This window comes from Gallinula chloropus (assembly GCF_964237585.1).
Source record: "Gallinula chloropus genome assembly, chromosome: 29".
NCBI lineage: Eukaryota > Metazoa > Chordata > Aves > Gruiformes > Rallidae > Gallinula > Gallinula chloropus.
Genome location: NC_140114.1, coordinates 992,889 through 1,099,334, shown reverse-complemented (window position 1 = coordinate 1,099,334; position 106,446 = coordinate 992,889). Strand labels below are relative to the sequence as shown.

General features: G+C 63.1%; 14 protein-coding genes across 22 annotated transcripts; 7 read left to right on the top strand and 7 right to left on the bottom strand.

Moving 5' to 3' along the window:
• Nucleotides 1-4,714: 4,714 nt before the first annotated feature.
• ADAR (adenosine deaminase RNA specific) lies at nt 4,715-16,568 on the top strand. Its single transcript, XM_084276596.1, has 14 exons — nt 4,715-5,598; nt 6,356-6,542; nt 7,029-7,186; nt 7,591-7,732; nt 7,926-8,143; nt 8,662-8,818; nt 9,797-9,968; nt 11,149-11,242; nt 12,713-12,841; nt 12,925-13,058; nt 13,429-13,611; nt 14,571-14,683; nt 15,354-15,481; nt 15,771-16,568. Exons 1-14 carry the CDS (start codon nt 4,862-4,864, stop codon nt 16,009-16,011), a joined length of 2,793 nt encoding a protein of 930 aa, XP_084132722.1. The 5' UTR covers nt 4,715-4,861; the 3' UTR covers nt 16,012-16,568.
• A 1,689-nt stretch (nt 16,569-18,257) lies between these two features.
• CHRNB2 (cholinergic receptor nicotinic beta 2 subunit) lies at nt 18,258-21,442 on the bottom strand (the record flags this gene model as incomplete). The annotated part of the gene is made up of 6 exons (XM_084276745.1): nt 18,258-18,428; nt 18,940-19,900; nt 20,020-20,129; nt 20,428-20,472; nt 20,580-20,725; nt 21,400-21,442. The coding sequence occupies 6 exons, from the start codon at nt 21,440-21,442 to the stop codon at nt 18,258-18,260; spliced, it is 1,476 nt and encodes a 491-aa protein (XP_084132871.1).
• Nucleotides 21,443-22,808: 1,366 nt separating this feature from the next.
• On the top strand, nt 22,809-31,403 carry UBE2Q1 (ubiquitin conjugating enzyme E2 Q1; the record flags this gene model as incomplete). Its single annotated transcript, XM_084276846.1, has 13 exons — nt 22,809-23,096; nt 24,299-24,403; nt 24,688-24,792; nt 25,132-25,182; nt 26,900-27,040; nt 27,609-27,693; nt 28,501-28,561; nt 29,104-29,194; nt 29,290-29,348; nt 29,668-29,716; nt 29,881-29,976; nt 30,112-30,178; nt 30,980-31,403. The coding sequence occupies 13 exons, from the start codon at nt 22,809-22,811 to the stop codon at nt 31,009-31,011; spliced, it is 1,230 nt and encodes a 409-aa protein (XP_084132972.1). The 3' UTR covers nt 31,012-31,403.
• Nucleotides 31,404-34,587: 3,184 nt separating this feature from the next.
• On the top strand, nt 34,588-39,524 carry SHE (Src homology 2 domain containing E). Its single transcript, XM_084276620.1, has 6 exons — nt 34,588-35,109; nt 35,717-35,843; nt 36,683-36,991; nt 37,404-37,554; nt 37,659-37,778; nt 38,498-39,524. Exons 1-6 carry the CDS (start codon nt 34,714-34,716, stop codon nt 38,682-38,684), a joined length of 1,290 nt encoding a protein of 429 aa, XP_084132746.1. The 5' UTR covers nt 34,588-34,713; the 3' UTR covers nt 38,685-39,524.
• Nucleotides 39,525-40,650: 1,126 nt separating this feature from the next.
• IL6R (interleukin 6 receptor) lies at nt 40,651-44,424 on the bottom strand. Of its 2 annotated transcripts, none has more exons than XM_084276757.1 (10): nt 44,165-44,424; nt 42,833-43,072; nt 42,617-42,758; nt 42,316-42,500; nt 42,049-42,209; nt 41,812-41,956; nt 41,673-41,716; nt 41,474-41,558; nt 41,270-41,378; nt 40,651-41,155 (listed from the first exon to the last, which is right to left on the bottom strand). In XM_084276757.1, the coding sequence occupies exons 1-10, from the start codon at nt 44,283-44,285 to the stop codon at nt 40,966-40,968; spliced, it is 1,422 nt and encodes a 473-aa protein (XP_084132883.1). In that variant the 5' UTR covers nt 44,286-44,424; the 3' UTR covers nt 40,651-40,965. The 2 variants fall into 2 exon arrangements, with proteins under 2 accessions (XP_084132883.1, XP_084132884.1); XM_084276758.1 differs by having other exon boundaries at nt 42,617-42,740.
• Nucleotides 44,425-45,838: 1,414 nt separating this feature from the next.
• Nucleotides 45,839-54,411, bottom strand: LOC311202219 (phospholipid-transporting ATPase ID). 3 transcript variants are annotated; one of them, XM_084276762.1, is made up of 19 exons: nt 54,321-54,411; nt 53,367-53,455; nt 53,095-53,291; nt 52,136-52,344; nt 51,923-51,966; nt 51,676-51,841; nt 51,399-51,587; nt 51,107-51,222; nt 50,813-50,977; nt 50,614-50,725; nt 50,387-50,492; nt 50,107-50,251; nt 49,821-50,004; nt 49,430-49,653; nt 49,126-49,209; nt 48,713-48,958; nt 47,789-47,927; nt 47,545-47,675; nt 45,839-46,791 (listed from the first exon to the last, which is right to left on the bottom strand). In XM_084276762.1, the coding sequence occupies exons 1-19, from the start codon at nt 54,382-54,384 to the stop codon at nt 46,504-46,506; spliced, it is 2,898 nt and encodes a 965-aa protein (XP_084132888.1). In that variant the 5' UTR covers nt 54,385-54,411; the 3' UTR covers nt 45,839-46,503. The 3 variants fall into 3 exon arrangements, with proteins under 3 accessions (XP_084132888.1, XP_084132887.1, XP_084132889.1); XM_084276761.1 differs by having other exon boundaries at nt 49,821-50,251; XM_084276763.1 differs by lacking the exons at nt 45,839-46,791; nt 47,545-47,675; nt 47,789-47,927 and having other exon boundaries at nt 48,771-48,958; nt 49,430-49,718; nt 49,821-50,251.
• A 188-nt stretch (nt 54,412-54,599) lies between these two features.
• On the bottom strand, nt 54,600-59,154 carry LOC311202108 (phospholipid-transporting ATPase ID-like; the record flags this gene model as incomplete). Its single annotated transcript, XM_084276654.1, has 10 exons — nt 54,600-54,604; nt 54,685-54,764; nt 54,925-54,995; nt 55,366-55,438; nt 55,970-56,031; nt 56,202-56,300; nt 56,472-56,585; nt 57,120-57,458; nt 58,142-58,200; nt 59,124-59,154. The coding sequence occupies 10 exons, from the start codon at nt 59,152-59,154 to the stop codon at nt 54,600-54,602; spliced, it is 933 nt and encodes a 310-aa protein (XP_084132780.1).
• A 4,123-nt stretch (nt 59,155-63,277) lies between these two features.
• On the bottom strand, nt 63,278-69,345 carry LOC311202274 (death-associated protein kinase 2-like). The gene is made up of 13 exons (XM_084276824.1): nt 69,173-69,345; nt 68,028-68,098; nt 67,500-67,579; nt 67,133-67,354; nt 66,030-66,168; nt 65,739-65,868; nt 65,542-65,590; nt 65,383-65,409; nt 65,092-65,244; nt 64,919-64,964; nt 64,155-64,244; nt 63,864-63,947; nt 63,278-63,574 (listed from the first exon to the last, which is right to left on the bottom strand). The coding sequence occupies exons 2-13, from the start codon at nt 68,094-68,096 to the stop codon at nt 63,494-63,496; spliced, it is 1,170 nt and encodes a 389-aa protein (XP_084132950.1). The 5' UTR covers nt 68,097-68,098; nt 69,173-69,345; the 3' UTR covers nt 63,278-63,493.
• Nucleotides 69,346-70,370: 1,025 nt separating this feature from the next.
• Nucleotides 70,371-73,857, top strand: SH2D2A (SH2 domain containing 2A; the record flags this gene model as incomplete). Its single annotated transcript, XM_084276653.1, has 8 exons — nt 70,371-70,404; nt 71,536-71,681; nt 71,849-72,024; nt 72,144-72,233; nt 72,324-72,489; nt 72,698-72,874; nt 72,986-73,507; nt 73,726-73,857. 8 exons carry the CDS (start codon nt 70,371-70,373, stop codon nt 73,855-73,857), a joined length of 1,443 nt encoding a protein of 480 aa, XP_084132779.1.
• Nucleotides 73,858-74,163: 306 nt separating this feature from the next.
• On the bottom strand, nt 74,164-85,656 carry PRCC (proline rich mitotic checkpoint control factor; the record flags this gene model as incomplete). Of its 5 annotated transcripts, none has more annotated exons than XR_014617901.1 (8): nt 74,164-74,642; nt 74,884-76,747; nt 77,263-77,328; nt 77,601-77,744; nt 79,200-79,298; nt 80,100-80,684; nt 81,138-81,185; nt 85,093-85,656. XR_014617901.1 is itself a non-coding variant. In XM_084276619.1 (8 exons), the coding sequence occupies 7 exons, from the start codon at nt 85,654-85,656 to the stop codon at nt 76,661-76,663; spliced, it is 1,593 nt and encodes a 530-aa protein (XP_084132745.1). In that variant the 3' UTR covers nt 74,164-75,973; nt 76,628-76,660. The 5 variants fall into 5 exon arrangements, 2 of the variants coding, with proteins under 2 accessions (XP_084132745.1, XP_084132744.1); XR_014617902.1 differs by having other exon boundaries at nt 74,164-75,066; nt 75,834-76,747; XR_014617903.1 differs by having other exon boundaries at nt 74,164-76,247; nt 76,371-76,747.
• A 3,774-nt stretch (nt 85,657-89,430) lies between these two features.
• HDGF (heparin binding growth factor) lies at nt 89,431-96,508 on the top strand. Its single transcript, XM_084276591.1, has 6 exons — nt 89,431-89,577; nt 94,988-95,064; nt 95,256-95,394; nt 95,502-95,684; nt 95,770-95,981; nt 96,124-96,508. The coding sequence occupies exons 1-6, from the start codon at nt 89,491-89,493 to the stop codon at nt 96,128-96,130; spliced, it is 705 nt and encodes a 234-aa protein (XP_084132717.1). The 5' UTR covers nt 89,431-89,490; the 3' UTR covers nt 96,131-96,508.
• A 1,272-nt stretch (nt 96,509-97,780) lies between these two features.
• On the top strand, nt 97,781-99,718 carry MRPL24 (mitochondrial ribosomal protein L24). The gene is made up of 6 exons (XM_084276741.1): nt 97,781-97,843; nt 98,582-98,769; nt 98,862-98,957; nt 99,051-99,154; nt 99,251-99,381; nt 99,500-99,718. Exons 2-6 carry the CDS (start codon nt 98,593-98,595, stop codon nt 99,634-99,636), a joined length of 645 nt encoding a protein of 214 aa, XP_084132867.1. The 5' UTR covers nt 97,781-97,843; nt 98,582-98,592; the 3' UTR covers nt 99,637-99,718.
• Nucleotides 99,719-99,782: 64 nt separating this feature from the next.
• METTL25B (methyltransferase like 25B) lies at nt 99,783-102,258 on the bottom strand. 2 transcript variants are annotated; one of them, XM_084276740.1, is made up of 7 exons: nt 102,252-102,258; nt 101,696-101,808; nt 101,326-101,613; nt 101,166-101,228; nt 100,339-101,060; nt 100,047-100,234; nt 99,783-99,971 (listed from the first exon to the last, which is right to left on the bottom strand). In XM_084276740.1, the coding sequence occupies exons 2-7, from the start codon at nt 101,798-101,800 to the stop codon at nt 99,802-99,804; spliced, it is 1,536 nt and encodes a 511-aa protein (XP_084132866.1). In that variant the 5' UTR covers nt 101,801-101,808; nt 102,252-102,258; the 3' UTR covers nt 99,783-99,801. The 2 variants fall into 2 exon arrangements, with proteins under 2 accessions (XP_084132866.1, XP_084132865.1); XM_084276739.1 differs by lacking the exon at nt 102,252-102,258 and having other exon boundaries at nt 101,696-102,056.
• ISG20L2 (interferon stimulated exonuclease gene 20 like 2) lies at nt 102,109-105,500 on the top strand (the record flags this gene model as incomplete). The annotated part of the gene is given in 6 exon segments (XM_084276652.1): nt 102,109-102,421; nt 102,544-103,116; nt 103,119-103,144; nt 104,116-104,269; nt 104,272-104,315; nt 104,647-105,500. Coding segments are annotated over 6 exon segments (1,224 nt in total). The 3' UTR covers nt 104,761-105,500.
• Between the last annotated feature and the right edge of the window lie 946 nt (nt 105,501-106,446).

The following is a 106,446-nucleotide window of genomic DNA, read 5'->3' as shown; positions in this document are numbered from 1 at the left end:
AACGTGAACCTCCCCTGGAGCGACAGGAACCTGGTCCTTCTTGCCCTGTCACCAGTCATCAGGGAGAAGCAGCCAACACCCCCCTCACTACACCCTCCTTTCAGGGAGCTGCAGAGGGCTCAGGTCTCCCCTCAGCCTCCTCAGCCCGTCCCTTTGTGTCTCTGCTCGCCCTTGCCTGAGCCATATTTTATGTATCCCCTTGTTATCCTTGTGTCTCCCTCATGTTTTGCCTCTGGGCGCTGGTGGATGCTCAGAGGGACTTCGGGCACGGCCAGGACTGGTCCCTTGGAGAGGAAAGGGCTGAGCCCCGGGGACAGAGGGGCTGCTTGTGGGCTGCCCGGGGAGCTTTCAGGCCAGCTATGTCTGTCAGCCCTGGCTCCTTGGGTTTGGGAGCTACCGCTGGGCGTTTGGACACTGGGAGGGCACTGCCAGGACCCTGCCCTGGGATAGGAATGTGCCCCCCCACCCCGGCCCCGAGGCGGTGCGCAGTGCGCCTGCGCGGCCCGGGAGGTGCTGATGCGCATGCGCTGTGGTGGATATGGACGCCGCCGCTTCAAGGGAGCGGTCTCGGTGCGGCTGGCATCGCTCCGGGGCACAGCGGGAGCGGCTGGTGCTTCCCCAGCGGGGATGGGGCAGGGCAGAGCAGGTGCAGCGTCTGCAGGAGCGGCGGGACCGAGGCGGCGGCGGCGGCCCGGCCGCGCTTTGCCCTGACTCAACATGGCTGCCGCGCTTTGCCCTCTCCGGAGAAGGCCGCTACCGCGCCGGTCCTGGCACCGTGCGCAGGCGCGGTACGGCGCCTGCCTGCGTCATCGCCCCGCGCCGGCCGCGGCACCACCGGCGGCAGCGGAGGGGGTAAGGGGGCGAGGCGGGGGAGGGAGGGGAGGGGGCGCGGCCCGGCCCGGTCCAGGCCTCGCCTCGCCGGGGCTGCGTCCGGCCGCCTGCCCGGCCCGCGGGCGTCCCTCGGCTCCTGCCAGGCCCGGTGGCCCGCGGAAGCGCTTGGGCCCAGGCCGCGGCCTGGCCTCCAGCAGCCCCGGGGCCTTGTCGGGGCCGGGGGGCTGGGCAGGGCGGGGTGTGCCCCCCCCACCCACCCCCCACCGCCCTGCGAGCCCCGACCCCCGGCATGAGGCGGCTGCCGCGGTGCCCCAGCCCGGCTCCCCGCTCGGTGCCCGGCGTGGGGCAGCCGCCCTGGCTCGCGGCCCTTCTCCAGCCTGCGGGGCCCTGAACCACCGGCGCTTCCCCCCAGGCCCGGGGGCTGCCTGAGGCCGCCGGCGGGAAGGCAGCTGGGGATGGTGGGGGGGGGGTTGGAGCGCTCGCAGGGCCCGTCGCGCTTTGGCGAGGCCCGAGCGCTGCGTCCCGCTGGGGAGAAGCCGCGGCCCCTCCCCGGGCGAGGGGGCGGCTCTGGGCGGAGCGGGAGGCCGCCCCGGGAACGGGAACCGAAACCGAAACGGAGCTCGCAGCCATCTTGCCGGGCTGGCCGGTTGTCCGCAGCCCTCCCGGCACCGCCTCCTGTCCCCGGGAGGCACCCAGCGCCTCGGCCTTTCTTATAACGGTTCTTTTCTCGCGAAATAAGTGAATTTAGTGTATGGGCGAAGCTGAGGTAAGAGTGGGGGTTGACAAGCCCCCCTTCTTCTCCCCACCCACCCCCCCACCCCCCGCCCTTCGTGCCCACCAGCGTTTCTGGCTCCTTTGGCTCAGGAGTCGCTTTTAAAACGAATTTAGTGAGGTGGGGGGGGACCCAGAGGGACTCTGAGCTGGGAAGGGGGGGAACACCCACCCCCTCTCTGCACTGAGCCTCCCCAGCACCGCTCCCTGAGCCTGCCTGGTTGGTAAAATCAGTGGTTGTGGTGGCATCTGGGGGCAGGCAGAGGCTGTTAGTGACCTTTTGTAGTGAATTAACTGTGCCTTGAGGGGTGTTTGAGGGAGGTGAGGAGCTTTGTGAAGACAAAGCTTAGGAGATCCCTCTATAGGAAGCTCAATGACTTGGGAGGAAGGTAGGATGGGGACCCAGCAGCATGTGAGAGAACCAGAACACACCCCATTGGGGTCACTGCACTGGTTTCAGCTGGGATAGAGCTGGTTTTCAGTGCTGCCCTCTGGAGTGAGGGTGAGGAGAACGCTGACAACACACTGGTGCTTAGATGTCTGAGAAGCCACTGATGTTTAGGTGTTGCTAAGCAGCCTTCCAAATTAAATCAAGGACTTTCCAGCTTCCCAGGCATTGCCAGCAAGGAGGTGTGAGCCCTCCCCAGGAGGTGCACCCAGAGCTGGGAGGGGACAGGGCCAGGAGAGCTGACCCAGGCTGGCCAGGGGACATCCCAGACCACATCACGCTCAGTATCAAACCTGGGTGGAGGTGCCTGGGGAGGGCTGCAGCTCAGGAACTGTGCTGTGCATTGCTTGCTTTGTGTATTCTCATCTTCATTTTCTGCCCTATTAAACTGGTTTTTATCTCAACCCAGGAGTTTTACCCTTTTTGGACTCTTCCCCACACCCCCATCCCGCTGCAGAGGGCAGGGGGTGAATCACCAGGTGGTTCTTTTAGCTGCTGTTTGGGTTAAACCACAAGTTACTTTAATAAAAACCTTATTAAATGCTTAGACTTCAGCCCTGCACCCAGGGGAGGTGCCACAACTGGGGGGTGAGGTGAATTTGGGGCTACAGCCCCCCAAAACCCTCGTGCACCTCTCTGATTCCCTTGCAGTTTCACGCTGTGCTTCCCCTGTGGCGTGAGGGGCTTCCAGATCTTTCTGAACCCTGAGTACAAAACCTGTCACAGCTCTGCCCTGTGTGACTGTTTGAGCTGCTTCACCTCCCTGTGACCCTGGTTTTCTGATTCCAAAGTGGGTCTGAGGTTCTTCTCCATGTCAGAGGGGAGAGATTTCCTCGGGCTTTGGAAGCACAGGGTGATCCTTCGGTGTCGTGAGAAGACAAACACACACCCCCCTTTGAAGTTCAGCTCAGCAGGAGCAGCAGGTCACTTCTTAGAGCTGCTTCTCCTGGCTGGCTTTGTCTGGGAGCCCTGCCACTGCTTTCTGCACCAGGCAGGAGCAAAGTTGGCTCTGTGTGTTTCCATGGATAATCGGGATTCCAAAGAGAAACTCGATGAGGTGAAGCTGCTTGAAATGCCTTGCCAGCAGGGAAGCTTTTTGACCTGCATTCTGTGAATAGGATCTGAAATGTGGTATGGTGGGGGGGGGGGGGTTCCTTCCTTGCAGGCTTAGGACAGCAGAGTGAATCCCAACTCCCCTTCTTCTGGTGTGTGTAAATAGGATCTGGATTGTGGTTTGGTCTCTTTTCCCCTCCTTGCAGGCTTAGGACAGTGAAGTGAATCCCAACTCCTCTTCTGGTGTGTGTAAATAGGATCTGGATTGTGGTTTGGTGGTTTTTTCCCCTCCTTGCAGGCTTAGGACAGTGGAGTGAATCCCAACTCCTCCTTTTCTGGTGTGTGTAAATAGGATCTGAATTGTGGTGTGGTGTTTTTATCCCTCCTTGCAGCCTTAAGACAGTGGAGTGAATCCCAAGTCCTCTTCTGGCATGTGTAAATAGGATCTGAATTGTCATTTGGTGGATTTTCCCCTCCTTGCAGGCTTAGGACAGTGGAGTGAATCCCAACTCCTTCTGGTGTGTGTAACTAGGATCTGGATTGTGGTTTGGTGGGTTTTCCCCTCCTTGCAGGCTCAGGACAGTGAGGTGAATCCCATCCCCTCCTTTCCTGGTGTGTGTGAATAGGATCTGAACTGTTTTTTGGTGTTTTTTCCCCTCCTTGCAGGCTCAGGACAGCAGAGTGAACCCCATCTCCTCCCCTCCCGGCGTGCAGCCAGCCTGATTCCCCCCCGTGCCGCAGCCTTGCGCTATGACCAGCGGCGCTGGGCGCGGCAGAGGCTCACGTCTTCCCTGCTCCGCGCGTGGCTGCCCCGGCACCAGCAAAGGGTCTTTCCACCGCCCTTCTGCCCTACGAGAGAACCACCAGCTCAACTTCCTCCACCACCACCACCCCCTGGCAGAGCAGGACCCCGAGCCCCGCTGGCTTCAGGGGCCCCGCGAGGCGGGGAGCGCCCGAGCTGCGGCACCGGCGGAGCGATGGCAGCCCAGCTGTGCCAGAGCAGGATGCCATAGGTTCTCCAGCAAGTGGCCACGGGTGGGAGCCTCTCCCCATTTTTACCCTGCTCGGTATCAGAAGGACTCAGAGAGAGATTCTGACACCATCAGGCTGAACTTCCAGAGGTTGTCTCTGGCTGGGCAGGACTGTGAACAGGAAATCCTGACTATTTTGGGGCAGCTTGGGGAAGGGAAGACTTGTACAGTTTATAACCTGGCCCGTAAGCTTAGGAGTCACAAGAAAGAGGTCAACCGTGTCTTGTACAAGCTCTTGAGAGAAGGCAAGTTGTGCAAAGGTGAGGAGACACCACCACTGTGGAGGATTGCCAGCCCAGGCACAGGGAGAGAGAGAAAACCTGCTGTCCACAGTCACACAGGTCCAGCTTGTGAGAGGAGCACAGGTCCAGCCTGTGAGAGCAGAGGGGGAGAGAGGAGCACAGGTCCAGCCTGTGAGAGCAGAGGGGGAGAGAGGAGCACAGGTCCAGCCTGTGAGAGCAGAGGGGGAGAGAGGAGCACAGGTCCAGCCTGTGAGAGCAGAGGACAGAGGAGCACAGGTCCAGCCTGTGAGAGCAGAGGACAGAGGAGCACAGATCCAGCCTGTGAGAGCAGAGGACAGAGGAGCACAGATCCAGCCTGTGAGAGCAGAGGACAGAGGAGCACAGATCCAGCCTGTGAGAGCAGAGGACAGAGGAGCACAGGTCCAGCCTGTGAGAGCAGAGGGGGAGAGGGGAGCGTGCTCAGCTCGGGAGGCACCGATCTGGCGATGGCTGAAACGAAGGAGAAGATCTGTAACTACCTGTTCAGCGTGCCGGAGACGACAGCTCTCAACCTTGCCAAAAACATTGGCTTTTCCAGGGCCAAGGATGTCAATGCTTTCCTCAGTGCCCTGGAGAAGCTGGGGGATGTCCACAGGGAGAACACCAACCCTCCCCGGTGGTCGCTGACAGAGAGGAAGCGGGAGCGGATGCAGATGCGGCTGAAGGCTGAGGTGGTGACGCCGGCAGCGGCTCCCACCCCTGAGTCAGGTTTTCCACCTTCCTCTGTCCCTCCCTGTCCCCAGGAGGAAACTGTAGCTTCACCAGCAGGGACAACAGCAGAGGAAGGAAGGACAGAGAACGGGCAGCAGCAGCCCTTGGGAGAAACAGATCGGGGCGATGCCATTGATGTGGAAGCTGCTCCACCTGAGGACGTTAAACCCCAATTCTCCAGCTTGAGTAATTATGATAATGCTGAAAATGGCAAGTGGGCCACTGATGACATCCCAGATAACCTCAACACCATCAACAAACAGCCCCACGAGGCAGAGTCCATCATGAATTCCCAGTGTTCCCCCAGTTACACCGCCCAGTTCGAAACTGCTTTCCCCTGTACGCCCGTAGAGAAGCTGATGGCTTGTCAGGAGAAGAACCCAGTGAGTGGCCTTACTGAATATTCCCAGTTCACATCTCAGCACTGTGAGTTCACCATGCTGGAGCAGAGTGGACCCTCTCACGAGCCACGGTAAGGAAACCTCCTACCTTTCCTGACCTGTCTTTTTGCTTGAAACTGTCGGACTTGAACTAACTTGACCTGCTGAGCTTCATCCCAAAGGGTCTGCTCGTTAGTATCTACTTAATTTCAGAAAGATTAACCTCATTGATCCCTTGCACAGGGCAGCATCCAGGATCAAGGGGCTGGAATGTCTCCAGAGATGGATGGAGACTCCCCGACCTCTCTGGGCAGCCTGGCCCAGGGCTCTGCCACCCTCCCAGCAAAGAAGTTCCTCCTCAGGGTTCGGTGGAACTTCCTCTGCTCCAGTTTGTGCCTCTTGTCCTGTCCCTGGGCACCACTGAACACAGACTGACCCATCCTCCTGAGCCCACCCCTCAAGGGTTCATCATTGAGAAGATCCCCCTCAGTCTTCTCTTCAACAGCCCCAAGTCCCTCAGCATCTCTGCACCAGAGAGGTGTTCTGGTCTCCTCAGCATCTCCACAGCCCTTTGCTGTCCCCTCTTCAGTAGCTCCCTGTCCTTCCAAGCTGATTTCCCTCCTGTTCCTCATGAGGTTCACCCAGACCCACCTTTCCAGCCTGGCAGATCCCTCCAGAGGCAGAGCTTCGTACTTCTGTCTTCTCCACAGGGCAGCTTGGGGTTCCTCTCCCAGCCAGGAGCTAGATGTCCTTCCTCTCTTCAATTCCAAGAGCAGCCTTACCTGCTTGCTCTGGGAAAAGCACACTCTCAGCTCTCCATTTCACCCCTTTGCTTTTTCTCTCCCAAAGCTTTAAGTTCCAGGCAGTGATCAACGGGCGCCGATTCCCACCAGCAGAAGCAGGGAGCAAGAAGCTTGCAAAGCAGGAGGCAGCAGCTAATGCCATGAGAGTCCTGATGAGTGAAGTGGAGAATGGAAAACAGGCTGGAATTAAATGTGAAGAGCCCTCTCCCTGTGACAACTCTGAGCTGGAGTTGGTGAGTCTTTGTTTTCTTTACTCCTGAGGTTGGTCAAACGGGGTGTTGGGCTGAAGTGAAGGTGCTGAAGGGGCTGGAGCATCTCCCCTGGGAGGAAAGGCTGAGGGAGCTGGGGCTGTTCAGCCTGCAGAGAAGAGACTGAGAGGGGATCTGATCAATGGGGATCAATAGCTGAAGGGTGGGACACAGGGGGACATGGGCAGCCTCTGCTCAGTGTCTGTGGGGACAGGACAAGGGGCGATGGGCTCAAGTTGGAGCACAGGGAGTTCCCCCCCAATCTGGGGAAGAACTTTTCCCCAGTGAGGGTGAGGGAGCCCTGGGACAGGCTGCCCAGGGGGTGTGGAGTCTCCTTCTCTGGAGAGATTCCAGCCCCATCTGGACACCGACCTGTGTGCCCTGTCCCAGGGACCCTGCTCTGGCAGGGGGTTGGACCCCATGGGCTCTGGAGGTCCCTTCCAACCCCTGTGATTCATCTCCTTGCTGTAGCCTTTGCAGCCAGAGCCAGAGTCATCATCTGCACCAGCTCATCTCAACCTGCTTCCTGGGAAGCACCCCATCAGTGTGCTGATGGAATACGGACAGAAATCAGGGAACACCATTGAATTCCAGATGCTCTCTCAGGAAGGCCCACCTCATGATCCTAGGTATGGAATATTGTTGTCATTTTGGGGAGGATACAAACCCTTTCTTTAATATCCTTCCTCTTCATCCCTCTCTCCACGTGGATGGACTTGCCACTGACCCAGCTGCATGTTCCTCTTATCTGAGGAGTTTGGGCATGGTTCCTCCAAGACATCAGCCTCCAGAAAGAGCCCCAAACCGATGATGTTCCTCAGACAAAGGGTGGTGTTTCTCCTGCCAGACCAGGAACAGGTTCCAGTCCTGTACCCTACCTGGTGTAGTGCTCTCCTGGGAGTATTTAGGGCATTGTTATAGATTTAAATTGGAGGTAACCCAGAAGGATTAAACTTGAACTGGGAGAAGGGGATAATAAAGAGATGGAGACACATCTTCTTAATGTTTTTCATGTGCTGTAATGTCCTGTCAGGTTCAGCTACTGTGTGAAAATGGGTGACCAAATTTTCCCTGCTGTGGTAGGAAACAGCAAGAAGGGAGCAAAGCAAATGGCAGCAGAAGTTGCTGTGAAGATTCTTTCTGGAGAGTCTGCACCCCATGCCTTGCCTGAACAGGTACAAAGAGCTTCTTTACAGATCCAAGTGGGTTTGGGTTGGTTTTCCCCTTGCCCTTTATTTTGTATTCCAGTGGATTTCACTCCACAAGGTCATGTGGTGGCTCTAGCAGAGGTTTGCTGAGCATTCTTGGCTTGCAACAGTACCAACTGCCCAGTATTTACCACCCTTCTCCCCTCTAACTCTGCTCCAGCCTGTTGTGAAGCCCCATGGTGACCAGTCCATACACAGCAGTGGACCACGGATCGCTGCTCCGGATGAATCCAAGGTGGTGAAAGTCAAGGCTGTTGGGGAGCTCCTCAAGTACCTTCATGCCAACCCTGTCAGTGGGCTGCTGGAATACGCCCGTTCCAATGGGTTTGCTGCAGAATTCAAACTCATTGACCAGTCAGGACCCCCCCATGACCCCAAGTAAGTGGCTGCATCTGTCCAAGAGGAAACTCTGCACTGTTGTTGTCCTGGAGAAAGGGCAGAGAAATTCCTGATGTGGCTCTAAGGTGGCAGCAAACTGAACTGCTGCCTCTGCCAAACCTGATCATGGAATCATGGGTTGGAAGAGACCCCAAGGGTCCCAGAGCTCCAACCCCCTGCCACAGGCAGGGACACCAACCTCCAGGCCTGGAGCTACACAAGGTTGCCCAGGGCCCCAGCCAACCTGGCCTTGAACACCCCCAGGGACGGGGCACCCACCCCCTCTCTGGGCAGCCCCTTCCAGCCCCTCACCACTCTCTCTGGACAGAATTTCCCCCCAATCTCTCCTCTCACCCTTCCCTCCTCCAGCTTTAATCCATTCCGCCAAAGGGGGAAAGTTTCTGGTCTCTGGATGGCCCCCTTTGGAAAACGAGCTCCTCTCCACTGAGAGAGTTTAAAAACCAGACTGAAATGGGTAGTCTCCTTGGTTTCTCAGAGGGGTGTTGCTGTCTTTACAGGTTTGTCTATCAGGCAAAGGTTGGAGGCCGCTGGTTCCCAGCCGTCACCGCTCACAGTAAGAAGCAGGGCAAGCAGGAGGCAGCTGATGCAGCACTCAGAGTCCTGATTGGGGAAATGGAGAAGATGGAGCGCATGGAAGGGATGAACAGCACTGAGGTAAATCCTTTTCCTCCAAAACTGGGGCTGCTTTTGTAGCCCTGCCTGTCCTGTGCTGTTCAGTCCAGCAGAAAAATGCCTTCAACATCATCTGCATCATCTTTGGAGGTGTAAAGAAGCTGACACTTTCCTAAAGTAGGTTAGATGTTTCCTCAGGGCATGGATGCTCTCTTCCCTCCTGCTGGCATCAGCTTTAGGGCTAAACTCTCATAAAATTCTTCCACGAGCTACTGAAACATCTTCCCATTGTGGAGCAGGAACGTGCTCAGGTTTTAATTGGGATTTCTTTTTTCCCTCCTCTCCTTCCAAATTCCTTCATGCTGCATTAAAAATTTGATGTCAGCTCAAAAGAAACCTCACAGGTCAGATGAGAGCAAAGCTCTGGCTGTGACAGGATGGCTGTCCCAAACACTTTAAATCATGCTTAAAGTTCTGGTGAGCTCTTCAAAGCCCTGTTCCAGACTGCACAGCTGAAGATCTAAACAGAAAAGCCATCAGGGAGGATTTGTCAGGCAGTGCTAGAGGAGGGAAATGCCCATCTGCAGTGGGAGTGACTGTGTAGTGTCCTCACAGGCAGCTGGAGAAGGAATTCCTCCAGATTTCCTTGGCTCAGCCTCTGGGAAGAGGTTTGGTTCCTTTTCAAGGAGGGGGTTTCCCCTGGCAGCCTCAGGAAGCTGTTCCTCAGCCTGTTTCACTCGCTGCCAGGAGAACAACCTGCTGCTGGCTTTTAGTGATGAACCCAAAGCATTGGAGTGGGGAAAATCCCACCACTCCCCCACTGTAGTGGGAAAATCCCTAAAAAACCCTTCCCCCACCCCTTGACAGGATACTGCCCTGCTCCCAAAATCACACCCACAGCCCGTGCTCCCTGTGTGCCTTCTGCTCTGAGGGATGAGCTGCAGGTCAGCTGCTCCTTGAGCTGCTTTGTTCCACGACCCTGCTCCTGATCTCCTGGGGGTGCTGGTCTTTGTGTTGCAGCTCCCTGTGAGTGGCAGCACCCTGCACGACCAGATGGCCATGCTGAGCCACCAGCGCTTCAACAGCCTCACCGCCCGCATCCAGCACAGCCTGCTGGGGAGGAAGATCCTGGCTGCCATCATCATGCGCAGGGGCAGCGAGGACCTGGGAGTGGTGGTCAGCATTGGAACAGGTACCAGCAGCTCCTTCCAGCATAGGCTGAGCACTCCTGTTCCATCTAGGTGTCCTTGACTAGGGAATGGCTCTTGATGTTGGGCTCTTCAGAGAGGGCAAGAATCAATGTAGGGGTTGGAAGGGACCTCCAGAGCTCATGGGGTCCAACCCCCCTGTCAGAGCAGCTCCCCAGCTCATATTGCACAGGGAGGCATCCAGAGGGGTCTTGACTATCTCCAGAGAAGGAGACTCCACACCCCCTGGGCAGCCTGTCCCAGGGCTCCCTCACCCTCACTGGGGAAAAGTTCTTCCCCAGATTGGGGGGGAACTCCCTGTGCTCCAACTTGAGCCCATCACCCCTTGTCCTGTCCCCACAGACACTGAAAAGGGGCTGCCCATGGCCCCCTGCATCCCATACTTAAGATACTTATAAACATTAATAAGATCCCCCTTAGTCATCTCTAGTCTGAACAGTCCCAGCTCACTCAACCTTTCCTCACAGGGGGGATGCTCCAGGCCCTTCAGCATCTCTGTCCTTCTTCTGGACTCTTTCCAGGAGATCCCTGGCTGTTTGATCCCAGGGAGCCCAGCACTGGACACAACACTCCAGTGGGGCCTGAGCAGGGCAGAGCAGAGGGGGAGGATCCCCTCCTGTCACCTGCTGCCCACACTCCTCCTGATGCCCCCAGGGTCCCATTGTCTCTCTCAGCCCCCAGGGCACACTGCTGGCTCATGGCCATGGTGTGATCTGGTTATGGGGAGAGAACAAGGCGAATGTGCCTGCAGCTATATTGCTCTTATCTTTGGTTGTGTTGTTACATGCTAGTCTGTGCAGCAGAGCATGGATTCCTTGTGTTGGGCAGCACAAGATCCTGTGGCTCCTCTCATCTGGTTCCTTCCCTGGAAGCTGCCACACTTCCACCCAGAGTGCTGGGCTGAACAGCACTCAGCAAGAGACACTGACCCTAAACTTGTGGCAGTTTTAAGTCTCCACTGTCCCTAAAGTACCATGAGCTCTGTGTCCCTTCATTGTCCTAACGACTCTGATTGGGATCATGATTTAATCAGGGTCACTGTGGTGCTGCTGCTCAGGAGCCCAGGGGGATGGGGCTGGGGGGGGAGGATGAGGCTGGGGGTGGGGGATGAGGCTCTGTGAAGCTGTGTGTTGACTTTGAAACTTGTCTTTTTCTTTCTTTCAGGGAATCGCTGTGTGAAAGGGGAAGAGCTGAGCTTGAAGGGGGAGACAGTGAATGACTCTCATGCAGAGATCATTTCTCGAAGGGGCTTTGTGAGGTGAGACAAGGGGAAAACCTAAAGGAGGGAGGAGAGGGACCTGCTGAGAGGCTCTGGCCCGTTCTGGAGGGATGTAGCTGTGACTCCTTGCTGTGCTGAGAGAGGCTGTGACCCTCTAGCACTCCTGTTTACCCATGTGTTAACTAGAGGGAGGTTTTATTTCTGATGAGAGCCAGTGGTGCCTGAATGGTGCCCAAATTAGTACTGAACTGGAAACTTGCCAGGAGCCTGAGGGTCACATCTGATGGACTTAAAATAAAGCACAATGTGCTGCTTTGGGCTGAGCCAAGGTGCTGAGGAATCTGTAGGCCTCATCCCCTTGTCCTGTCTGGATCAGGGCTTTAGGAGAAACACATCCAACGTGTTTGTGATGATAAATCAAGAGGGCAGCTCCCCAGCAAGCTGCAGTCTCAAAGGATTCCACTCTTGCTTGCTGCTGTCTTTCTCAGCTGTTAAATCTTGACAGCCGTGGCCGCTGGGCTGCTCTGACACAGCAGAGCCCGTCAGAGACCAGAACAACGAGCTCCACCTCTCCTTGCCAAACAAATCCCTGCACAGGCTCTGTCTGAGGAGTCTCTGTGAGGTTTCTCTTCAGTCCTTGGTGCCGTGTGGGACACCTCAAGGTTCTTCCCTGTCCTCAGAAGGAACCGTAAAGGATCCGGTCACTGTGAACAGACCGTGGGGTTGTGCTGACTGTATCGCTTACAGTCGGCTGCCCCTGGGGCTGTTCACCCTGAGTGCAGCCTCAGTGCTGACTAAAGGTGCTGGGTTAACAACCTTGAAGTCTTCTTCACACTTGGCTCAGATGCAGGCCAGCAGCAGCCAGCCAGGCTCCTTTCTCACAGAGGGTTGGGAAAGATCTCCAAGATTATCCAGTCCAACCATCCCCCCATCACCTCTGCTCCTCACTCACCCATGTCCCTAAGTCCCTCATCCAGCCTTTCCTTGAACACCCTGAGGGGTGGTGACTCCACCACCTCCCTGGGCAACCTGTTCCAATGCCCAACTGCTCCTTCTGAGAAGAAATTTCTCCTCATTTCTAACCCAAACCTCCCCTGGTGCAACTCACAGCTGTTCCCTCTCCTGCTGTCTGTGAGAAGAGACTGACCCCCAGCTCCACACAACCTCCTTCCAGGGAGTTGGAGAGAGGGATAAGGTCTCCCCTGAGCCTCCCCTTCTCTCCCCTCTGCTCCACCTGACAGAAACCTCCTTTTCTACTGCCTGCCCCCTCCATGGCAGGAAATCTGCTTTATTTCATGCCTTTTTGGTAGCATCAAACACTGTTTGGCCTCTGGGTATCCTCAGCTGCAGCTCCTGGTCCTCAGTCTCCTGTGCAGCACGACCAGGAACCGGTGCAAGAGGCAGAACTCAGGGACCCTGCATGTCCTGAGCATGGCAGTGGTTGGGTTGATGTGCTCCTTACCCAATGACCAAAGTGACGTTTTTTTGACCTGATTTTACTCTTTCCAGGTTTCTCTACAGCGAGTTGATGAAGTATGACCCATCTAATCCTTCCTCAGCAGCAGAGAGCATTTTCGAGCCGGCGGGAGGGAAGAGACTCAAAATCAAGCACAGTGTGACCTTTCACCTCTACGTCAGGTTCGTGTGTGTCTGGGGGGTGACCAGAGTCAGCAGGACTGTCCTGGCCCTGGGTGCTGACCTGGGGAGTGTTTGTTTTCTAGCACAGCACCCTGTGGAGATGGGGCACTCTTTGATAAGTCCTGCAGCGACCAGGCGAGCGTGGTGGGGCCAAGCCAGCATCAGCCCCTCTTTGAGAACCCCAAGCAAGGCAAGCTGAGGACCAAGGTGGAGAATGGTGAGTGTGGTCACTCCCTCTGTGGTGGGATGGCTCCAGCTCTCTTCCCCTGAGACTTTCTGGAGCTCCAGAGCTTCCTTACCTGTTTCTTTGTGGTGCTGTGATGGGATTTGAAGCCTATGGGAAACAAACAGGGTGGGTAAAAGGGATGGGGGGCACTAGTCCCTTCTCTGCCTGTTGGGCACTAACGACCCATCTGCAGTCAGTCCCAAATTCCCTTTTTCATGGGATACTGAACTGTTCCCCAAACCCAGACTGACTCCAGAGGACACCCCGTGCCTAGAGGATAGCTTCCCATGCAATTCCTGCTGGGGTGTCCATGTTCCAGCTACCTCCCTCTTCACAGAAGCCCCTTTCTTCTCTCCTGCAGGAGAAGGTACCATTCCCGTGGAGTCCAGCGACATCGTTCCCACGTGGGACGGGATCCAGCACGGGGAGCGGTTACGGACCATGTCCTGCAGCGACAAGATCTTGCGCTGGAACATCCTGGGCTTGCAAGGAGCCTTGTTGTCCCACTTCCTGGAACCTGTTTATCTCAGCTCTGTTACACTTGGTATGAGACAATCACACAATCCCCAGGCTGGAAAAGCCCTTTAAGCTCCTCAAGTCCAACCGTCCCCATCCTGTGCTGAACCAGCTCCCTGAGCACCTCATCTCCCCTCTGTTAAACACCCCCAGGGAAGGGGACTCAGCCCCTCCCTGGGCAGCCTGTGCCACAGCCCCACAGCTCTGCCAGGGAAGAACTTTCCCCTCCCATCTGCTCTGACCCTGCCCTGGGGCAGCTTGAGCCCATTGCCCCTTGTCCCATCTCCTGTCCCCTGGCTGCAGAGACCATCGCCCACCTCTCTGCACCCTCCTGGCAGGGCAGGGGAGGTGGGGAGAAGGGCTCCCCTCAGCCTCCTCTTCTCCAGGTTGAACACCCCCAGCTCCCTCAGCTGCTCCTCAGAGGATTTGCCCTCCAGCCCCTTCCCCAGCCTGGTTGCCCTTCTCTGGACTCGCTCCAGGACCTCAGTGTCCTTCTGATGCTGAGGAGCCCAGAATTGGACCCAGCACTGGAGCTGCAGCCTCCCCAATGCCCAGTCCAGGGGCACAATCCCCTCCCAGTGAGGAGACCGGCCCTGCTGGCCTTTCTGGGATGGGATGGACGTACTGGGATGTTCTGTAATCTTCCCTGATGGCAAACCTTGTCTGTGGAGGCTGTGGGAGGAACTGAACTGTCCTTAGCAGAGCTGTTTGGCTTTGAAGCAAAAAGGGAGTTTGTGGGGTTTTAATGCTGTGGGTGGAGTGGGTTTTCTCCCAGGTTTTGTAGAAGATGAGTGTGATCCAGGAGGGTGAGACAGAAACCACCTGGTTTGTGTCTTCAGGGAGAAGTTTTAGAGTCTGTGAACCTTCATCTTGCACATCTGAGGTGCACACAGCTTTGAGCTGGAGCGCTGGGGCTCTCAGGGTCTGGTCTGGCTGTCACCCCTGTGCAGTTCCTGTCTCCTGATGCCTTCACACCTCTCCTCACAGGTTACTTGTACAGTCAGGGACACTTGACACGTGCGATCTGCTGCCGCATCGGGAGAGATGGGAGCACCCTGCAGGAGAGGCTCCAGGCTCCATATCACATCAACCATCCCAAGGTAACGCAGACTTGGCACCTCTTTGTCTTTCCATCCCCTCAGTTCTGCCTCTGCCCTCAGCTTTTGGGCCTCACTCTCCAGGGTGGTCACCTGGCAGGAGCTCTGCAGCCAGGGTCAGGAGGTCAGTGGCCAGAAACTTTTCCCCCTTCTGGGGAATGGATTAAAGCTGGAGGAGGGAAAGGTGAGAGGAGAGATTGGGGGGAAGTTCTGTCCAGAGAGAGTGGTGAGGGGCTGGAAGGGGCTGCCCAGAGAGGGGGTGGGTGCCCCATCCCTGGGGGTGTCCAAGGCCAGGTTGGCTGGGGCCCTGGGCAACCTTGTGTAGCTCCAGGCCTGGAGGTTGGTGTCCCTGCCTGTGGCAGGGGGTTGGAGCTCTGTGACCCTTGGGGTCCCTCCCAACCCAGCCCAGTCTGGGATTCTATGATTTGTGTTGTCCCAGGGCCCCCTTCATGTCATCCCCCAGCACCCAGAGCTTGCTGGAATTACTTGATCTGGGAAAAATGAGACCAAGGTCACCCCTGTAGCCTTCAGCTGAGTAAGAACCATGTGCTTGCTGTGCTGGGAAGTTTGGGACGAGCTGAACCCCTGCCTGCAGGGCACAGAGGAGGCAAGAGGCTCCCCTTACCAGCGAGCTGCAGCAGCAGGACTGGTGTAAACCCCCCCCTCTCCACAGGTTGGGCGAGTCAGCGTCTACGACTCCGCCAGGCAGACGGGGAAGACGAAGGAGTCGTCAGTGAACTGGTGTCTTGCTGATGAAAGTGAAGTTGAAGTCTTGGATGGCACGAAAGGGAAAGTGGAGGGGTGAGAAGAGCCTTTCCTGACGCTGCTTTTCTCTTTGGGGAAGGGGTTGGGGGGAAGCTCTGAACTCAGGAGTACGCTCTGTGCTGTTACAGCACCTTAAATGTGGGGTGTTTTGGGGAGAGGGGTTCCAAACCCATGTCAACAAGTGCTCTCCAAGCACAACCAAGTATCACCCAGCCCAGATCCTGAGGCTGCAGATCTCACAGGCATCCCACTGTGGGTGTTCCCTCCTCCTCTTTGCCCTTCTGAGTGTCATGTCCCTCATCTCTCCCTCTGTTTCCCTCCTCAGCCTGAAGCTGGAAGTATCTCGTGTCTCCAAGAGGAAAATCTTCACCCTCTTCCAGCAGTTATGTGCCAAGAGCAACCGCAAAGACCTCCAGCACCTCTCCATCTACTCAGACGCTAAGGAAGCCGCTGTGGGCTACCAAGCAGCCAAGCAGAGCTTCTTCAGCACCCTGGAAGAGCTGGGCTACGGCAGCTGGATCCGCAAACCCCAAGAGGAAGACAACTTCTCCTCCCTTGACACATAAAAGGCGCCCTGGGAGGGGGGTGAGTGTGCACAGGCGTGTGCAGGGGGGGACCCACATCCCCTTCCTGAAGCAGAATCAGCAGTTTCCCCTTCAGGCCAGGCTGCCTTCTCTCTGCTCTGGCTTACTCTGAGCCCCTGACCTTTCCTCTTTTTAAAACATGCATGAAAAGTAGCATCTCTTTTTTTAAAGTAGGGCAGGCTCGTTCCCCAGTTGGCTTTTATTGTATCTTTTTTGTCTCCTGTTTTGGTGGGGTGGCTTTTTTTAAAAAAGAAGGCACAAGAAACCAGAGGGCTTCTCAGATTTGTCACTTGAAACCTTTGGACCATGCACTACAGAGCCCTCTGGCAGGTTTTTGAGGCAAATTTTCTCTTTTTGGGAGGATAAAAAAATAAGAAAACAAAGAAAAAAAAAACCCCAAACTGTCTGGCTGGTCTTGTGTCTCTGGAATGGGGGCTGGGAGCCCGTTGGAGCTGGGCCATGGGGCTGAGCTCTGCAAGATGCCAGCAGGACCAGAGTAACATTCCATGTTAATAATAAAAAACACCCCCAGAGTTCTTGTTTTATTAGCTGGCTCCACGCTGTGTGTGTGTTAATCCCTGTGGGGTGATGGAGGGGCCCTGCCTGGAGCCCTGTGGTGTTTGGGGGGTGCCCTGACCTGCTGGGGCTCCTCCCTGTTGCTGTCTGGGTGCAGCGTCTCCTCTCCGGTCCCAGGAGGTCTCTTGAGGAGGCTGGAGGTGGCTGCAGGCTGTCCTGGGTGGCTGCTCTGTCTGAACTCACCTGTGCTTGTAGAAGGTTTTTGGGGTGGTGCAGAGCAGCCCCAGCCCCTCTCCCACAGCACAGTGTGTGCTGGTTGGGCCTGGGCCGTGCCAGCTGCCACCTTTGTGCTTGGGCAGCATGGAAACGGAGCCCAAACCCAAGTCCTGAGGCTGAGAGAGCCCAGACAAGGACCAAGACCCCAGTTCTGGCTCTGGCTCAGGGTTGTCTGTCCCTCCCCCCAGGAAAGGGGAGTGGGGGGCAGGCATGCTGCACCCCACTGTGTCAATGCTGCACCTCAGAGGCTCTCCCTGCCCCCAGCAGCCAGATGATGCTCGGGTGCTGCCTGTGCTGCAGAGCTGTGATGGGTGGCAGTGGCCTCAGCACCCTCCCCCTGCCCCTATCATCCTGCCAGCTCCCCAGGGTGCTGTGCTTGGGGGGTATCAGCGTTCCCAACATGCTCCACACACCCTCCCATCACTCAGGGACTCGTGTCTCTGCTCCCCATGCTCTCCTAGAGCTGCACTGGCAGCAGAGGGGGAGCAGAGCTGGGAGAAGCAGGATGAGGCCCAGGCAGAGTGCTGGCAGGGTGCAGCTTTGGGGCAAAGCTTCACTCCCGGGGTGCTGCTGTGAGAGGAGCACCAGGCAGCTGGAGCAGCCCCCTGTTTCTCCAGCCACGTGAAGTGTCAGCAGAGGGAACACTGTCCCTGCTGCCCAAACACCCAGCTCCCCCAGCACACCCCACTTTCCCCATGCTGAGGGGCCTGGCTGCAGGCTGCTGCCAGCTCCAGTTGTGATTCCTGCTTCTCCTTTTCATTCCTTGCCCAATTTCTCTCTCTGCTCCAGTGAGCTTGGAGTTCAGCAAGGGACGGCGGCGCTGCCCGAGCGTGGAGCAGCCCCTGGCGCTCCTAGGTAGGGCCTAAAAATAGCATCCTCCTGCCTGGTCTGTGCTCTCACCTCCAGGAGATGGAGCAGAGCAGCTCCATTCTCCTCCTCCTCCCTGTGCCCCCCCACCTCTGCTGCTCCTGGGGGTCCCTGGGACGGCGCTTGGGCTGAAGGCTGTGTGCTGGGACACCAACCTCTGGCCCCACATCCACAGGAGGGGTGGTGAGGCACCAGTGCTCCCCAGAGCGTGGGAGGGAGCTGGGTACATCCCTGCCCCCACGCTCCATCCCTCAGCAAGTGTGATTTTTTCCTCTTCCAGAGCCCATGCCTACCTGAGAACTGAGCCCCCTCCACCTCATCCCCTGCCACATCCTGTTCCCTCCTGCCTGCAGGGAATGGTGTGGGATGAAACGACACTAAAATGAACCAGCCCCCTCCAGTGTGAATATTTATTGGTTGGAGAGCCCAGCTGGAGCCCAGCACCCAGCTCTCCCATCTCCCCCAGGAACGCCTGGTCCCCGGCTTGGCAGCAGGGAGAGGGGTGCTGAACACGCTGTCCCTGCAGCTGGTGGGGTGGGTGGGGTGCGTGGCTGCCCCCCTCCAGGGCACTATTTGGAGGTCGGGGTGCCCTGGCCGAGCTGCAGCAGGGAGTTGGTGGTGTAGTTCTGGAAGAGGGGCTGGAGGAACATGCCGACGGTGCCGAAGACGCAGACGAAGACAAAGATCCACAAGAAGAGGCGGTCGATGACCATGGCCACGTACTTCCAGTCCTCGCTCACCTGCGTGGGGCCAGGATAGGTGCTGGGTCAGGTTGGAGCCTCTAAAATCACCCCTGTGCTACTTCCAACGTGGAGCTCAGCAGCTCCACAGAGCCCTGAATCTGCTCCCTCAGCACTGCGGCTCCCAGGGCCGCCTGCCAGCCCGCTGTGGGTGCTGCAGGGCTCACACACACACACACACACACCCCAGACCCCCCCATTGCCACCGGGAAACTCATCTCCCTGCTGAGCTGAGCTGGCAGCAGTGGGGGGGACGTGGCATCCCCCAGCCCTGCAGCTCCATCCGGGTCCAGCTCTCCCAAATTCTGCAGCCTCATGGTGCCACGTGGGGTCCGGCCTCTCGGGAACCTCCTGGGTTTTGGGACAACTGCTTCTGGCTACGGTCAGGAGCAGCAGGGGGGGGGGACCCCAAGGACACCCTCCTGGGTGCCCATCCCTTCCTGTGGTGCAGCCCCCCAGCCCTGCATGCCCCCCACATCCCCTGCCCACCCCACATCCCAACCCGACTCACGCTCTGGTCGTCGTCCTCGCTGCGCATGTGGTCGGCGATGAAGCGCACCCCATCCACCGCCTCCTCCAGCCCGCAGGCGCAGCTGCCCGCGGCGCCCGGCGCTTGCCCCTGCCGATCCCGGTAGCCGTTGAGCCCCTCAGCTTTGGCAGCGCCGGGGTTGGCGTAGCAGGTACAGGCACGGGCTCCAGCCCGGAGGAAGAGGGTGGCGGTGGCAGCCCGCTCCTGGGTGTGCCGGCGTTGGCGCAGGCGCTGGCGGGCGCAGTTCTGCCGCGGCTGCTTCATGAAGAGCAGCGCCGGGAGCTTGGAGAGGAAGAGGGTGCGGACCCAGGGCGGCATGGTGTGCGTGGTGGGCGAGCGGTGGTGCACGTTGAGGACGCAGACGCTGGTGACGATGGAGAAGGTCACCAGCACCATGGTGAACATGAGGTACTTGCCCACCAGCGGTACGTCCAGGGAGGTGGGTGGGACGATCTTGGAGATGAGCAGCAGGAAGACGGTGAGGGCGAGGAGGACGGAGATGCAGAGCGTCATCTTCTCGCCGCAGTCGGACGGGAGGTAGAAGACGAGGATGGCCAGGGAGGTGATGAGGATGCAGGGGATGATGAGGTTGATGGTGTAGAAGAGGGGTTTGCGCCGGATGATGAAGTCGTAGGTGATGTCCACGTAGGTGGAGTCGTCGGGGTTCTCGTTGCGCCGTCCTGGCAGCGCCACGATGTCCCACTCGCCGCTGGGCGTGAAGTCATCCAGGCTGGCCACCTCGCTCTTCAGCACCAGGTCGATCTCGGTGCGGTCGTAGGTCCAGGAGCGGAACTTCATGGTGCAGTTCTGCTGGTCGAAGGGGAAGTGCTTCACCTCGATCTTGCAGGCGCTCTTGTAGATGGCCGGCGGCAGCCAGAAGATGCTGCCGTCGTAGGAGATGACGGCGTTGGAGTAGAAGGAGACCTCGTACATCCCGTCAGCGCTGGGGCACAGGGGTTCACTGTCAGCCCTGGCCCTGCAACGGCACCGCCCCAAGCCCCACATGGGGTTGGGGCACGGACAGCCCACCCACCCACCCCCTCCCGAAATAAAAGCACCTACTTGTTGTAGAGCACCACATCGGGCAGCCAGATGTGCTTGGAGGGCAGGCGGACCTTCTTCATGTTGTCAAAGTCCTCTGGCTTCCAGGTGAGGCGGTAGTCCTCCCACTCCTGTGGACAGGCAGGCTCAGCCCGGGCTGGCCACAGGCAGGGGGGGCTCAGGGTGGGGTGGATGTGGGGGGTCCCACGCAGGGTGTATGGGATGGCCCAGAGCAGGGTGCAGGGGGGGTGTCTCAGAGCGGGGTGGATGGGGGGGAAAACCCAGGAGAGGGTGCAGGGTGGTCACAGGAAAAGATGGATGGGGGGAAAACCCAGGAGAGGGTGCAGGGTGGTCCCAGGAAAAGATGGATGGGGGTCCTCAGGGTGGACACAGCGGGCTGAGGGCCATGGCAGGGTCCAGAGCTCCCACCTGGGTCAGCCAGACGTTGGTGGTCATAATCTGCTCCCGCTCGTGCTGCAGAGAGAGCGGGGACGGTTACTCAGGGTGCTGAGGGAATGGGAAGGGGGGGGACTGCGGGGGGGGGGGCGGGGGATGGGGAAGCAGAGCCCCGGCCAACTCACCACACTGATGAGCTGCGCCAGCGACACCATCAGCTGCACGGTGACCAGCTCGGAGCCGTTGGTCGCCGGCCGGATCAGCTTGTTGTAGCGCGCGGGGTCCAGCAGATACTCCACCAGCCGCTCCTCTGTGTCCGTGCCCAGGCTCCCTGGGGTGCAGGGGGGGGCTGAGCCCCGCGGGGGGTGGGCAGGACCCCTTCCCCCCCCCGCCCCGGGCAGGCTCCGGACCCCCCCAGGGTGGGTGTGTGGGGGTCACAGCCGGGTACAGGCTGCGCTCGGGGTGGGAAAGGGGGGTTGGGAGGGGAGGTGGGGAGGCTCAGGGAGGGGTACGGGGGGGGGGGTTGGGCAGGAGAAGGTCCGGGGTGGGGGAGTCCGGGCAGGGCCTGGAGCTGGGTGCTGCCTCTGCCCACCCCTCTCCCCCCCTCTCCCCGACCCCCCCTCGGCAGCGCCCCGGGGGAGCGGTTCGGGCAGCCGGAGCCCCCGGGGCCCATCGGTGCGGCGGGGACCGCAGAGCCCCGGGGATGGGGGGATGGAGGGATGGAGGGAGGGAGGGAGGGATGGAGGGATGGAGGGATGGAGGGAGGGATGGAGGGATGGGGGGATGGGGGGATGGAGGGATGGAGGGATGGGGGGATGGATGGAGGGGGGCGGGGAGCGGCGCCGGGCCGGGCGGGGACAGCTGCCGGGGCCCGACCGGTACCGGGTCTCTACGGGGCGTCGCCAGCCCGTCCTGTGCAACAGGAGCACCCCCGGGGCCCGGCCCGCTCCGGTCCCCTCCCCGGTGGTACCGGTGCCCGCCCCATCCCCGGCTCCCGGCACTTACGTCTGAGGGCGGCGAGGAGGCAGAGGACGCGGAGCAGCGCCATGGGGACGGGCCGCAGCCGGGGCCGCTGCCGGGGCCGCTGCCGGTGCCCGGGCGCTGTCCCCGGTGCTGCCCGCGCTCTCCGCGGTGCTGGAGCCGGCGGCGGCGGCGGCGGCGGCCCGGGCGGGGCGGCCCCGGGCGGGAGGCGGTGCCGGGCTGTGCGCCGGGGCCGCCCCGCGCCCCCCGCTCCGCCGCCGTCACCGCCGCCGTCACCGGCCCCGGGGGCCGCCCCCCGCCCCCGCCCCGCCGCGGGGGGGGAGGAACGGGGGTGGGACACACACACGGCACCGGCACCCCCCGGCCCCGCCGCCCCCGCTCTCCGCACGGTCCCAGCGGGGTGGGAAGCCGAGGGGGGGGGGGTGTGGAGACACCGGGGGGGGGGTAACGGAGCCCCGGCTGGGGATGGGGAGGGGGATTCTGTGTCCCCGGGACCCCCCGGGGAACCGGTGCGGGGGGGGATGGACACACCGGCGGGGGGGGGGGTAAGGGAGCCCCGGCCGGGGATGGGGAGGGGGGATTCCGACCCCCCAGGACACCCCCCGGGGAACCGGTGCGGGGATGGACACACCGGGTGGGGGGTAAGGGAGCCCCAGCCGGGGATGAGGAGGGCGGATTCTGTGTCCCAGAGACCCCCCCCCCGGGAACCGGAGGGGGGGGGATGGACACACCGGGGGGGATAACGGAGCCCCGGCTGGGGGTGGGGAGGGGGCATTCTGACCCCCCAGGACCCCCCAGGGAACCGGAGGGGGGATGGACACACCGGGGGGGGGGGTACGGAGCCCGGCCGGGGATGGGGAGGGGGGATTCTGACCCCCCAGGAGCCCCCCGCCGGGAACCGGAGGAGTGATGGACACACCGGGTGGGGTAACGGAGCCCCGGCTGGGGTGGAGAGGGGGGATTCTGACCCCCGGGACCCCCCCGGGAAGCGGAGGGGGGATGGAGACACCGGGGGGGTGATGGACACACCGTGGGGGGGTAACGGAGCCCGGCAGGGGATGGGGATGGGGAGGGGGGATTCTGACCCCCCGGTCCCTCCCCCCCCCCTCCCCCCCCGCCGTGACCCCGCGTGACCCCTCCCGCCGGGGGTGGGGGGTGAAGGGGGCGGGGCGAGAGGGTGGGATGGCCCCGCCCCTCGTCTCCCCCGGGGCGATTCCTCGCGTCACTTCCGGCTCGGGGCTCCCTCCTCCTCCTCCTCCTCCTCCCCCCCCCCGGTTGCGCGGCCGCTTCCGGCCGTTGAGGTCCCGCCCGTTCCGCCAGCGGCGGGAGGGAGGGGTCAGTTCCGGCGAGCGGCGCCGTCCCGCCGCCATCTTGGGCCGGCTCCCGGGGGGGGGCTGCGGCGGCGGCGGCGGAGCGGGTCCCTCCATGGGAAGATGCAGCGGGCGGGGGCGGAGGAGGCGGCGGGGGCGCAGGCGGCGGCGGGGGGGGGACCCGGGCGGAGCGGTGCCGAGGTGGCGGCGGCCCCCGCCGGGCGGCTCCTGAGGCGGGAGCTGCGGCTGCTCGAGTCCATCTTCCACCGGGGCCACGAGCGGTTCCGCATCGGCAGCGCCTGTCCCGACGAGATCAGCTGCGAGTTCGTCCCCGGGGCCGGGGCCCGCGCCGGGGCCTCCGCGTCCCGGGGGCCGCCGCCGGGGCCCGTCCGTATCCACTGTAACATCACGGTGAGGCCGCGGGGGAGGAGGAGGGGACGGGACGGGCTGGCCGGCCCGGGGCCGCGGCTCTGAGGGCGGGTGGGAGCTGCCCCCGGTGCCCCGAGGCCTTCCCCGGTGCCCCGAGGCCTTCCCCGGTGCCGTGAGGCCTTCCCGGCTGCCCCGAGGCCCTTCCCGGCTGCCCCGAGGCCCTTCCCGGCTGCCCCGAGGCCCTTCCCCGGTGCCCCGAGGCCCTTTCCCCGGTGCCCCGCGGCCCTTTTCCCGGTGCCCAAGAGGCACCCCCCACCCCACCCCACCCCGGGCCCCTGAGGCCTACGCCGGCCCGGTTCGACCGTTGGGCAGCGTCGGTCCGGGGGAAGCCCGTGCCGGGTGGGCCCGTTACCGGCCCAGCCTCTGTGCGGCCCGGGGCGAGCTGGGCCTGGGCGGGGGGGGGGCACTGAGGCCGGGCTCGGCCGCAGCAGCCTTCGGGTCTCCCCCGGCGGCCCGGGGCTCCCCTCAGCCGGGCAGCCCTCTGGGGGGCACAGGGTGCTCTCCTCATCCTCACGGCCCCTTCCTCCCCTGTGGGATGCTCTGCCCCGGGCTGGGCTGGGCTGGGGGCTCTGGGGGGTGCTGGAGCCTGGGCAGTGATGCCTGGGGAGGGGAGGGTGCTGCCTCCTCTCTGGCTCCTCTGTGCCTGGGTTTAGGGGGTCCTGGCCATTCGTAGTGGGGGGTGTATGTCCTGACTTGGTGCTGCTGCAGTCTGGGGAGCAGCAGAGCACAGACATCCCCCCCCCACACACACACACCCCCCCATGATCCCATGTGCCTCCCTCCCCCATGCCCCCAACCCCAGGGCTTTCCAGAGGGGAACCTCAGGACGCTGTCAGGGGCTGCAGCAGCTTCTCCTGGGACCCCCACTCACCCTCTGCCCCTGTGTGACTGGGTCCCACACCCCTGACCCTTCTCCTGCAGAGCTGGTGAGGTGAAGTCCCCTCGCTGTCCCTCCTCAGCCCCACAGGGGCAGCTGAGGTGTCACCACGCTCCGTGTTCCAGCCCAGGCCGTGGGGAAGGGGCTCAGAGCTGAGCCAGCTTAGTGCCATCGCAGCAGGGGCTGGCTGTGCCCTGGGCCTGGGGGGTGTCTGGAGGGAAGACGTGGGGCTGCAGCTCCCCATCCTGCCTGGCTGGGCGGGGTGGGGGCAGCTGCAGTGGCTCAGACGTCCCTCTCTCCTCTCCAGGAGTCTTACCCAGCTGTTCCCCCGATCTGGTCCGTGGAGTCGGATGATCCCAACCTGGCAGCTATCCTGGAGAGGCTGGTGGAAGTCAGGAAAGGAAACACGCTGGTGAGGGGACGGTGGCAGGCTGGCTGCTTCGGGAGGGCAGGGGGGGGACACTGCTTCTCCTGAGAGCCCAGGGAATTTGGGATGAGCAGCCTGGACTTCCCACTTGAGTTTGATGCTGGGCTGTGACATTTTCCCACCTTTCCCCCCTTGCCTGCTGCTGCATCCTGCACAGAAAGGAGCTGCTCCCAGGCCTTGGCTTGCCAGGGGAAGGGCTGTGGTGTGGGGGGCTCAGCTTTCTGGGGGTGTCACTGTGCTGCCCTGACACTTCTCTCCTCTCCTGGCAGCTTTTGCAGCACCTGAAGCGAATAATCTCCGACCTGTGCAAACTCTACAACCTGCCCCAACATCCAGACGTTGAAATGCTGGACCAGCCTCTGCCAGCAGAACAGGTGGGTTACTCAGGAGTTACTCAAGAGGAGACTTTGGAAGCTGTAAAATGAGTTCCCTGGAGTTCCCTTGGAGAGGCTGAGGCCTCCCAGTAACCCCAGAGGAGAAGCAACACGGTGGGTGAGGCCTTGATCCTTCTCCCTGGGCTGGATTCCAGCCCCTGCTCCACGGGACGTCGGTGCTCTTGGTGTAGCTCCCTGTAAAAGGGCTGTTCTTACCACCGCTCCACTTTTAACCTGGTTCTGCTCCTAAACCCCTGTGGAACCTTGGAAGTGTCCAGGAGGAAAGCAGGAGTGGCTGGGAAGGCAGGAAGGGTGATCTCTGCCCTTCTGTCCCCGCAGAGCACGCAGGAAGAGGTGTCCTCTGAAGAAGAAGACGAAGAGATGCCAGAGGTGAGTGAGTGCTGGGAGATGCCTGCTGAAAGATGAGAGGGTGGTGGGTCTGGGAGGAACTCCTGGAGTCCAGACAGGGAAAAACACTCCCCTTGGCTCCAAGAACCCAGATCCTGAGCCGTGGATGGGAATGACACATCCACAACCCACAGAGCACCGCGAGAGGCGATAGCTGCTGCCTCCCAAAGCCCCCCTTCGCTCCTTTCTCTCCCCTCACCCTGCCGTGCTCCAGAGCCCCAAAATCTCCTCAGGAGCAACCTGATTTCCAGGTTGTCATCCCTGGCAGGGACATGACACTGTGCAAATGGGACTCCAGCAGAGAGGATTAGATAGAGAGAGGGCTGAGCGTGTCACTGAGCTCGCGGGCAGGAGCGGCGGAGGCAGCCGCACGGTGCTGCAGGCTGGGAATATCGCTCTGCAAACCACCACCACTCCCCCCCCAAGGCTTCAGTTGTTTGGTTTGTGGTGTAGACATCTCTAGAAGTGGGTGGAATAATCTTCAATCTCCATGGCAACGTTTCCACGACGCCTCGTGCTCTTCTCCTGGGGCTGAGAGGCGCCGAGTCGGCAGCACCCCGGAACTTTGGTGGGGGTGCAGGTGCTTTAACAGCAAACCTGGCAGTTTTGGGGGGGTTTTAACCATGTTAATAGCTTGTTAAAATCAGTTCCAGCCTTTGCCTCTCCTCGTGCTTCCTCTCAGCACCTCGTTGTGCTCTCCATGCTTGTGTAAAGCAGGTTCTTGCTCGGGGTTTTGGGGCTGCATGGGAGGAGCGGCGCGGCGCCGATGTGCCCTGCTCCAGAGATGCAGGTTAATCCACTCGAGGGATTTTCTGGGAGGATCTATTTTTTCCCTTCTGTGACTGGTCTAAAAATGTCAAAGCCCTTTCCAAAAACGCTGCTCAGCCAGAATAGCAGCAGCTGGTCTGGAGAGGCTGAAGGAAGAGCTTGGTCAGGGGGTTTAATACCGATGCCGGAGCTGTGTGGACCCTGCAGGTGCCAAAGCAGGGGAGGGATCTGTGTGGGGGGCCCTGATTGCTGCAACTGGTTTTTACTGGTGATTGACACCAGGGTTCTTGCACACATCAGCCTGATGAGCATCACTGTGGGAAGGGATGAGGGGCTGAGCCTGCTCTGGGGTTGGGGAGAGCGTTGGGGCCGTGCTGCGCAGAGCCGATCGGACCAAAGAGCCTCCAGACACACCATGAAACATCACCCCTTTTTGAGGAGGGGCAGCATGTCCTGCACCCATTCCTTTTGTCATCTCATGCTACCAGGAACCCGTGTTCCTCTTGGGTTTCTTGTGTGTGAAGGGGGAACAAGGTGGCCCAGCTGCTGGAGCCACCCCCGTGCCGAGACGCAGCGCCCTTGGGTTACACGGGGCTCGTTTGGAAGCCTGTGTAATATTAATGGCTAATTATAAACATGAGTGAGACTTGGCAAGGAGGAATCCAGGGAACAAAGGGCTTGTAACAAGCCTGATTAAATGCTGGAAGGGAAAGTGTGCTGATCTGCCTGCTGGATTCAGCACTGGAAGGGCAGTGGAGAGCCCAGTGCCTGGGAATTCTTCACTGAAGCCTTGTGTCTTCTGCCCTGGTTGTGTCTCAGATTGGAGCTGGAGGGTTGTACTGGGAATTCTTACTGGTTCAGGGCAGCTTCCATCAGCAGTGCTCAGAGCAGGGAGGAGCAAAGGTGCTATCTCTCCTCTCCCCTTCCCCAGGACACTGAGGACTTGGACCACTATGAGATGAAAGAAGAAGAGCCAGCAGATGGGAAGAAGACAGAGGATGAAGACATTGGGAAGGAAAACCTGGCCATTTTAGAGAAAATCAAAAAGAACCAGAGGCAAGATTACTTAAATGTACGTGTCACCTGGCGGGCGGGCAGCTTGGGGGAGCAGAGAGTGGGTGAGAGTGGCACAGGCACCCTGCTAGCCCTTGATCTGGGGGGCTGGCCCCAGCCAGAGGTACAGCAGTGGCTTTGGGGGGCTGGTCTGGCTGAGGCAGGAGTTCCCAGGAGCTGCATCTTGCTTTGGGAGGTGGCTGGTGGGTTGTGTTTTCATGGGCCTGTGCTGGTGATGCCCCGTCCCTGGGGGTGTCCAAGGCCAGGTTGGATGGGGCCCTGGGCAATCTTGTGTAGCTCCAGACCTGGAAGTTGGTGTCCCTGCCTGTGGCAGGGGGTTGGAGCTCTGGGACCCTTGGGGTCCCTCCCAACCCAGACCAGTCTGGGATTCTATGGTGAGAGGGCAGAGAGGTGTTTGTGCTGCAGCCTGGGGTGGAATCTGGGGCAAGGGGCGTCGCTGAAGGGAAGGTGGAGGTGGGGGAGGTGGAGAGGTCTAGTGTAGGAGCTGGATGGGGTTCCTGGCTCTGGTGTTTGCCTCCTGGAGCAGTGACTGTGGTAACAATGCACCTTTCCTCCTCCCACTGCAGGGTGCAGTGTCTGGGTCTGTGCAGGCCACCGACCGGCTAATGAAGGAGCTCAGGGATATTTACCGATCACCAAGTTTCAAGGGCGGTAAGTGATGCCAGGGAGGGGGCTGCTGCCCCCACTCCTCCTGCCAGGGTCGTCCTCCTCGTTCCTTGTGGCACCTAACGAGCCTCCCAGGGGTTCAGCTCAGCCAGGGAGAGGATCTCTGGCCTTTGGTGGTTGTGGTTCTGTCAGGATGAACCAAACTTGTTCATCCTAGAGAAGAGAAGGGTGTGGGGGGACCTCACTGCAGCCCCCCAGTCCCTGAAGGGAGCAGAGGAACAGGAGGGGAATCAGCTTGTTAAAGGGTGGATAATGGCAGGACAAGGGGCTGGAGTGAAGCTGGAGGAGGGAAGGGAGAGAGGAGAGATTGGGGGGAAGTTCTGTCCAGAGAGAGTGGTGAGGGGCTGGAAGGGGCTGCCCAGAGAGGGGGTGGGTGCCCCATCCCTGGGGGTGTTCAAGGCCAGGTTGGCTGGGGCCCTGGGCAACCTTGTGTAGCTCCAGGCCTGGAGGTTGGTGTCCCTGCCTGTGGCAGGGGGTTGGAGCTCTGGGACCCTTGGGGTCCCTCCCAACCCAGCCCAGTCTGGGATTCTGTGAAAACCACCTTCCCATCTCTGCCTCTTGCTGGAGGGAAGCAAGGAGGGTGCTGTGGGTGGGAGGATTGTCTGGCTTTGAGGGCGATGGTGCTGCTACTCCTTTCCTGAGCACTTGGGAAACACAAGGGAAAACACTGCCCTTGGGATGATCCTTCTGCAGAAGTGCTGCTCTGGGGACCTGAGGTGGTGCTGTGGGGATCTGGGAATCTGGGTGGTGGGGTTTCCCCCTGGCAGTGACCCCCTCTTCTCTGCCTTGCAGGATACTATGCAGTTGAACTAGTGAACGACAGCCTATATGATTGGAACGTCAAACTCCTGAAGTAGGTGGCCTTGCTTGGGATGGGGCAACTGTGGTGGATCTTGGTAGTGGGACCAAAACCCATCCCCCTGAGCCAGAGGGGAAGTGAGCAGGGCAGGGAGCACTGGGCAGACCTTGGTTAGCCTCTCTCTTGGCAGCTTGCTTGCTGTCTCCACATCAGAAAGGAGATGCCATCTCCAGAGAAAGCTGATACAATGAGGGCTCTACAAGTCTGTCTGCTGTTCCTAGAGTCCTGGAAGAGGTGCATCACACCCAACCCCTGAGCTTTCACACCCTCCAGTCACCAGTGCTGCCTTCTCCTTGGGCTGGGCAGCCTTTTCCTTGTTAAGTTGGCAGCATGCACATTAAAATAAAGGGGTGTGATGGTCTTCTCTGCAAACCAGGAGCAGAATGGTGACAGCCCGTGGCTGTCCCTGCCCTCTGGGCCCACGTGGCAGCCTGGTTGTGCAGGTACAGTAGCTCTGGGGTTCATTGGCAGCGAGCATGGGCTGATGAGGGGTGCACAGCCTTTAGCTCTGACCTTCTGGGCTTTTCCTTGGGCAGGGTTGACGAGGATAGCGCTTTGCACAATGATCTCCAGATCCTCAAAGAGAAAGAAGGAACAGATTTCATCCTCCTAAACTTCTCCTTTAAAGTAAGGCTTCCCCACACCTCCCCCTTCCTCAGGATACTCCTACCCCAGTGCATCATTGTTTCTCCATGCTCTGGCTTCCCTCTCTCTCCTTCCAGGATAACTTTCCTTTTGATCCACCGTTTGTGAGGGTCGTGTCCCCTGTGCTGTCAGGGGGGTAAGTGACTGGGGGCCTGTCTCTGCTTTCTGGGGTGCTGTCAGGGGGGTAAGTGACTGGGGGCCTGTCTCTGCTCTCTGGGGTGCTGTCAGGGGGGTAAGTGACTGGGGGCCTGTCTCTGCTCTCTGGGGTCTCCACGATCTCCCTGATCAGACGTGGCAGTCGCTCTCCCAGGGTGGCAGATGGGCATGTTTCCCTCTGAGATCTGCTCTTAAGGAGAGAGTTCTCTCAAGCAGTGGGTGGGTGAGGCTGCATCCCTTTTTGGGTTAACCTTTCCCTTCCTCTTTTCCCTCCCCCCATCCCCAATCCCTTCCCCAAGGTATGTTCTGGGTGGCGGTGCCATCTGCATGGAGCTACTTACAAAACAGGTGGGTATGGCGACTCGGGGCAGCTTCTGCTGTGCTTTGTATTCCTGCTGCAGCCAAATCCTGGCTGGCAGCTGCCTGCTGTGGCTTTTCCAGGCAGGAAGAACATCCCTTGGGCAGGGATCCTGCCTGTGTTGGCCTCACCATGTCCCACTCTGTCCCCTCAGGGCTGGAGCAGCGCGTACTCCATCGAGTCGGTCATCATGCAGATCAGCGCCACGCTGGTGAAGGGGAAAGCACGAGTGCAGTTTGGAGCCAATAAGGTAGGGAAGCACCCAGGGAACCTGAGGAAGACTCTGTAGAGGGATGAAGGCAGCTGAGCAGTGCTCTGGTTGCGTGGGGAAGGTGTGTGGGATGGCTCTAGCTGAACTGAGCGTTGCTTTGGTTTCCCCTCACAGAATCAGTACAGCCTGACGAGAGCACAACAGTCCTACAAGTCCCTGGTTCAGATTCATGAGAAGAATGGTAAGGACTGAGGGAGAACAACTGCTTTTCCCATTCCTAATCCAGGCTCCAGAAAAACTCCTGGAGGTTTTTTTCCTGCCCAAAATGCAGGGATTATCTGGAGCAAGGGGACAGGTGGCAGCAGCAGCCACTGTCTAACAGCCCTCTGCCCCTCCCTGCTGAGCTCTGGCCGTGTTGTCTGGGTGGCATCAGGAAGTAACCTGGATGAAAAGGCCACCCAGGAGATGGGACACCTTTGGGAGTGGGATTTGGAGAGGGTTCAGAGGAGCCACGGGGATGCTCAGAGGGCTGGAGCAGCTCCCCTATGGAGAGAGGCTGAGGGAGCTGGGCTGGGGCAGCCTGGAGAAGAGAAGGCTGTGGGGGGACCTCACTGCAGCCCCCCAGTCCCTGAAGGGAGCAGAGGAACAGGAGGGGAATCAGCTTGTTAAAGGGTGGATAATGGCAGGACAAGGGGGATGGGGTGAAGCTGGAGGAGGGAAGGGTGAGAGGAGAGATTGGGGGGAAGTTCTGTCCAGAGAGAGTGGTGAGGGGCTGGAAGGGGCTGCCCAGAGAGGGGGTGGGTGCCCCGTCCCTGGGGGTGTTCCAGGCCAGGTTGGCTGGGGCCCTGGGCAACCTTGTGTAGCTCCAGGCCTGGAGGTTGGTGTCCCTGCCTGTGGCAGGGGATTGGAGCTCTGGGACCCTTGGGGTCCCTCCCAGCCCAGCCCAGCCTGGGATTCTCTGATTTGATCCACTTGTGCTGCCGCTTCCAACTTGACCTTCCCCATGGAACCTGCCTCCCTCACGGATCTCTCCTCACTTCAGGCTGGTACACACCACCCAAGGAGGATGGCTGACTAACCCAGGACCGCTCTGCTTCTCCTCTCGGATGCTCTACTTGGATCTTCACGCCTCTTGGCTCTTTCCCAGGATGTAAAATAGCTCTGCCTGTTGCAGGACAATAACGGCTGTTTAAAAAAACTCTAAATAAAAACTGTTTTAAACAGTTGGACTGACCTAAAACACTTGCTGGACCCTTGTTAGCAGGCATTCTTGTTAAAACAAAGCCTTTGAGCCTCTTGTATCGCTGGAAACTTTCGACTCTACTCCAGTCTAGAGCATCCTCCTTTACCTATGCTATGGATTTAATTTATTTTCTTATTTCATGTACACTGCTTTTTTTTGTTACAGTGTATGATGGATGTGTATGGAAAATGTATCTTTGGAGAAAAAAAAAAAACCAAATTACAGTTTGTTAATTTGAAAGGTGCTGGTCTGACATCATCTTTTGGGTTTAAATCATCTTTTTCTCCCCTTTTTTTTTGCCCCCCCCTGAGCTGCTCCTGGGTGGATTGTACCTTGTGCTGGCAGCAGCAGGGAGGAAATAAACCCTTTGTCTTCATCCCCGGGGAGGTGGATGAGGAGTTGAGGGGCTGTTGAGAGAGTTTGGGGTGCAGGAGCAGCCCAGGGCTCTTGGTGCTGACAGACGCTCTGGAACAGCTGCTTTGGAAGAGGAAAAAAAACCCCTTTTTTTGCTTTTTCTTTTATTTTGGATAACAAAGGACTGTGGCTCCTGCCCTTTCTCTCCCAGACCAAGAACAGGCTCTTCTCTACACAACCCCCACCACCTTGCACCCTGGAAGCAGAGGGGAAGATGTGTTCAGCCTCCCAGTCTCCTGCCCTGGATGAGGGGTGCATCTGTGCCACCCAGGGGTGCTGGCTCTCACCCCAAACCTCTCCACATCCTGCTTGCTGAGGAGTCAGGATGAGATGGGCTCAGCTGTGCCAGACCCAGAGCTGCTCTCCCTTTGCCCCATTGCTGATGTGGAAGGGGACAGAGATGGTTGCTGAGCCCTTGGGGCCAAAGCCAGAGCACAGGGTGTGATTGCTGCCTTCACCCTCCTTCAGTGACCTCATTCCAGGGGGTTTTACTTTATTTTTCCTCCTCAAACCCTCATTCCTGCTGATCCCCAGCCCTGCCTGGAAGGTTTTCCTCCCATCACTTGCTTGTTGCTTCAGCCAAGTGCTGCTGGAAGGAGATTTGGGTGTTGGAACTCCTCTAACTTCTGCTGTGTCCTCTGCTGGAGGGCAGAGCTGACTCATTAAGTGTGTCAAAGCCCAACCATGGCTATTAATTCACTGTGTTTGAATAAAAGTGGTTAGAAAAAAATCAAAGGGCCTCAGAAGAAGCCCATTATCTCCTCCAGCAGCTGTTCTCCTTGTTAGGCCTTGGAAGAAGAAAGAGGCTGGAGGAGAAGGATTAGTGGGGGCTGCTCTGCTTGCTGCTGGAGCCTGCAGGACCCAGGCTCAGGACTCTCCCCTTGAAGTGCTTTGCTGAAGGCTTTGGGGGGATTGTGACCCTGGAGCAGCACCCAGCAGGGCCCTGTGAGCTGGTGGGGATGGGGTCAGCTTCCCCTCCCCTCTTCAGATCGATTAGCACTGAGAAAGGAGTGCAGGGAGGATCTGAACAGCGTGGGGTGCTGCTGCTGGGTGAGGTGGGAGCTGTGCCTGGGCTGGGCTTGGGTACACTGAGGTGAGCAGAACCCGCTCCTCCATCCTGGAAGGGGGAAGAGTTGACCAGGGACCCCCACCCAGGACCCTCTCCTGCTGCTGGGGCAGGTGTTAGAGCTGGAAGTGTGGCAGGAATGGCACAGGCTGGGGTCTGGCAGGCGCCTGCCTGTCCCATCTGGTCACCCACCGGTGTGTCAGGATCCGTCCCGCTCCCAGCCGGGCTCAGCGCTCGTCACCAGCTCAGCTCCCAGTTTGGCTTCTCTGGGAAGGAGGTGCCCAGAGCCATCTGTGCTGCTGGGGATGCTCCCACAGCCTTTCCCTGTGGGATCTGGCAGAGCACAGCCACGGGGAGAGGTTTCCTCAAGGAGATGTGGGGCTGGTGCTGGTGCTGCCTGCGGGTCCGTCCTGCTGGTTGGACAAGGGGAAGGGGAGAGTCAAACCCGCAGAGGAACCAGCACCCGAGTTCGCTGCTGGGGACACGGAGTTTGTCCTCGGCTTGCAGGGGGTGAAGCTGAAACCAGCCAAGAGCCCAGCGCCGGTTTGGGCGCCGGGCTGGCAGCGTCCCGGGGCGCATCCTGCGCGCAGCGGTGCGGAAATCCCCACCAACCTCCCACAGCTGCTGCGCGGAGCCGCCCAGCGCCCCGACACCCCCTTACACCGCGATGGGGAGGGACGCGGCGCTGGGAATCAACGATCCCAGCTGGTCTGGGGGTTGTTTTCCCAGCGTTCCCCCCCCCACCCCCCACAGCAGCATCACCCACCGGGGCCGTGGGATCTCCAGCACTTACCCCGAAGCTGGGCAGCTCCATCCCAGGGATGCAGCTTTCCCCAGCCCCCTGTTTCCCATCCCCATTTGTGCTGTTGCAAACGGGTCAGTATGAAGCCCCCCCCCCCAGCACCGCGCCCCCCGGTTCTCAGCCTGGCAGGAAACCAAATCACGGGGGCTGGGGGGGGTTTCCGGCAGGGTCTGGGCATCGCCAGCAGAAGTAGGTCTCCCCGGGGCGGTGTGAACCGCAGCAGCGGTGGGAGCACCGGGGACGTGCCCTCACCTCACGGTGCTGCGCACAGAGCCCGGGCAAGGCGGGGGGGGCGGTTCTCGAGTCCTGGTTCCACGTGCAGGGTCCTGGGGCGGTGGGGGGGGAGGGGGTTGTGCGTGTGGACTGTCCTGGGTAGGGGGCTGGGGTGTCCCAACCCCATCACCACCCCCCCACTCCACCCCGCTCCGGCGCCCTCGGGGGACCACGTAGCCCTGCGCAGCATCCGGAGGGAGACCCCGGCCCGGGGAGAACGGAGCCCCCCGGCGCTGCCCGCTGGTCGGAGCGAGGGGCCGGGGCCGGTGGCCGCCCGCCCGGCCGGTGCCGGGTCGTCCCCCGGGGCCGCCCCCTCCGGATCTGGGCGGGGAGCGCCGGCCCCACCGCCCCTCCGGCTCCGTCCCGTCCCGCCGCCGCTGCATGGGGCCCCCCGGGCCGGCCTGACCTCCCCCCCCACTCCTTGCAGCCCCACCGCCCCCAGAGACGGGACCCGCCGAGGAGCCGCGACGGGACCCACCGGCTGCCCGGCCCCGGCCGGACCCCCCCGGAGCACGGAGACACCCCCCCGGCCCCTTCCCCGGGGGCAGAAGACCCTCCGAGCCGCCCCGTGGCTGCCCCTGGACGGCCGACGAGCCCCCTCCCGACCCATCCCATCGCTGGAGCGGAGCCCCCGGCACCCCTCCCACCCCCCGGGACCCTTCCCCGGGGCCAGGCACCCCCAGGGAGACGCGGTCCCCTCCCCGGGACGCGAGAACCGGCACCCCTGGGGACCTGCCCGCCGTCCCCGCGGGGGCGACAGACGCCTGGAGCCCCCCACCCGCACCGGGGGCGAAGGCCCCGGACCCCCTTCCCACACCCCCCATCCCGGGCTGGCCCTCCGGTCACCAAGGGTCCAGCTGCCTGGGCTGGGGGGAGCTCCGTGCCCCCCCCGGGTGAGCTGGCCCTGAGCCGTCGGGGTGGCCGTGGGGCATCGAGGAGCCCCGGGGGGGCTGTGGCACCCTGCCCCTCCCTGCTCCCATGGCGGCCAAGTGGTTCAAGGAATTCCCATCCAACCTGAAGACGGTTTCCGAGAGAGCCCGGCCGGGCAGCGGCAGCCTGGGCAAGAGCCGCAAGAATTCGGCTGCAGAGATGGGGGGTTGCCGGGCGGCCCCAGGGGGTGGCAAAGAAGGGGGTGGCCGGTTATCGAGGGACAACCTGCAAGGTCTGCTCCAGGCTGCTACTGGGAAGATGAGGAAGAATTCGCGTGCGGATGGAGGAGCGTCGGAGGGACCCCCCAAAACCTGCGGCACCTACATCAACCGCCTCATCAAGGTGGATGCTCATGAGAAGAATGGGAAGGGGTACCCTGGCCCCCCACCCACCAGCCTCCCTGCCCCTGAGCAGGACAAGGGGAAGACCCCCAAGACAGAGACGGTAAGAGTGGGGGGGTGGGGTGGATGGAGTGGGGGGGACTGGTGTGGGAGGGGGGGCTGCGTGCAGCACACGAGCTCATTAGCCCAGCTATTCCCCGTCTTTCATCGCACCCGGCTCTGCTGCCTTCAGATCCTCCTCAAAGCTGCCTTCATCCCAACTGCCCTTCATCTGCTGGGGGGGGGTGGGGAGGGGCACGCTCGCCGGGCCCCCTCACTGCGTCCTGCCCTGTCTCATCCTGCCCTGACCCCGGCCCTCGGGCGCTGGTTAAACAAAGGCTGACGCAAAGCTTTTCTGGGAAGCTGGACTTTCACCCCCCACACAGCCCCAGGGGGCTGGGAGCCAGTCGGTGTGGGGGGGTGTGATTGTGTATGTGGGGTGCACATCACCCAGAAGGGTCCCCAGTCCCCCCATTAGGCTCCTCCCCATCACTGGGGTGCATACGGATGGGTGCTGCCCCCACCCAAAGGTGTTGGACCATGGCTCCATGGCCCCAGGCACGCTGTCATCCTGTTCCCTGTGCCCATGGTGTGCCCGCCACCCCCTCCACCCCCTCAGGGTGGGACCCTTGGCATCCCCCTGAGGCTGGTGGTCCCCATCCCCTCCCCAGGTCATCATCCTTGAGGACTACGCCGACCCCTACGACGCCAAGCGCACCAAGGGGCAGCGGGATGCCGAGCGCCTGGGCGAGAACGACGGCTACATGGAGCCCTACGACGCCCAGCAGATGATCACAGGTAGGTGCTGAGCTCTGCCCAGGCCGTACGGCTGGAACCGACCCCCGGCCAGCCCGGGCTTGGGGTGGAGGGGATGGGGGGGTGGTGGTGGCGGAGAGCGTGGCCGCCCTCGGAGCCGCCTGGCGCGGGAGGCTCCGGGAACAGGAAAGCCGCTCGCCGCTTCCTGCGGCTGCGTGGGGCCAGATAAGGAGCGGGCGCGAAGCTGGACGCTGACCCCAGGCCCGACGGCCGCTCGCCCAGTCGCCATCACCCCACGGGTGCCGTGGGGCTGGTGTGGAGCCCTCAGGGCCACCCAGCTCTCCCAGGGTGGGGTGCGGGGGTGGCGGCAGCACCCCCGAGGGTCCCTGGCAGCCGGTGCCCCCCAGGCGGTTATCCCGGCCGGCGCGGCGGCCGCCCAGCTGGCCAGAACAACAGGAACTGACTGGGCCGGAAACTGGGAATAAAAGATTTGCTGCTGCTGTTTTTCCCCTGTACGGAGCGGCCTGGGCTGCTCGGTGGAGCCCGGCGCCACGGAGAGGCTGGGGGGGGGGAAGGGGGTGAGTGGGAGGTGTGACATCCCCCCCACCCCACCCCTCCTTTCCCCCCGGGGTGCCTCCCGCAGGGCTGAGCTGTAGGTGGGGTGTAACATCCTGCCACAGCCCAGGCTTCGGGGCTGCGACAGGCGCCACGAGGATGGGCCCCTTCCTGCTCCAGCTCCTCCCTGGAGAGTTCTCAATGGGCATCCCTGGTGTGTGTGGGGGGGTCCCTAGTGCGCATCCCTCCAAGAGATTGGGGGGGGCTGTGTGTATCTGACCCCCAACCACACCGCCTCACTGACCCAGTGTCCCTCTTCCCCACAGAAATCCGCCGCCGCGGCTCCAAGGACCCCCTGGTCAAAGCCATCCTGCTGCTGGATGGGCCTGGCGAGCCTGGGGATGGGGGCGGCAAGACAGACCCCGCTAAGCGGTCCGGGAGCAAGGAGGTGACGGGGAAGGGGCCACAGCTCTACGACACCCCCTATGAGCCTGGGGACGGGGTGGCTGTGGGGACCCCAGAGCGAAGGGCGAGAGCCGGGGATGGGCGTTTGCCCGAGAACGACGAGCGCCCAGCGGGGGAGTATGAGCAGCCCTGGGAGTGGAAGAAGGAGCAGATCGTCAAAGCACTGTCAGGTAGGGATGGGGACATGAGGCTGGGATGGGGACATGGGAATGCAGGGCTGAGATGGGGACAGGGGAATGGGATGGTGACAGGGGAATGGGATGGGGACACGGGGCTGGGATGGGGACAGGGAATGGGATGGGGACATGGAGATGGGCTGGGGACACGGGGCTGGGGACATGGGGCTGGGGACACGGGAATGGGGACATGGGAATGGGATGGGGACATGGAGATGGGATGGCGACACAGGGATGGGAAACAGCTGGGGCTGCCCCTGGATCCCTGGCAGGGCTCAGGGCCAGGTTGGATGGGGCTTGGAGCACCCTGGGTTGGTGGGGCGACAGGGGACAGGGACGGGATTGGAGCTGGTGGTATGGATGGGGCTTTGGGGACCTCACATCTTGCCACGTTTCCCCACCCCAGTCCAGTTTGAGGGCTCAGAGCGTCCCAAGGAGGAGGCACCCCGGCAGCACCTCCGTCAGAAGAGCTGGACCCCCAAGATGCTGAAGCCGGTGGGCGCCGAGCACGGCGAGGGGGAGCGGGTGGACCCCGCGCTGGCTCTGGAGAAGCAGCCGTGAGTCCTGGGGGCCGGGGCAGGAAACAAGGTGTGGGAGGGGGTGTTGGGGGGGTGCGTGTCTCTCAGCCTGTGCCCCCCCACCCCTGCCATCCCCCCCACAGCTGGTACCACGGGGCCATCACCCGGGCTGAGGCGGAGAGCCGGCTGCAGGCGTGTCGGGAGGCCGGGTACCTGGTGCGCACCAGCGAGACCGGCAGCGGCAAGTACTCCATCGCGCTCAAGTGAGTGGCTGGGGGGGCAGGGGTGGGGATGGGGGGGGGTCCTGGTTATGTGGGACAAAGGTGGGGAGGTCCCACCTTGGAGGGATGCAGCATTAGGAGCCCCCCTCCCCCAAATTGTTCACCTGATAGGGTGGGAGCACCCAGGTTCCCCAGGGGATGGCACCCCCACATCACCACTTTCCCACCCCCCAAAAAAAACCCTCCACACCCCCCAGCACCATCCCTTGCCTGTTGCAGCCCCAATCTTACCCCATCCCTCCTGCTACCCAACCCTTAGTCTCCCCTGCCCAGGGGATGGCACCCCCCCATCAACACTCCCCCCCTCCAAATTGTTCACCCAATGGGATGGGAGCACCCAGGTCCCCAGGGGATGGGAACCCCCTGTCACCTCACACCCCCACACCCCAAAACCCACGGCGGGGGGGGACACCCAAGCATCCTGGCACAGCGCTGGCGTGGAGGGAGGAGGGAGGGAGGGAGGAGGGGGGGGTTGGCTCTGTGTCCCCGCTCCCCTGCACATTGTCGGGAGCGCCGGTGCCGTTTCCTTCCTGAGGAAGCGGAGCCCCTGGAGCCGAAACAATCGGCGCTGGATGGGAACAAACAGGGGTGGGATGCGGCCCTGGGGCGGGCGGGTGGGTGCCCAAAGTCGGGGGGGGGGTGTGAAGTGGAGAAGGGGGGGGGGGTGCTGGCAGCACCACTGACACCCACCGACCTGCCAGGACCAGCCAGGGCTGCGTCCACATCATCGTGGCCCAGACCAAGGACAACAAGTACACGCTGAGCCAGGCCAGCGGCGTCTTCGCCAGCGTCCCCGAGGTCGTGCACTACTACTCCACCGAGAAGCTGCCCTTCAAGGGGGCCGAGCACATGGCCCTGCTGCACCCCGTGCACTGCAAGCTGCATTAGCACCCACCGATGACACCCCCCCCCACCCCCAACACCCCCCCAAGACTGGCCAGGGACACCCCCCCCCCAACCCCAGCATGGGGAAGGGTCTGGAGGAGGGTGTGTGTGTGTGTCCCCAAGCCCTGGGTCACGTCCCCAAGCCCTGTGGGGATCACCCCCCCCCCCCCAACCCCAGCATGGGGAAGGGTCTGGAGGAGGATGTGTGTGTGTGTGTGTCCCACCCAAACCCTGGGTCACGTCCCCAAGCCCTGTGGGGATCCCCCCCCCCCAACCCCAGCATGGGGAAGGGTCTGGAGGAGGATGTGTGTGTGTGTGTCCCCAAACCCTGGGTCACGTCCCCAAGCCCTATGGGGATCCCCCTCCCCAACCCCAGCATGGGGAAGGGTCTGGAGGAGGATGTGTGTGTGTGTCCCCCACCCAAACCCTGGGTCACGTCCCCAAGCCCTATGGGGATCCCCCCCCCAACCCCAGCATGGGGAAGGGTCTGGAGGAGGATGGATGTGTGTCCCCCTACCCAAGCCCTGGGTCACGTCCCCAAGCCCTATGGGGATCCCCCCCCCCCCCCAACCCCAGCATGGGGAAGGGTCTGGAGGAGGATGTGTGTGTCCCCCCCCACCCAAACCCTGGGTCACGTCCCCAAGCCCTATGGGGATCCCCCCCCTGCTCCTGCCCGGTGGCCGCTGCTGGGCTCTGGCAGGGCTGGCGCTGCCCCTCTGCTGGGCCTGATCCTGCCCTTGCCTGGTGCTGGAGCTGAGCTGCAGCAGGGTCGGCTCTGGCGTGGGGTGGGGGGGGATGTGGTGCCACTGGGACGTGTAGCAAAGGCCTAAAATAAACCTGTTGGCTGAGAGAAGGTGGGTGGTCCTGGGAGTGGGGGGGACGGGGGGGGGGGCAACTGGGGGCTGTGATGGGGGAGGGATGGGGTAAGATTGGGGCTGGGGGCTGCAATGGGCAAGGGATGGTGCTGGGGGGGTGTGGAGGTGCAGAGCCCTGGGGCTGGGACAGGCAGAGGTGCAGGGTGGGGGTGTTTTTGGGGGGGGGGGGGGGGGGGAAGCAAGACAGCCCCTTCCCAGGGGTCTGGCTGCCAGGCTCAGCTCTGCTGGTGAGGGGGGGGGGGGTGTTGCCTAAAGCCAGGGTGGGTTTTTGAGGCTGGGGGCTGTCGGGGCTGACCCCCAGGCTCTGGCCTCTCCCCCCCCCATGGTCATTGCCTACTCTGGTGGGGGGGGGGCAGAAGCAGGTGCCTCTACCCGAAGTCATGCCAGGAAGAACCACCCTGGTTTCGGGGGCCAGGAGTACTGGGGCTGCCCCCCCACCCGCACATCTGCATCCTGCCAGGCTTTTTATAGAGCAGGGGGGGCAGGGGGGGGGCTGTGGCCTCACAAGGGTGCCCGAGCACCCGCTCCCCATGGCTTGTGGTTTCCTGCCTGGGTGCAGCTGCAGCTCCCTGGGACGTTGCACAACCGGGCACGGGGTGGGGGCTGTGGTGGGGGCTGTGGTGGGCCCTGCACGGCATGGGGGGGGGCACGGGGGGGGGGGGGCCACTCATAGGCATGGGTGGGGGGCAGAGCCCAGGGGTGCAGGACAAGGGGGTACAGGGCATGGGGGTGGGCAGAGATTGGGGGTACAGCCTGGGATGCAGGTGCTGGCACTGGGGGGGCACATAATGTGGGATGGGGACACAGGGATCAGGAACAGGGGGGGTGCACAGCCCAACATCACCCCCTTCCCCCCCCCCCCCCCGGAGTCATTCCCAGGCCAGGAAAGCTGCAGCATCCCCCCATTGCCCCCCTCTCCCCAAGCCCCCACTCCATTACAAACACAAGGCCTTTATTTGAGACACATTTTGGCACCTTCCCCGCCCCCCCTTTAAAAATAAGCTCCAGAGGAGCTGGGGCTGAGCCAGCCAGCCCCCCCCCCCCCGCCACCACCCACAGCACTGTGGGGGCTGGGTCCCTCCCCTGGGCCCCCCAACCCCGTCCCCACGGGCAGAGCCCAGCCCTGCTCCCACGCTCAGGCCTGGCCAGCGCCTTCAGCCCCCCCCAATCCCCCCCCAGCCTGGCCACAGGCCCAGGGCCAGCCCCCAGGGACCCAGCTTGGCAGCCCCCTCGTTGGTTCTCCATGGGGTGGCACTCACCCCCCTCCTCAGAGGCTGCTCCCAGCTTCAGCAGCTTGAGGGGGGTAGTGGGGGGGGGGTCACATCCCAACCCTGGGACCCCTCCACCCAGTGCCAGGGACCCCCCACCCGCCCGACCCGCAGGCACCCGCTGGCAACATCCAGCCCCAGCTACTGCCTGGAGAAGAAATAGTCCAGGTTGGTGATGTGGAGGGCCCGGGGGGCTGGGGGGCCAGTGGGAAAGAGCAGGGGGGTGTCGCTGAGTGGGGGGCTGGGGGGGGCCAGGGGCATCAGCACGTGCTGCCCCTCGCCCTCCGGCTTGGCGCTCTGCCGCGCGCCCATCCGCCACGTCTGCCTGTACCTGCAGGAGGGGAGAGGGGTGCCAGGTTTAGGGGGGGGGTGTGGGTGTGCAGATGGAACCCCTATAATCCCCCCTAACCCTTTATTTTTACCACACACCCCCCCCAGCACTCACCTGAGCACGATGCCAACAAAGAGGGCGATGCCCAGCAGCAGGCTTCCCCCAGCCACCACGATGGGGTAGGGAGATGCCACCAAGCGAGCGCTGGCTTCTCTGACAGTCCCTGCAGGATGGGGGTGGGAGGGGGGACAGGCTCGTGGTGGGGGACAAGAAACATGGGGGTCCCACCCCACAGCCAACCCAGGGCCCCTTCCTCACCCCCAGCACCATTAGCAGCATCTTCCCCAAAGAGCTCCGGGGGGAGGGTAAGCCCGTAGGTGCCATCATCATCCTCCATGGGGAACTGCAAGAGAAGGGGTGTGTGTGGGGGGTATGATAGGATGGGGACAGGAGGGTGTCAGGGAGGGTGTCAGGGTGTTGTGTTTCCCCCCTGCCCCAGGTTCCCCCTGTGCCCCACCTGCGAGCTGAAGGATCCCCGTTCAGAGGTGAAGTCCCTGGGATCTGCAAGGTGATGGGATGGAGCATGAGGCTGGGGGAGAGCTTGGGCTGAAACCCCCCCCCCCGCCCTTTCCCCAAGCACACAGTCCCCCTCTTACCCGTCCAGGGGGTGCCCACGGCCTCCCTGCTCCACTCGCTCCACGCACCGTGGCCGAACTCCTCCTGCGCCCGCACCTGCACCACGTGGCGTGTCCCCTGCCAGGCGTCACGGATGTCCAGCCACGTCGTCGTCACCTGGTCCACCTGGAAGGGACGTGGCCAGTGTGGGGCTGTGGCAGCCTCACCGGGGACAGTGGGGACAGTGGGGGGGCACAGGGGGGTGGTGGTGGTCACACCTCCGTGAAGGTCCGCGCGGGCTCGGGGCGGTAGCGGACTTGGAAGTGGAGCCAGTAGAACCGAGGGTCCCAGGATGAGGGGTAGGACCAGTTGACCCGTAACCACTGCGGCGCCTTCTCCAGAGCCGCCACCGTCACGTTGAGGGGGGGGTCTGGCTTCACTGTGGGGAAGGAGTTGGGGAGGGGGGGTAGAGCTCAGGGTCTGGGCATCGTGCTGCGCAGCCGCCGCTGGTGCCCAGCAAGGGCTGGGGTGGGGAGGGCGCTCACAGACACCGCTGAGGGTTATGATCCTGTCCTCCCCGGCCGAGCCGCCGGCGCCGTTGCTGACACAGGTGGACACCACGAGGGGTTTGGTGTCTTCAGCGCCCGGCGGCACCTTCACCCGGCAAACGAACTTCCTGGCCCTGGCGAAGTACCGGCACCGCTGCTCCGTGGCCGCCTCGGCCGCGAACCTGCCGGGACCGCGGGGATGGGGCAACCCCAACCGGTGTCATGGAAAGGGGTCTGGGGGCTGGGGAGGGATAACAAACCCCCCACCCCAGCACCCTGAGCCGTGGGTGCCACTCACCTCCGCTTCACCCAGAGCATCGCCCGTGTCCCTGGGGAAGGCTTCGCCCGCAGCGGCCACTCGCACAGGACATCCTTGTCGTGGCTCCGCCGGTAGCAGAAGACACGGGGCGTTTCGGGGGGCTCTGCAAGGCACAGAGGGGCTGGGGAAGGGGGGAGGCCAAACCCCAGGCGCCGCTGCCAGGGAAGCCCCCCCCCGGCCCCGGCGTGGACCCACCTTCCACCAGCAGCCGCAGGGAGCGCAGCGGGCGGCCCCCCACGAGGCAGCTGTAGCGCCCCGAGTCCTCGTGGCGCAGCTGCCGCAGGAGCAGCGCGTTGCCCCCCGCCAGCCGCCGGCCGCCCGCTGCCCCCCGCTCCTCCACCCGCCAGGACACGCTGACGTTCGCCGGCCCCTCGTCCCAGCAGCTCAGCGTGACGTTGGCTCCTGGACGAGCCACCACCGTGTCCCCTGACAGCTCTGGAGGGGGGGGGACAAGATGTGGAGGGGGGGGAAGGTGTGTGTTAGGCAATGGTGAGACCCCAGACCCTTGGGGGGTCGCTGGCATCACACTCAGAGCTGCCGGGGGTCAGTACCCACAGGAGCTGGAGCAGCAGCTCGGACTGAGCCAAGGGCTCCCCACGAGCCGGGCACCAGCCCCCCCCCCCCAAAATATCCCTGGGACGGCCGCAGGGATGGTCACGGCCAGGGTGCCATGGGGTGGGGGTCTGTCCGCTGGTGGGACCCGGCGTGGGGAGTGGGGCTCCGGGAGAGCCGCAGCCTGGGTTGAGGGGTGCGGGGGGCCGGCGCCGGAGGGGTTAAGCAGCCGGGCTGGGCGGAGGCGCCGGGCCAGGGCTGGGCTGTCGCCAGGGGGGGGCCGCCCGGGGCGGCTCTCCCGGCTCTCGCTCGAAGGTCAACGGCCAGCGCGGACCTGCTGCTTCCCGGCGGCTGCTGCTGCTGGGAACGCGCCCAGCACCCTGCCAGCGCCCAGCACCCTGCCAGGACCCTGCCAGGACCCTGCGCCCAGCACCCACCCAGCACTCAGGACCCCGCACCCAGCCAGTCAGTACTCAGCCCCCAGCCCCCAGCCAGCCCCCAGCACCCTGCCAGCGCCCAGCACCCTGCCAGGACCCTGCCAGCACCCTGCCAGCGCCCAGCACCCTGCCAGGACCCTACCAGCGCCCAGCACCCTGCCTGGACCCTGCCAGCACCCTGCGCCCAGCACCCACCCAGCACTCAGGACCCCGCACCCAGCCAGCCAGTTCTCAGCCCCCAGCCCCCAGCCAGCCCCCAGCACCCACCCTACACCCGCCCAGCCCCCAGTTACCCCCCCCCAGCACCCAGCTCCCGGCCCCAGCCCCCACCCGGGGCGCCCCGTTCCCACCCCCCGCGCCCGGTTAAGGGAGGAACCGAATCCCCCCCCCAGCCCGGGAGCGGGACCGGCGCCCCCTCACCCCACGTGTACCGGGGGGCGTGGGTTGGGGGGGGTGTGTGTGAACCTCTGACCTCCCCCCGCTCCGATACCCCCCCTGCCCCACTCCAACCCCCCCCCCCCGCCCCGGCCACACTCACCCGCGGGGCCGCAGGGCCGCCCCGGGGGGGAGGCGGTGGCGGCGGTGAGGAAGAGGAGGAAGAGGAGGAAGAAGCCGAAGAGTAACGCGACCGGGGAAAACAAGCCCGCCGGCCCCGCCATGCGCCTGGTCCCGGCCAGGAAAACATCGGCGGAGCCGCCAGCAGCGCGGCCGGTGCCCGGGGTTGTGAAACCCCGACGGGGCGGCCCCGCCGCGGCAACACGTGCGCCCGGGCGGGGCGAGACCCGGCGGCACCGGGGGGCGGGGATGGGGCTGGGGGAGGGGGGGGGATGGGGATGGGGATGGGGGGGGGGGGGGATGGGAATTGGGGGGGGATGGGGGGGTGGGGAGGGAATGGAGGTGGGGGGGGAAATGGATGGGGGGGCTGGGGCTGGGGGTGGGGGGGGGCTGAGGATGGGGGGGGACGGGGATGGGGCTGGGGGAGGGGGGGGATGGGGGGGGATGGGGTGGGGATGGATGGGGGGCTGGGAATGGGGTGGGAACGGGGATGGGGGGGACGGGGATGGGGCTGGATGGGGTCTGGGAGTGGGAATTGGGGGAGGAAATGGGGGATGGGGCTCGGGATAGGGCTGGGGGGGATGGGGGAATGGAGGGGGCTGGGGATGGGGCTGGGGGAGGGTGGGAATTTGGGATGGGAGGGAATGAGATGGGAATGGGGATGGATGGGGGGGCTGGGGCTGCATGGGGGGGCTGAGGATGGGGGGGCAACGTGGATGGGGCTGGATGGGGGGTGGGAATGGGAATTGGGGGGGAAGATCGGGGGGAATGGGGCTGGGGATAGGGCTGGGGGGATGGGGATGGGGAGACAGGGGGTGCTGGGGATGGGGATGGGGGAATGGCGGGGGGCTTGGGATGGGGGGAATGGGAATGGGAGAACGGGGTGGGGGGGTATTTGGGGTGGCAGGGAATGGGGAGGGAATGGAGATGGGGATGGGGCTGGATGGGGGGCTGGGGAGGAATGGGGGGGTGGGAATGAGAATTGGGGGGCAATGGGGCTGGGGATAGGGCTGGGGCTTGGGGGGGGCTAGAGATAGAGATGGGGGGACGGGGAGTGCTGGGGATGGGGCTGGATGGAGGGGAAATTGGGAAGGGGAGGATGGGGCTGGGGGGTGGTGAGGACACGGCAGAAGCTGCTCAGAACTTTCTTTTTTTGGCTGTTTTATTTTTTAATATAAAAACCCCGTTCTGGTTATTATTTCTCTCTCTCTGTGGCCCCAGAAAATGATACAATTCTGCAATATAGAAACGTGTAATAAATTAGGTGCCCTGATCCTCACTCCCCCCCCCCCCAAAATAATCCAGACACCCCCAAAAACCAGACTCCAGCCCCCCCCTCCTCCAGAGCTGAACGGCTTCCTCTTTGGTATCAAGGAGAGAGCGACCACTGGGACCCCCCCTGAGCCCCTGTGATGGGGAAGGGGGTGTGTGGGTGGGTGTGTGTGCCCCCCCCACCCCAGCCCTGGGACAGGGTCTGCTCCCTGCAGAGCTGGTGAGGAGGATGAGGATGAGGAAGGAGAAGGAAGTGGAGCCTGGAGGTTGTGCAAGACCCCAGCGTGGGAGTGAATCAGGGCGGCCCGCAGCAACCCCCTCCCTCCCCACAGACCCCCCCAGCTTCCCACAGAAAGCAGGAAGGAACCAGGGAACACTTCCCCTTTCCTACCCGGCCCCCAGGCCTGGCACACCCCAAAGTCTGGTGGGGGTTGGGGGGGTCTGGATGTCCCTCACCCCCTCCCCAGCCCCAGTCCCGCTCTCTCCATCCCCACCAAGCAGCTCTGGGAATGCAGAGGGGTTTGGCCTCCCCTGGTTTTGTGTGTGTCTGTGTTTCTCTGGCTTGTTTTGTATTTTTTTTTTCCTCTTTTTTTCCCTTTTTTTAATAAAAAGAAGACACATGGGGGAAGGGTGAGGGAGGGGAGCACTGGAACAGCCCCCCCAGGACCCCCACCCCTGCCCACGGCGGTGGCTCTGGCATGATACATTCGTGTGTGATGGGGGTATTTGCACTCCGTGGAGGTGAATACTGACAGAGTGGCTGGGCTGGGGTGGTGGGAGGGGATGGCATCCATCTGTCTGTCCATCCATCCATCCATCCATCCATCCATCCATCCATCCATCCATCCATCCATCCATCCATCCCAGGGACAAGGAAGGGGGTTGTTTGTTGTTTTTTGGTTACATTGCAAGAGTCCAGACTCCCCCAAAGTCAGCACCTCGGCCTGCACGGCTTCTGTCCGTCCCCCATCTCCCCAGAACCCTTTCCCTGAAGAGAAAGGGGTGTGGGGAACCCCCCTAAAGGGCTACACCCCCCCCCCAATCCCAGCTTCACACCCTGAGAGCCTTGTCAGCCGCGCTGCCGGGGCTGCCGGCTGTGCTGCCATCGCTGCCCTTCTTCTTCCGCAGGGTCTCGATCCAGCCCACGCTGGGCCGGGCGCTGAAGCTGGAGAGGGCCAAGGAGCTGAGCCTCATGTTCTTGCCTGACATGATGAGTTCTCCAAACCCTTCCTGGTGGGAGAAGGCGTAGCCGGAGCGGCGCGAGCCCACGCGCCCCACGCGCCGCATGCACCGGTGCTGCGTCTTCTGCTTCTTCCGTACCAGCTGAGTGTAGCGCACCTGGGGATGGGGAAGCACAGGGGCAGAGGGGTTGGGAGGGAGCTCCAGGGATCAGAGAGTCCAACCCCCTGCCCAAGCAGGGTCCCTAGGACAGGGCACACAGGTCGGTGTCCAGATGGGGCTGGAATCTCTCCAGAGAAGGAGACTCCACACCCCCTGGGCAGCCTGTCCCAGGGCTCCCTCACCCTCACTGGGGAAAAGTTCTTCCCCACATTGGTGGGGAACTCCCTGTGCTCCAACTTGCAGGCATTGCCCCTTGTCCTGTCCCCACAGACACTGAGCAGAGGCTGCCCGTGGCCCCCTGTGTCCCACCCTTCAGCTATTGATACCCATTGATCAGATCCCCTCTCAGTCTCTCCTCTCCAGGCTGAACAGCCCCAGCTCCCTCAGCCTTTCCTCCCAGGGGAGATGCTCCAGGCCCTTCAGCATCTCTGTCCCTCCTCTGGACTCTCTCCAGGAGATCCCTGGCTGTTTGATCCCAGGGAGCCCAGACCTGGACACAACACTCCAGTGGGGCCTGAGCAGGGCAGAGCAGAGGGGGAGGATCCCCTCCTGTCACCTGCTGCCCACACTCCTCCTGATGCCCCCAGGATCCCCCTGGCTCTCTCAGCCCCCAGGACACACTGCTGGCTCATGGGCACCCTGTCACCCACCAGGATATGGTGAGGGGACAGGGTCAGGGAGCCTCCCTAGGAGCACCCATAGATGGGGGACAGGATGCTGTGGGCCCCCCCTAAGGTTCTGTGCCCTCACCGTGTCTGAGAGTTGGGGTTTCAAGTCCAGCTTGAGGAAGCGAAAGGCCACGACGGGCATGATGCAGACCACGGTGGTGAGGGCGATGGTCAGCCAGACCGTGGGCTGGGCCAGCGTGTTCTGTGCGTTACCTGAGGGGTTGGGGGGTAAAGAGTGAGGCCAGGCAGGGACTGGGGAGAACAACAGCCCCCCCCACAGGGTTGTGGGGTGGGGGAGTGATTGCTCAGCTTCCTCTGGGACTCACCCACAAAGCGGAACTGGTTGGGGAACATCTGGAAGAGGCCGTCGCTGTGCATGGCGAAGAGGATGGCGAAGTAGGCGGCCAAGCTGCCCCAGATGAAGAAGTGATTGATGGCTGTCCAGAAGCCCGTGTCCAGCCCAATCTGGTGGGGAAAGGAAGGTGGAGGCAGGGCTCAGGGGACAGAAGCAGGGCTCAGGGGACGGAGGCAGGGCTCAGGGGACAGAGGCAGGGCTCAGGGGACGGAGGCAGGGCTCAAGGGACGGAGGCAGGGCTCAGGGATGGAGGCAGGGCTCAGGGATGGAGGCAGGGCTCAGGAGACAGAAGCAGGGCTCAGGGGACAGAGGCAGGGCTCAGGGGACAGAGGCAGGGCTCAAGGACAGGAGAAGGGCTCGGGGGACAGAAGAAGGGCTCAGGGGATGGAGGCAGGGCTCTGGGGACAGAGGCAGGGCTCAGGGGACAAAAGCAGGGCTCAGGGGACAAAAGCAGGGCTCAGGAGACAGAAGCAGGGCTTGGGGGACGGAGGCAGAGCTCGGGGGATAGAAGAAGGGCTCAGGGGATGGAGACAAGGCTCAGGGGACAGAGGCAGGGCTCAGGGGACAAAGGCAGGGCTCAGGGGACAAAAGCAGGGCTCTGGGGACAAAAGCAGGGCTCAGGGGACAGAGGCAGGGCTCGGGGGACAGAGGTAGGGCTCGGGGGATGGAGGAAAGGCTTAGGGGAGAGAAGGAGGGCTCAGGGATGGAGGCAGGGCTCTGGGGGATAGAAGAAGGGCTCAGGGGATGGAGTCAAGGCTCAGGGGACAGAGGCAGGGCTCAGGGGACAGAGGCAGGGCTCAGGGGACAGAAGCAGGGCTCAGGGGACAGAAGCAGGGCTCAGGGGACAGCCACAAGGCAAGGAGGGCCCAAGGCACCCGAGCAGGCGCAGCCCTACCTGCACGCTGACGACGATGACGAGGGAGGTGGCGACGGTGACGGCGAAGGACTGGTAATCGGCCAGCTGGGCGCCATCGTCACGGGTGGCGTCCGCGAAGACGCCGTAGGGGATGAAGAACATGAAGACAGAGGTGTAGATGCCCTGGGCGATGCAGATGAAGAACTCCCGCTTGTTGAAGAGCAGGTTCAGCTGCCCGGGCTCGTAGAGTTTGGGGTACTCCATGCTCCGCTGCTCTGGCACGTCCTGGGGGCACAGGGCACTCTGGGCACCCCCCCTCCAGCCCACAACCACTCACAGAGGGACAAGGCAGGAGCATCCCAGCCCTTCCTCGTGAGGATGAGCCACGTAGGGGAGAGCAGCCAGCTCCTCACACACCCAGGGACCCCCCCCTCACTGCCCCCCCATCATACCTGGTCGAAGACGCCCATGGCAAGCACCGGCAGCGACGTGTAGACAATGTTGTAGAGCGTGATGAAGTACTGATCGTACACAGTCTGCGTGGAATGGGGGGAACTGAGGTGTCCAGGCTGGTCCCCCCCCACACCCAGAGCTGCAGGGACCCTCCCCATGGGTGCCCACCTCCAGCAGCATGGGTGCCACGCAGGCTCCTCGCACCCACCGCACACTTTAGCAGGATGAGACCCCCCAGGACATGCATCTGAGCAGAGGGGGTCCCAGGGGCAAACCCTCCCCAACCCCCAGCCAGCAACAAACCTGCGCCGAGAAGCCACAGAAGAAGCCAAACCAGAAGTGGACCATGGTGAAGGCGAAGTTCTTGTAGAAGAAGTAGCAGAGGAACTTGCACATGCGTAGGTAGGACCAGCGCCCGTGCACCAGGAGCAGGCGCTGGAGGAACTTGAACTGGGAGAAGGAGTAGTCAGAGGCCAGCACCGCCTGGATGCCCTCCTGCCCGCTGATGCCCACCCCGATGTGGGCGGCTGCGGAGGGAAGAGACACATGGAGTGGGGAGGGCTCTGCTGCTCCCCCCAGGGGGACTGCATTCCTGCAGGGCACAGAGGGGCAAGGAGAGAGGCTGGCACGGCCCCCCAGGATGGTCCAAGGAGGAAGCCATCCCTCCTGTAGCTCCCCAGACCCCACGGCTCACTCTTGATCATGCTGACATCGTTGGCACCGTCCCCGATGGCCAAGGTCACGGCCTTCTTGTACTTCTTCACCAGCTCCACCACCTGAGCCTTCTGCAAGGGCGTGACACGGCAGCAGATGACAGCTTTGCAGGCACACGCCGTCTCCAGGAACTCCACCTCCATGTCAGCCTCCAGGGCGTGAGCCTGCAAGAAGAATTGGGGGGGGGACAGTGGGGGCAGGGGTGGGGGGCACGGCCCACAGCCAGGCACTGTGTCCCATCCAGCCTGGCGCTTCCAGGTCCCTACCAGGCTGTGCCCGTTGATGACCAGGGCGTATTCGCCCGCGATGGCTTCCAGCACAGAGGTGAGTTTGGAGGAGGAAAGTTTCTCCTGGTAGGAGAAGCCGTTGCCCACAGAGCGTGATGCATCCATCATCTTCTCCCGGGCTTTCCTGAGGAGAAAGAGATGGGTCAGGGAGTCCTGGTTCCAGGCATTTCCATACGCCCCAGCTGCCTCAGGCAGAGCTGCACCCCACAGCAGCCCCACACACATCCTTCTGCCCAGCTTTCCCACCCCTGACCCTCACCTGAGCTCCTCTCGCACCTCCAGTACGGTGTGACCTGTCACCACAAACACCTCGGTCATGTCATCTGTCAGCATCTTGCAGGAGTAGCCGATGTTCACAGCTGTTTCTGGGGATGGGAAACACAAGGGGGGAGAGTCAGTCCTGCTGCCCCCCCTGGCAGGTGGGATCCAGCCCATGAACGTCCCCATCTCCAGCCCTGACACCCCCCCAGCCCAGCAATGCCTCACCCTGTTTGTCCCCCGTCAGCACCCAGATCTTGATGTTGGCCAGTGTCAGGATGGCGATGGTTTCAGGGACCCCCTGCTGCAGTTTGTCCTCAATGGCTGTGGCTCCCAGCAGCTGGGGGACCCAAAAAGGCAGAAGGTCAGTAAGGGTTGCCCCCTTGAACCTCCTCCAACCCCCTCCCAGTGCCCACAGCCCACATACCATCATATCATGCTCCACCTCATCATAGAGCCGAGCCAGGCGATCCTCACGGGCCTCAGGGGCACTGCCAGCTCGGTGCAACCGCTCTGACCAGTCCTCATAGTAGCTCTCCTCCAGGTCTTTGTAGGCCAACACCAGCGTTCGCAGCCCCTCACCAGCATATTCCTGCAAGAGGCCGGAGCTGGGTCCTCAGGAAGACCCCCAACGGTGCCCCCAAACCCCAGGACAGGGCACAAGGCAGGCTCTGCCCCAATTCCCTGCACAGCCCTGGCTGCAGGACCCTGCCCCGCTCACGTTGAGGTGGTCGGTGGTGACGTTGGTCAGGTCCTGGTTGATGGAGTGCAGGCGTTCCAGCAGGATGGTGTCAGCCCCTTTGCAGTACAGCCGGATCTTGCCCTCGGGGCTGCGGACTGTGGGGGAGCAGGGGACAAACCCCCTGGTTCAGGGGGGCAGGACAAGGTCCCGCTCCAACCCACAGCCGTCACCCCACGGTATCTCCACAGCCACGTCCCTGTCTGCGTGGGGACGGTCCCCAGCTCAGGGCACCAAGCCCCCCACAGCCCCTGTGCCCTGCCCAGGGCCTCACCGATGACGGACATGCGCTTGCGGATGTTGTTGAAGTCCAGGATGGCCAGGAGCTGGTAGGTGATGGCTCGACCCAGCTCGTTGACCGTGATGGTCTTGGGCGTGCGGGACCGGAACACAAAGCCGAAGTTTCTGGCAGCTGTGACCAACGCTCCCTCATCTGGGGACTGAGCCTTGTAATACAGCTCCCCTGGGGACAGCAGGAGGGGTCAGTGCCAACACCTTTTACCCCCCTGCCCCAAAACCGTGCAGGGCCAGGTCCTGCTGGCTGTACCCACCTTCACTCTTCTCCTCAGACATGACGGTGTGGCAGAGCGAGAGCAGGCGGAAGAACTCGTGCACGTGGGGGTCTCCCAGCTTGACAGCTTCCAGCAGGCTGGGGTCCCAGAACTGGAACCGTGGGTCCACCAGTGGGTTGAAGGAGAAGTCAACTGGTTCTGGCTTCTGGTAGGGGCAGAGGTGGTGGTGGGGTTACTGCCCTGCGGCACGTGGCATGGCCAAGCACCGGCCCTACAGCACCCTTACCTCTCCCAGCTCTGCCTTGTGACCCAGCACATCCTGCACATCACCTGTGTGGGACAGAGAGTTAAATCAGGACAGGGATCCAACACTGCCACCCCACCTGCATGTCCCCTGGGGCAGTGGTTATGGCTGAGCCCCCTTGCCACCCCAAAGGATCTGTAGGAGGGGAACCAGCACACCCACACCCCACAGACAGCCCCAGTACCCTGTGCTCACCGTAGCTGTGCCCGTTGACAGAGCACTTGCTGAAGACCATGATGTTCTGGGTGAGGGTGCCAGTCTTGTCAGAGAAGATGTACTCCACCTGCCCCAGCTCCTCGTTGAGGGTGGTGGTCCGGGCCTCAGCTGGCGTCCGGCGCTTGGCACAGTACATCTTCTTGTCCCAGTTGATGAAGTAGCTGTGCCCAAGGCGAATCACCTCCACACTGCAGGGAGGGGACAGCTGGCTGTCACCACAGCAGGGCAGCACGCTCTGCTGAACCAGTGACGGGCACGCATACGCCCACCCCAGACCCCCCAAAAGCGCCTGGGGCACCCCAGTACCCAGGCACACCCCCCCTCCCCATACTGTTTGCCAGCTCCCCTGCCCTTCCCTGGGGTTGGACCGGACCCGCTCCTACCGACAGCCACCGCCAAGCCAGGGCTGGGGACGAGGGACCTGGCACCGAGGGGGCAGCCCGTGGGGCATCTCGCACAGCTCCGCGCCCCAAACCCCCTCCCCGGCCCCCCAGGGCAGACAGCAAAGAGCTAGTGGGAGGGGTGGGGGCGACACGTTCTTACCTCGGGGCTAAGGGTGACAGAACCCATGCTGGGGAACGAAAAGAGAGAGAAATTAAAAGAGAGAGAGAAGGGGACAGTGCAGGAGCCTGGGAGCTGCAGGAGGGCAGAGCAAAATAACCAGCATGCAGCCAGGGCAGGGAGAGATGAGCAGCCAGACAGATGCAGCCGGGGCGGGGGGGTGGGGGGCGTGTTGGTCCCCAAGGGACCTGTGGAGGGGGGTCTCAGGTCTTGGGGTATCCCCAAGGGCAGACACAGCCCATCACAGCCCGTGCCCACCTCACACACACAGCTCTGCCCGTGGGGTTCCATCCCTGTTTCCCCTCACCACCCCTAATCCCTGGTGCCCGCCCCTCACACACACCCCCAGCCCAGCCCCCCTCAGCCCCCCATCCTACCTCACGTAGAGCGAGATGGGCACCACAGTGTTGAGGATGATGATGTAGGACCAGAAGGAGAGGAAGCCAGAGAAGAAGGCACTGTGCACCCCCTCATCCCAGGGCAGGTAGATCTGGAAGCAGACTCCAACCTCGTGCTCCCAGATGGCATTGCCGATGGCCAGGATCACCCCCATGCACACCAGGAACCCGAAGATCTGGGAACAGGATGGGATGTCAGAGCCCAAACTGGGCCAAAACCGGGGTTCCCTGGGGACCTGCCTTCCTCATACCCAGAGCACCAGCGTGTTCATCAGCCGATCGATGCTGGTCCGTTTGAACTTAGTCCGGCCGCTGTTCTGCATCAGTTTCGTGTCGGGCCCTGGGGAGGGGGAAGGACATCCCAGGATCACAGAATCCCCAGGTTGGAAAAGCCCTTTAAGCTCCTCAAGTCCAACCGTTCCCATCCTGTGCTGACCCAGCTCCCTGAGCACCTCATCTCCCCTCTGTTAAACACCCCCAGGGAAGGGGACTCAGCCCCTCCCTGGGCAGCCTGTGCCACAGCCCCACAACTCTGCCAGGGAAGAACTTTCCCCTCCCATCTGCTCTGACCCTGCCCTGGGGCAGCTTGAGCCCATTGCCCCTTGTCCCATCTCCTGTCCCCTGGCTGAAGAGACCATCACCCACCTCTCTGCACCCTCCTGGCAGGGCAGGGGAGGTGGGGAGAAGGTCTCCCCTCAGCCTCCTCTTCTCCAGGCTCAACACCCCCAGCTCCCTCAGCTGCTCCTCAGAGGATTTGCCCTCCAGCCCCTTCCCCAGCCTGGTTGCCCTTCTCTGCACTCGCTCCAGGACCTCAATGTCCTTCTGATGCTGAGGAGCCCAGAACTGGACCCAGCACTGGAGCTGCAGCCTCCCCAGTGCCCAGTCCAGGGGCACAATCCCCTCCCCAGCCCTACTGGCCACCCTGTTTCTGACACAAGCCAGGCTGCCCTTGGCTTTCCTGGCCCCCTGGGCACACTGCTGGCTCCTGTTCATCCTGCAGCCACCCAACACCCCCAGGTCCTTCTCTCCTGACAGCTCTCCAGCCAGTCTCCCCCAGCCTGGAGCTGCCTGGGGTGGTTGTGTCCCACGTGCAGCACTCTGCACTTGGCCCTGTTCAACCTCATCCCACTGGGCTCAGCCCACGGGTCCATCAGAGGGGCCTCTCCCCACCACACAGCGCGGTGGCAGCCGCTGTCCCAACCCACCTGCGAAGACGACGAGGCCGAAGCACCACTCGGTGTTGCGCAGGACGCAGCCCCGCAGCAGCATGTTCTGGTTGCTCAGGGGGTATTTGTTCTCCTTCCAGTACAACGTCCCACCAAACTTGTCCAGTTTGTTGTTGGGGGGTTCACAGATCACCTCACCTGGGCAGGTAACAGGGGGATGGCTCAGCTGCAATGCACCTTTCTCCAGGCGGGCAGCTTCCTTCCCAGTGCTCCCAGCATCATCCCCAGTTCCCCAGAGATCTGCTCCAAGCCGCAGGATCATGCTGCGTGGATGGATCCTGGTTTCTCCAGGGTAGATCTGTGCTGGGTGACGGAGGAGGGAACCCAAGCACAAGGCACTCACCATCAAACTGAGCCAGCTTGCTGATGTCACCCAGCTCTGAGGTGACGGGGGTGGCCTGACGCACCTTCATGTTGGTCTCTCTGTGGGCAAGGAGGCACCACGGGCAGGATTAGCAACAGCAGGGAGGATATCTGCAGATGCTCCCCAGTTTTGGGTCCCCAGCAGCTCCTGCCCTGCCCCACAGCCCGTTCTGGGTCCCACCGCTCACCCCCCACCGCGACCCGAGCTGGGGTTACCTACCCATCCAGCTCCGCTGTCTCTATGTAGCACAACCCATGGGGTTCGCTGCTGCAGAGGAGGAGGAGGTCAGCCTGCCAGGAGAGACACATGAAGGGTTGTGCCAGCACCAAGGCTCCCCTACACCTCCCCCTGAGGAAGCTCCTGGCCCTGAGACGACAGGGACCAGCGGCATCTCCGGAGCCACGTGTCCTTAGCAGGGCGCTGCTGGCACCCTGGCCTGGACACCATCACCCATCAGCCAAATCCCCAGAGCTCAAAACCAGCTCAAACTCTACGGCCTAAACGCTGAACTTCCAGGCTGGAAAAGGCTCTGCTGCCTCTCCAGCCCAGGAGGCGATGGAAGAGCTCAAAGGCAGAGTGAGCGCAGCACCGTCCCTCTGTGTCACCCTCCTTCTGCGTCACCCAGTGGGGACCGTGCTCATCCCTGGGGGCCACACTCACCGCCACGAACTGGTTGTTCTCCAGCTTGATGATGTCCCCAACACGGACGTTCATCCACTGCTCCTGACGGAGTCTGCGGAGGGACAGCAACGGAGTCAGGGGAGCTGGCAGCATCGTTTCCCCCCCTTTCCCACTGCACTCTGCCTCTGTCTGCAGCCCCGTGCCCTCCCGCAGGCCCCCCATGTCCCGCAGGCCCCCCGTGTCCCGCAGGCCCCACGTCCCGCAGGCCCCGTGTCCCACAGACCCCACGTCCCACAGGCCCCACGTCCCACAGACCCCACGTCCCATAGGCCCCGTGTCCCGCAGGCCCCATGTCCCGCAGGCCCCCCGTGTCCCGCAGGCCCCACGTCCCACAGACCCCACGTCCCGCAGGCCCCACGTCCCATAGGCCCCGTGTCCCGCAGGCCCCATGTCCCGCAGGCCCCACGTCCCGCAGGCCCCACGTCCCGCAGACCCCACGTCCCGCAGACCCCACGTGTCCCGCAGGCCCCACGTCCCGCAGACCCCACGTCCCACAGACCCCACATCCCACAGGCCCCGTGTCCCACAGACCCCACGCCCTGCAGTCCCCACGTCCCCTCCCTGGCTGCCCCATGACACTCACACTCCGCCAATCAGCACCTGAGACTGCCGGTTGTTCACCTGGTTGTCGCTTTTATGGCGGAACTGGGTGCGGGGGGACAAGAGGCAGAAGCATCAGCCCCTCTGGGGATGGGATCCTGCATGTCTCCCCCTCCCCTAAAAACCACCCTGGGCACCACAGACCCGCGCCAGGGTCAGAGCCCCCGGCTGTGGGCAGCCAGCCCGGGGTAGAGGGGTGCCTGGGGGGCACTCACATAGTCGTCGGTGGCATCTTTGACAGCTGTGATGGTTAAGACAAGAACCAAAGGCACAATGGTGGTGAACCAGGAGAGCGAAGAGATCTGCGGGATCAGCTGCGGACCGGGAGGGATGGGGGACACCAGGTGAGCCCCAAGACCACCCCACCCCTGCCTGAAGGTCCCAAACCCGCCGCATCCCGGGACAGGAGGTGCCCTGGGCTCTCCTAGCTGCCCAGCCACGGGCAGGGGGGCAGGATCTGCCTCTCCAGGACCCCCAGCACTTACCTGCAGAATGAGGAGGAAGAGGAAATAGGTGTTGGCCACTTCCTGGAACTGCTCGAAGAGGTTGACGGGCAGGAAGGTGATGATGTTGTACTTGGAGGTCTTGATGCAGTTGCTCTGGGGATGGATGGGGTGAGAGGGAGGGGGGTTCACAGAGTTGCCAAGGCACGATGACTGCCCAGCGTTGCTCCAGGGACAGGGCTGCAGCACCCTCCAGGACAGCTCCAGCGCTCGCTCCTGCCCTGAGTCCCTGGCAGCCTCCTTGAGAAGCTGATTCCTCCACCTTCGTCTGGCACCCAGGGACCAGGCTGGCAGCAGCACCCAGAGCATCCAGGCAGCAGCACCCAGTCCCTGCAAGGCTCACCCCAACCCACACCCCCTGCTCCCCCCACTGCAGCAAGGTCTGGAGCAGCCAGAAACATCCTCCAGCTTGAAGGGGGAGGCCAAGGTGAGCCATGCTCCTTCCCCCACAGCTCCAGAACCACCCAGGTAGCCAGAGACAAAACCCCACAGGGACCAGGCAGGGGTGCAGGCAGGGCTGGGGGGTGGGCTCAGGCCCACCCATCGGGGTTAACGGTTCATCAGCACAATGTTCTCAGGGACAAACAGCTATTTTGAGCCATAATTCCCCCCCCCTCCACCAACCCAGACCTGCCTGAGCTGGGGGACGAGGCTCTGGGGGATGAGGCTCTGAGGGATGAGGCTCTGGGGGATGAGGCTCTGAGGGATGGGGCTCTGAGGGATGAGGCTCTGAGGGATGGGGTTCTGAGGGATGGGGTTCTGAGGGATGAGGTTCTGAGGGATGAGGTTCTGAGGGATGAGGTTCTGAGGGATGGGACTCTGAGGGATGAGGTTCTGAGGGATGAGGTTCTGAGGGATGGGGCTCTGAGGGATGGGGCTCTGAGGGATGAGGCTCTGAGGGATGGGGTTCTGAGGGATGGGGTTCTGAGGGATGAGGTTCTGAGGGATGGGACTCTGAGGGATGAGGTTCTGGGGGATGGGACTCTGAGGGATGAGGTTCTGAGGGATGAGGTTCTGAGGGATGGGGCTCTGAGGGATGGGGCTCTGAGGGATGGGGCTCTGAGGGATGAGGCTCTGAGGGATGGGGTTCTGAGGGATGGGGTTCTGAGGGATGAGGCTCTGGGGGATGGGGCTCTGAGGGATGGGGCTCTGAGGGATGAGGTTCTGAGGGATGGGGTTCTGAGGGATGGGGCTCTGAGGGATGAGGTTCTGAGGGATGGGGTTCTGAGGGATGGGGTTCTGAGGGATGAGGCTCTGAGGGATGGGGCTCTGAGGGATGAGGTTCTGAGGGATGAGGTTCTGAGGGATGGGGTTCTGAGGGATGGGGCTCTGAGGGATGAGGTTCTGAGGGATGGGGTTCTGAGGGATGGGGTTCTGAGGGATGGGGCTCTGAGGGATGGGGCTCTGAGGGATGAGGCTCTGAGGGATGGGGTTCTGAGGGATGGGGTTCTGAGGGATGAGGCTCTGGGGGATGGGGCTCTGAGGGATGGGGCTCTGAGGGATGAGGTTCTGAGGGATGGGGTTCTGAGGGATGGGGTTCTGAGGGATGAGGTTCTGAGGGATGGGACTCTGAGGGATGAGGTTCTGGGGGATGGGACTCTGAGGGATGGGGCTCTGGGGGATGAGTCTTGGGGTTCAGTCACCCCACTCACCGCGTACTGGAACTTCTCGTTGTACTCCCGCGCGTTGGCTCGCACCCGCCTCTCCTCCTCTGCAACACAGTGCACCTCGTCAGCCGCCCGCCCTGCACCTCACAGCCCTGCTCCCCTGCACCCCAAAAGCCCTCCAGACCCCCAGGGGAAGCCCCCCCTGCAGAGCTGTGTGGCCCTGTGCCACCCTTTCACACCCCTGCACACCCAGCCCTCTCCATCTGTGCACCCCAGACCCCCAGCCCTGCGACCCAGACCTCCAGCCCTCCTTCACCCACAGCCCGTCCAGTACCGCTTATCTGCACCCCAACACCCCCTGCCCACCTGCACCCCCAGGCCCAGACAGTCTCCCAGTCCTGGACCCCCAGCTCTCCAGCCCTAAATATCTGCACCCCCAGCCCCTAAACTCCAGATCCTGCACCCCCAGTCTTGCTTATCTGCACCCCCAGCCCTGCCCACTGCACCTCAGCCCCCCAACCCTACTTCTCCTCACCCCAAGATTCTGAACCCCAGCCCCCCCAGCCCCTCAGCTCTGCACCCCAACTCCTGCTTATCCGCACCCCAGCCCTGCTCGCTGCACCCCCAGCCCCCCAACCCAACTTCTCTGCACCCCCAGCCCGAAATATCTGGATCCCCAGCCCCTAACCTCCAGATCCTGAACCCCCACTCCCACTTCTCCGCACCCCCATCCCTGTCCACTGCACCCCAGTTTCCCCCCCCCCCCCCCCAGTCCCCCTCCGGCCCGGCCCGGCCCGGCCTGGCCCGGTCCTCCCCGCACCCACCCGCCCCGCCGGGGACTCGGACCCGCGGCCACTTCTCGGGCATCTCCCGGGGCAGGGTCAGGGCTGCGGGGCCGCGCTGCGCCCCGGCGGCATCACGCCGCGGGGCCCGGGCCCGGGGCCTCCCTCCCTCCCTCCCTCCCCGCCGCGCTGCCGGGGTAACGGCCCCACCGGGGCCTAGCGGGACCTCGCCCCGCCCCGCTCACCTGGGGCCCGGCGGGCCGCGCACCGCTCCATGGCCCGCGGCCCCGCAGCCCATGGGTGGCGGGCGGGCGGCCGGGGCCGGGGCCGGGCCGGTGCCGGGGCCGCTGCGGCCCCGCTCCCGCTGCCGCGCCGCTGCCTCAGCGCCCCATGGCCGCGGCGGCGCCGGTCGGCGGCGGAAGTGATGGGGATGGGGGGGGGGAGAAAGGGGGGTGGGCGGCGACGGGGAACGACCGGGAGCTGCCCAAGGGGGGCACGGGGAGGCCGGGGAAGGGGCGCATCGAGGGGTGGGGGCAACCCGGGAGGTGCTGGGGGCAGCCCCGGGAAGACCCAGGGTACAACTGCGGGGGTCCTGGGCAGCCCCCGGGGGTCCCAGAGAGTCCCAGGGTACAACCCCGGGGGTCCTGGGCAGCCCACGGGGGTCCCAGAGAGTCCCAGGGTACAACCACGGGGGTCCTGGGCAGCCCCCGGGGGTCTCAGCAAGTCCTGGGGTACAACCGCGGGGTCCCGGGCAGCCCCTGGGGGTCCCAGAGAGTCCCAGGGTACAACCGCAGGGGTCCTGGGCAGCCCCCGGGGGTTCTGGGGTACAACGGGGGATTCCTGGGCAGCCCCGGGTATTATGGGGAGTCTCAGGGTGCAACCGGGAGGGTCCTCGGCAACCCCGGGGGACCCGGGCAGCCCCTGGGGGTCCCAGAGAGTCCCAGGGTACAACCGCGGGGGTCCTGAGCAGCACCCCCCCCCCAACAGAACAGGCTCCAAGGACCCCCCCCACCTGGCACTGCCCCCTCACCCACCCCAGGGCCGGGAGATGCTGCCCCTCCCGTGCCCACAGTTCCACTGCAGTCCCTGTCCCCACACATGAGCCCCCCCCCCAGCGTGTCCAGACACGAGACCCCACAGAAGCCAGAGCTCCTTTAATGGTGTGACAGGGACAGGGGGGAGGCCAGTGGGGTCCCTGGTGTCACGTCTCCTGCAGCAGCATCCCCTCAGCATCCTGCTCCCCCAGTGACATCTTGGTGGCTGGGGGCACGGCGGTGTTGATGAGGTCCAGGGGGGTCTGCTCAGCCGGTGGGTCGTCCTCGGCAGGGTGCTGGAAAGCCAGGAGGAGCTGGTAAAGGGCTGTGCCCACAGCAGCCCCCAGCAGCGCTCCCACCACCAGCCCCTGCCCCTGCTGGGGACGGGGCACAGTAAGCAGGGGGTCACCCCTGCCACCCTCCCCACCTCACCCCCTTCCCTCACCCCACCTGAAGACCTCTGGACCCCAACCCACCAGGTAGGTGAGGAGCCGAGGTCCAAAATCCCACGCAGGGTTCATGGGGCAGCCGCAGTTGGAACCCATGGAGAGCTCGATGGAGAACCCCAGCAGGGCCACAGCCAGCGGCTCCAGACCGTTGGGGACACCCTTGCTGGGGGTGTGCAGGGTGCCCACGGTCAGCAGCGCTGTGCCCATCGCCTGCAGAGCCAGCAGGGCAGCTCAGCGAGACGGGGCCCTGCACAGCCGGGGGCTCAGTGGCGGAGGGGGGAGCCCTTTGGTTCGGGAGCTATTGCTGGATGTTCAGGGAGCGCTTCTGCGGCCACGAACAGCACCTATGGAGACAGCTGGAAGGTTCCCTGGCAAACCAAAGCCCTCAGAGCCACAATGCCAGGGGCTGCTTGTGGGCCCCCTGGGGAGCTTTCAGGCCAGCTCTGTCTGTCAGTCCTGGCTCCTTTGGTTTGGGAGCTACCGCTGGATGTTCAGCATGTTGGCCGGAGAGCGCTTCTCGGGCCGCAAACTGCAACTGTGGAGATAGTTCCAAGGTTCCCTGGCAAATGAAAGCCCTCAGAGCCACAATGCCAGGGGCTGCTTGTAGGATGCAAGAGGAGCTTTCAGGCCAGCTCTGTCTGTCAGTCCTGGCTCCTTTGGTTCGGGAGCTATTGCTGGATGTTCAGGGAGCGCTTCTGCAGCCGTGAACAGCACCTATGGAGATAGCTGGAAGGTTCCCTGGCAAACCAAAGCCCTCAGAGCCACAACACTGGAGCAATCTGCCACCCCTCGCTTTTCAAATGCACTGTCAACTCATGAATCAAACCTTCAATGCCCGAGTTTTCCCCCACAATCCCTACATCATCCATGTACCAATAAAGGAGTCGGTCAGGATGTGCAGGTGCCCAGGCTGCACAAGCCGGGCACAGGGAGGGGGAAGGTTCCGTGCCCTGGGGAGCACACCCAGCCATCCCTTCGCATGGGTTCGTTTCTCTGGGTAGTAGGGACCGAGAAAGCAAATTTCTCATGATGCTCAGGGTGCAAGGGCACAGAGAACAGACAATCTTTTAAACCAACGACTAAAAGGCCCCGGTTTGGGGTGTCCTGCCTGGAGCTCCAGGCGGGGCTGCAGAGCCCCCGCAGCCCCGCGCAGCCCCTCGGCTGCTCTGACCTCGTGCACCCGGCGCCATCTCCCGTCCTTCTGGGGATGGTGAAACAGGCGCGTTCCAGGGCTGCGGAAGGCTGGGGATCGATGTCCCTCCCTCCCTCCCTCCCTCCCTCCCGTGTTACACCTTGTGGGTGGGCAGGTTTTGCCTGAGCAAGCGGCCATTGCCCACCCCCAGAGAGGGGAGTCAGGCAGCATCCTCCAGCGGCCTCCCCTGGCGTTTGCCAGCCCTGGCTCCACTGCCTGGGAGCGGCTGCTGGGCATTCAGCATGTCCGAACGGGAATGCTGCTCCAGCCTAGTGTGGTACAGAGGGAACTATCAGGAACATTAGGACCATTCCCTTGGAAAGGAAGGGCCTGAGCCCCAGGGACAGACGGGCTGCTTGTGGGCACCTAGGGAGCTTGTTGGAGTGTTCCCTGTTCCCTGGCAAACCAAAGCCCTCAGAGCCTGGATGCCAGGGGCTGCTTGTAGGATGCAAGGGGAGCTTTCAGGCCAGCTCTGTCTGTCAGTCCTGGCTCCTTTGGGTTGGGAGCTGTTGCTGGACGTTCGGCATGTTGGCCGGGGAGCGCTTCTCGGGCCGCGAACTGCAACTATGGAGACAGCTCCAAGGTTCCAAGGTTCCCTGGCAAACCAAAGCCCTCACAGCCTGGATGCCAGGGGCTGCTTGTAGGCCCCCTGGGGGGCTTTCAGGCCAGCTAGGTCTTTGGGTCCTGGCTCCTTTGGTTTGGGAGCTGTTGCTGGACGTTCGGCATGTTGGCCACGGAGCGCTTCTCGGGCCGAGAACTGCAACTATGGGGATAGTTCCAAGGTGACGGCTGGTAGAGCCTCTTAAAGTCCATAGGGAAGTAGTAGGACTGTTCCCTTGGGAAGGAAAGCCCTGAGCTTTCTGGGGGACCAAGTTTTTGCCAGGAGCCGGGTAAAGGGGGTGGGGGAACCACAGTTCCAGCTTGCCAGGGGCAAGATGGTGGGAGGAACTAAAGTTCAAACTCACTAGTTCCGCGGGACCCTTTTTTGAACAGGGTAGGGGAGGGACACCCAAAACTACAGCTCACTAGTTCAGGGAGCCCCTTTTTTTGGCCAGAGCCTGGGGGGGACACGAGAGGGGGGACGGGGGGACGGACACCAAAATTCCGGCTCAGTATTTCCGCGGGATCGGTTTTTGGCAAGGGGTTGGGAGGGGGGAACCAAAGTTCCGGCTCACAAGTTCCTGGGGACTCTTTTGTGCGGGACGCCCAGCCCTGGGTCCCACCCCAAAGGCACCGGGGGGAGCTGGTGGGGGGAGCCCTGGGGAGCAGGGCCTGGGGGTGCTGGTGGGTGACAGGGTGCCCATGAGCCAGCAGAGTGTCCTGGGGGCTGAGAGAGCCAAGGGGATCCTGGGGGCATCAGGAGGAGTGTGGGCAGCAGGTGACAGGAGGGGATCCTCCCCCTCTGCTCTGCCCTGCTCAGGCCCCACTGGAGTGTTGTGTCCAGGTCTGGGCTCCCTGGGATCAGACAGCCAGGGATCTCCTGGAGAGAGTCCAGAGGAGGGACAGAGATGCTGAAGGGCCTGGAGCATCTCCCCTGGGAGGAAAGGCTGAGGGAGCTGGGGGTGTTCAGCCTGGAGAGAAGAGACTGAGAGGGGATCTGATCAATGGGGATCAAGAGCTGAAGGGTGGGACACAGGGGGCCATGGGCAGCCTCTGCTCAGTGTCTGTGGGGACAGGACACGGGGGAAGCTGCAGGCACTCGGAGCTGGATTGATGGGGGGAGGGGGACACGTTTATTGAGGGCCGAACACAGGTGGGGGGTCCCAGCCAGGGGGTGGTCCTGGGGGAGTCGCTTCCTCAGTGACCCTCCAGCACCGTGGAACTGGGATCACTGGGGCCGGAGAGTGCTCCAGCCGCCTGGGATGGGGAGACGATGGAACCCCCAGGGGATGGTCCCTCTCGGGGGGTCCCGGCTCGGCTCGCAGTGGGGGGTGGGGGGCTCAGGAGCAGCTGCTGCTCCGCCGGCGCAGCAGCGTGACGGGGTGGCTGCCCTCCTCCTCCTGGTCACTCTCACAGCGGCGCTGGGGGCACAGGGGGGCTGGGGAGTCCAGACAGGACCCCCCCACCCCAGAGACGATATAGCCCCCCCCCCAGGGACAGGACCCCAACCCCAGAGACAGGACTCCCCATCCTGACAGGACCCCCCACCCCAGAGACAGGAATCCCCCCCTCAAGGAACACAGCACCCCAATTGAGGACACCCCCATTGCACAGCTCCCCCCACCCCCCCATCCACTTGGGAGTCCAGGGTCCCACAAATCCCCTCTCCCCCTGCACTGAGGGGGGGTCTGGGGGCTCCTGGCTGCTCACCAGCTCCTCGTCCTCCTTCCTCAGGCCGCAGAGCAGCTGCGTGCGGCAGAGCCGGTTGCAGGCGGACACCATGTTGTAGGAGAGCTGGAGGGCAGGAGGAGGGGGGGGCCGGGGAAGGGGGGGGGGTCACTCCCCTCCTCTGCCCCCCCACCACCACTGCAGCGCTACACCCCCCCATGCTGACCCCTGAGATACAGGATGGAGCACAGCCCGAGCTCCTGGGGGACCCCACAAGTGGTGGGACCCCACTGCTGGGTGTGTCCCCCCCCCAGGGACCCCCCCCCCCTTCACCTTCCACTTCCTCCGGGCATTGAACTTGCGGAAGTTCTTCATGTTGATGGAGGAGCGACTCCTGTTGGCAGCTTGTTTGCGGCTCAGGGGCTGCGGGGGGGCAAGGACACTGTGTCAGCACCATGCCCCCAACCCTGCTCCTGGGGAGGGGGGCTGGCATCATCCCCATCCCCTCATCCCCCATCCCCTCATCCCCATCCCTTCATCCGCATCCCCTCATCCCCTTATCCCTATCCCCTCATCCCCATCCCCATCCCCTCATCCCCATCCACTCATCCCCATCCCCATCCCCTCATCTCCATCCCCATCCCCTCATCCCCATCCCTTCATCCCCCCATCCCCTCATCCCCATCCCTTCATCCCCCCATCCCCTCATCCCCATCCCCTCATCCCCATCCCTTCATCCCCCCATCCCCTCATCCCCATCCCCTCATCCCCATCCCCATCCCCCCATCCCCATCCCCTCATCCCCTCATGCTCATCCCCATCCCCATCCCCATTCCCATCCCCTCATCCCCATCCCCTCATCCCCATTCCCATCCCCATCCCCTCATCCCCATCCCCTCATCCCCTCATCCCCATCCCCTCATCCCCATCCCCATCCTCATCCCCATCCCCTCATCCCCAACCCCATCCCCATCCCCATCCCCTCATCCCCATCCCCATCCCCTCATCCCCTCATCCCCATCCCCTCATCCCCATCCCCTCATCCCCATCCTCTCATCCCCATCCCCATCCCCTCATCCCCATCCCCCCCATCTCACCTTGATCCAGGGATGCACCAGGCACTCAGTCGCCGTCATGCGCTGCCTGTAGCATAGAGACATGGGGGGACGATGGGGGTCCCCATCCCACCCACCCACCCACCACAGGGAGGGGGGTGATGGTGGAGATGCGGATGCCGATGGAGAGGAGGGGGAGGGGGATGAAGACTGACCCCGGCTCCTTCACCAGCAGCTGGCGGATGAAGTCCTTGGCCATGGCAGAGGTCTGGCTGAAGCAGCGCTCCTCGAACTCGTAGTCACCGGCCACGACGTTGGAGAGGGTCTCGGCGTCCGTCTCACCCTGGAAGGGGGACAAGCCGCTGAGCCTGCGGGGACAGGGCGGAGCTGCTGAGCGCCGGGACAGCGGCACCGGCACGGCGCCGCAGGGGCCGGGCTCAGCCACGCCGCAGCCACCCCCTCCCTGCCTCAGTTTCCCCGGGGAGGGAGCGTCGCCCTGTACTCACAGGATGTAGGTGATCACCCCGATGCTCCTGAAAGGTGGATGTGGGGTCAGGCGCTGCCCCCTCCCCGGACACACCCCCTCGCAGCAGCCAGGGGGGGGTCCTCACCCACCCCCTGGCCCAGCCCATCACCCCCCACCCCCTCCCAGTCCTCGTCCTCACCACATATCGGTGGCGGAGCTCAGCGGCTCGTAGTTGATGACTTCAGGAGCTGGGGGGGTGAAGGCAGAGCCCAGGAGGGGACATCAGAGTGGGGGGGAGGAGAACCACCCCAGCACACCCTGGGCATCCCATCCCCACACCGGGGGGGGTCCCTTTGCCACCTCCCCCCGGGGACACCCCCTCCCCCATCCCCGTACCGATGTACTGGGGGGTCCCGCAGAGGCTCTTGAGGGTGACGCCGTCGTCCAGGCGCTGGGCCAGCCCGAAGTCGATGATCTTGATGCGGGGTTTGGGGACGTCCTTCTCCTGCAGCATGATGTTCTCAGGCTGGGGACAGCGGCGGGTGACGCAGGGTGCCAGGACCTGCCCCAGCGAGGGGCAGGGAATCCGAGCAGGATGCGGCCAGGGCTCTGGGGACGCCTGGTTGGGTGTGGGGTGGGGGGAACCCTCTGAGGAGCAGGACTGGGGTGGGGGGTCCCCACGGGCACCTTGAGGTCCAGGTGGGCGATGCGGCGGGCGTGCAGGTACTCCACCCCGCGCAGGATCTGGCCCAGGAACTCGATGGCCTCTTCCTCCGACAGCATCTCCTTCTCGGCGATGAAGTCGAAGAGCTCCCCGCCGCCGATCCTGCGCGGGGGGAGGACGGGCTGAGCTCAGCCCCCGCCACAGACGGGCCGGGCGTGGGGTCGGGGCGGGATGGACGTGGCTGGGGATGGGGATGTGGGGGTGGGATGGATGTGGCTGGGGATGGGGGGGTGGGGGTGGGATGGACGTGGCTGGGGATGGGGGTGTGGGGGTGGGATGGATGTGGCTGGGGATGGGGGTGTGGGGGTGGGATGGATGTGGCTGGGGATGGGGGTGTGGGGGTGGGATGGACGTGGCTGGGGATGGGGGTGTGGGATGGATGTGGCTGGGGATGGGGGTGTGGGGGCGGGATGGATGTGGCTGGGGATGGGGGGTGTGGGGGTGGGATGGATGTGGCTGGGGATGGGGGTGTGGGGGTGGGATGGACGTGGCTGGGGATGGGGGTGTGGGGGTGGGATGGACGTGGCTGGGGATGGGGGTGTGGGGGTGGGATGGACGTGGCTGGGGATGGGGGTGTGGGGGTGGGATGGATGTGGCTGGGGATGGGGGTGTGGGGGTGGGATGGATGTGGCTGGGGATGGGGGTGTGGGGGTGGGATGGATGTGGCTGGGGATGGGGGTGTGGGGGTGGGATGGATGTGGCTGGGGATGGGGGTGTGGGATGGATGTGGCTGGGGATGGGGGTGTGGGGGTGGGATGGACGTGGCTGGGGATGGGGGTGGGATGGACGTGGCTGGGGATGGGGGTGTGGGGGTGGGATGGACGTGGCTGGGGATGGGGGTGTGGGGGTGGGATGGACGTGGCTGGGGATGGGGGTGTGGGGGTGGGATGGACGTGGCTGGGGATGGGGGTGTGGGGGTGGGATGGATGTGGCTGGGGATGGGGGTGTGGGGGCGGGATGGATGTGGCTGGGGATGGGGGTGTGGGATGGACGTGGCTGGGGATGGGGGTGTGGGGCTGGGGTGTCCCCAGATCCCCGACCCCGGGCTCCATCCCCTCCAACTCACAGCTCCAGGATCAGCACCACTTCGGCTCTGCTGGAGAAGAGGTCGTGGAGCCGCATGATGTTGGGGTGCTGGAGCTGGCGGAGTATGGCGACCTCCCGCTCCACCTGCGCCCGCTCCTGCCCCAGGCGGCTGCTCCGGCACCGCCGCGTCTTCACCACTTTGGCGGCGTAGAAGGTGCCGGTGCTGCGCTCCCGGCACCGCCTCACCACCCCGAAGTGCCCGCTGAGCCAAGAAGCCGGGTTACGGGATGCCAAAGCCCCCCTTACATCCCCTACCCCCACCCCCACATCCCTCCGCTCCAGCACCAAGAGAGGCAGGACCCCCCCCCGTGTCCCCCCCACCACCCCGTCCCGCACCCCCCGCTCACCTGCCCAGCTTCTCCAGCAGCTCGTACAGGTCCTCCACGTTGCCAGGGCTGAACCCCTCGCTCCCGGGGCTGGAGGGACCCTGTGGGGATGCACCGGGACCCGGCTCAGCCCTGCCCGGAGCAGGGACCCCCCCCACCCCCCCATCCCACGGAGAGGGGGTTCCCTGGGGTCTGACACCGCGGCTGAGCTCAGCCCCTGGCCGGCCGTGGAAATTTGGAGCCCTTCATCCCTTGACGGGCTCAGGGGACCGGGAAATCAGGCAGGGGAAGGTGGGAAGGGGAGAGTGGGGGTCTCACCAGCCCCCCTGTGCCCCTCACTGCGCTGGGGAGGATCAGCAGGTGGCAAATGGGGAGAAAAACTGACAAGGAGGGGGGGGTGTGGGTTTTTAAAAGGAGGTGAAAGAAGCATCTCCATGAGCTGAGCTCCTGGTCACCCCCACAGCCCCCAGGCAGGAGACACCCCCCATCACCACCCCCACCCCCCCACACACACACCCCCCACAGCCCCACATCTCAGTCGTGACTCACCTCTGTGCTGTCAGAGATGGCCCCCAGCCCCCTCCCAGCCAGGACCCCGGCCTGGCCACCCTCGGCCATCACTGCAAGGACAAGAAGGCAGGAGGGTGTTAAGGGGGGGACGACAGATACTTTCAGGGGGTCAGCAGGGCCCCCCCCCCCAGCACCCTGTGGTCCTGCCAGAGTCCCCCTCAGCTCATCACACCAATGAACAGCGCTCACAGCTCTCACCCCTCAAGCCACAAAGGAGCCTCTTTTGGCGGCAGACAGGGACACAGCCCCACGCCCCGTGCCTCAGTTTCCCCAAGGTGTCAGACGGAGCCAGCGCTGCTCCACCAGGGAGCTGCACCAAATGGGGGCTGAGACCCCCCTCCCAACACCCCCACGGTGGCCCTAAGAGGCAGCGAGTGGTCCCCAAGCAGTTCCCCTCCCCTCCTTCCCCCCTGCTGTTCCCCCTTACCCTCCCAAGCCTTCCTCCCCACCCAGCCACGCTCTCCCTCACGCCCTGGCTGCTGCCCATGGTGAGGGTCCCGAGCCACCCACGGGAGGGGTGGGGGGCACCCAGCCAGGCAGCGCGTGGAGCCGGCTGCTCGCTGGGCTGGTACGTGCGTGGGGGTGGCCGTGGTTGGAGTCGGGCCACTGTCCCCAGCACGTGACACGGTCACTGCGATAGCGCCGTGACCGTTCGTCCCCTGCCCCAGGAGGGGCACAAGCAGCTGATTCTCCCCCTCTACGTGTCCCCTGTCTGCACCCCATGTTCCCAACCACCCCACCCCCCACACACACACACACCTTGTTGCTCTGTGCTGCACAGTTGCTTTTGTAGGGAGGGAAACTGAGGCACGGGTGTCCCCACGTCACCGTGGGCACAGCAGCAGGGGCTGGACGTGGGGTGGGGGGTTCTGTGTGCCCTCTGGCCGCTGCCATCAGCTGTGTGCTGAGGAGACCAGCCTGGCCTGGGCTGGGCTGGGCTGAGCTGGGTGACTACAGCGAACACCCCAGCACCCACCGGGCAGAAAAGGGGTCCCCGGGGAAATGCCCCCGCGGGTGGTGGGCAGGAGCTGCTCCCCAGTGTCCACCTGCCAAAAACCCACCACAGGAGCCCCAGACCCACCCCCTCCACCCCCCCACCTCAGCGGCGAGGCGGCACCCCGTACCTCTGTGCGAGGGTCGGCGCCCCCGGCACCGCCGCGCACGGCTCCAGCCTTCCTCCAGCGAACCCCAGCAGTGCCAGGCTCTTCCTCACAGCGCTGCTGTGCCCCGGGGCAGCTGCGACAGGCTTCGGGCAGCGTCCGGCTGCAGCTCAGAGCAGCAAAAGCAGCCGAACCAACCCCCCTTCGCGTTCCTCCTGCCGATATCCCGTGAGAAATTCCTCCCCCCACTGTCCCCTTCGCCCGCAGCCCAGCTGGAAAAGGCCTTTTAGGGGCAATTCCCGGCGTTTCCAACGCTTGAGGAGTGTCCAGGGCTTGATGTCCCCCCCCTCGCTGATGTGTCCCCCCCCCAGCCGCTCGGTGCCCGTAAGCGCGACAACTGCAAACAGGAAACCTGGTCGGTGGCGGCAGCCGGAGGGGAAGCGGCGGGTGCGAAGGTAGAGGGAGGGAGGGAGGGAAGACGCGTTTCTTAAGGTGGAGAGAGCCCGGTTTGGCACCGCACCGCGTGCCAGGGGGATGCTGGAAAGCACCGGGCACCACCCACGAGGTGTAAAGCTGCTGCCCAGCACATCCCATCGTCCATCCCTGTCTCGGCGTGATGGATGAGCTGGTCCCAGTGTTGATTCTTGCAGCCCCTGGGGTGCAGCGGCGCTGGCACTGCTGTCACCGGGGTGAGCTGGAGCCTGGCACCGCCGGGAAGGAGCTGTGCCCGGCACACAGCAGCACCAGCAGCTCGGCTGCTGCCTTTCCCAGTTTCCCCCCAGTTTGCCATGCCGATGCTGTCAGCGCTTCTGAGATGTTCCCAGCTCCAGCAGCCAGTGGGGAGGAGGAGGCAGCAGCTGGAGGGAGGGTGAGACGCCAGATCCCACCATGCTGGGAACCGAAGCCCAGCTCACGGGGTGGGGGGGCTGTGCCAACCGACCCCTGGGGTGCGGATGGGGAGGGGGGGACACAAAAAGCCCTTTGCAGGTGCCGATGTGCCAGCAGGAAGGGGGCTGGAGACCCCTCCTCACCACAGCCCAGCCTGTGCTGAGGGTCCCGGTGCTCCCCGGGTGTCACCCCGCTGCCACCTTCCCGTGACGTCTCCCTGTCGCACGACGGCTCTTGCGGCTTCGGTTGCTGCTTCCTGCCCTTCGCAAGCAGCAGCACAGGCGCAGGCACAGCAGGGGTGCCGCCCGCCCTGCCGGGACCACCGGCTCTGGACATGGACCCCCAGGGCCCGGCCTGGCCGGGCAGAGGTGGGTGTCAGTGCTGGGAGCTGCGGGGGTGCCGGGGTAGGAGGAAAAAGGGAAAACCTGGGCAGCAAAGCTCGGGAAAGGGGGACGTGGGGCGAGGCGGGGATGCTCCTCCTGCGCAAGGGCGCGATGGAGAGCAGGACAAGGCGGGGTGGAGAGCGGGAGTGGGGAGCTCTGGGCCCCCACCCAGCCCATCCCGGCCCTTCCAGCCAGGCCTTACCCCCCCTTGCTGGGGTAACTCAGGTCGAGAAGGGGCCGGTGGAGCAAAGCCAGGCTTTGGCCTGTTGCAAGCCGGAGCTGCGCCCTTCTAACCCCGGGAACGTGGGGTTCAAGCAGCACATCCTGCCCCAGGGAGCAAAACCACATCTCTGAGCTCAAAGTGCTGGGGTGGGGGAGCAGGGATGAGCCCCCCCCTTCCCCCTAAACCTCCCCCCAGGACCCCTGCCCGGGAGGAGAGGACACAGGGCCCTGCTGGGGCCAAGGGTGATGGCCGGGCAGGACCTGACCTGACCTCACCTCGCTGGCCTTCTGGGGATGGTTTGCTGTGGTTTGGTTTTGCTTTGTCAACAACTTCCCTACCTGCCTGTCCCCCCCCTCCTCCACCCCCCACACTGGGGCAGCAGAGTAAAGGTGGAGATGAATTGTCATGTATGTCCATGTTGTGTCCCCCCCAGGCTCCATTTCCTCCCCCTGCTCCCAGATGAGCAGCTCCTCTGACTCAGCTTTGCCTCCCAAACCGACGCCAGAACCTTCCACCCCCTCCAGCATCTGCTGGGGATTAACATTGTTGTGCTGAGCGTTGGCGGCCTCAGCGGCCGCACGCAAGATCCCACATTCCCCCATTCCCCTTCCCTGACAGCCCAGGGGGGGCTTTGGGGGCACTCAGTGGGGGGAGGGGGGGTTTCACTCGCTTTCCTCTCTCCTCCACCCCACCCGGTCCCAGGGCTGTCGTCACTTCTTGCCCCACGGGTCCAGAGCCCTGGGGAGAAGTGGGGTGAGGAGGGCTGGCATGGGGGGCATGAGGCCAAGGTGGGCCTCACCCAGGGTAAGAGCAGCACTTAGGGGGGGTCATGGTGCCCCCCTCAAGGGAAGCTGCGCTGTCCTCACCCCTTTTCTCCCCACTCCCTGGGACAGGGGAGCCCATGGATGAGGATCGACCCCTCTTCAGCACTTTCAAACCCCTCAGCGAGAACAGCAGGACCAGTGCCAAGCCTGTGCCGGCCCCCAGCCCCACACAGCCCCAGGGAGCAGCAGAGCAGCCCCCAGAACACCACAGCAGGGTAGGACAGGGCCCAGCAGAAGGGTCCATCACACCCCCTGGCTTGAGGGCCAGGCCCCCCCAAAGCTCCCAACCCCCAGGAGCCACGTCCTGTGGGGCTGTGTGAGGAAGGAGCAGAGCTTCCTCGGGGCACAGCTGAGCCCCCAGCTACTCTCCCCCTCTCTCCAGCCCCGAACAGGCTCCTGGCCATGGCTGCCAGGCTGGTCCCCGCTGGAGTGGGACCCACGGCCAGAGCTGGTGGCCCTGCGTGCCCGGACGATGCTGTGGTTCGAGCGGACACAAGCCCAGAGGCTGGAGGCTGAGGGCAAGCTGCCAGCCTGGTTCCACGGCTTCATCAGCCGGAGGTGAGCAGGGAGGGAGCCGAGGAGAAGGATGGGGTGGCTCCTTCTGCATCTCCAGCCCAAACAAGGAGCTGGATCCCAGCAAGGGGGTGATAGTGAGCGGCTCTGGGCCCTTCCCACAGGGAGACGGAGCAGCTGCTACAGGATCAGCCCCTGGGCTGCTTCCTGGTCCGGTTCAGCGAGAGCACCGTGGGCTTCGTCCTGTCATACAGGTGAGGGACCCCCGGCTCCGAGGCCGGGGTGGGGGGGGCACAGGCTCGATTCCCTTTCCTCCCACTGTGTCCCATCCCTTCCACCCCCAGGGGCAGGGATCGCTGCCGGCACTACGTCCTGGACCAGCTGCCGGACGGGCGGTACGTGATCCTGGGGGAGCGGAGCGCTCACCCCGAGCTGAGCGACCTGCTGCAGCACTACACCAGCGCCCCCATCACCCCCTACGACGAGTTCCTGACGGTGCCACGGGGACGGGTGAGGACCCAGCCCAAGGAGGGGAGGGATTCCTGCCCTACAGAGCACCGGGGAGGGGTGTCCCCAGCATCTTGGCGGCGCCAAAGTCAGAGCCGGGTTGGGACTGTGACCACCATCCTGGCTGGGACCGGCGCCCGGCTGGGACCAGCACCCAGTTGGGTCTGCCCCCCATGCACACCCACCCCTCATCTCCCTCCTCCCATTGCAGGAAGATGAGCCCCAAGAAGGGCCGCGAGGCCGAGCTGGCAGTGATGCTGCCCGTTGCCTACCGAGCAGAGGAGCCACAAACCTCCCCGTGTACAGCGCTGTGGCCAGGGGGTCCCTGGAAGCCACATCTCCCCCACTGCCTGCAGTGCCCAGCGGTGTGGAGAGCTCATCCAGGGAGGTAAAGGCAGGGCAGTGGGGAAGGGATGGAGCCACGTTCCCAAGTGGGATGAGACACCCACACCAGCCCCACTTCCAGACCTCACCTCCATCACACCCTGTTCTCTTCCAGGCTCCCAGCTTCCCCCGCCGGCCCCCGGCCAAGGCCAGCTCCTTGGGGGCAGCTGAGGGGCCGCAGAGCCCTGCGGCCGGCGGCGCAGCCCCCGAAGGTCCCTACGCTCAAGCACACAGAGAAGCCGTCCTGCCTGAGCCACCCACCCCAGCCCATGCAGCCGACGCCAAGTACCAGCAGCTCATGTGCTTCCACGTGTACGCCGATCCCCAGGAGCACACGGCCCCCAGCCCCTCCGCCCGCCGCAAGCTGGAAGACCCCATCCCCTTCTACGCCATGGGACGGGGCTGCCGCCCCAGCCCCGAGGAGAACGTCTACTCCGAGGTGGCGCTGGCCCGGCAGGATCGTCCCGTCCCCCTCCCCAGGAGGATCCCAGGAGCCTTCTCCACGCTGAGCCCCAAGCCCCGCGCCCACCGCCCGCTCTTCCGCAGCATCTCCAGCCAGGCCTTCAAGAGGCGGCAGCTCCCGGCAGCTCCTGGCGCCGTCGGGAAGGAGAGAGGAGGCTCCAGCATGGCCACAGAGGTGGGTTCCTGGTGTAGAACCACTCAGCCCCAACACAAGACGCAGGGTTGGGGTTCACCCTGCACCAGGGTCATGATGTGGGGGGGGAAGGGGATGCCCTGCCCACAGCTCCACTCTGGAGCAACAGACCCTGACTCGGAGCCGAGGGCTGGGAGAGGGGAGGGGGGAAGGACCTGGCAAACCTCCACCCAGCACCGTCTCTCCTCTTGATTCCCCAGGGTGCCACACCAAACCCTCGGCCACAGTTCGACGATCCCGTTTACAGCCGGAGGAGCGCTGCAGAGCAAGGCAGGGCAGGGCACGACAACCCCGACAACATCTACGAGCAGCTGTCTGGAGACCGGCCCTGAGCCACACACACAGGTAGGTGTGAGAAAACCCCAACCCCCCCCGCCAGGCAGAGGAAAAGCTCTCTGCCTCCTTCACCTCCAATTTCAGAGCAATCCAAGGCAGCAGCCGGCCCGCTGTAGACAAGCAGCACCCAAGGATTCCCACGCCCTTCCCAACAGGGCAGCCTGCTTCCCAACCCCCTGGGAGAGGGGAGCGGATTTCATCTCTCTTTAAACACACTGAGATTTCTATTCATAGAAGGAAGGAGGAAAAGGCTGTTACAGTGAAACCAGATGGGTTTCAGGCCCAGCCAGGGCACGCAGCGTCAGATAGTAACTTATCCAGAGCCGGAGCGACACCGCAGCCCAGCTGCCAACACCCCCACACCACACAACACAGGGTAACACCAAACCCAGGAGCCAAATTCAGCTGCCAGGTTGGTGACACCAATCTTGGCCTCATCCTTTGGTCCAAAATGCTACCGAGCCAGAGTCACTCTCACAGCAAAGTCAGCACAGCCAGCCTTAAACGGAGCAGGACAGGCAAAGCCCCACGTTTTGGGAAGGCCAAGGAGAGCTGTGGGGTTGGAGCTGCCCTTGTCTATCTCAGAGATGAGCTCCCCTTTTCACAAGCCTACGGTGCAGCCAAACATCAGAGCATGCATCAGACAACCTTCCCGTCCTTTTAATCACCCTCCAGTGCTAAAAGCAACGTGGAACACACTGAAATGGGAAGAATAAAAGGGGGAACCTGTCAGCTCCATCCTCTCTGCTCGTTCCAGGACTCCACAATCCCAGCAAGGCCGCTGAAGGAGAGTTTGGGAGCACAGAGTCTGCCAGAGGACAGAACCTCTCTGCCCACAGCGCTGCTCCAGGGAGCCACCTCACCGCGTGGCGAGCGCCAACGCCAAGGCTCATAAACACCTGAATCCACAGCACTGAGGAAGACCCTCTGCTGGGGTTCATCCCCCAGCTGCCAGGGTTCATCCCCCAGCTGCCAGGGTTCATCCCCTGGCTGGGCTGCGTGTAGCAAAGTCGTTTCATTACCCTTTGCGTTAACGACGGCGGCTCTCGAAACGCGGGCTGATGGGAAGGTGCTTCAGCCTTCACCGGCGGGCAAGAGGCAAGCAGGAGCCTGGAGTTGAGCACCTCACGCTGGAAACGGGGCTGGTTGAGTTCATTTCAAAGTTTTATTCCTTTTATCAAATCTCTTTTTGGAGGATTTCATGACTGTACATAGAAGATATGAATAAATTACTCAACAGTAACTTTATTCCGCTCATTCAAATACTCAAAATGGGCTCTGCAAAGTACTAAAACATCCAGGGAACTAAACTAGAAATCAGATTATTTTAAAATATTCTAAGAAAAGACTTCATTCATTGAAGGGTTGGGAGGGGGAGTCGTCTGCTTGAACAGGTAAATGGGGGTGAAAAACCACCTCTCGGGTGTTTTTCTGAATGGAATAACAAGTATCAGCTGGTTTAGCTGCAGTTCCAACAAATATAACCCTTGGTGGTGGGTATGTTAAGTTAAATAACCAGCCCACAGCTCTTTGTTCCCTTTGGTGAACGACAAAACTCAGTGAGGCCACAGAGATTTGGCTAAAGATAGGTGGATCTGGCCAGCAAGGCCACACATGATTCATGGTCGTATCACTAAGATCTTAAATGAAAGAAAGATTTCATTTTTAAAGCAAAAAAAAAAGAAAGGTTAAGGCTGGACACAGTCTCCTCATCCCAGCCAGGAGGGTAAAGTTAAAGAGTTAAAGTGGAATTGATATGAATGAACTGGGGGAAGAGGGAAATAGTGAAGTATAATAAACTCAAATGTAGAGTCGGCAGCTTTCACCTGCTCAGAGGGAATAGCGCTGCTCCCACCCAGCCACACTGGGAGCACTGGGTTCAACAAGTCTGGAGGACAGCCTGGTACCACGCTGCAGCCTTGGATCAGGGGGAAGAGGAAGGAGGAAAAGGAAAATGAGGAAATGTACATACACACAGAGATCACAGAAAGCCCTCAGCAGCTCCTCAGCAGCTCCTTGTCGCTGCGCCCGAGATCCTCACTGGTTCCTGTGTGTTCCACATTCAGGGAGTTTCCCCCTCTAATTGCAAGCTCTGACCTGTAAAGGAGCTTCCTGTCAGAGGTAAAACAGGTTGGAGGAGGAGCTGGGAACAAAACCACTAACTTAAGCACACTTTAAAGAAATAATAGTAATTAAAAAACCCCAAACCAAACAATAAACCAGGTCTCAACATCGTTTGTGGGAGAGGAGCACTGGGTTTACTGGGACGGGAAGAAGCAGCCACGAGGATCTCTCCAATGAAAGGACAAGCAGCAGCAGCCAGGCTTGCTCAGGGAACTCGCTGTCCTTTCCAAACAGAAATCAACATTCCCGACACATGGTGAGTCTGAGAAAGGAGGGAAAGCAGGAAGTGGAAGTTTATTGAGTCTGCCTCGGGTTCCAGCAGCGAGGTTAATCCGAGGAGTAGCCCCCTCCCCAGGGTAAGAGCTCCGAGCCCTGCACCAGGCACCTCTACGGTGGTGCTGCCGCCTGGGGGCCGCCGTCAGTCGTACAGAACAGGTTTGGATTGGAACCTTCCATGTCACCGCTTGTTGAGGAGGGAGGGGAAAGATTACAGGAGGAGTTTTCAGGACAGGTTCACATTCAACCTTTCTCCTGCCAGGGAGGGGAGCGCAGCGTCCTCCCAACCCACCGAGCAGACCACGCTTCTGCGCGGGGCCCGGCTGATCTCCGCAAGGCCAGGAGAAGTCTGACACAGGAGGTCACCTGGGACAACAGCCAAGAAGCAGGACAGAGGCGTTAGAATCCGTATTTGGCTTGAGTCTGACGTCGGCTGAGCTTGTTCTCAGACCACGTGTTCTTCAGTTCCAGCTCTCTTTCCTTTGCCTGTAGAAACAGAGAGGGTTATGGTCGGGGGTGCTGCTCGCCGTGCTGGCAGCATCTCACCCACCCCTGGTGAGGAGCCTGTTACAGGCGTTGGCACCGTTATCTTGAGTTAATTTAGAGGCACAGGCACTTCATTTGCAGCTTCTCCTGTGGGGCAGCCTCAGGGGCTGCTTATCAACCACACAGCAACGACGACAGGAAGCAGAGAGTCTCGTAACAACATGTGGCTCCAACACACACTGGAGCTGGCGCCAGGCAGGACGGGGAGAGCAAAGCAAAAAGCAGACTAGAAGCTCAGGGCTGTGACACCCTCGGGGTTAAAGCACTGCTGGGCAGGAGATGCCACAGTGCAGCTGCCTCTGTCCCTGTCTGAACCACTGCAGGTCTCACCTGGGGCTCAGGGAGCTCCTGGATGGGGCTGGGGCTGCTGAAAGAGCAGCTCTGCCCCGCGGTGCCCAGCACCAGGCACTGTAACTCTGCCCGTGCCGGTGTCCGTGCTAGAGGGGGACACTCACCTGATGGATCAGGTACGTGATCTGGTGTTTCCTCCTCTGCTGTCCTGTGGGCTGATCACCTTTTTTCTACAAAGCAAAACCAGGGGAACTGTTAAGCCTGGGAAGGGACTGACCCAGATGGCAAAACAAGCCAGGAGTGTGGGCAAAGCCGCTTCAAGAAGCGCTTGGTTTGGATGCTCCTTAGGCTGAAGCAGTTCCTGGCCCATCCTTACACAGGGACCCTGTTTTGAGACATTCTGCCGGTCTCTCTCATGGGATTATTCATACAACACACAAGAAGCATCCCCATCCCCTCCCCACATGGCATCTAACAGCTTCTCCTCCCTTCCTGCCTGTACCTTGCTGAAGGATTTCATGGTCTTCTCCTCCGTTAAGGATTTGGTCAGCCACTGCTGGGCTCCGCTCAGCTGGTCATCACCTTTGATATCCACGAAGTTGATCTCTTCCCTCCCTCGATTCCGTTTGCCTTGCAGACGTTTAAACTGAAAGAACAAAGTGGGGAGGGGGTGGGGGGAACCCCAAACCAGAGTTACACAGGCACGTTGCACACCAGCACTAACCTGACACAAGCAAAGGTAGAGGGGGTCTGAGCCTTCACCCCCCACACTTGGCACAGGCCACGTCAACAAACATTTCTCAAGGGGTTGTTTGGGTTTTTTTTCCCTCTTTCTAGGCAAGTTCTGCTTTGCTACAGATCATAGTATCTTAAACTATTTAGGTTATAATCTCATTTCCTATGTATTTAAACAGCACTTACTCCTGGTTTCAGTCTCTCTCAGGAGAAGACCCTCAGACTTGAGTCTCTTTAAGCCTTAGGGAGGCACCTGAAGGTTTCCTGCCAATAAATCCCCCTCCCATAGCACGTTTCCTCCTCCAAAGCAGAGAGGGCCCTTGAAGGAAGCGAGCACCAGAGGGGAAACTGTCTTCTGAAGAACCAACTGGCTCAGCTCCCAAGGTTGGTGGTTTCTAGATTAGATCAATGATGGGAAAGGGGAGTTTTAAAGAGGTTTTTGAGCCTTTGAAATAAGTGAGGAGCTCACCACTGTGCTAGAGGATGTGCTGTGAGGTGACATCTTTGCCCCCTGCGCAGCAGAAAAGATCTGGAGGCCAAGCAGCTCCCTGTGCCCAGCAGTGTGGCCTCGGGGCCAAGGTGGGACCAGGGGGGCCTTGAGTGTCCAGGGAGGTTCTGTTCTCCTCCCCTCTATTCTGCCCTGCCTAGGCCACAGTTGGGGTCCCCAGTTCAAGGCAGACTGGGAGCTGCTGGGGTCTCTAGTGAGGGTACAAGTATGAGGAAGGGCTGGGGCTGGTTAGTCTGGGGAGGGTATGAGAGGATCTGATCCACGTTCATCAATCCCTAAAGGGGGGGTCAAGGGGAGGGGGCCAGGCTCTTCTCAGGCTGCCCAGCGACAGGACAAGGGGCAACGGGCACAAACTGGAGCAGGGGAAGGTCGGTGCCCTCAGGAGGAGAAACTTCTTCCCTCTGTGGGTGCTGGAGCCCTGGGCCAGGCTGCCCGGAGCAGGTGGGGAGTCTCCTTCTGCGGAGAGATGCCGGAGCCGCCTGGACACCGGCCTGTGCCACCCGCTGAGGGGATGCTGCTCTGCCAGGGGGTGGGATGGGGGTCTCCAGAGGCTCCTGCCAACCCCACTGTTCATGAAGCCTGTGCAATCCATGACTCCTGCCTGCCCTCGAAACCCCTCACAAGCATGAGGCTGAGCTCAGTGGAAACAACAACCATCACCCATCAAGCAAACCCATCTGGAGCTGTAGCCCAATGGACTGTGGGTAGGACACCACATGCGTCCACGACACAGCGCTGGAGCCCACGAAGTGCCAGTCATGCCAAAGGGGCAGGACTGTGGCTGCCAAGCAGGTCACTATGGCCTAGCACAGCTTAAACCCAAATTCCACAGCAAGAGAGAGAGAGTAAAGTGCCAACCGCTTCGTCATCTATGAAGGAGGAGTCGGTGCTCATGTCCTGCGGCGGTGCCTGGGCCGGTGGTTCCACCTCCTGGTAGTACCCGCTGCCGTAGTAATCCTGTGGGCAAAAGGAAAACCAGTTTGTCATGAGATTGATCCCAGAGCAACCACACAGATGGAGCACTGAGACCTCACCCTGTGAAGCTGCAGCTTTTTCACCCAGAGGGATTTCAGTTGGCCACCAAGGAGTACAGCACGTTACGTGTGTGTACCTCCTGCTCCTGGAGCCAGCCAAAGTGCTTGTTAATCAAATCTCATTGCTCTGGCAACACCAAAGAGCTTTGGTTTTTTTCCCCCCAGAGGTACTCACCAACAAATAATTTGCTCAATTATAAGAAATAACCAGGCTTCAGGCACCAGCTCTGGCAAGCCCCAATCCCACGCCCCAACAACGGGGGCAGTTGCACAGGGGTGTTTTAAAAGGAGTGCAGCTATTGAGCCAGGACTGACAGACATAGCTGGCCTGAAACCTCCCCAGGCAGCCCACAGGCAGCCCCTCTGACCTTGGGGCTCAGGCCTTTCCTTTTTTAGGGAACCCTTTTGGGAGGTGGTTGAGTCCCCTTCCCTGGGGATGTTTAACAGACAGGTAGATGAGGTGCTCAGGGATCTGGTTCAGCACAGGATGGGAATGGTTGGACTTGATGATCTTAAAGGTCTTTTCCAGCCTTGTGATTCTGTGATTTATTGAGCAAAGAGTGTCTATGGCTTTTGTGCGAGAGGAATCCTGTTGGTTACGTGCTGTGGATCTCTGCCCTTTGTGCCCCAGCTAGCTCAAAGGGGTTAGATTCCCAGAAGCCACAGCCTGCTCCTGTGCCTAATTCGAAGCCCATCACTCAGAGCTCTGAGTCAGCGACCCCACCTGATAATAGGTGCCAGCGGCGCCGGCCTCGCCGTAGGCAGGGAACTGGTTGTACGTCTGGCTGCTGTAGTCTTCTCCTGGTTTGGGCACCCAGCTGTGCTGAGCACCACTGGAACCCACACCCGTCTTGAACTCCAAAGGGGCGTTCGCAGCAGTGTCCTGGAATTGGGGTTCAGTCTCCGTCCCGGGCGGTGGGTCCTCCGACACCACCGTGCCAGAGTACAGGTAGCTCTCGGCACCCGCCACGCTGGGCTCGCTCCTGTCAGACAAGGAGAAGTAGTTCTCTGGCTCCAGCTCTTCATCGCTGTCATCCTCTTCCTGGGTGATCTGCTTGGTTACCTGCAGGGCAGCGCTCTTGGCAGCGGCTTTGATAGCAGAAGGGGAAGGAGTGGTGGGCACGGCCGGCTTGGACAGAGGCTTTGTTTTGGAAGAAGAGGTGGGGGCCTTGGTGGGCTTTGAGTCGGAAGAGTTTTCTCCTGCTTTCTTTGAGAAAGCATAGGGCAAGAGCAACCGATTGGTCTCTTTCACTGTCAAGTTTTTGGGTTGAGGAAGCAAAGCTGACAAGCCAGAGCCCTCGCCGCGTCCCTGGAGCGTTTTGTGCAGGGGGAACAGAGCAGAGAGATAAGAGAGAAAGGAGTGAGACTGTTTACATTTCCTGACTCCCCACCAATTATCTCCCCTGATTCTAACGACATTAATGGGTTTCCCATCGCTCAGCACAATCGCTCACCACTTTGAGGAAGCCCTGTGGAGTCCTCACACAAAAGGGCAGTGGGACTTTTAAGGGAAACGTGGTGTTTAAATACCTGGCAGCTGCCCCAGTGAACACCCCTTTTCCCAGAGATTTATATTTATGAAATCACACACCCCCCCCCCCCCCCCAAAAAAAAACAGACTCGACACCCTGGGGGATTTCAGGAGTTTTATACCCTAAAAGCTACTCAAAGTGGCTGATCTGACACCAGTGGCAGCCCAAGATCTGTCCCAGTTAGCTTCCTTCCCCTGGAACTGGTTTCATCGCATACCCTTGGTATTTACCTGAAGAGTATTTTTCTTCTTTGCTGGTTCATCTTCCTCTGAATCTGACTGAGAAAGAAAAACAGAGCTTAGCACAACCTGAGTTATTAAAACCAGAGGAAAAAAAACACACACCTACTACACACTCTTCATTTAATTCTCAGGTTGAACCAGCCAAAGAATCGCGGCGAGGCAGATCTGGAGTAGAAATCTGCCAAGAGCTGAGCTAAAGAGCAGCAGTGGGATGTGGCCAAGCTCTTTTTCATGGTCTTGCTGATGCATCTGTGTCAGATAAAAGCCTGCACTGGTTACTACTACAGGAGATAAATAAACTGTCCATGGTGAAAGCAGGACCACAGTGCTTGCCACTATATTTAGAGATAGCTGAGGCTGCTGTTGTCTGGACAGAGGAGGAAAAAATCACAGAATCACAGGGGTGGGAAGGGACCTCCAGAGATCAGAGTCCAGCCCCCTGCCAGAGCAGCTCCCCAGCTCATATTGCACAGGTTGGTGTCCAGACGGGGCTGGAATCTCCCCAGAGAAGGAGACTCCACACCCCCTGGGCAGCCTGTCCCAGGGCTCCCTCACCAGGGAAAAGTTCTTCCCCCGATTGTGGGGGAACTCCCTGTGCTCCAACTTGAGCCCATCACCCCTTGTCCTGTCCCCACAGACACTGAAAAGGGGCTGCCCATGTCCCCCTGCATCCCATACTTAAGAGGTGATGCTGCTTCACTTGCAAAGCTTCAGGTTTCATGGCAGAACATCGCTTATTTATAAAGATGCTGAAGGGCCTGGAGCATCTCCCCTGGGAGGACAGGCTGAGGGAGCTGGGGCTGCTCAGCCTGGAGAGAAGAAGGCTAAGAGGGGATCTTACTGATGTTTACAAATATCACAAGTGTGGGACACAGGGGACATGGGCAGCCTCTTCTCAGTGCCTGTGGGGACAGGACAAGGGGTGATGGGCTCAAGTTGGAGCACAGGGAGTTCCCCACCAATCTGGGGAAGAACTTTTCCCCAGTGAGGGTGAGGGAGCCCTGGGACAGGCTGCCCAGGGGGTGTGGAGTCTCCTTCTCTGGAAAGATTCCAGCCCCATCTGGACACCGACCTGTGTGCCCTGTCCCAGGGACCCTGCTCTGGCAGGGGGTTGGACCCCATGGGCTCTGGAGGTCCCTTCCCACCCCTGTGACCCTGTGATTTGCTAACCCAAACCTCCAAATTTTCAAGGTGGCTTTTTAACGAGGCTCTAAAGCTGAGTGGCTGGGCAGAGGAACTCAGCATTTAGGTATTTGGCTCCTGCTAGAATTAACATTTAGAGAGTCCACAATTCAAGCCTTTTTAATTCTTGTTTGGGTTGTTTTTTAAATAAATCCCAGGAAAATAAACCTAAAGCAAGGCAAAGACCACAGGCTGAACTGCCTAAGGTCAGTGCTCCCTCTCAAAGGAGCAGCCAACAGTGCTCCATTGATGGAGGGGAAGCACAAAGCCACACAAAACAAGGGGCTACAAATTCACTGCAGGGATTAACAGGGAATTGTGTCAGGAGTCGCTAAACATCCAGTTCAAATCTGAGCAGAAAGTCTCCAGTTGTCTCTGGCATCAGAAACGGCTCTTAAACATCTTTATTGTTTTATGGCTCTGCAGAGCACTTTGAAGAGATTACAGGAAACCAGCTCTTGTGACAGTTTACTATCTAAATTATAAAGCAGGAGAGAGAGGAAGAACATGCATAAATAAAGGCAAGAGTTGCCATAAAAACCCCAGCATCAGGTTTGGGAGTCAGGAGATAAAGCAGAACTGCCCAGGAGACTCAGCAGGTGGGAATAAAAAGGGGTGGGAGGTATTTAGAGGAGAAAGGAGGGAGAAGTGAGGGTGTCAGTCACAGGTCAAGGGGCTTCCCAAGCATCCTGAACAGCAGCAGCTCGGCCCTGCTCTGGTTTTAAGGTGCTTTCTTCTCCCTTCTGTGTCCGTTCAGTCACTTGACACTGATGACCTGCGGTATGTCGGTTCCAAACCAACACACCAGAACACAGAGGGGGAAGTAAAGGAACAAATCTCATAGAATCCCAGACTGGGCTGGGTTGGGAGGGACCCCAAGGGTCCCAGAGCTCCAACCCCCTGCCACAGGCAGGGACACCAACCTCCAGGCCTGGAGCTACACAAGGTTGCCCAGGTTGCCCCAGCCAACCTGGCCCTGGACACCCCCAGGGACGGGGCACCCACCCCCTCTCTGGGCAGCCCCTTCCAGCCCCTCACCACTCTCTCTGCACAGAACTTCCCCCTAATATCTAATTTAAACCTTCCTTCCTTTAGCTTTAATCCATCCCCCTTGTCCTGCCATTATCTCCCCTCTGAACAAGCTGATTCCCTCTCCTCTGAGCTGATTCTGATACAGCCAGCGAGGACACAGGGAGCCCTAAGGCTTTGTTACCAGCGCCGGTTCCAAAACACCGCAAGGAAAACAAGGGAGGGAGAAGGGGGTGGGAGCGGGATGCTCCTCAGCCGACTGCCCAGAAGGGGAAGTCGTGCGCCGCTCAGGAGCTGTGGCGTGAGGAGCTTTGGCTGTCACACCAGCGAGGTTATCAGCGAGAGGGACGTGGTTTAGGGATGGCTGGGGAGCCCCTGTCCACCCACCCACTGTCCCCATGCTCCCCCCAGCCCCCAGGTCGCTCTCCCAGCACAGCAAGGGAGGCTGGCTTCGTCTGGGCTCCCCCAGGCTCAAGATGCTGGTGGGTCACAATTCATTGACACTGTTATGAATCCACACAAACCTCTTCCTTGAGCTGTGTGTCCCCGTGGAAATCACAGGATCAGAGGGGTTGGGAGGGACCTCCAGAGCCCATGGGGTCCAACCCCCTGCCCAAGCAGGGTCCCTAGGACAGGGCACACAGGTCGGTGTCCAGATGGGGCTGGAATCTCTCCAGAGAAGGAGACTCCACACCCCCTGGGCAGCCTGTCCCAGGGCTCCCTCACCCTCACTGGGGAAAAGTTCTTCCCCATGTTGGTGCAGGACTCCCTGTGCTCCAACTTGCAGCCACTGCCCCTTGTCCTGTCCCCACAGCCACTGAGCAGAGGCTGCCCATGTCCCCCTGTGTCCCACCCTTCAGCTATTGATCCCCAGTGATCAGATCCCCTCTCAGTCTCCTCTCTCCAGGCTGAACAGCCCCAGCTCCCTCAGCCTCTCCTCCCAGGGGAGATGCAGTTCAGCTTTTCCTACAGCCAGAGGCACTCACATCTCACCAGAACCAGCAACCCAGGCTGGACACAGCCACAGCCGTGCGACTGTCACCTCTGTGCTGTGACAGCACCAGCCCAGAGTGGAAGAGCAGAGAGGGGAGAAGGGAAGCTGATCGATAAAGGACACCCAGGAAAACAAAAACCAACCAAAACCAGAGGGCAGGGACCTGCCTTTCCTTGCTGTCTGGCTTCAGTGTTCAGGAGGGCTGTGAGGAACAGGGCACAAAAGCACAAGCTGAGAGAGAAGTGATTACCCAAAGGTCTGGAGGCCACCTGAAGCCTTTAGATAAAGAAGCAACAACCTGACAGGAAAATCCATCAACCACACACCAAACAAAGGAAGAGACTTTTTTGGGATGCTCCCAAGCAAGGCCACCCAGCTCATCATCAACTCATTAACTCCAGTAGTAAAGAAGGGTGCAGATAATCTGGGGTTTGCTGCATTATGATTATAAATAAGGTTTCTAGATCAGTTTAATTCTGCAAAGCGCTTTAGGATTAGGGCTGGCAGCCAGGGCCAGTCTCCCTGTAGGTGCCACACAATAGCACTGGGTGAGGTTTTGGTGCCTTAGGATGGAGGAGAGGACAAAGCAAGAGATGATGTGCTTTATGGGCTAACAAATCCCCGGGGGGACTGCTCTGGGGAGAGGGTTTCTTGCTGAAGGCGCTCCTTCTTGGGAGGGCCTGAGCTGGCCCCCTCCCTCCTCGCCCCGGCAGAGCTGGTGGTTTGTTTCATACTCACATCTCCCTTGTGCAACTCGGGCGCCGTGATCCGTACCGGCTCTGTCCTCTTCTTTGGCTTGGGGAGGCTCAAATCCACCCCAGCCCCGGGCAGAGCAGCGGAGGCCGAGACAGGAGGGGGCAGGTTGAGGGTAGAGGCAGCGGTGGCTGTGTTCTTCGGGGGAGGCAGGAGGAGACCCCCAAGCCGAGGCTGCTCCCCGCTCCCGCTGCCACTGGAGGCCGGCTCGGGCAGGCTGCCGGCCGAGGCCTGGGCCGGGCTCATGCCCGGCGGCGGGGTGCTGAAGCCCCTCATGCCAGGCGGGGGGCCCATAAAGTAAGGAGGAGGCGGCCCACTGTGAGGCGGCGGCAGCAGGGGGAAGCCGCTGCCCAGCGGCTGGTGCGGCGGGGGCAGCGGAGGCATCACGGAGGCTTTGGGGGGAGGCAAGGAGGCGAAGAGCCCCCGGGCCGGCTGCTCCTCGGTTGCGGCAGGAGGCGGAGCGGCGGCTTCCCCCTCCTCCTCCTCCTTGCCCGCGGCCTCCTCCGCATCGCTCTCCTCTTCGCTGCTGGCATAGGCCACCAGGGACATGGCCCCCCGAGGAGGGCGGCCCTCGGCGGGCAGGAGCCGCTACGCGAGACCGAGGATCCGCCCTCCCGCCTAGGCCGCGCCGCCGCCGCGCCTTCAGCGACCGTCGCGGGGAGGAAGGGGAGGGCGGAGGCGAGGCTAAGGCACCATGGCGGCCCCTCCCCCGCGCAGCAGCAAGGCCGCGGGCTCAGAGAGGCGGCCGAGCAGCCCAACAACCCGCTCCCTGCCCGGCGCGCCGCGCTCCCAGATAATGGCTGCCGGCAGCGCCCCCCCCCCTCCACTCTGTCCCCGCGCCTCAGAGACTCCAGCCTACAACTCCCGGCGTGCTACGCGCGCCTCGCCCCGCCCGCCTCCCGGTGCGCCCCGCCGCGCAGCACCATGGGAAGTGTAGTCCCGGCGGGCGGAACCACCGCTCCCGGCATGCTGAGCGGAGGGGGCTGGGGGAAGGCGGGAAGGTGCTGGGGGCGAGGCTGGGCCGGGCCTAGTCGGGCCTAGCCAGGCCCTGAGGGAACGCGCGGCGCGGCCCGGCTGGAGGCCGCGGGGGGCCCAAGTCTCCAACCGGCACCAGCCGGGGGAAGGGCCGGGCCGGGCCCGAGCAGGGAGCTGGCTCGGTGTGAGGCCTGGCGAGGAGCCGCTGCCCGGCCCGACCCCCCACACACTTAGCGGGGCAGAGCCCCGGCGGGATGTGCGGGCCCGGCCCGGCCTCCGCGCCGCCTCCGCGCCGAGGTCCCTCCCCGGCCCGCCCGAACTACAGCTCCCGGCGCTCCCCGCCGCCCTGCCCGCGCCGCCTCTGCTCCCCGCCCGCCAGGCCGCTTAGTTCATCGCCAAACCCAGCGGTGGAGCGGGGCGGGGAGGGGGGAACTACGGCTCCCAGCGTGCCCCGGACGGGCCGGCGGGTCCCCCGGGCTGCTGTGTCACCGCGGCGGGCCGGGGGACGGGGGTGGGGAGCGGTGGGCAGCTCCCCGCCGGCTAGCCAGTTCCCTTCAGCCGGTGGGAGCCGTGCCCGGGCCGCGCCGTGAAGGCTTTTCCTGCCTCGGGGGGGAGAGGGGAGCCAGGGCTTCGTGGCAGCCCTGGCTTCGTCTACAGACGCTTTATTCCTTTAGGTTTGACTCCGGTGACCTCCTCCTGGTTCTGGCCTGAAGAAGAGGAGAGAGCTGGGGCTCTGGATTCAAGTCCCCAGCGCGAGGGAGCGATTTGCCCCGCTGCTTGTGAAGCACAGGCAATGAGCAATGAAGAGAAACGAGAAGTGGATCCTGTGATGCAAGCCTTTGCCGTTTCAGACGGTGTGAAACCCAACTGCCTGGCTCCATCCCACCCCTCCTGCCCTGTTCTGAAGTCCTGATGAGTATTAAAACTCACTGGCATGAGAGCTGAGGCCTTTGGGAGCGGGAGGGAAGGGTGAGTGTGGGGTTTCAGGAGCTGCAGCACTTAGAGGTGCGTTTCCCCCCCACTCTTTACACAGACAAGACCTCTCAGGGTGAAGCTGAGTGATACCAGCACAAGGACGTTTAGGAGGAGGAGGAGGAGGATGTTTCTGTGGCCACAGGGACCGTTTTGCCTGCAGACAGAGTCCTGTCTGCGTCAGCCTTTGTGGCCACACAGAAACCCTGGGGACTGCCAGTGTGTGTGGTGACCTCTCCATGGGGGCTGAACCCCAAAGGGTGTCACAGAGGTGTTTAAGCCCCTTTTCTTTTCCAGCTCTGCCCACTGCCTCTCAAACTCCAACAGAAACCAAACTGAGAATGACCACAGGATGCCAGAAATGGGGAATTTTTGGCAGATGAGGCCCATGGTGTGGTCACTTCCCTCACAAAGGGCTAAAATCCTTGGGGGACATTCTTTCCCCAGCAGATTTCAGTTTATTTCTTTGTTTGGGTAAGTGTCTGGCTCCCTTGAAAGGTAAAATCAACGAGAAGCACTGAGCCAGCAGGTTAAACCACCCAGGGCTTCCAAGCACGACAGTCCTCATCCTCTGCAGAGGAAAATCAGCAACAACCCTGGCAGAGATAGGAGGGACTGAGTTTAAAGAAGGTCCTGCTCTTGCTGCGCTGAAGGAGGGAGGAATCCGCGTTGCCCTCGCCCTTTGTCCACCTTCTCTGTTTAAACTGGAGATTCCTCAGGCCTGGCTCTCACCCCTGGCCAGCGGGGTCCCTCTTTCAGCTGTGACCCCTCCAATTATTTATTTATCTTATTCTGTGGCTCGTTAGGAGAAACGAAGCCAAGGAAAGCACGTGAGGAATGGAAGGAAAAAGAGACCAGCCCAAGGACCCCAACTGTTGGGGTCAGGGTTGATGTTCTAGTCGTGCAAACGGCTTAATCTGCGCTTAATTTAATCCCAGGTCCTTAGCTGGGCCAAACCCACCCCCCTTGCAGCCAGGAGGATCCAGCCCTGCCTGGCCCAACGTCCCCGCTGACTCCTGAGCCCCGTCACCCTGCCAAGGAAATCCCCAGCGCCCCGAGCTGCGCCGCTTTTAGTCGGAGCCCCGGACGCCTTTAGAGGTGTCGCCGGGGGTGGAAGGAGCCCAAGGTGCCGATTTTACTCATCTGGTGACTTAGTCACCCCCAAAACCCCCCCATGCTGAGCCTGGCTGGGCAGCCTGAGCCTCCTCCCTGGGCACACAAACCTTTTCCTACACCCTCAGTTCGATGCTCCGTGAGTAATCCCGGTACCTCCGGCCGGGGCTGCGCGGAACGGGGTGTTTCTGGAGAAACCCGATGGGTGTGCACAGGGGCAGCCTGCTCAAAACGCTCCCAAATTCGTTCCCTTTCCTTTTCAAGGCTGGTTTTTCCCTCTCCCATGACATACTCGGCTGCAGTCAGGACGCAGGAGCTTTGGGGATGTCCCGATGCTGGTTATACACTGGTTTAGATGCTGGGTTTATGCTGCACCCCCCAGTCCTGGGGTCACTGTAAAATCGGGTGGCTGGGTGTCCATCCGATGCTGGGCTGTGTCCCTCCATCACCCAGGGAATCAAGAAAAGACCATAAAGGATCAACAAATCCAACTCTGGCGGCGATTACTGCCCAAAACCGAGCTGGGGGCATCCCCAACCCCCAGCCCCCAGCATCTGGGCAACTTTTCAGTACCAATTGGGTTGCTGAGGTTGGTTTGGTTGCCTCGGGGGCTGGAGAAAGGGGGGTTCCCGCACTGAACCTCCCTCTCTCCCCCAGCCGGGTGTCTCCCAGCTCACCCAGGGCCCCTCCTCTCCCTTCCTCTCCCCTCCCCGATCACCCGTGGGTGGGTGGGTGGGGGGGGGGTGGGTGTACTAGGCAGCGCTACCGAGCCACCGAGCGCATCCACCGCGAGGAGGAGGAGGAGGAGGAGGAGGAGGAGGGAAAGAGAGGGGGAGGGGGAGAGGTGGTGGCAGAGGGAGGGAGCAATTGAATTTCAAACACAAACAACCGCATGGGGCCCGGACCCTCCGCCGCCGCTCCGCGCCGCTCCGTGTAGCACCGCGGGCCGGGGCCGCCGCCGCCCCCCGCCCCGGGTCTCCGCCGGGCCCGCCGCGCTGGGGGGCAGAAGCAGCCGCTGGTTCCCTTCCTTCTTTCCCCCCCCCCCTTTCCTTTCCCTTCTCTCCCCCCCCCCCTCACGCCCCCTTTTTTGTTGTTATTATTATTATTATAATTCCTTCAGTCGGGTTTTGTTTGGGAGGGGGGGAGGCTGATCTTTGCCTCGCCGGGTTTTACCTCCCAAAACTTCATCCTTAACCCCCTCCCTCCCCCTCCCCTATTTCCCTGCTCGGTTCCCCTCACACCCCCTAACCCCCCCCCCCTCACCCCTTACCCCCCCCACCCCCCCCCACCCCAACTCCTTCCCGGGAGGAGCCGCCTGCAAAGATGTCCCGGTCCAACCGGCAGAAGGAATACAAATGCGGGGACCTGGTCTTTGCCAAGATGAAGGGTTACCCGCACTGGCCTGCCCGGGTAAGCAACCGGGGAAGGACGAGGGGTGGGGGGAGGCGACGGGACCCACCGGTTTCCCCCCCCCCCCCCCGCCCCGGTGCTCCCCGTTGCATAACGCGGGCGGCCTCCCGCCGCAGCCGGTGTCCCGGGGCCGGGTCGCAGCGTGGGGTGGGGGGTGTATGGGGGGGTTACCGGGCTCAGGCTGGCGGGGGGGGGGAGCTGGAGTCAACTTTAAGGCCTGGCCCCGCTTCTCGGGGTGGAAAAGTTGGGGGGGGAGTATTGGTTGGAGGAGGGGGGGGGGAGCTTTCAGGCTGGTTTTTTGGGGGGGTTAATGGGTCAGGAGCGGCGTCCCGGGCTCCTGGTCGGTGCCGTGACCCTCCGGGGCGCGGGGAAGGGGCAGGTGGGGGGGGGGGGGGGTCACGAGTGGGGGGTGTGGGGAGCCCCCTTCTTCCCCCTCCCCTCCCCCGGGTTGCTCCTGCTCGGTTCGAGCTCCACCGCAGGACCCACGGGCCGCCCCCTCCTCGTGTGTGTCTCCCCCATGTGTGTGCCCCCCCCCCCCCACACCCCCCCCACGCCCCCCGGGCAGAGGGATGGAGCCGTGACCTGGGCCGCATCCTGCGCCGGAGCACGAGGCCGGCGCCAGGCTGCACCTCCCCGCACCCCCCACCCCGGGATCCCCATCGGCATCACCCCCCCGTGGGGCTGGGGGGGGGAAAGGGGGGTCCCGCTCCCGCCTGGGCCCGCACCAAGCCCCCCCCCCCACCCCCCTTTCCCCCCTCCATCGGGGCGCCAGCAGCGGGACCCCCGGGAAGCATCAGGGGGGGCGACGCTCCCCCTGTGGGGACCTGTTGGGTTGGGGGAGACCCAAGGGCGAGGCGGGGGGGGGGGGTGGGGGTAACACCCCCCCAAATCCCTAAGCGTGGCCCCAGCTCCGCGTGGCTTCAGCTCTCCCCGGGGTGCCGAGCGGGTGCCAGCGCTGGCTGGGAGTTTGGCTTTGAAAAATCGATATAACGACTGAGGACTTAGGACAGGGGGTTTGGGGGGGGTGTGGGGGGAGAACACGATGCACATGGCGCAGGGTGGGGGGCGTTGAGGTGCCGGGCTGGGCGTGCTGGACCCTCCAGCGTCACCCTGCTCCATCCCCCGGGAGCGATGGTCCCAGGTGTGGGGAGGAGTTGAGGAGGGGGATATCCCCCCTGAGCATCGTGTGTGTGTGGGGGGGCGAGGGGGTGTCAGTACCACAAGCCCAGCACCCCAAACCCTCCCCAGGGCTGAAGCACCTCGGCCAAGCTGCCGTCGGGGCCTGATCCAGGCCGGCTGCCCGCAGGGAAGCTCTGGCTGTGGAAGACGTCGCTGGTTATTTTTAAGCAGTTGATGATGCAGTTTAAAATTTCCTTGGAGTGTTTCCCCCCCCCCCCTCTAACACATACACCCCCCACACCCCCCACAACCCCCCCCCGCCACCTCAAGCCCTGCAGCAAAGGCAACCAGGCCTCTTGCACCCCCCAAAATTCAACTGAAAACAGGGAAGAACAGCAAAGCACGGCGGGTTTTAAAGGCCCAGAAGCCATCCTTTCCCCCCCACCCCCTCCTCTCCCCGCCATCCCCTCCTCCTTCCCCGGCTCGGGTTTGAATAACTTTTGTTTGGTTTGTAGGGTTCTGGCGGGGAGGCCGGGGAGGGGGGTGGGGAACCGTTCGGATTTGGCACCGGCCTCCCAACGCGCCTTGGAAAGCGGCTTTTTTGTAACGAGGAGGAGCCAGAGGGATCCCTGGGAGCCCGGCGCCCGCTTCCACCATCGCTTCCTCCTGGGGCGCGGGGCCTCGGCCTTGCCTTCCCCACTGCCGCCCCGCGCTTCCCAGCCACCCCTTTGATAGGGGTGCCAACCCCACAGGGACAGGGGGGGGAAGTGTGTGTGTGTGTGGTGTGTGTAGGGGGGGGAAGGTTGTTCTCTCAGCCTCCTGCCGAATTAGCGCCTGCGTGGGGCAGGCCGAGCTCCCAGCAGGCCCGGCTCGCTGCCACCATCATGGCAGGAGCCTGTTCTGGGCCGCGCCAAAAGAAAGGCCGCGTTGTGTGTGTCCCCCCCTCACCTCCTTACCCCCATGGCAAAGGGGTAGGGTGATGGTTTTGGGGTGCTGCAGTGAAGAAGGGGCTGAACTGCCATCCCCCCCCACCCCTCACCCCACCAGGGTGACTAATCCGGTCACGGGCTGGGGTGCAGCCAGGCTGGGTTTGCCCGTGACTAATCGGGCGCCGTGATGAAACGTTACCCGGCCATGCTGGGTGTTCACTGGGGAGGAGGAGGAGGGGGGGGGGTTGTTTCCGACCAGGTGGGGCTGGAGGAGAAGGAGACACGAGGGGAGGGGAAGGGAAGTTTGGGGACCCGGAGGCGCTGCGGGAAGGTGGGGGGGTTATTCCTCTGGGAATGCTGCTCCCCCCCCTCCCCTAATCCCCCCCTTAGGGAGATGGCACCTGGCATCGTCCCCCAGCGCCAGCGGCTCAGCCATGTGGGGTGTCATGTCCACCACCCCCCCCCTCCCCAGTGCAAACCTCAGCACCAAGTAATGGGGAAACTGAGGCACGGAAGCAAGGAGATGAGTTGCTGGGAGTGGGACCACCCCCCCCTTCTTTCCTGCTCACGAAGCCATTCTCTCCCCCTCACCCCACCTTGGGGTCCTCACTGCCTGGACCCTCGCCCACCCCCCATCATTGGCAGCATACAGCTCCCCAGGACGGTCTGGGGGCTTAGCAGTGACCAGTGTATCAGCTCAGGGTGCAGCTCTGCTCTGGGGGGGTCCCAGCACCTCCGGTATCACCCTCCCTGAGATCTCCTGGCACCAGGCGTTGGGTGTGTGCAGAGGGGGGTGGGGGCTCCTCGCTGCCAGGCTGTATCCAGCCGGCCATACGCTTTGGAGAAGAAACTGGGGGGGACGGCAGGGAGTCTCAGCCTGTCTATGTCTTCCCCACCCCTGTTTTTTCAGCCATCTGTGACCCACAGGAATTAATTCCATTAGTTCCCCCTTCCTGAGAGCCAGCTCCGGATTGCCAGACCCCTCCCAGCCACCCCCCATCCAGAAGTGGGGAAACTGAGGCAGAGGGTGGGCTGCTTCCAGCTTCGCTCCGCTCGTGCTCTCTGTGCACCAGTTGCAAAGGTCAAGTGCAGAGGTTGGGGGCAGAGTCCAGACTGGGGTATGTGCCTGTCCCTCCCCTGCCATGCTCCACAGCTCCCCCCCGACTCCCCTCCCCCAGGAACCCGTCCCAGCCTCTTGGTTTTGGACACCCCCCACTAGACCCTGTGGCCCACAGGTCCCCGGGCAAGGACAGGCTGGTGATACTGGTGCCGTTTGCAGGAGCTGGGGTTGGGGGGGGCTGTACTTTATCCCAGCACTGCAGCCCTTCAGCCCCCTCCACACCCCTGCTGCCCCCCCCTTTTTGCCCCTTGCTGCCTTTCAGCAAGCGATGAATGGACAGAGAGATGTGGGACAAACAGCTGCTGGGTGAGCAGCAGTGCAGGGAGGGTGAGGGGGTTCCAGATGCTGCCAGGGAGGGTCCCCAGCACCCGCCTGTGCTATCGGTGTCCTGCCGGGGTATCTCCCCCACCCCCGTGTCTCCCCACACCCCGGTTTCCCTGCCTGGCCCCGCAGATAGACGCCGCATCCTCTGCTCCGGGGAGGGACGTTGGGGACAGATAAGGACCCCGCTGCTTGTGGGCACAGGCTGGGTGGCTGTGGGTTCCTGGGAGGGAGCCGTGAGCTCTGCCACCCACCCCTCAGCCGTGCCACAACCTCGGCCACGGATGGTGGATGCCGGGTGTCGTGCCGGGGCTCGGTGGCCGGTGTGAGGAGCAGACCTGTCCCCCCATCCCCGAAACGCCTCCGTGCAGCAGTGGGTGCTGGACAAGGGGAGCAGGGGGGGGGGCTTTGGGGTAGGATGGTGGTGCCAGGAGGCTGGGTGGGGGCAGGTTGTTGATTCCAAACCCCACCCTGCATCCCAAGGCAGATGCTGGAGGACACCTGGGTGTCCTGAACCACGTTTGGGCAGTGGTGATGGCCTGGAGGTGTGTCCCACCCCAGTCCAGCTCTCCAGGACCATCCGTAGGATGTCACACCAACTGTCCACTGTGTCCTGGAGGTGTCCAAGGCCAGGTTGGATGGGGCCCTGGGCAAGCTTGTGTAGCTCCAGGCCTGGAGGTTGGTGTCCCTGCCTGTGGCAGGGGGGTTGGAGCTCTGTGACTCTTGGGGTCCCTTCCAACCCAGACCATTCTATGATTCTATGATTCCTGGTACCAGCACAGAGCCTTTTGCCAACATCCCATCCCATGGGCTGCCCCTGTGCCTGTGTTGTCACCCACCACCACAACGACACCTGTGCTAGTTCCTGGGTGTCAGGGAATGACACCTCATGGTATTCCCAGCTCCGGGAATGAAACTGGGAGAAACCCTTGGCCAAGGTTGAGCGGCACGTTTGAGATGGGTCGGTGACGTGCTGAAAGGAAGGGAACAAAACCCCCTGGGCTGGGGAAACTGAGGCTCAGGGAGCTGGGGGACAGCGGTGACTCAGCAAAGTCTGTACCGTGAGTCAGCAGCGTGCTGAGGACAGGACGCTGTGCCACCGATGCTGGCGGCACCCTGCTGCCCACCCGAGACCCCCACCCACATCCTCCCTGGGCTCCTTCCACCTCCAGCGAGGTTTCCTCTGGGAATTTATGGCCGTGCTGCCTGGAGCCGGTGGTGGTTTGGGGGGGGGGGTTGGGTGTTATTTTTAGATGCTATAAAAAGAAGCCAGAAGCTCTTTCGCTCTGTTCCCACTTGGCGCCCGAGGAATATTCACGCTCAGTGAAACGGCACCTGCCAGCGGGGTTGGCACTGGCTGCTCACAAACCCCCCTGGCCCTCCACATCCCATCCCTGCAGCCCCCCCTGTTTCAGCTGGGGAGGGGGGGGCATCCCAGCAGCAGGATGGCATCACTGGGGACGCCAACACCTCCTGACTCCCCCCCTCACCCACCCACACACACGTCCCAACCCAGGGCTGGAGGTGATGCCTCTGGCTTTGCCGCTGTGCCTCCTGTGTGAGTTTGCTGAGCTCAGTCTGGCTGAGCCAGTCTAGACAAGAGCTTACGGCGGCTGCTCCTCAGCCATCCCCATGGGGTGGGCAAAAAGGACCCCCCCCCCAGGCCTGACACAGCACTGATGGGCACAGCCACTTGTTCTACCACCCGCTCCCCTTGTCCGCCGTGTTGGCGGGTGGATTCCTGAGGAAGGGTGTTTTCCTCCATCCCCAGGTTGTATCCACCAGTGGGATGCAGTGTGCCCAACACCCATGTCCCAGCCTGGTGGGTGACGTGTCGGGGGTGGGGGTGGGGTTGGGGGTGGGGGGAGCACGCTGGGGTTCTGCCCTCCCCGGGTCTCACCCCGTCCGTTGTGTCCCACAGATCGATGAGATGCCAGAAGCTGCAGTAAAATCTTCCTCCAACAAATACCAAGTCTTCTTCTTCGGGACCCACGAAACGTGAGTGGGGACTCAGCGTGTGGGGGATGGGATCGAGTTGGGTGGGGGCACGGAGGGCTCAATCCCTCCATGGGTCAGCGCTGCCGACAGTCCCAGGGGGTTTGGGGAGAGGCAAGACACCGCTCCTCCCTCCACCCTAGCTGCCATCCCTTACTGCTTGCTTTCTTCCCCCCTCTCCCCGCTCTGAGCAGGGCATTCCTGGGGCCCAAAGACCTCTTCCCCTATGAAGAATGCAAGGAGAAGTTTGGGAAACCCAACAAGAGGAAAGGGTTCAGTGAAGGTTTGTGGGAGATCGAGAACAACCCCACTGTCAAAGCTTCTGGCTACCAGGTGGGTCGTGAGCCCCCTCCAGCCACCTCCTTCCACTCCCCCCACCACCCTCTTCCTCCTTCCTGGGTGCCCCCTCTCTGAATCCCCCCACCCTGTGTCCCCTCCAGCCCACCCAAAAGAAGAGCTGCCCCGAGGACGCCGAGCCGGACCGGGAGCCTGAGGGTGATGGGGAGAAGAAGGGCAACGCAGAGGGCAGCAGCGACGAGGAGGGGAAGCTGGTGATCGACGAGCAGTCCAAGGAGAAGAACGAGAAATCTGGAATCAAGAGGAAAGCAGAAGATGCTTTAGAGGTAAGGGAGGGCCAGGGATGGGGAGGGGGGGACGCAGGAAAAGGGGGATGCAGGGCTGGGCTGAGCCAAGCTCCCCCCCGCCCAGGACTCCCCCAAACGCACCAAGGAAGCAGAAGGGCAGGAAGGGGAGAAGAAGGTAGACAACGAAGAAGCCCCCAAGGAGGAGCCGAAACCCAACCCAGCTGAAGGGGAGAAGGAGAAGAACAGCGACGCTGCCAGCGTGCCGGACGCCAACGAAGCCAAGCAGGAGGGCAAGGAGAAGGTGGGCACGGAGGAGGTCAGAGACCACAAGGAGAGGTGAGGGATGGTGCTGTGATCCCCCCATCCCTAACAGCTGGGATTCTCCCTGGGGAGGGGAGAATGTCCAGAGAGAAGGGGAGGTCCCAATGCTGGAAGGTCCAGCACTGAGCATCTGGGTTGTTTCTTTGCTCTCCCACAGCCTGTAGCGGCCTCCCCGGCGAGCTGAATCTTCCTGCCCCTTCCCCTGCTGGGCTGCTTTGGGTGGGTGCTGCCCTGGCTCACCCAACGTCAGCTCATCGCCGGCCGTAGCTCCGGACAAGAGAAACAAACAGAGAAATGAAATTTAAAACCACAAAAAAAACCCCAAACCCAACAAAAAAACCTCACAAAAACAACAAAAAAAAAAGGAAAAAAACCCAAAAAAAAAAAAGGAGAGAGAAATGAAAAGAGAAACCCGGTAACGGGAACCCCTGAACCCACCCGCGCCTCCCAGCCCCGGCCTCACGGGGCGCGTGCTTTCTATTAGTGATTTCTAGGGGGCTGATCAGTTGATTTGAAATAAAAGCGATTCATGCCTTTTTAAAGCGCTTCTGCTGCTCTCTCCGTGCCCTGGGAGGGAGGGAGGGGAGAGGGGGGTCTCTGAACCTTGAGGTGTGTCTGCGGGGCTGCTGCTTGAGGAGAGGGCTGTGGGGTTCCCCAGAGAGGGGCTGTGGGGTTCTCCACAGAGGGGCTGTGGGTTCCCCAGAGAGGGGCTGTGGGGTCTCCCAGAGAGGGGCTGTGGGGTTCCCCAGAGAGGGGCTGTGGGTCCCCCAGAGAGGGGCTGTGGGGCTCTCCAGAGAGGTGCTGTGGGGTCCCCCAGAGAGGGGCTGTGGGGTTCCCCAGAGAGGGGCTGTGGGTTCTCCAGAGAGGGGGTGTGGGATCCCCCAGAGAGGGGCTGTGGACCCCCCAGAGAGGGGCTGTGGGTTCTCCAGTGAGGGGCTGTGGGGCTCCTCAGAGAGGAGCTGTGGATCCCCCAGAGAGGGGCTGTGGGTTCTCCAGAGAAGGGCTGTGGGTCCCCCAGAGAGGGGCTGTGGGTCCCCCAGGGAGGGGCTGCCCTGTTCCCCACCAGCTTCGGAGCAAGAGAGACCTGCCGCCTTGTCCTGGGTGAAAGCGGGGAGGGCAGGGGAGGGTTTTTTTGGAGGAGGGGGTGTTTAATAACACAGAGACGCCATCCCGGAGGAAGGCCGAGCCCCCGAGGCCGGTTCCAGCCGGGGCTGGTGCCGCCCCCGCGCTTGGCCGGGCTCCGGGAGAAGCCTCAGGCCGCCCCTTCCCCCCGGCGGCAGCTCCCGCAATAGAAAATGGAGGCCTGGGCCGCCGCCAGCTCCGGCCGCGGGACTACAGCTCCCAGCTGCCCGGGCTCGGGGAGACCGCGACGGCCGAGGGGGGCCCGGGCCGGCCCCGGGGAAACTCCAGGCCCCGGCTTCAGGAGACGGGCCGGGCCTCGGGGGATTCTCCCGGGGAGCTGCGGGGCCGAGCCCGGTGCTGGAGCAACGGGAGGCGACAAACGGGCGGGGAAAGACCGAGGCCGGGCCTGGGGCCGCCCCGCAGCTCGGTTCTGCGTCCCGGCCCCGCCGGAGGCCCCGGGGCGGGGAGAACGGGGCCTGGACTACACCTCCCGGCCTGCCCCGCGCTATGGCGGGGGGGGGGGGCTGTGGACTACAACTCCCGGCGTGCCCCGCGCTATGGTGGCGGGGGGGCTGTGGACTACAACTCCCGGCGTGCCCCGCGCTATGGCGGCAGGGGGGGTGGACTACAACTCCCGGCGTGCCCCGCGCTATGGCGGGGGGGGGCTGTGGACTACAACTCCCGGCGTGCCCCGCGCCGCCCCCCGCGTGTCCTCCCGCCCCCCGACGGTGTGTGAGGCGCCGGAGAGGCCGCGGGTGAGCGGGCCCGGGGCGACTTTGGGGGGGGTGGGGGGGCTCTGGGGCCACCGGAGCCCTCCGGGGGGCCGCTGGGTCTCTGGGGGGGGGACTAGGAGGGAGGTGGGTCCCTCTGGGGAGCGCGGGGCAGGGCTGGGTCGCTTTGGGGGGGCTCTGGAGACCTTTGGGGGTGCTCGGGGTCCCCATTTGGGGGTATCGGGGGGGGGGCTGAGTCCCTCTGAGGGGTGTGGGTCCCTGTGGGGAGCTCGGGGGTCTGGGCTCTTTTGGGGAGCTCTGGGGCGGGGGCTGGGTCCCTTTCGGAGGGCTCTGAGGGGTGTTGATGCCTTTGAGGGGCTCTGGGTGCCCTGGAATCCTTTGGGGGTGCTCGGGGGGCCCCATTTGGGGATATCGGGGCAGTCGGGGCGGGTTGGTTCCCTTTGGGGAGCTCGGGGGGGCCTGAGTCCCTTTGGGGGGGCTCCGTGTCCCTTCGGAGGGAACTGGGTCCGTTTGAATGGGCGCTGGGGCAGGGACTTGAGTCCCTTTGGGGAGCTTGGGGGGGTCTGAGTCTCTTGGGGGGGTCTGAGTCTCTTGGTGGGGGGTCTCTGGGTCCCTTTGGGGTGCGCAGGGGCTCTGTGAACCCCCTGGGCTCCCTCTTTCCCCTCCCATCCAACCCACATCACCCCAGGGAGCACGATGGGTTTGGGGGTTGGGGTCCAGGCAGAGCCCCCACCCTGAGCACGCCCACCCCCCCCCCCCCAGCCCGCGGTGCCATGCGCCTCTCGGCCCTGCTGCTGTGTGTGGGGCGGCTGCCCCCCGGGTACCGACACGGCACCTGGCGCCCCGATACCGCCGCCGCCAAGCGCCGCAACCCCCCGGGGCTGCGCCGCCGCAAGGTGTTCGTGGAACCCATCGCCAAGGAGGACTGGAAGGTGTTCCGGGGTGACACGGTGAGTGTGTTTGTCCCCCACCCCCAGGGATGATAACAGGGCCGGGGGGTGGCCCCCCGCTGCCCTACCTTGACCTCCATCCTCCCCCACAGGTCCAGGTCCTCACCGGGAAGGACGCGGGGAAGCAGGCGACGGTCACCCAGGTCGTGCGAGCCCGCAACTGGGTGGTGGTGGAAGGGCTGAACACGGTGAGCTCGGAGCCTGCGTGGGGGGCTGCTGTGCCCGGGGAGGATGGGAGGGGGGGCTCATTGTAACCCCCCTCCCCCCACATTCCCTCCCAGCATTACCGCTACATCAACCGAACCGCCAAATACGCCGGGACCTACATCGCCAGCGAGGCGCCGCTGCTGCTCAACCAGATCTCGCTGGTGGACCCCGAGGACCGGTAACAGCTGGAGGGGTGAGGGGACCCCCTCCCCCCTTAATTTCCCCCCCCCCCAAGAGTCCTGTGCCCCCCTCCCCCAACGCTTTCTGCTGGCAGGAAGCCGACGGAGGTGGAGTGGCGCTACACGGAGGAGGGCGAGCGGGTCCGCGTCTCCCTGCGCAGCGCACGCATCATCCCCTTGCCCCAGCGGCAGCGCCGGGACGGCATCGTGCCCGATCAGTGGATCGGTGAGCAGGGGCTGGGGGGGCTGCGGGGGGGAGATACTCAGGACCCCCCTCCCCACCTTGGGGAGGGAGATCCAGGGGCCCTGGGGGTGCTGAGCACCATCCCCTCGCCCGCACCCAGACGGCCCCAAGGACACGTCGGTGGAGGACGCGCTGGACAAGACCTACATGCCGTCGCTGAAGACCTTCGAGGAGGAGATCATGGAGGCCATGGGCATCGTGGAGACACGCAGGGCCAAGAAATCCTACTGGTATTAACTGGAGGGGGTGGGGGCAAGGAAGAACAGACACCCCCCCAGGGCTGGGGTCTGCAATAAAGGTGCCCCTTTATTTCCTGGTGTGTTTGGAGCAGCCCCCGTCTCTCTCCCGCCGTGCAGGATTGCGGCGTTCAGAGCTGGGGGGGGGCGGGGGGCTGGGTTGTGCTCAGAGGGGCTGTGCTGCTCTCTGGGGGTCTCCATCCCCCGCCCCATCCTCATCGCTGTCGTCATCCAGACCCGCCAGCGCTGCAGCCAGCGGCGTCCGCGCCGCCACCAGCACCAGGTTGCGCGGTGAGAAGCGAGGATCGAAGAGAGGAACCAGGGCGCACTGGAAACCTGCGGGGACAGAGGGGATCGGTACCGGCAGCACCGCGGTCCCGGTGCCACCCCGGTGCCCATCCCAGCACCCACCTTGCTCCCGGAGGTAGAGCAGCCGATCGAGGAGGATGAGGGTCTCCACCACCGGCGCCAGCAGCAGCGTCAGGCTGAAGAAAGCCACAACTTTGTGGTGCTGATCCAGCATGGCCCGGATGGGCACCGAATCCACCGGGATACCGGCCGGGTCCAGCCCCACACGCGGCAGCCCCAGGCGAGCGTACCTAGGGCGTGACATCACGTTCAAGGTGGCCCAAAAAAGGGGGGGGGGGTGTCAAGGGGGGTGTAGGGGTGTCAGTGTGTCACCCCCACACCCCCAAAAACTCACTGGGGGAAGCTGAGGGTGTGCGCCGCCTTCACTGTCTGCACCCCGGGGTGCTTCTTGCTGGGCTGGGCCGCCCGGATGAGGGTCTCGAGGACGGCGCGGTAGCAGTGGGCGCGCAGCCGGTCGCTCTCGGCGCCCAGCCGCCCCCTGTAATCCTCCAGGGCGTGACAGGCGGCTTCCCGTGCCCGGTACGACAGCCGGTGCCCCGGTAACGCCGCTACCCAGGAGCTCAGCGGGTAACCGGGGGGGCAACCGGGGGCTCGCGGCGAGGTGGAGAGCTTCATGTGGCAACAGGCCACCGAGGCGACGGCGGCTACCGAGGGGCTACGGGCGAAGTGCCGCAGCAGCGCGGGGCTGAGGTCGCCGCAGGCGTGTAGCCCCGTGACCAGCACCCGCTGCCCCCCCTCCGAGCCCCCCGGGCCCCCCAAAGGGTTCTTAGCGCCGGGGTTTGGTGCTGAGGGGTCTGGGGGCAGCAGGAATTCCCCCCAGGGGACTTCGGGGTCCAGGCGACCGGCAACGTGACGCGGAGGGCGGGGCGGGAGGGGAAGCGGGGGGTGGCGGCAGCGGGGGGGGTGGTGCCGGGGGGGTCCCCCGCTTCCCGCCTTCCCCAGCTCCCGCAGCAGCTCCCGGTCGAAGCGCTGGGCTGTGGCGGCCAGGCGGCCGTCGCCTTCCACGGCCGTGACGGACAAGCCCAGGCCGAAGGCCAGGAAGCGCGAGAGGTGGCCCTGGGGTTGGGGGGGGACACATGATATCCCACACTCAGCTTTGGGGGGGACAGGGGGACGTGAATCCCCCCCCTCACCCCCTGCCAGGGTCCCCCCATCACCTACCTGCCCCGCTCCGATGTCCACCACGCGGTCGCAGCCGGTGGCCTGGCTCAGCCGCTGCAGCAGCTGCGGGGAGAGGAGGGGTTGGGGGGGCTGGGAGGGGGGATTTTGGGGGGACACAGGGGGTGAGGAGGCTGGGGAGGGGGGGACACACGACACCCACCTTCCCCAAGCGCCGGATCTCGTGCTGCTTCTTGGGCTTGACGTGGCGGCGGAGCAGGGGGTGCAGCTGGGCGCTCTGGCAGGGGGGGCGTGGGGACTCCCCCAGCCGCCCCCGCGGGAAGGCGAGGGCGCGGGTGGCAGCGGCGAAGGCCAGGAGGGAGAGGGGCCAGGCAGCCCCCGGCCCCCCCCGGCCCCCCAGGAGCCCGGTGAGCTGCGGGGGGGTGGCGGCGGCCAGGGCCTCCTGCCAGCGCGGGGGCAGCTGCGCCCACAGCCCCTCGGCGAAGAAATCCTGCGGGGAGGGGGGGTCAGCGGGAGCATCACGGGGGGTGGGCGGGGGTGGGGGGTCCCGGGGGGTCCCGGGGGGCACTCACGATGATGTAGGCGTCGAGCAGGGGCCGGTAGAGCCTCAGCAGGCGGATGATGTCGGCCGCGCGCTGCTGCTCCCGCTGCAGGGCGGGGGGAGGGGGGGGCGCCATGGGGGCACCTGGGGGCGGCCGGGGTGTGACGTCACGCTGGGGGTGTGACATCACCCTGGGGCTCTGACATCACCCTGGGGCTGTGACGTCACCCGGGGGTGGGTGGGTCTCCCAGGGTTCTGACGTCATCAGGCCATAACCTGTCTCGGTGGCCGTGACGTCACCAGGCGGCGCCACCACAGGGGACGCAACTGCCCCTCCTGCCGCTCGGCTGTGACGTCACCCAGCGAGGCAGCCCCGGCGGCCGTGACGTCACCACCCCACACACACCCCCCCCGGAGATACAATCCGCCCTCCCGCGGCCGGTGATGTCACCGCCGGGCCCCGTGACATCACCGGGCAGCTCGATCAACACCCCCCACCCCCCACCCCCACCCCGGCGCCGGGGCCCTGACGTCACCGCCCCCGTCACCGCCCCCCGCGGCCCGCCGCGCCCGCGCGCGCCGCTCACCGCCCGGTCCCCGCCGCGGCGCATGCGCGGGGCACGGGGAGCACGCGCACCACCGGAGGCACTACGTCACAGCCAGCCGGTGCCGGCCGGCGTGGAGGCCACTTCCGCTTCCGGCCCGGCGGGACCGGGACCGGGCCCGGGGCGGCAGCGGCCGTGGGAGGGGGAGGGGGGTGGGTGGGGGTGTCCCCGGGGCCCCGCCATGGCCGATCTGATCCTCAACGTGGATTTCGCCCCTTCCCAGCGCCCCGAGAAGAAGGCGGCCGGTAACCTGAAGCACCGGCGCTTCCTGCAGCGGCGGCGGGTGCTGAAGCAGAACCGGGCCCTGGGGCAGAACCGGACCCTGGGCCAGACCCGGCCCGCGGGGCAGAACCGGCCCCTGGGCCAGAACCGCCCGCGGGGCAGAACCGGCCCCTGGGGCAGACCCGGCCCCTGACCCAGACCCGGCCCCTGACCCAGACCCGTCCGTCGCCTCCTCGTCCCGCGGGTGGTTCCCGCAAGAAGCCGCCCAGGAGCCACCGAGGAGCCGGAGAGGCGGCAGCGGCGGCGTCCGGCCCGGTCCCGGTCGCGGTCCCGGCGGAGCCAGACCCCGTCTCGATCGGTGCCGCCCCCGAAGCGAAGCCGTTAACCCGGCGCCGGCCGGCGAAGCGTCTCCCCGGCGCGGCCCCGGCGCGTCCCGGGACGGCGGTGGCCATAGACTGCGAGATGGTGGGCACGGGGCCCGGCGGGCGCTGCAGCGACCTGGCCCGTTGCAGCATCGTCAGTTACCAGGGCGACGTCCTGTACGACCGGTACATCCGCCCCGCCGCCCCCATCGTGGATTACCGGACCCGCTGGAGCGGCATCCGGCAGCGGCACATGGCGAGCGCCGTCCCTTCGGCACGGCCCAGCGAGAGGTGCGTGTGCGGCCCCCCCGCACCCCCCCCCGCCCCGCCAGAAATGGGGCTGGGGGCGCGGGAGGGGCGGCCCACGGGGTTGGTGAGACCCCCGGGGAGTCGCCCCGGTGGGGCAGGGGGATGATGGGGGGTGGGTGGGTGGGTGGGTGACCCCCCCCCCCCCCCCCCCCCCCCCCGCGCTGCCATTCAGGCGCGTCCCTTCTGCTGCTCCCCACTGGCAGCGGGCAGGAGCCTCCCGGGGAAGGGGGCTGCAGGAGGGGGGGACAGGCTGGGGAAGGGGGGCTGCAGGAGGGGGGGGACAGGCTGGGGAAGGGGGGCTGCAGGAGGGGGGGGGACAGGCTGGGGAAGGGGGGGCTGCAGGATGGGGGGATAGGCTGGGAAAGGGGGGGTCAGGTAGGGGAAGGGGGCTGCAGGATGGGGGGGACAGGCTGGGGAAGGGGGGGTCAGGTAGGGGAGGGGGGGGGTCAGGTAGGGGGTAGGGGGGCTGCAGGATGGGGGGACAGGCTGGGGAAGGGGGAGCACAGGTAGGGGGTGGGGAAGGGGGAAGGGGGGCTGCAAGATGGGGGGGACAGGCTGGGAAAGGGGGGCACAGGTAGTGGGTAGTAGCAGGGGGAAGGGGGGCTGCAGGATGGGGGGACAAGCTGGGGAAGGGGGGGCACAGGTAGGGGGTAGCAGCAGGGGGAAGGGGGGCTGCAGGATCGGGGTCACAAGCTGGGGAAGGGGGGTCACAGGCCAGGGGAAGGAGGGTCACAGACCGGGGGTAGCAGCACGGGGAAGGGGGGGTCACAGGCTGGTGGTCGCAGCAGAGGGAAGGGGGGGGTCACAGGATGGGGGTCAGCAGCTGGGGAAGGGGGGGGGGTCATAGGCTGGGGGGCACAGCACAGGGAAGGGGTCACCGAATGGGGCTGCAGAACAGGGAAAGGGGGTGTTAACCCTCCCTTTGCCCCCCCCCCTTTCCCCCCGTCCCTCAGATCCTGCGCATCCTCTCGGGGAGGCTGGTGGTCGGCCACGCCATCCACAACGACTTCAAGGCCCTCAGGTACTTCCACCCCAAAGCGCTGACCCGGGACACCTCCCGGATCCCCCTGCTGAACCGCAAGGGCGGGTTCCCGGAGGATGTTCCCATCTCCTGAAGCGCCTGGCCAAGCAGCTGCTGCACCGGGACATCCAGGTACTGCCCCCCCCCTCCATCCTCATCCTCCTCCTCCTCCTCCTCTGCCTCCCGCGGCCGCCGCCGGGGGCCGCTGCGGGGCCGCTGCCCCGGAGCTCCCTGGGAAGGGGCTGGGGAAGGACGTGGGACCCCGGTGCCGGGGGGGATGGGGGATGAGGGGGGACAGGGGGTGTTGTGGTGTTTGTCCCCCGGGTTGTCACAGCCGGGGCCGGTTCTGGAGCCCTGAGCTTCGGCTTGCAGCTCCCTGGGGGGAAGGAGGCTGCTGGGAGAGGCAGGGGGGTGGGGTTTTCCTCCTTAGGCTGTGCCCACCCCTCATTTCTGTCCCCAACAGGTCGGGAAGAGTGGCCACTCCTCGGTGGAGGATGCCCGGGCCACCATGGAGCTCTACAAGGTGGTGGAGGCGGAGTGGGAGCAGCAGCTGCTCCTGAACCCTGACCCGGAGTGAGGGCTGAGCAGCCCCGTCCTGCACCCCAAGGGGGGGACCCACACCCCCGGCCTGCACCCCAGGGGGGGACCCACGGCCCCGAGGGGCACCCACAGCCCTGAGGACCCCCACGGTCACCCAGGAGGGAGAGGAGGGCTGAGCAAGGGGTGTGAGCCTGGAGTTGGGGTGCCCACCCACTGTGCCTCCCTATCCTGCTGCTGTTCCACTCTCTTCCCCCAGTACCAGGGTGGGGGGAGCTGGAGCCAGTCTGTGCCTTCACTGGGGGGTTTGGGGGGTGTCTCTCATATCCTGCACGCCCCCCACACCCCCCCACACCCCCCCGAGCAGCTGGGTGGTGCTGGTCACACCCCAGGGTGAGAGTGGGGTGCTGGGGGCTCACCCAGCTGTGCTCACCCTGAACACAGACCAGCCCCCTGGTAAAATGGGGGGTGGGGGGGACACACGGTGTGGAGGAGGGAGGGGGGGGTTCTTTCTCCTCCCCCTCATCCCATCTTGCACAACTACCTCTGCCAGGACCTGCTGGGGGGGGTGGGAATGGTTCCCCCCCCCCCCCCCTCCATGAGTCAGGTGCCACCTTCCTCCTTGCGTAAGTGCTGCTGGGATTTTTGGGGGTGTGGGGGGGCCAGGACGAGCCCAGGCACGGCTTTTTGGGGTGTGTATGTGTGGGGGGGAGCGTGACACACCAGTGTCACCCCACAGCTCCCCACCCAGCCGCAGGGCCGTGTCCTCCACCCCTCAGGCTGCCCCAGGAGGGGGGCAGTGGGGGGTTGGGGGGGGGGGGGGGAACTGCTTTGAACTGGCTGTTTCAGTACAACCCCCAATTAAAAAGCAATGATTAATGATTAATGATTAATGATTAATGAGCCCTTCTTCCCTGTGGTGTGCTGGGGGGGTGGTGTGAGAGGAGGAGCTATGGGGCTGGGGTCTGGGCCCCCTCCTCATTGTTTGGAGTTCAAGCAGCTGTTGGGTCTGTTCCTCCCCCCACCCCCCCCTCCCCAAAATGGGTCAGGAGGGGTGAACCTCGGGGGCCCCTCAGGGTTTGGGGCGGTGGGGGGCAGGGGGCTGCTGGCCGCTGTCACCCAGCGCCTGCCAACATCTGCCTCCCCCTGACCTTCCTCCACCTCCTCTTCCCCCCCCAGGTACCAGCTGGCCCCTTCCCCCTGCCCGGGGCTTGGGGGGGGGCCGCCCCACACCCCCCTGGTTGAACCCAGGAAGGGGGGTTGTGCCTGGCTGCTGCCCTCACTGAGCCCTTGGCCGGCCCTGAGCTCCTCATCGCCGGGAGTGGGGCCAGCAGCACTTTGGGGGGGACCCCCCCGGACCCCCCCGACCTTCCCCGGGCTGGAGGTGGCCCTGGGGCGGGGCAGAGGGCCCCTGAGGTCCCCAGCCCCCGGCACACGTCACATTTTCCAGCCTTTCAGTGTGTTTACGTGGCTCACCCGGCTCCCAGAGCTGGGAGGGTTTTTGGGGGGGGGTTAGTGATGGGGAGGGAACTGGGAGGTTTTGGGGGGGGGTTTAGCGATGGGGAGGGGAGCTGGGAGGTTTTGGGGGGGGGTTTAGCGGTGGGGAGGGGAACTGGGAGGTTTTGGGGGGGGTTTAGTGATGGGGAGGGCAGCTGGGAGGTTTTTTGGGGGGGTTAGCGATGGGGAGGGGAGCTGGGGGTGGGTTTTGGGGGGGTTTAGCGATGGG

Bases quoted from the DNA above. Each gene is read 5' to 3' on its own strand.
- ADAR (XM_084276596.1), top strand. From the start codon at position 4,862: ATGGCTGAAACGAAGGAGAAGATCTGTAACTACCTGTTCAGCGTGCCG. The intron at 11,243-12,712 runs GTGAGACAAGGG...TACTCTTTCCAG, and splicing joins TCTCGAAGGGGCTTTGTGAG to GTTTCTCTACAGCGAGTTGA. The intron at 13,059-13,428 runs GTGAGTGTGGTC...TCTCTCCTGCAG, and splicing joins GAGGACCAAGGTGGAGAATG to GAGAAGGTACCATTCCCGTG.
- IL6R (XM_084276757.1), bottom strand. From the start codon at position 44,285: ATGGCGGGGCCGGCGGGCTTGTTTTCCCCGGTCGCGTTACTCTTCGGC. The intron at 42,759-42,832 runs GTGGGTCCACGC...CCCCTTCCCCAG, and splicing joins CCTGCGGCTGCTGGTGGAAG to CCCCTCTGTGCCTTGCAGAG. The intron at 41,957-42,048 runs GTGTGACCACCA...CGTCCCTTCCAG, and splicing joins CCGCGCGGACCTTCACGGAG to GTGGACCAGGTGACGACGAC.
- SHE (XM_084276620.1), top strand. From the start codon at position 34,714: ATGGCGGCCAAGTGGTTCAAGGAATTCCCATCCAACCTGAAGACGGTT. The intron at 36,992-37,403 runs GTAGGGATGGGG...TCCCCACCCCAG, and splicing joins GATCGTCAAAGCACTGTCAG to TCCAGTTTGAGGGCTCAGAG. The intron at 37,555-37,658 runs GTGAGTCCTGGG...TCCCCCCCACAG, and splicing joins CTGGCTCTGGAGAAGCAGCC to CTGGTACCACGGGGCCATCA.
- LOC311202274 (XM_084276824.1), bottom strand. From the start codon at position 68,096: ATGGCCGAGGGTGGCCAGGCCGGGGTCCTGGCTGGGAGGGGGCTGGGG. The intron at 65,591-65,738 runs GTACGGGGATGG...TCACCCCCCCAG, and splicing joins CGGGACCCCCCAGTACATCG to CTCCTGAAGTCATCAACTAC. The intron at 64,965-65,091 runs GTCAGTCTTCAT...TCTATGCTACAG, and splicing joins CTGCTGGTGAAGGAGCCGGG to GCAGCGCATGACGGCGACTG.
- HDGF (XM_084276591.1), top strand. From the start codon at position 89,491: ATGTCCCGGTCCAACCGGCAGAAGGAATACAAATGCGGGGACCTGGTC. The intron at 95,395-95,501 runs GTGGGTCGTGAG...TGTCCCCTCCAG, and splicing joins TCAAAGCTTCTGGCTACCAG to CCCACCCAAAAGAAGAGCTG. The intron at 95,685-95,769 runs GTAAGGGAGGGC...CCCCCCGCCCAG, and splicing joins AAGCAGAAGATGCTTTAGAG to GACTCCCCCAAACGCACCAA.
- METTL25B (XM_084276739.1), bottom strand. From the start codon at position 101,851: ATGTCACACCCCCAGCGTGACGTCACACCCCGGCCGCCCCCAGGTGCC. The intron at 101,614-101,695 runs GTGAGTGCCCCC...CCCTCCCCGCAG, and splicing joins TGCTCGACGCCTACATCATC to GATTTCTTCGCCGAGGGGCT. The intron at 101,061-101,165 runs GTAGGTGATGGG...CCCCAACCCCAG, and splicing joins TGGACATCGGAGCGGGGCAG to GGCCACCTCTCGCGCTTCCT.
- LOC311202219 (XM_084276761.1), bottom strand. From the start codon at position 54,384: ATGCTGCTGCGGGGCTGCGTCCTGCGCAACACCGAGTGGTGCTTCGGC. The intron at 49,210-49,429 runs GTTTGTTGCTGG...CATTCCACGCAG, and splicing joins TCTGTGGCTTCTCGGCGCAG to ACTGTGTACGATCAGTACTT. The intron at 48,959-49,125 runs GTATGATGGGGG...CTGTGCCCCCAG, and splicing joins CCATGGGCGTCTTCGACCAG to GACGTGCCAGAGCAGCGGAG.
- MRPL24 (XM_084276741.1), top strand. From the start codon at position 98,593: ATGCGCCTCTCGGCCCTGCTGCTGTGTGTGGGGCGGCTGCCCCCCGGG. The intron at 98,770-98,861 runs GTGAGTGTGTTT...CCTCCCCCACAG, and splicing joins AGGTGTTCCGGGGTGACACG to GTCCAGGTCCTCACCGGGAA. The intron at 98,958-99,050 runs GTGAGCTCGGAG...ATTCCCTCCCAG, and splicing joins TGGTGGAAGGGCTGAACACG to CATTACCGCTACATCAACCG.